This window comes from Salvia hispanica, chromosome 2 (genome assembly GCF_029641045.1).
Source record: "Salvia hispanica isolate PSC_SH4W2 chromosome 2, Shi_PSC_v1, whole genome shotgun sequence".
Classification (NCBI taxonomy): Eukaryota; Viridiplantae; Streptophyta; class Magnoliopsida; order Lamiales; family Lamiaceae; genus Salvia; species Salvia hispanica.
In genome coordinates, this window is record NC_142693.1 from 32,719,836 (window position 1) to 32,837,695 (window position 117,860).

Here is a 117,860-nt window from a genome sequence, read left to right on the forward strand (position 1 = left end):
TTAAATTTTCAGAAAAACACATTTTCGTGCAACAGAATCCATTATATCGATCTCCATTCTATTCCGCCTGATGCCTCAAATTCATAGATCGAATAAACATCCAATTAGGAAGTATAACCAGAGCACATCCAAAGGGAAATATCCAATTTGGTCGCAAACAGTATTCGTATATTCCCCAGACAAATGGCAGCAGCATCTGAAAACAAGGATTAGAACAACATTAATTTTCTTTTAGGTATTTGTATGTATACTATTTTGGCACTCGTGCATGATATACGGACATAGATCATGGATTGTAAATGTGCATAACAATGAGTTAGAGAAGTAAAATATGGTCATGGAAATGAAGTTACAGTAATACCTGTATAACACCCATGCAGTGGCGGATCCAGGATCCGAAAACGGAGGGGGCGGAATATATTGTATTAGCTTGATTTAGTGCGGACATGGCTATTTTTTACGTTGTTCGGGGCGACGCCGGAGGCAAACGGAGGGGGCGGACATTACGTCCCTATAAGGGGAAAATAGTCGCACGGAGGGGGCGACCGCCCCCTCCTACCCCCCCAGATCCGCCACTGCATACAACAACTAGTAAGCAATTATCAAATCCCCTTTCTTCTTGATGTATACACAACTGTCAAAGCTTGATCATTCAAAATTCATTTACTCCATATGCTCATGGAACTTCTTATTCCACTGCCTGCTACTTTGCTTGAGCCAATATAAACTCTTTTTAAATAAGCAAACTTTTTGCTCCTCACCTGGCTTCTCAAAGCCCTTAGGCTGCACCATATAGATTGTCTCCTCTAGATCCATGTAGAAAAGCTGTTTTCACATCAAGTTGGTGCAGCTCCCAATCAAAATGAATAGTCATGGCCAATAGAATTCTGATAGAAGTATGCTTCACCACAGGAGAGAATACTTCTATTTAGTCTATTCCCTCTACTTGTGCAATCCCACATTTTAGATGCAGCCGCGGTCTCTATTTGTGGAGACACTTCATTGCAGAACTATTCTTAAAAATAGACATGTAGTTTGTGGAGACACTTCATTTCAGAACTCTTCTTAGAGTTATAACATTAGTTTGCAACTACATGAATAAATATTAGTTTATATGATTTGTAAATATCAGTCATGATATTCAGAATATTGAAATGGATATATTTTGTGATGTCAACTGATATGATCTTCGGTTCCTACGTTCTCATTTTAACAAAGTTCTCAAACAGTTTGTTTTGTGCATATGATGTTATTGTTAATTAAGTAGGTCTTAGTCATGATATTATTGTTTCAAAAATTTCAGATTGTAGAATACTTGGTGGAAAGTAGAAAAATAAACAAACTAGCAAGGAATTCGAGTGGCAAAACAACATTGGATATCTTGCGTGTGAGCTTTCACGACACAGATACATATAAAGAAATGAGAAGAATCTTGCAACGTTTCGATTCTCTGGCAATGGTCAAACAGTTCCCCAAGTTGACCGAAATGGCAATGGTGGTGGTGATTCTAATAGCCACGATGGCGTTCCAGGCGGCGGTCAACCCCCCGGGGGGTGTGTGGCAGGAAGACAAGCCATCACCCGACATTTACACGCCATCACACAAAGCGGGCAGAGCAGTAATGGCAACTAATAGTCCTGGACTATATATACCCTTCCTTGTTGCTACCAACACGGCTTTCATTTCATCCATGATCACAATCGTCCTCATCAGCACCGGAGCGCCACAGGTATATTTCTTCTTCCTTTCAATCACGACGTATTCGATGTGGGTGGTGATTGCGTTTATTGGAGTGAGCTATGGAGTTTCTTTACTCATGACCAATCCCACGATAGTAGTAGGTGTGTTCGTCTGCATCTATATATTGTTGCTGATCTACTTCCCCATACGCACGATTGTTTGGGGGGGGGGGGGGGGGGGGGCAGACAGAGACACAAATACAGAGTTTCCTGTCCTGGATGATCTTGCAGATGATCCCGACAGCCCTTCCAAACGTGCGATTGTTTCATTCTGTGTCACTATACAGAGATGGATTGGAGTTCTTACCACCGGTGATTGAAGATATACTCAATGCTTCAATGTACTAAAAGAGAGTCAGCGTAATTATAAGCTCCATTTCAGGTTTTCTTTGTTGGTTCTTTTCCGGAATGCAAAAGAGAGTCGAACCAACCCTTAAAGACCTTGTATTCTTAAACAACTTAAGAAATCACAAGACTCCTCTATTATTTTCGTCTAATATTTACTTTTCCTGCAATTTATTTATGAGCTTTCTTTCACAAACCCTAAATTGTTCGATGGGAATTCTTCCGCGACGATCATCGCCCCTATCAGCCACAATCTCAATCCGTTTAGCCTCTATCGACCTAATATTCCTATCACAATATCACATAGTCATTATATAGATGATGACGATAACGAACACACAATATAGATGTGTAGTTGCCGTAGTAGTGTGTTACGGACGTGCTCCATAACGGTCCCTGCTAATTGGCAAAGGACAGAATAAGACAATACCGGGGCCCGAAGAGGGTCTGCGGTGGACAAACTCTGAGCGGCGGTGCCAAAATCAAAATTAGATCAAAGATAAAGGTTCATTTGGCTGATGTGAAATTACAATTGCAATAGTTAAAAAAATGTTTGCAACGGTGTTTGAGACATTATATCAAATTTATTTTGGCACCATGTGACCATTAATGTGTGTAGTTTTGTAATCCAAGAATTGGGCCGATTCATAGATTAGGCTCTTTTCATAAATTTGTTTTGGACAAAAACTTGAGGCCAATATAAATCATACTCGATTTAGAACCTTCCTTTCATATGTTAGTTCCTATTTATTTTACTATTTTCTCTCTGTTTTTTATATTATATTTATATCTTTTAATTTTTTAATTTACTTTTTTCTTTGTTTTTTATATTATATTATATCTTTTAATTTATTGTATTATGTTTCACTCTCTCCATCTCAACTAAGTTGAGTTGTATTCTTTTTTGGATGTCTCAACTAAGTTGAGTCATTTTATTTTTATAAAAACACATTCAATCACTATTATTTTATTCATCACTTAATTCACTTTATCTTTATTTCTCTTATTTTATTACAGTATCTCTCTCTCTCTTATTTTTCAACACAATTTTTAGTCTTCATGAAGGGTTTTGCCTCAACTTAGTTGGGACGGAGGGATATATATTTATATTTTTATACTTTTTTATTTTTCTTTGTATCGTAGTTTTACTGTGTAATTGCTCTTTATTTCGAAAAACAACGAATTTTTTTATTAAAATCTTTATTATCTCTATTGAATTTCATTGTGGAGTTTTATGAATTTTGAAAAGAATATTGTAAAATTTCAAATCATTAGGAATAAATTAAAAAAAAGATACTATAAAATAATGTATTCCCTTCGTCCCGCTAAGATGGCAATTTAAATGTGAAAATAAAATGGATGTAGTAAGAAAAAAGGGTAGAAGAAACGGATGTATTAAAAGGAAATACAATTTGAGTGTGAAATAAGCTGAGTTAGTAGGATAATATAAGCAAAGAGTCACACATTCATACTAGCTAGAGAACATACAAACATTTAAATGTGGAATCAACGAAGGGCTCTGAAAATGGTCCGCATGTCCAAATGCTGAGAAATCCAGTATAAAAGACGTAGTGGGAAAGCATGAGCACCAAGATCTACCTGACGCCTCTTCTTACTGAGCCACGACCTATACCAATCCCTCACACCAACAAAACATATCGGGATCAGTCCGAGTATGAGCATTACCATCATCAACACCGCTATAGCATTGTTTCCTTTGGATTTCATAACCTCGTCTGGTGTGATCGCATTAATCGACTCTGAGAAGGTGATCCAGATAGCTACCCATGGTGAAAATGGACATTGATATGAAGAAACATGGGTAAAGTGCATGCTGGATCTTGATGCTGAAGACGAACATCGCGGTGAGGCAACATAAGAAGGCCACAGTGTTGGCCTACATAATGTTTATGTATGTATCGGGATGGGTGGATGCCATCACCATTATGGTGCTTCTCATCTTCATTCCATACTCCACCCGATCAGGACTGCCACCACCATTATGGTGCTTCTCATCTCGGGGATCACTATGACAACTGAAGCGTCTGTTAAGAGCCTTTTCATCTTTAAGTAGTTGATGGTGGTTGGAGGACTCTCGATCAAGATTTGGAAGGCAGTTTTGCCCATGGCGTTTGTTGTTCCAAGCTTTAGGGCTTTCTTTTCCACCAAGTTAGATGCCTGCAGTAATATAAGTCAACAAAATCAATAATCGTACTACTAAATAAGAATATGCATATATATATATATTGGGTTATCAGCACAAATATGGGTTATGATATGATCACATCCCTATATAATATATATATATATATATATATATATATATATATATATATAGGGGTGTGTTAGGGTCCTTACAGCATCTTAGTTTAAAACACAACACTAATCACAGCCCTTGGATCATTAGATTGGATGGTTGTGATTAGTTACATTATCATACTAAAAATCTACATTATTAGCCGAGGTACATTATTAGACTAGAAATGTACATTGTAAGACTAAAACTGTACATTATTAAACTAAAATGCTACATTATTATCCGAGCTACATTATTAGTCTAAAATTCTACATCATTAGATGACACATGGCATTAATCTAACCGTTAGATCATAAGATCCAATGGACTGCAAGTGTTTTGAGTTTTACTTATACTTAGCGTTCTAACCTGAATACATCCCTATATATATATATATATATATATATAGGAATGTATTCAAATCCTTTTCATATCTTTTGTCATTTTTCCTTCTTAATCCTAGCCCCACGATTTTGTCATCTGACGGTTAGATTAATGCCATGTGTCATTTAATAATGCACATTTTCATTCTAATAATGCACAGCGGCTAATAATGCAACATTATAGACTAATAATGCACATTTTCATTCTAATAATGCACAACGGCTAATAGTGCAACATTATAGACTAATAATGCATTGATCACAACCATCCAATTCAAGGATCCAATGGCTGAGATTAAGAAGGAAATAGGACACTTAGGGTGCAAAGGAGCCTAACGCACCCATATATATATATATATATATATATATATATATATATATATATATAGGGGTGTACTATGGTGCCACCACAGATAAAATAACACTATACCACCACCAATATACACCCTTAGATCCGGAAATCCAACGCTCAAGATTGAATTTGGAGAACATAATTGAGATAGCTGTCTAGTGTATACAGAATTGCTGTCGGGGGCATTTTAGTCATTTCATATAGAATCAAATTGGGGATATCCCCCAAAAATAGCATCACTCTCCAAATCCGTCTCTCTCTCGCCGACTCTTCTCACTCTCTCTCTCCCATATAGCGATTACTCTCATCCTCCATATTCACAAATCGATTTTCTCGCTCCTCCGCCTCTAAATCCCGCCACCTCCGCCTCCGCCTCTAAAATTTAAACCAGATTCAGATCTGGAAATTGAGTCAATTACCAAAAATCGCGATGCTTTTCCTTTTTACTACTCCAAAATCCAATCCCTCATTCTGAAACCCTAGCACATCCACATTCTCCATCCACAGGCTTGAATAATCAACTTCCGGCGGATATTCGAAGGGGAAAACTTGGTGATTGTTGATTACGGTTGACGGCGACAGCGATTTGAAGGGAAATTGTCGAAATTCTAATTTCACCGACGATCGGTGAGTAGAACTGAGTTTTGATGGCAAATCGAAGAGCTTTGCTTGGCGATTGTGAACTATGTTCAGTGGCAATACATTTCTCCAATGACGCCTAGGTAAAATTTCGATTCGCCTCACTATGTTTTTAGTTTTCTTTTTCAGTTTTTTGTTTAATTTGCTATGTATCGTGGCGAGTTTTGCAATTGTATCGCATTTTCGCTCAGTGTATTGTTGATTTTTGGTAGTTATCTCCAAAAATTTTAGAGAATTTTGTACTGTTAATTGTTTTTGGAGAATTTTACTCTGTTAATAGTTTTTGGAGAATTTTGTTCTGCTTGTTCTGTGCATCTGAGTCTATTTGCAGTGCTTTGCACATTGCAGTGCATCTGAGTCTATATTGTAGTAGATTGTTATATGCATTGCATATTTGTTTTATGAATTGCATACTTTAGTTTAATTTGTTGACAGTGTCTTGCAGATTGCAGTGCTTTGCATATTGTAGTGGATCTGAGTTTGTATTGCAATATTTTGTTATACTTTGTTATATGGATTGCTCGATTAGGAAACCCTAGATCAGTGAGCAACTGTAACCATCAACTTTGGTTGATGTGCCTTCGATTTTTACTCAATTAATCTCGATTTGTGGATGATTTGGTTGTTGATTAGTTGTTAAAACGTAGACACCGGATGTTTTTGGATATTACTTGTATGATGGATGATATTTGATTGATGTTCTTAGTTTAATGATGTGATAGAAGAATTATAATGGCAAGAAAGAGAACAATAACTGAACCGGATGAGGACGAAGTTGAAACAAGTAATAGTTAATGGAATATGAATGAAGAAGAGATTGAAGAAAGCAGCAATAGCATGAATGAAGATGAAACACAATCTGTACAAGGAGGTTTAGGTATTGTGATACATCTTGCAGTTTTCCATATTATATTTTGCAGTATTGATTGTTATATATTGCAGTATTGTTTTATAACAAGATGTTGTAGTGCATCAATTAGAGTATTACTGTGCATCATTTAGAATATTGCAGTATTCTTCCCGCTGCTTCGTGGCAAATACTGTACAATACAACAATGCACAACAACGACATTCTTGTAATTGACTCTATCATGAGTATTGCATCAAAGCACTTCGAGGAGGGGAATAGAGGGGACCAATAGATGTTGAGAAGATGGTCACGAACTACAACAGTGACCAATTATTGAACTTTTTTTTTTCTTCTTCAAACATAGAGTTTGATTTCTTTATTGGTTTTTTTGTGTAGATGATTTGATTGATATTTTGATTTGGTTACTACTCGTACTTAAAACAAGTCGGTTGTATTTTGGTGTAGCCGATGATGTAATTTGAATGTTCTTTGTTGCGTACTTGTTTGATCTCCTATAATTCTATATCTTTTGGATGCTTAATGTAGTAAAAGAATAAACATCAACATTTTGATCTCTTGTACATCAAAATATAAACTGCAATTGGATAAAATGAAAAGACATCACATTAGGCAAATCATGTATAAACTGCAATTAACCATATGGTGGACTGCAATATATACCATATAATGCAGCAATCTGGTAAAAACGGAGTACGGCCATAAGAACTGAATCAAAATTGAATCAGAGCGAATTTGGATAGCAAAACACCATGTAATTCCAACACAAATTGAAACACACAACTGAACAAGTGCATTTAACCATTAGGCAGATCATATATAAAGTGCAATTAATCATACGGTGGACTGCAATATGTACCACATAATGCAGCAATCTGGTAAAAACAGAGTATGCCAATTGCAAATACTATGTGGTAACAAAGCAATATTCATGGACTTAAAATACAATTTGGTAAGGTACAAACAAATATGACTACAATCTTCAAGTACTTCGAAACGAACTAAGTGATCTCTTATTCATTTCTGCCCCAATTTCTAGAGTCACGGGGACACATTTCTACACATTTCTACACCGACGCAATGGTTTGGTCATCAAATTCATGGCATTCTCCTTCATGGACACCAATCAGCTTGTAGAAAGCTTCCTGAATTGAATGCAACCAACCATATGTAGGACTGCAATATGTAACACATTATGCAGCAACCTGGTAAAAAACAGAGGATGACCATAAGAAATTATTTCATACAAAATACGAAATATGAAATACATAAATCAACAATTATTTCATACAGAATTCGAAATACATAAATCAGCAATTATTTCATACAAAATACGAAACAGAGCACTGCCATAAAATCATAGGTCAACATTCTGCATTATGCCTTATGAAATAGAACACTACGCAACCATATAACACAACATAAGCCGAATTAGTTCAGATAGTATTGACTGCAATACATAATTATCTAATCAGCAAGATGTAATACGCAAAACAGCAACTAGTACATAGAAAATACGAAAAATAGAAACATAGTATTGCCATAAAATCATAGCCTGCATATTCTGCATGATTCCTTACTCAACCAAAAACTTCTCATCAACTCATCAACCAAAATCAAACAAAACTCATGCATGATTCCTTACTCAACCAAAAACTTTTCATCAACTCATCAACCAAAAACTTCTCATCAACCAAAATCAAACAAAACTCAGCAACCAATATTGTACATAATCAACTAAACAATTAACGCCTCAATTTGATAAAATCGACAAACAATAAATTACTGAATCTGACAATAATCGATAGCGCGACAACACATGAAAAATCTATCGAGAATTGATAATCTGACAAAGCTCACCTTCTGGAAAAACACCCAAATAAAAGTTGATAATCGATTCACTCATATTCAAACGAAATTGTGGAATGAATTGCAGAGAACACGCCGGCAATTGTGGGAGAATCGAATTGAGATGAAATCAGTATGAATTGAACAACTCGTTTTGCAGATCGGAATGAACAACTCATGATTTTGCAGATTGATATGGAAATCGATATGGATTTGGATTTTGCATAATCGAATTGAGATGAAATCGATATGGATTAGGAGATCGATCTGGAAATCGATAATGATTGTGTGATTTGAATAAAATAGCGTGAAATTGAGTTGAGAAAATGAAGGAAAGAGGCGTGAATTGTGTGAATTGAATTGTAATTGCATAGATGAATCAGAAAAGAAATTACCTATTTTGCCCTTAAGCATTTTAATTTGAATAAACAATAATAAAATGAGCTGCCACATGGCAGCTTAGCAACGATCTGATTTTCAGATCCTAGGGCTGATATTGGTGGTATGATGTTATATTAAAAGGTGTTGTCATTTTAACACATTCCTATTTATATATATATATATATATATATATATATATATATATATATATATAGAGGGATGTGATCATATCATAACCCATATTTATGGTGATAACCTAATAACCCACATTTTATGGACGAAAAATATCATTTTATGGAATAAAAGTATCATTTTATGCATGCTGAAAAAATATCAGTATAAATATCATTTTTAGTAAAAATGATAGTTTTGACCCATAAAATGATAGGGTTATTAGGTTATCACATAAATATGAGTTATGATATGATCACCCCTATATATATATATAGGGGTGTGATCAATTGCTAACTTTCTTAAGTTGCTAACTTGCTAACTCATCAACGTAGTGTATTAAAAATGTCAACACGATGACATTAAAATGTCAACACATAATTTTGTTGAACTTCAATATAATGTGCTGATATTATGTGTTGACATTTTGATGTCACCGCATTGACATTTTTAATGCACTATATTGATGAGTTAGTAGAGTTAGCAATTTAAATAGTTAGCAATATAACGCACCCCTATATATATATATATAGGGATGTACTAATATGCTAACTAATTTTAAAGTGCTAACGTACATCCAATCACGTGCTGCCACGTGGCACGAAAAATGCAATATTATATATAGAAAAATGCAATATGAATTTCGACAGATTGCATTTTTGTTATATGAAGATTGCATTTTTTATTGTTGAGTTTTGCATTTTTGATATTGACTGTTTAATTTGCATTTTATATCTATACGGATTGCATTTATATATGTGAAAATGCAAAACTTAACAATAAAAAATGCAATTTATGTGAAATGCAAAACTTAACAATAAAAAATGCAATTTTCCTATAACTAAAATGCAATCTGCGAAAATGCATGAACAACTTCACAAATGTGTATTGCATTTTTATATATACAATATTGCATTTTTCGTGCCACATGGCAGCACGTGGTTGGATGTACGTTAGCACTCTAATTAAGGATGCGCCCTAGTGCTCCCCTATATATATATATATATATATATATATATATATATATATATAAAATATAGGGATGTAATCAATTGCTAACTAATTACCAATCCCAAATTGAGACCAATTTTCAACCATTAGATTAGAAGATCTTGTGGTTAATATAATGCCAAGTGTAATATATTTTAAATTTAAATAATTATTAATTAAATTAAAAGGGTATTAATGTCAAAATCCTATATGTAGTAATTATAACTAACTACTTTCTCTCTCCTCAAAATCATCTCAAATCTTTAAATTTACGTAACTCTCTCAATTTAAATTATTTTTTCGCAAAAAATATATCAAATTAAAGATAATTTAATAAGGATTCCAACGAGATCTCAATTGCATATGTTCCGACGATGTTCGGGTGATGAAATTTGATAAATTATATTTCAATTTTCGTACATGTTGATAAGCAGCTTTTATCAACAAATGCAACAAAAAATCTAAATATATTGTAGGCAAAATCTCAATATTATGCATGTCCAATCTCAATAAAAATGTGTTGATATTTTCTTGTCATTGTATTGATATTCTAATGTCATATTGCTGATATTTGTAATACACAATGTTGATATAAAAAAACACACACGAAAATTATCATATGATAACATAATGATGATATTACCCTTTTGTTGATATTTTGTCTACTATTTATTGAGATTTGTGAGCTTTAATCTCATCCACTCATTTTAAAATCCAAGGGTGGAGATTTAGTCTCGATTTTGGATTAGGGTGCTATAATCATTAGAATAGGACCATATATATATATATATATATATATATATATAGGGGTGCGTTAGACTCCTTTGCACCCTAAGTGTCCTATTTCCTTCTTAATCTCAGCCCTTGGATCCTTAAATTGGATGGTTGTGATCAATGCATTATTAGTCTATAATGTTGCATTATTAGCCGCTGTGCATTATTAGAATGAAAATGTGCATTATTAGTCTATAATGTTGCATTATTAGCCGCTGTGCATTATTAGAATGAAAATGTGCATTATTAAATGACACGTGACATTAATCTAATCGTCAGATGACAAAATCGCAGGGCTATGATTAAGAAGGAAAAATGACAAAAGATATGAAAAGGATTTGAATACATCCCTATATAAATATATATATATATATATATATATATATAGGATCATGATCAATTGAGATTATTTAGGCTAATTGAGAAATGAGATGCAATATCAGCCACTCATTTTTATTAAATGAGTGGTCCAGATTTTGCCACACAATAAATATTTTTAGATTAATTAATTATGAAAGGGCAGAATGGTAATTTCATATTACTATCCCCATCCGCCTCTCATCTCCTCTGTAATTCCTTCTGCCATCTCTATTCACTCTAGATTCACCCAATTTTTCTCCTGAAATTAACCCAATCTTTCTCATCTCGCTACTCAATTTTCAAATCCAGTTGTTTCATGCCATCATTGAAACCTGTTTGCAGCTCAAAATTCAAATCCAGTTGTTTCTCTTCAATGGCATTTGATAATTTGATGGCGATGGAGCAGCCATGGATGTTCCGGCCACAATTCGGCGACGCTTGGATTGCCGACGTCTTCGCCAAGGAAACCGATACCCTAACAAAGGCTCTGCAGAAATCAATCTCCACGACCTCGTCCGATGGCGACGCCTTCTCTGCCGAGATGGCCTTCGCCAAGCCCTCTCCGCCGACCCCCTCCGACAGCTCCGAGAACGACGCTGCGGTGTCGAAGCAGCCCTCTGCTGTCACCGCGAAGGAGAAACAAAGCCTTCCGATGCGTCTTCTTTCGAGAAGCAGCTGTAGGAAATGCAAAAGCAGCTCGAGAAATCGAAGATCGAGAAGGAGCAGACCGATGAGATGTTGAAGGTCAAAGAGAACAACTCGAGACTCGAGATCGGGAGAAAGAGAAGCTCAAAATTGAGCTCAGGAAATTACAGAAGATCAAGGAGTTCAGACCTACAGTGGTTAGCCCTAATTCGATTAATTGCTTTCGCAATAGCTCAATTGCACAATTGCGTTTCATCTCACCTTGATTACCCCTATTTCAGTTGATTTTACAATTTCTTAATTGCTTTTCATCTACCATGTTTTAATCCGAATTCATCTATTTGAGACATCCCAAAATTTAGTTGAATCACTAATACTTAGAGCTGCAATTCTTAATCTGCAACAGGAGTTGAGCTTCTTTTGATTCTTTGAGCTGAATTTGGTTTGGCAATTTTTGGATATCTATTTTCAATTTTCATTACTCTCTGTCTTTATTAACCAACCATGGTTAGGTTGTCTTGAGAGAGAGAGAGAGAAAATTGGGGGAAATTCCAATTTTTACAAGTTCGTTGACATTAATTATATAGGTCGTTGACATGAATTATATAGTTCGTTGACATGAATTATAACGTTTGTTGCTGACATAAATTATATGTAAATCGTTGTTGTTGACACAAATAATATGTCGTTGACATGAAAATATTTGTTGTTGACATTGATTATTTGTAAAATGTTGTTGTTGACATCGTAGTTGAGATAAATAACGTTTGTTGTTGACATCGTAGTTGACATAAATAACGTTTGTTGTTGACATCGTAGTTGACATAATGTCTCCGTAGTTGACATTGCGCTAGTTGTTGACATTTTAATACGACTTGTTGACATTCGATATTCTCGGTATTATATGTGAATAGTAAGTGTTATTTGTTAGTTGTTGACATTTTAATACGAGTTGTTGACATTCGATATTCTCGGTATTGATATGTGAATTGTAAGTGTTATTTTTTAGTTGTTGACATTTTAATACGAGTTGTTGACATTCGATATTCTCGGTATTGATATGTAAATTATAAGTGTTATTTATTATTTGTTGACATTTTAGTACGAGTTGTTGACATTCAATATTCTCGATATTGATATGTGAATTGTAAGTGTTATTTGTTAGTTGTTGACATTTTAATACGAGTTGTTGACATTCGATATTCTCGGTATTGATATGTGAATTAGAAGTGTTATTTTTTAGTTGTTGACATTTTAATAAGTGTTATTTTTATGAATGTTGAAGATTTGAAGATTTGAATGTTGAAGATTTGAATATTTGAATGTTGAAGATTTGAATATTTGAATGTTGAAGATTTGAAGATTTGAAGATTTGGAGATTTGAATGTTGAAGATTTGAAGACTTTAAAGATTTGAATGTTGAAGAGATTTGAAGATTTGAATGTTGAAGATTTGAATATTTGAAGATTTGAAGGTTGAAGATTTGAATGTTGAAGATTTGAATGTTTGAAGATTTGAAGACTTTACAGCTAGAGTTTTAGAGAGGGTTTTAGAAAATGATTTAAAATACAATTAAATGAAAAGACAATTATACCCTTGTGTTGACATAATGTGATAGCTGTTGACATTAAGCTAATCTTGTGAATTAGTGGCTGAGATTGCATCTCATTTCTCAATTATGCCCAAATATCTCATCATAACAAGACCCTATATATATATATATATATATATATATATATATATAGTGATCAATTGCTTACTCATCACTTAATTGCTAACTACAACTAATTTAAGGCTATAGGATTTTAGAAAACGTGTAGTCTACAATTTGCCACGTGTAATTTTCGTTTTTATTAATAAAATAAAAAAAGATAAAAAAATGCCAAATTAGGGTTTTAGATGAAAATGTCAATATAGTGTTTCGGAAATATCAACACAATGCTTTGAGAATGTCAACACAATACTTTAAGAATGTTAACCCATTGCTTATACTGACATTCTACATGTATTATATTGACATATTTTATATAGTATGTTGACATTTCTGCTTTACGAAAAAATTGAAAAAATTTCGATTTTTTTTTCAAATCTTGACTTCGGAACATATGCATGTATGATATCGTTGGAATCCTTATGAAATTATCTTTAATTTGATATATTTTATATGAATTTAACGTTTTGGGATTTCTTTTAAAAGTTAGTTATAACTAAACATGTAGTTAATTGACATTAATACCCCTATTGATATTTTATGGAATTAATCCTATGGCTTTATTGACGTTTTTTGTTGATTGTATTGACATTTCGTGGTTGATGATCTAGGCCCTTAATTTGAATATCTAATGGCTATATATATATATATATATATATATATATATATATAGGATTGTGATCAATTGAGATTTTTTATGCTAATTGAGAAATGAGATGCAATATCAGCCACTCATTTTTATTAAATGAGTGGTCCAGATTTTGCCACATAAAATATAATTTTAGATTATTATTATGAAAGGGTAGAATAGTAATTCCATGTTTTAGTTAGGAAAGGGGTTTAGATTCATCCTCTTCTCAATTACACGAAGATCTCCATCTCACGAACCTTAGCTTCAGTTTTTGAATTTGTGTTGAATTGAGCAGATCCGCGAGCTGAAATCGAAGCTCGGAGAAGACGATGCGGAGAAGGCGAAACTGGAGATCAAGATCGGCGCGGCGGAGGCGGACGATCAGTATCTGGACGGCGGCAGGGAAAACTGAGCTTCAATTTTTGAATTTGTGTTGAATTGAGCATATCTGCGAGCTGAAATCGAAGCTCGGAGAAGACGATGCGGAGAAGGCGAAACTGGAGATAGAGATCGGCGCGGCGAAGGCGGAGGATCATGATGTGGACGGTGGCGGGAAGAGGAGGAGGCGAGGTGGACGAATTCTGGCGACAAATCCAGCTCCGCCGGATCCAATCCGAAGGAAATCCTCGAAATACAATCAAAGGAAAATCCTCGACACCTCCAGACAAGCCCCCTCTCTCTCTCACGCGCGGTTTAACGCCGCCGCTGTTCACCGCGCTTCGCCGCTCCTGCTGTACGAAGCTCCGAACAGCTTCGCTTCTCACGTCGTCGCTTCGTCGGAAGCTTAATTGTTGATTCGAGTATGGATTTGGAGGTATTAAGCTTTGCATTATCAATTGTGTTGGATGTGAACTGATTTTTAGTGAGAGAAATTGCTACCTCTGTTTTTTCGCCGGAGCTCTGTGTAAAAGTCGACTATTTTGAGGTTCATCTTCACGATTTTCGCTGTTTTTATCAAAATGCTTGAACATTTGGAAAAAAATCTGAAAATACTGATTTCTGCTCATTTCAATGCTGGATTTCGCTTTTATCTCGCGACTTCAGCACAAATCTTGCAATTTTTTATTTAATTCGATTTATGCCTCTCAAATCTGCTTCGTAAATCACTTGCATTTGCTCGTTGACATAATAACGTTTGTTGTTGACATGAATTATATAAGTCGTTGACACAAATTTTATGAAAAATGTTGTTGACATGAGTTATATGTAAAACATTGTTGTTGATATGCGTAAAACATTGTTGTTGACATAAATAATATAGGTTGTTGACATGAAAATATTTGTGGTTGACATTAATTATTGTGTATATGATTGTTGATGATGCAAAGAGATAATAAGTGATTGTTGTGTTCATATGTTGAGCAATAAATGAAGTGTTTGTTCACTGTAAAAATTGAATAGAAATGGTGTGATCAATTGCTAACTTTCTTAAGTTGCTAACTTGCTAACTCATCAACGTAGTGTATTAAAAATGTCAACACGATGACATTAAAATGTCAACACATAATTTTGTTGAACTTCAATATAATGTGCTGATATTATGTGTTGACATTTTGATGTCACCGCATTGACATTTTTAATGCACTATATTGATGAGTTAGTAGAGTTAGCAATTTAAATAGTTAGCAATATAACGCACCCCTATATATATATATATAGGGATGTACTAATATGCTAACTAATTTTAAAGTGCTAACGTACATCCAATCACGTGCTGCCACGTGGCACGAAAAATGCAATATTATATATAGAAAAATGCAATATGAATTTCGACAGATTGCATTTTTGTTATATGAAGATTGCATTTTTTATTGTTGAGTTTTGCATTTTTGATATTGACTGTTTAATTTGCATTTTATATCTATACGGATTGCATTTATATATGTGAAAATGCAAAACTTAACAATAAAAAATGCAATTTATGTGAAATGCAAAACTTAACAATAAAAAATGCAATTTTCCTATAACTAAAATGCAATCTGCGAAAATGCATGAACAACTTCACAAATGTGTATTGCATTTTTATATATACAATATTGCATTTTTCGTGCCACATGGCAGCACGTGGTTGGATGTACGTTAGCACTCTAATTAAGGATGCGCCCTAGTGCTCCCCTATATATATATATATATATATATATATATATATATATATATAAAATATAGGGATGTAATCAATTGCTAACTAATTACCAATCCCAAATTGAGACCAATTTTCAACCATTAGATTAGAAGATCTTGTGGTTAATATAATGCCAAGTGTAATATATTTTAAATTTAAATAATTATTAATTAAATTAAAAGGGTATTAATGTCAAAATCCTATATGTAGTAATTATAACTAACTACTTTCTCTCTCCTCAAAATCATCTCAAATCTTTAAATTTACGTAACTCTCTCAATTTAAATTATTTTTTCGCAAAAAATATATCAAATTAAAGATAATTTAATAAGGATTCCAACGAGATCTCAATTGCATATGTTCCGACGATGTTCGGGTGATGAAATTTGATAAATTATATTTCAATTTTCGTACATGTTGATAAGCAGCTTTTATCAACAAATGCAACAAAAAATCTAAATATATTGTAGGCAAAATCTCAATATTATGCATGTCCAATCTCAATAAAAATGTGTTGATATTTTCTTGTCATTGTATTGATATTCTAATATCATATTGTTGATATTTGTAATACACAATGTTGATATAAAAAAACACACACGAAAATTATCATATGATAACATAATGATGATATTACCCTTTTGTTGATATTTTGTCTACTATTTATTGAGATTTGTGAGCTTTAATCTCATCCACTCATTTTAAAATCCAAGGGTGGAGATTTAGTCTCGATTTTGGATTAGGGTGCTATAATCATTAGAATAGGACCATATATATATATATATATATATATATATATATATATAGGGGTGCGTTAGACTCCTTTGCACCCTAAGTGTCCTATTTCCTTCTTAATCTCAGCCCTTGGATCCTTAAATTGGATGGTTGTGATCAATGCATTATTAGTCTATAATGTTGCATTATTAGCCGCTGTGCATTATTAGAATGAAAATGTGCATTATTAGTCTATAATGTTGCATTATTAGCCGCTGTGCATTATTAGAATGAAAATGTGCATTATTAAATGACACGTGACATTAATCTAATCGTCAGATGACAAAATCGCAGGGCTATGATTAAGAAGGAAAAATGACAAAAGATATGAAAAGGATTTGAATACATCCCTATATAAATATATATATATATATATATATATAGGATCATGATCAATTGAGATTATTTAGGCTAATTGAGAAATGAGATGCAATATCAGCCACTCATTTTTATTAAATGAGTGGTCCAGATTTTGCCACACAATAAATATTTTTAGATTAATTAATTATGAAAGGGCAGAATGGTAATTTCATATTACTATCCCCATCCGCCTCTCATCTCCTCTGTAATTCCTTCTGCCATCTCTATTCACTCTAGATTCACCCAATTTTTCTCCTGAAATTAACCCAATCTTTCTCATCTCGCTACTCAATTTTCAAATCCAGTTGTTTCATGCCATGATTGAAACCTGTTTGCAGCTCAAAATTCAAATCCAGTTGTTTCTCTTCAATGGCATTTGATAATTTGATGGCGATGGAGCAGCCATGGATGTTCCGGCCACAATTCGGCGACGCTTGGATTGCCGACGTCTTCGCCAAGGAAACCGATACCCTAATAAAGGCTCTGCAGAAATCAATCTCCACGACCTCGTCCGATGGCGACGCCTTCTCTGCCGAGATGGCCTTCGCCAAGCCCTCTCCGCCGACCCCCTCCGACAGCTCCGAGAACGACGCTGCGGTGTCGAAGCAGCCCTCTGCTGTCACCGCGAAGGAGAAACAAAGCCTTCCGATGCGTCTTCTTTCGAGAAGCAGCTGTAGGAAATGCAAAAGCAGCTCGAGAAATCGAAGATCGAGAAGGAGCAGACCGATGAGATGTTGAAGGTCAAAGAGAACAACTCGAGACTCGAGATCGGGAGAAAGAGAAGCTCAAAATTGAGCTCAGGAAATTACAGAAGATCAAGGAGTTCAGACCTACAGTGGTTAGCCCTAATTCGATTAATTGCTTTCGCAATAGCTCAATTGCACAATTGCGTTTCATCTCACCTTGATTACCCCTATTTCAGTTGATTTTACAATTTCTTAATTGCTTTTCATCTACCATGTTTTAATCCGAATTCATCTATTTGAGACATCCCAAAATTTAGTTGAATCACTAATACTTAGAGCTGCAATTCTTAATCTGCAACAGGAGTTGAGCTTCTTTTGATTCTTTGAGCTGAATTTGGTTTGGCAATTTTTGGATATCTATTTTCAATTTTCATTACTCTCTGTCTTTATTAACCAACCATGGTTAGGTTGTCTTGAGAGAGAGAGAAAATTGGGGGAAATTCCAATTTTTACAAGTTCGTTGACATTAATTATATAGGTCGTTGACATGAATTATATAGTTCGTTGACATGAATTATAACGTTTGTTGCTGACATAAATTATATGTAAATCGTTGTTGTTGACACAAATAATATGTCGTTGACATGAAAATATTTGTTGTTGACATTGATTATTTGTAAAATGTTGTTGTTGACATCGTAGTTGAGATAAATAACGTTTGTTGTTGACATCGTAGTTGACATAAATAACGTTTGTTGTTGACATCGTAGTTGACATAATGTCTCCGTAGTTGACATTGCGCTAGTTGTTGACATTTTAATACGACTTGTTGACATTCGATATTCTCGGTATTATATGTGAATAGTAAGTGTTATTTGTTAGTTGTTGACATTTTAATACGAGTTGTTGACATTCGATATTCTCGGTATTGATATGTGAATTGTAAGTGTTATTTTTTAGTTGTTGACATTTTAATACGAGTTGTTGACATTCGATATTCTCGGTATTGATATGTAAATTATAAGTGTTATTTATTATTTGTTGACATTTTAGTACGAGTTGTTGACATTCAATATTCTCGATATTGATATGTGAATTGTAAGTGTTATTTGTTAGTTGTTGACATTCGATATTCTCGGTATTGATATGTGAATTAGAAGTGTTATTTTTTAGTTGTTGACATTTTAATAAGTGTTATTTTTATGAATGTTGAAGATTTGAAGATTTGAATGTTGAAGATTTGAATATTTGAATGTTGAAGATTTGAATATTTGAATGTTGAAGATTTGAAGATTTGAAGATTTGGAGATTTGAATGTTGAAGATTTGAAGACTTTAAAGATTTGAATGTTGAAGAGATTTGAAGATTTGAATGTTGAAGATTTGAATATTTGAAGATTTGAAGGTTGAAGATTTGAATGTTGAAGATTTGAATGTTTGAAGATTTGAAGACTTTACAGCTAGAGTTTTAGAGAGGGTTTTAGAAAATGATTTAAAATACAATTAAATGAAAAGACAATTATACCCTTGTGTTGACATAATGTGATAGCTGTTGACATTAAGCTAATCTTGTGAATTAGTGGCTGAGATTGCATCTCATTTCTCAATTATGCCCAAATATCTCATCATAACAAGACCCTATATATATATATATATATATATATATATATATATAGTGATCAATTGCTTACTCATCACTTAATTGCTAACTACAACTAATTTAAGGCTATAGGATTTTAGAAAACGTGTAGTCTACAATTTGCCACGTGTAATTTTCGTTTTTATTAATAAAATAAAAAAAGATAAAAAAATGCCAAATTAGGGTTTTAGATGAAAATGTCAATATAGTGTTTCGGAAATATCAACACAATGCTTTGAGAATGTCAACACAATACTTTAAGAATGTTAACCCATTGCTTATACTGACATTCTACATGTATTATATTGACATATTTTATATAGTATGTTGACATTTCTGCTTTACGAAAAAATTGAAAAAATTTCGATTTTTTTTTCAAATCTTGACTTCGGAACATATGCATGTATGATATCGTTGGAATCCTTATGAAATTATCTTTAATTTGATATATTTTATATGAATTTAACGTTTTGGGATTTCTTTTAAAAGTTAGTTATAACTAAACATGTAGTTAATTGACATTAATACCCCTATTGATATTTTATGGAATTAATCCTATGGCTTTATTGACGTTTTTTGTTGATTGTATTGACATTTCGTGGTTGATGATCTAGGCCCTTAATTTGAATATCTAATGGCTATATATATATATATATATATATATATATATATATATATATATATATAGGATTGTGATCAATTGAGATTTTTTATGCTAATTGAGAAATGAGATGCAATATCAGCCACTCATTTTTATTAAATGAGTGGTCCAGATTTTGCCACATAAAATATAATTTTAGATTATTATTATGAAAGGGTAGAATAGTAATTCCATGTTTTAGTTAGGAAAGGGGTTTAGATTCATCCTCTTCTCAATTACACGAAGATCTCCATCTCACGAACCTTAGCTTCAGTTTTTGAATTTGTGTTGAATTGAGCAGATCCGCGAGCTGAAATCGAAGCTCGGAGAAGACGATGCGGAGAAGGCGAAACTGGAGATCAAGATCGGCGCGGCGGAGGCGGACGATCAGTATCTGGACGGCGGCAGGGAAAACTGAGCTTCAATTTTTGAATTTGTGTTGAATTGAGCATATCTGCGAGCTGAAATCGAAGCTCGGAGAAGACGATGCGGAGAAGGCGAAACTGGAGATAGAGATCGGCGCGGCGAAGGCGGAGGATCATGATGTGGACGGTGGCGGGAAGAGGAGGAGGCGAGGTGGACGAATTCTGGCGACAAATCCAGCTCCGCCGGATCCAATCCGAAGGAAATCCTCGAAATACAATCAAAGGAAAATCCTCGACACCTCCAGACAAGCCCCCTCTCTCTCTCACGCGCGGTTTAACGCCGCCGCTGTTCACCGCGCTTCGCCGCTCCTGCTGTACGAAGCTCCGAACAGCTTCGCTTCTCACGTCGTCGCTTCGTCGGAAGCTTAATTGTTGATTCGAGTATGGATTTGGAGGTATTAAGCTTTGCATTATCAATTGTGTTGGATGTGAACTGATTTTTAGTGAGAGAAATTGCTACCTCTGTTTTTTCGCCGGAGCTCTGTGTAAAAGTCGACTATTTTGAGGTTCATCTTCACGATTTTCGCTGTTTTTATCAAAATGCTTGAACATTTGGAAAAAAATCTGAAAATACTGATTTCTGCTCATTTCAATGCTGGATTTCGCTTTTATCTCGCGACTTCAGCACAAATCTTGCAATTTTTTATTTAATTCGATTTATACCTCTCAAATCTGCTTCGTAAATCACTTGCATTTGCTCGTTGACATAATAACGTTTGTTGTTGACATGAATTATATAAGTCGTTGACACAAATTTTATGAAAAATGTTGTTGACATGAGTTATATGTAAAACATTGTTGTTGATATGCGTAAAACATTGTTGTTGACATAAATAATATAGGTTGTTGACATGAAAATATTTGTGGTTGACATTAATTATTGTGTATATGATTGTTGATGATGCAAAGAGATAATAAGTGATTGTTGTGTTCATATGTTGAGCAATAAATGAAGTGTTTGTTCACTGTAAAAATTGAATAGAAATAGTGTGATTGGTGGTGGAGAAAGATGTGGAGAGTCATGTTGTGGAAGGTGTGGGAGTTGTGGATGAGATGGAGCTGTGGGTGATGGTGAGGAGGGTTGAGTTTAGGTTGTATTTTTTGTGTAATTGTACGATGAAATTTGTGAAATATATGGATGCAGTTTTTAATTCGATTATGTTGCTGGAATTTTTGAGTTGTGTAGATAAGGTGTTTGTGATATTGCCTAAAATAGTATTGTTGACATAAATTATATAAGTTGTTGACATGAAAATGTTTATTTTTTACATGAATTATATAGCTCGTTGACATAATAACATTTGTTGTTGACATGAATTATATAGATCGTTGGTATAAATTTTATGAAAAATGTTGTTGACACAAATTATATGTAAACAATTATTGTTGACATGAATTATAAGTAAAACATTGCTGTTGACATAAATAATATACGTCGTTGACATGAAAATATTTGTTGTTGACATAATAGTTAACATAAATAAAGTTGTTGTTGACATCGTAGTTGACATAAATAAAGTTTGTTGTTGACATTGTAGTTGACATAAATAATGTTTGTTGTTGACATTCGATATTCTTGCTATTGATATGTGAATTATAAGTGTTATTTGTTAGTTGTTGACATTTTAATACGAGTTGTTGACATTCGATATTCTCGCTATTGATATGTGAATTATAAGTGTTATTTGTTAGTTGTTGACATTTTAATACGAGTTGTTGACATTCGATATTCTCGATATTGACATGTGAATAGTAAGTGTTATTTGTTAGTTGTTGACATTTTAATACGAGTTGTTGACATTCGATATTCTCGGTATTGATATGTGAATTGTAAGTGTTGTTTTTTAGTTGTTGACATTTTAATACGTGTTGTTGACATTCGATATTCTCGGTATTGATACGTGAATTGTAAGTGTTATTTGTTAGTTGTTGACATTTTAATACGAGTTGTTGACATTCGATATTCTCGGTATTGATATGTGAATTATAAGTGTTATTTTATTGAATGTTGAAGATTTGAAGATTTGATGATTTGAATATTGAAGAGATTTGAAGATTTGAATGTTGAAGATTTGAAGATTCGAAAATTTGAACATTTGAATGTTGAAGATTTGAAGATTTGAAGATGTGAATATTGAAGATTTGAAGATTTGAAGATATGAATGTTGAAGATTTGAAGATTTGAAGATTTGAATGTTGAAGATTTGAAGATTTGAATGTTGAAGATTTGAAGATTTAAATGTTGAAGATTTGAAGATTTGAAGATATGAATATTGAAGATTTGAAGATTTGAATGTTGAAGATTTGAAGATTTGAAGATATGAATGTTGAAGATTTGAAGATTTAAATGTTGAAGATTTGAAAATTTGAATATTTGAATGTTGAAGATTTGAAGACTTTGTAGCTAGAATTTTAGGGAGGATTTTAGGAAAATGATTTCAAACACAATTTAATGGAAAGACAATTATACCCCCTTGTTGACATAATGTAGTATTTGTTGACATTTTGTTAATCTTGTGGATTAGTGGCCCATATTGCATCTCATTTATCAATTTAGCTAAATAATCTCAACCTAACAAGACCCTATATATATATATATATATATTTTGATCAAAACAAGAATTGGTTTAAATAAAGAAATCAAGGCCGAATCTGGTCCTTAGGATTAGTTCAGATCATCTTAAGATTATACGATCCAATGGCTATATTAATGTCTTAAATATTATTATTCTAATCTCTAATAATCCTCTAAGGTTATTTATGTCATGTCATCTAAACGTCTGTTATGCAATTCCTATAATTTTTCCTCTCACTAACAAATCATATGCGTGACTCGTGAGTGATGAATTATCATTCCATAACTTCTACTCTTTCATATCTTCCATAATCATTAGACGATCTTCCATTCATCTTCCATTAGTCTTAATTCCAAAGAGATTTATTATTCTTGTGCAATTAGTGTCCAGATTTCGTCGTTGTGTCGTGTTCCAGATCGATCTGTTCCATTTTCAATTCTATACCATCGTCGTTGGCAGATCCCATATATACTGCAAGTTAATATTCTATACCATCATTTCTCATATAATTTTTCATTTCAGCCGGCGGTCATAATCGTAACCTACAAATATGGGATCCGACACACATTCTACTTCGCACTTAGATAATCAATCATACTCCGTTCTTGAGAATACATGTTATGGTTATTGTTTTTATTTTCATTTGTTTGTTATGCTCTAATTCATATTTTTGTATCCGTGACTGTCATTGTCTTCTGTTTTTATGAATCTTTTCAACCTATATTATCGGATCGATTTTATGCTATGCTTCGATTTGTGTTTAGTATGACCGATTTTCATGGAAGATAGTTTGTACGCGTTGTATGCCACGATTTGTCTTTATTATGACCTATTATCATTCTAAATCCAGTAGATGGAAATTTGTCTTTACTTCATCGTTAGTTTTTAGGAGTGTTCTAATTATGAATTATTACATATTTAAATACACCATAATGTCCTGTAGAGCTTAAACCATTTGTTGGTCATAGCTTCCCAACATTGGACAACGCCATTGAGTTTGAAATCTCCTCTAGTTAAGGTTGTTCATGTTGTCCAATGCCAAGATGTAGCAACGCATGTTTATGTTGTTGAGAAGAAGAAGACACAAACAATTTTGTTGGGAGAGATTTTGGGTTTGTACCAGGCTGTATGTGTCGATATTGATCAAATTCATGAGCTGACATGTATAGTTCGTGAAGCAAGACAACAGATTTTCTGTAACGACCCGCCCATCTAGGGTATAATAAATGCGGCGATCGTTAACTAGGCGGACTCAAATGCATCAAAGATCATAGGCTAGGGTTCCATTTAAAAAGGGTTTTAACCAAAGCATTCAATGAACAATAGGAAAAGAATAATGCCTTAGCAAAGAAATCCAACAAAAGGCTATCGCAATAAATGCTTATCAAAGATTCCAAAATATTCTCAACTGTTCCATATCCAAAATATTCCCACGAAATAAAAGAGTTTAAACCCAACCAATAGATCACAAGTTTTCATAATATAGCGGAAGCGATCAAGAGAGAAGTGAAGCTATGTATGGAGACACAACGACACTTAAAGTTCCAACAGATCATCTTATTATTTCCTACTCAACACCGCCGCCCGCTCGTCACCGCTCAACCTGCACATAGGGAAAACACATGCAGGGCTGAGTACTATAAACATACTCAGTGGGCTCATTGCCGAAAACAGTTTTATCACAAATATAGTTATCATCATGCCATTCTCAAGTGTCCATCGGGGCTTTAACTTTAGGAAGATCCGAGGCACCAAAATATTTTCTTTATCAAATATCACGGTCGCGCAACCATTTTTCTCATCGACGTTTACCATCTCCTCATTCTACATGACAAGGAATGCGGCCGCAATCCAGGTCACTAGACCGGCCAACCCGTACGCTGACACTCGGTCTAACATTGGTGTACACTAACCCAAGTAGAGTTTGCGGCTCTACAAGGATCCGAATTCGATTAAATCAATAGTGGCATAGCCACGAGGGATAGGCACGACAAAACAAATCAAGGCATGATAACACATATCTCATTCTCATCAATATCAGTTTAGGACAATGTCCTTATTTTAAAAGAAAGCCCACCTCGTCGGCTTAGCTCGAGAGTATTCTCTTCTCCTCGTTTATCACGCTGAGAGCGCGAAGTATCACCTTTAAATTAGGCGTATCACAAATCAGTTTCAATCATTGATCTCAAATCATGCATGTCTCCCATATTTCCCTTTTTCCCATCGATTATTTTCAAAATCATCAATCAAAATCAAAGTATGATTATCATATCGTTTTTATTCAAATAACAACTCCAAATTCACCATTAAATCGTGTCACGCATGAGTGTTCCACACACACAACACACGCACACGATCACAACACATGTGCACGCCTCCCGAGGCGTGCACGCACACGCATACACGGCCACACACACATACACATCCATGCATCCCAAAATTCATCAATTTATTTCCCCTTCACTCAATCTAAATGCATGTGGACTCAAGAACACCGATTAATCGGTAGAAGAAGAGGAGATCAAAAATTAAAGTACCTTTTCCAAAAGAACGAACGGTAGAAATAAATTATAGCCTTGATCCTTCAATAAACTCTTGAATTTCAACTTGAATTCTTCTCAATTGATGAAGAAATCTTGAAGAATGTAGAAGTAATTTTTGGAGAGAGTGGGAGAGAGAAAAGAGCGACGTGAAGTAGAGGGTTTGGATTCTCACTCTTATTTATAGAGTGCAAGATATAATCCAATAATTAAATAAATAAAGATTTGGGAAGATTTGTTTGTTGAAGGACCGAAAATTTGAAGAGAATTAGTAGGGGATTTTCGAATTCTAGGCTTTTAGATTAGCCTATGATTTAAATTCAAATATTTCACGGAGTAGAATAATATATCACGGAGCACGAATAAAAATAATAATACTCCCCAATCAATATAAAAGTGGCGTGAATTCACTTCTCTCCACAAAGAATTAATTAGAATCCTAATTTAAATAGGATATGACAAGATCTTCTTAGATTTGGCAAGATATGCTAGGATATTTTAGCATATTCATGGAAGAGAATAAATAAGGGATCAAATAATATAATAAACAATTCCTTCCTCCCCTATTTTATGAGATTTTCGAAAATCTCAAGATAATCAAAGGATATTCGGACTTTGGATTTAATTCGGATAGTTATCCCAAACAATAATTAAATCCAAGAAAAAAAAAATAGGATTCCTACTCCAATAATAATGATGGCCGAAAATTCCACACATTTAAATAATGCTCCTATTTAATTCTCACTCATCCCTTAGGAAAATAATTCACCACAATTATATTACTCCGCATCAAATATTCATCAATCAAATCAATCATTTCTTCACTTCCTCTTCTTTTTCTCAACGCATTGACCTTTCAACGGCCACGTCATATTTTCCACATCTTTGACTATTCAATAGCCACGTCATAATTTCAACAAGTTGACTATTCAACTCAATCTCAATTCTCATACGCAATTAGGTCACAAAGACATCATGCAATTAATCACTCATCAATTAATTCACATATCATAGCATTTAAGGCACTTAATGCAAAAATTTTATAACCCGAAAATTAGGGTTTGAAAAAAGTGGGGCGTTACATTCCACCACCCTTAAAAGAAATTTCGTCCCGAAATTTGGTACCTCATGGAAAAAGTTCCGGGTACAGTTCCATCATCCAAGCTCCCACGTGGCTTCTTCATATTCGTGGTTCCTCCATAGTACTTTCACACTAGCAATGGATTTATTTCTCAAATTCTGAACCTTTCGGTCCAAGATCATTTGGGGTCTCTCTCTTCATAGCTCAAGTCGGAATTCAACGCGACTTCTTCGTAGTGAATCACGTGCTTCGGATCGAACACATATTTTCGCAAACCTTTTCCATCATGTGTCGTGGTTCCAGAAGATCTTGTGTCCACCATGGTTGAAGAAGACCGCTCTACAAATCGTGCTTGTCAAGTATGGGTTTAAAGTCGATTTTGATGACAAGACGATTCCTTCGTCGCTGGAAATATAGTTTGAGTTTGGTAGGGTTTGGGTGATTTTGACGCAGAGACGATTTGGGGGATTTTGATTCTAGTCTGTAGGGTTTGCTGATTTAGTGATGTATTTTTGGTGAGAGAGAGGAATTGAATGGCGTGGGAACTGAAGAATCAACTTAATAGCGTGTGGAGTAATGATCCCAATTAATCCGCTCTTAAAAAACGAAAGGGCGGTTCATTATATTTTCGATCCCTAAATTATCCTTTCATGACACAGATCGCTCCTATTATGACCCACAGAAAACGTTGACCAATCCAGATCGTGGCCATTCATATCCAGATCATCTCCAAATCTAACGGTGGGTATATGGTCTGTATTTCTATACTTAGGGGCTTCTTTTGATAGATGAAAACCCTATATATATATATAGGGTGCGTTAAAATGACAACGCTCTTAAAATGACACTGTGACACCACGCTAGACTGCAATATTATATATGCTAGACTGCAATAGTATAAACGCTAGACTGCAATCTATAGATTGCAGTCCAGCGTATTGGATATTGCAGTCGGGAAAAATTGCAGTCTAGCGTATTAGATATTGCAGTCCGCGAAAATTTACTCTTGAGCAATTTTTATGATTGCCACATGGCAGCTGATTATTCGTCCATGTGTACAAATGATTGGCTATGATTGGTGGTATGGTGTTACCTTAAGAGGTGTTGTCATTTTAACACAAACCTATATATATATATATAGGGATGTATTAAGATGACAACCCTCTTTATTGTAACACCATACCACCATTTTAGGCCATTGGATTTGAAAATCGTGTGTTTGTCATGCTGCCACGTGTAAAAACACGGAGGGGTAAAATAGGAAATTTCTAATTTTACGTTACCAGATTGCAGTGCTGTTCATTGAATATTGCAGTCTTACCACAATAATATTGCAGTTTACCACAACTGCAATATCTAATACAGTAGACTGCAAACCTGTGTTTTTTCACGAAATTTAATCCCGGGCGTCCATAGATGAGATCTAATGGACTATATTGGTGGTATGGTGTTATCCTATCTATGGTGGCACTCGGGTGCCACTATAGATAAAATAACATCATACCACCAATATCCACCCTTAGATCCGGAAATCCAACGCTCAAGATTTAATTTCGTGAACAGAATTGAGATTGCTGTCTAGTGTATACAGAATTGCTGTCGGGGGCATTTTAGTCATTTCAAACAGATTCTAATTAGGGTTACCCCAAAAATATCGTCATTCTCCAAATTCGTTTTTCTCTCTTTCTCCCAGACTCTTCTCTCTCTCTCCCCGACTCTCCGATTCTCCAAAACCTGATCCCGCCGCCTCCACATCTAGATCCCGCCGCCTCCGCCTATATATCCCGCCGCCTCCGCCTCTACCTCTAAATCCCACCGCCTCTGCCTCTACATCACGCGATTTAGGGCTAATTTCTAGAATTCCGAACACCTATAACAACTAAACGGTGAAAACAGTTCATAAGGTATGTTAATTGGATTCCGTTTAGGGTTGAACAAAATAGGTTTCGAGAATGTTACTTTGTTTGTGTATGCAGATTTATGTATGTGTTTATTGATTTTTGTTCATATTTCATTGATGTTGCTGCGAAATTTAAGTATTATTCATTCAATTTCTGTTTAATGTTGATTGGTGTTTTTTTGCTAAATTTATTGTTTAGATCTTAGGTTTTTGCGAGATTTTGGTTGATGTATTGGAAAACCTAGAGGAACTGAGATTTTGGTTTGCTGGAGTATACTGAGTTTGCATTTTGGAGTATATGTGATACTGATATTGTAGTATATGTGATGTGCACTTTAGAGTATATGTGAGTTTATGTGCATTTTTGAGTATATGTGCATATGTGATGAGCTTTTTGGAGTATACTGAGTTTACTGAGTTTGCATTTTTGGAGTATAGGTGATGTGCATTTTGGAGTATATGTGATACTGAGTTTGCTGGTTATATATGTGATACTAATATTGCAGTATTACTGATAATATTTTGCAGTGCATCATTTACAATATTGCAGTATTGTTTATCACCAATTGTATAGCGATTTTGCTTGCTGTAATGGTAATTTTGCTATTGTATGGCGATTTTGCTCCATGTATTGGTGATTTTTGCAATTGTATGAAGATTTTTTATAGTTTTTATCGCGATTTTGTTATGTGAGTTTGCTGGTTATATATGTGATAATATTGCAGTATTGCTGATAATATTTTGCAGTACATCATTTACAATATTGTTTATCACCAATTGTATAACGATTTGGTTGATTTGTGGATGATTTGGTTGTTCATACTTGTTTGCTTTGTCCATTTGTTTCAGGGACCATAAATCAAATTAAGTGATCGGTTGTAGAAAAAACCGAATTCACATCTAAACTGATAAAATATTAATAGAATTTCGAATTCCATATGTATGTGTTAATGTGTGCATATATATCGCAATACTTAAATTGTGAGTTTGATATATTGAGAAAAGAAGCTAGGGAGCTACAGTTTGTTATTGGATTTCAGGTTGAGGACCGTATCTCAGTTAGAATATTCAAGTAGTTTAGAACATATTCCACTAAATATTTCATACTCCATACTACAAATGAGTAATCAGCTACTCTGCCTATTGATCCGCACGACATTTTCTACTAACTAGGTTGCCACTTGTTCTTTAATTATTCATAATATTTCAATTTTTGTTTCTACAATTACTTGCATATATCTAATTATTGTACGACGTATATAATTATTTGTTGAGTACTAGTATTTGTGTTTTAGATGAATAGTGGATGTTTTGGTCGTTCATTAGTCTGCATTTTTTTGTATGTTGCTTGTTTGGTGGACAACATTTGATTCATATTCTTTGTTTAATGCAGTGTAAGACAAATTAAAATGGCACGAAAAAGAACAAGATCACAGAGAGAAGAAGAAGAAGAGATTGAAGAAAACCCTAGAAGGGACAGAAGAAGAAGTTGAAACCAGCACTAGTCATCAAAACATTGATGAAGAAGAAAGAGAAGAAAGGGGATCAAGAGGTTTAGGTGTTGTGATACACTTTGCAGTTTTGCATGTTATATATTGCAGTATTGCGTGTTATATATTGCAGTTTTGCTTGTTATATTATTGTATTGTTTGTTATATATTGCAATGCATCATTTAGAATAATGCAGTATTTAAACAATCCTTTTTCTTTTGTAGTTCTGGTAAAACTAAACAAGGGGTTGAATGCCCTGCTGTTCAGATTAAAGGCCCTGCAACAAGAATGGGGCATTTGGCTGTGTGTTGCGAATTGCCTAACATCAGTTCAAGGAGGCAAAAAAAGAGATGACCGATAGATGTGGAGAAGATGGTTATGGAGTACAAGAAACCATAAACATTGAATTAACTCTTGGCTTTTCTGAACATGAATGAAATCTTGGCTGTGTGAATGAACTTAGCACTGAAACATGTAGTTTTGCAGTTTTAATTTGATTTGACTTTTTTTGTGTAGTTGTTTTGATGTTAGTTACTTATAAAATGTTTGCATGCTTGAGATTAAATATAGGTATAGAATACGTCTCAACATTATACATCATATTGTTATTAGGTGCACTGCAACTCATATAGTCGTGCACTACAACTCATATAGTCGTGTACTGCAATATTGTCTTAGAGTAACAATGCAACATTCATTGAACAACACAACAATATGATAATATACAAATTTGTAATTAAAAAAAGGATTGAAGTTACACTTATTACTGAAATGGAAGGCAACTTGGAAACAAATAGTATAAAATTAATAATTAATCCTTCCGGAAATAATAGATTGAAAATAATAGATTGAAGCAAATTGTGTGATCGACAATCGTTACATTAAGACTGCAATATGATGATACTAATACTGCAATATACAATGTATAAGACTGCAATATGGTAATGAAAAAAATGAATTGATAATTTTATTTTCCCTTTTGTCGGCCACAGTTACTAGAGTCATGGTAACCTAATTCTCCACATTTTTTACACCGACGCAATGGTTTTTTGTTCAACTTTATAGCCTTCTCCCTCGCGGACACCAAATGGCTTTTAGAATCACTTTGCCGAACCTTTAGTTATTGGGTGCACTACAACTCATATAGCGGTATACTGCAAACTCGATACAAATAAGATTATTCTCGTCAACAAACACTAATTACTGAAATGGAATGCAACCTGAGAACAAAAATATAAAATTTAATAATTAATCTGCAATCATTTCTTTAAACTACAACAACATGAACAAAAATTATTAAAATAACATGTAAACTGCAATATCACCATGGTAACACTGCAAAAAAATTGTGAACAAAACTGAAACCAACAGAAAATTAACAACGAAATTTATGAAATAAGGAGCAAAAAAGAAAGAACCAAGAAGAGATTCACAGAAATCAAAGCCGAATCAGTTCAGACTGCAATATACGATAGTATGGCCTGCAATATACGACTATATAAATAGGAAGATGTAAAACAACAATTAGTACATAGAAATTACATAAATCAGAAACATAGTATTGCCATAAAATCACAGCCTGCATATTCTGCATAATTCCTTAAATATATTGAAACAGAACAATGTCAACCAAAAACTTCTCATCAATCAAACTATACTTGATTGATGAAATCCAATGAAAATTCATGCAACTTGTATAGCTTGGAGAGAATTGCAGAGAAATTGTTGAACGCAAATTCAACCGATCGTGTGATTGGATAGCTTGAATTTAGATGAATTCAAACAGAATTGAGATGAATATTGCTGAATCAATAATCAAAAATCGACAATGGTTGTGTGATTTGCAGAATCTTGCGTGGGATAGAATTGTATATAAAGTGGCGTGAAATTGGGTGGAGAATTCCATTGCTATATTAGAAAAGAAATTTCCTAATTTGCCCTTCAGCATTTTAATTTGATTAAACAAAAATAAAATGAGCTGCTATGTGGCAGCTTATCAACCATCCAATTTTCAGATCCTAGAGCTGATATTAGTGGTATGGTGTCATATTAGAAGGGGTTGTCATATTAACACATCCCTATATATATATAGGGGAGTGTTATATTGCTAACTCATAATTTAATTGCTAACTACAACTAAATAATAGCCATTAGATATTCAAATTAAGGGCTTAGATCATTAATCCCTAAATGTCAATACGATCAACGAAAAACGTCAATAAGGCCATAGGATTAATTCCAAAAAATATCAATAGGGGTATTAATGTCAATTAACTACATGTTTAGTTATAACTAACTTTTAAAAGAAATCCCAAAACTTTAAATTCATATAACATATATCAAATTAAAGATAATTTCATAAGAATTCCAACGATATCATACATGCATATGTTCCGACGTCAAATTTGAAAAAAAATTCAAAATTTTTTAATCTTTTCGTACAAGCAGAAATGTCAACAAACTATATAAAATATGTCAATATAATACATGTAGAATGTCAATATAAGCAATGGGTTAACATTCTTAAAGCATTGTGTTGACATTCTCAAAGCATTGTGTTGATATTTTCGGAACACTATATTGACATTTTCATCCAAAACCCTAAGTTGGAGTTTTTTTTTATCTTTTTCGATTTAATTAATTAAAACGAAAATTACACGTGGCAAATTGTAGACCACACGTTTTCTAAAATCCTATGGCCTTAAATTAATTGTAGTTAACAATTAAATGATAAGTTAACAATTGATCACTCCCCTATATATATAGGGTCTTGTTAGGTTGAGATTTATGAACCTAATTGAGAATAGAGATGCAATCTCAGCCACTCATCCAGAATGTTTGTGAAATGTCAACAGCATGTAGTTTATGTCAACAGAGGGGCATAATTGTAATTTTATTTATTTATTTATTTTTTTTTAATTTTTTTAATTTTTAAAAATTTTTTTAATTATTTTTTTAATTATTTTTATTTTTTAAAATTTTTTTTTAATTTTTTTTCGTTTTATTATTATTTTTAAATTTTTTTTTTCAACTACATATTCAATTCATGTCAACTACACATCAAATGTCAACAACTTTATTCAATAAATATTATTTGACATGAATTGTACATGTAGTTGACATTATATTGTGTAGTTAACATGAATTGTATATGTAGTTGACATGGATTGTACACATAGTAGACATTATATGTGTGTAGTTGACATGAATTGTGTGCGTGGTTGACATGGATTGTACACATAGTTGACATTATATGTGTAGTTGACATGAATTGTATATGTAGTGAAAAATAAAAATTAAAAAATTAAAAAAAAATTAAAAAAATTAAAAAAAATAATTTTTTTTAAAAAAAATTAATAAAAAATTAAAATTAAAAATTTTAAAAAATTAATAAAAATTTAAAATTAAAAATTAAAAAAAATATTTATTGAATAAAATTTACCATGATATTACCATTCTGCCCTTTCATAATTAATTAATCTAAAGATATTTTCCATGTGGAAAAATCTGGACCACTCATTTAATAAAAATGAGTGGCTTATATTACATCTCATTTCTCAATTAGCATAAAAAATCTCAATTGATCACAATCCTATATATATATATATATATATATATATGTATGGGTGTGATCATATCATAACTCATATTTATTAGATAACCTAATAACCCTATCATTTTATGGGTCAAAAGTATCATTTTTACTAAAAATGATATTTATACACGATAAAATGATATTTTTTCAGCATGCATTTTGTTCCATAAAATGATATTTTTCGTCCATAAATATGGGTTATGATATGATCACATCCTTATATATATATATAGAGGTTGACATGTAAGACGCGGTAACCTAATCTTAAATTTATTAGAATAAATTAAACATTTACCGAATCGTGAAATGATAATTAGGTAAACTTTTAAAATGCATATATTTTCTAAACTATGACATCTATCCAACTTTAATTAATTTGTGCATGCAGTCGACGATCCTAACGCTATTAAACTATAATGGAGTACTTAATTTTAATGCCTGCAATATTATTGGCCGATTACAATGCGTAATGAACCTAATTCAAAAAAGTGAACGAAAAGAAGAACAACTTGTGAAAATATAAGTTGTTATATTTACCTTTTTTTTAATAAATTAATCATTTCCGGATTTCATTAAAAAAAGCTTGAGTTAATATTAAGAGGCTTATCCAGTGTTTGAATTTGAGAATCTCAACTCTCAAGCTTGTAAGCGAAAGCAAAATACTTGAAAAAGAATGGCTGGAGAAGCAGCAGACAAGAAAATATACGATGCTGCAACAAATGGGGATGTTGCAACATTCAAGCAAGTGTTGCAACAAGATCCATGTCTTTTACTAATAAATGATAGTTTAGGTTTGTGTCAAGGGGTTAGTTAATTCTTTTGTTTACAAATTTAACTCATGCCGAAGAGCTAATTTAGACAATTTTTAGTCGTATGATCACAATAAATGTACACAGTGTGAACTCTATTTTTACAGTTATAATTAAATTGTGGAGAAGTTTTATAAAGAAACCAAAAGGCATACACTAACTAGTATAAACAATATTGGTTGAGGTTTAACTATTCTTATAATTTTCTTGACATCAATTTCATATTACAAAAATTTTAAAATAGAGGCTAAAAAAATAAATTAATTACCATGGGCTTACCTTTACTAGTTCCATCATAATAATGTGAAACAATTCTAAATTTTCAATTGATTTCTTCTTTTGCAATGTTTTCAACGTAATGATATAAACGGGGCCTCTTATATGGAATCATTTGTTTGACGTAGCAGTGGTCTGTCCGTTTTTTAAATGAAGCGTGAACTACATAAATGGTACTCCCTCCGTTCGTTCATAGTTGAGTTATTTTTCCATTTTGGGAAGTTCCCTCATAGTTGAGTCATTTCCATATATAGTAACTTTTTCCTCTTTCTTACTTTACTCTCTCTTACTTTATTCTCTCTACTTTATTCATTTTTTACTTTAGAGCATCTCCAATGGTCGGCTAGCGACCGGCTAGCAGATTCGTCGCGCTGGCCGATCGGCTAGCCGAACCATTGGAGGCGGCCAGCGCGAAATCGGCGAGCGGACCGGCGTGGGCTGGCCGATCGCTCGGCGCTGGCCGATCGACTAGCCGCCATTGTGGCGGCCCGATCGGCCAGCGCCAATTTTTGTTTTTGTTTTTGTTTTTTTTTAAAAACCTATATAAACGCGATTTTCGTTTCATTTTCATTTGCACCACTTGTTTTAACGAGTTTTCTCTCTAGAGCATCATCGAGCGATGAGTAACGCGGGTGGTAGCGGTGGTGGTAGTGGTGGGGATGCTGAGGAGTACGAACGGAGGATGAACGAGGCTATGAATGCCTACATGAACCGCGAGATGGAGCGGTACATGCGTATGGTGGAACAGCAGGCGATACCTCGCCCTCCACGGGTTATCCACCGCCGAGCAGTGATTGATCGGGATCACGCTACTGCACATCAGCGGCTGTACGACGACTACTTTTCAGAGAACCCGCGGTTTCCCGCCAACATGTTCCGGCGGCGTTTTAGAATGCGCAGGGAGTTGTTTATGCACATCGTTGGCGCATTAGAGCGTCGATATCTGTGTTTCCGCTTTAGGCACGATGCGGCTTGCAGACCTGGCCACACCCCTATTCAAAAGTGCACGGCGGCAATCAGACAGTTGGCCTACGGAGGCGCGGCAGACATGTAGGATGAGTACCTCCACATCGGTGAGTCGACAGCCCTGGAATGTCTGAAGGATTTCTATGGGGGCGTGATAAACGTTTTCGGTGAGCAGTACCTTCGAAGCCCTTCTCCCGAAGATTGTCAGAATTTGATGCAGATGCACGGGGAGAAGCATGGGTTCCCCGGGATGTTAGGCAGCATAGATTATATGCATTGGGAGTAGCTGATTACCGGCTACAAGTCAAAGAATCCCACGTTGATCCTCGAGGCCGTAGCTGATTATCGGCTGTGGATCTGGCATGCGTATTTTGGAGTAGCCGGGTCGAACAACAACCTCAACGTCCTGAACTCGTCTCCCCTCTTCAACGAGAAGTGCTAGGGCGTCGGTCCAGCCGTCTCATTTGTGGCCAACGGCAACCGGCATGATATGGGCTACTACTTGGCGGATGGGATATACCCTCGGTGGCCGGTCTTTGTGAAGACGATCAGGCAAACAAGTGATGAAAAGAAGGCCTACTTTGCGGAACGACAGGAGTCGGCGCGCAAGGACGTGGAGCGCGCATTTGGTGTGCTCCAGTCTCGATGGGCGGCAATTAAGGGTCCAACGCGTTTGTGGGATGTCGGATGCGTTTCCCAGATAATGTACGCCTGCATTATCCTGCACAACATGGTCGTCGAAGACGAAGGCGTACAACTGACTAGTTGGGCCAATGATGATGAAGCCGGTCCAAGCCACGGAACGGCCACCCCTAGTGTACGACGTGGGGTACCTCTCGATGAAGCCGGCCGCCTCAAGGAATTTGCCAACATGCGCCAAGTGGATGCTCATATTCAACTCCAAAAGGATATAATTGAAGAGTTGTGGGCACGGAGGATTGCACGACGATAGTCTTTTTTCTTTATTATGTACCTTTTTAAATGTAATTTTTTTTTATCTATGTACCTTTTTTAAATGCAATTAATGAATTTTCCCGTATATGTCTCGTAAATTTAATTCCGTAATTTAATCGTAATTTTAATTCCGTAAATGTAGTATTTTTTGAATTATTTTTATTGCGGCTGGCCTATGGCTGGCCTAAATCTGATGTGGCAGGTGGATTTTTAGTGCTGCTGACGTGGCAGGGAGAGAAACCGCTGGCCGATTACTGGTCGAAGTACCATTGGAGATGCTCTTATTCTCTCTACCTTTTTCTCTTTCTTACTTTTTTATCTATTTATTTAACACACTCAACATTCATTTCTTAAACTCCGTGCCGAAAAGTTCTGCCTCAACTATGAGGGAACGGAGGGAGTACCTAGAGATGCCCAAGGTTCGTAAACCGGCGGTTCCGATTTCGGGAAAATTGGAACCGGAACCGAACCGTGAGGCTTTTTGACGGTTCCGGTTTCGGTTCGAAAACTGGCGGTTCCGGTTCCGGTTCCGGTTCCGAACCGCCGGTTTTCATACGGTTCCTCACGGTTTCGGTTCGGTTCAGCGGTTCCGGCGGTTTTCTTGGTTTTTTATTTTTTTCTTCTTCCTTCTATGTAATTTGGAATTTTGGATTTATACAATAAATTGGAACAAGACATAGACAATGGATAATTTAATTTGAAATAAGACGAATAAGGTGAAAATCATATCAATTTTATTGAATTTGAGTTGTAACGGACAACAATATATTACAAACAATTGTCAATACAAATACAACAATTTGATATAATACAAGTGTAGTCGGAAGACTGAGAATATAAATAAAAAAAACCATAAAATGGGGGGAAAAAGGAAAGAATTGAAAAGGGCTTGAGCTCAACTTAAATTTTCAAAGTTAAACTTTTCAACTTTAAGTTGAGTTGCCTACGTATCTACAATTTTATTGAAGAATCAAAGCCCACGTAGTTCTCTTACCTTGCTTACCTTTTTGGTCGGCCGTGCTCGCCGTTCACCCCCCCCCCCCCCCGTCATTGATATAGTTGAGCTTGAGCCCCCTCGTTTCCAACCTCATAATCGGTGGAAAACTCTTCACCATCACTCTCTACACGAAAGTCGAAATCCGGCTCTTGTGCTCTCATGTCCGCCTTTGCCCAATCATCAAGTAACATAGTGGCTTCCATGTTTTTGGCGGAGAGATTGCTCCTTTTGTCGTCTAGGACACAACCGCCGACACTAAAAGCTTGCTCCACGGCGACGGTGGAAACGGGAACGGCGAAAATCTCCTTAGCCATTATCGAGAGTATCGGAAACTCTTTGTCATGTGTTCCCCACCAATCAAGAACGTCAATTTGTTGAGTAGGAGGACCTGCATTTTGAAAAATAGAGCGCGATTCCAAATATATATCTAACTCACTAGTAGCTCTAGTCCTATTGGTTGTAGCACCATATAGATCTTGCAATTGTGATACTACATCGGGATCAATCATGACATTGCTATAGTTCCTGCCACCAAAATTAAATGTCGACGGACTAGGAGGAGCACGTACCTGGTGAATGGCGTTATACCGCATTTCATATTCCGCGTAGAGAGCACGAAGTGCACTATCTAACCTTAGTTTGATTTCTTCAACATTCGGAATATTTAGTTCGAAGTCTTCTCCTCTTGTCAAGCCCATTTCGCGAAGTTGAGAAAAATCCAAATCGTGCAAACAACCATAGTACATGTCTAAAATTTTATGCACACCATGCAACTTCCACTTTGGATCCAATCATTTTGTAATAAAAAACACATTTGGAATACGCGCAAAATATTTCAACCATTTTTCTACCATATAAAACAAAATAGCCTTCAACTCTAGGAATTGAGTATTTTTCACACATGTTTTGAAACCAATTGCCACATACATGCAATGCTCCAAAACGCGCACGGAAGTAGGATAATAAACACCGGACAACTCAACAGTGGCATTTTTGAAAGCTTGGAATAATCGAAACAAATCCATGCTATGGTCCCAACAAGAGGGTATCAAAAGCAAATCAAAAGGAACATGCGGGCAAGTTCTAAAAAAATCACATAAATATTCAATGTGGTTCAAGGTCGACTCCAACATATCGTACGTCGAGTTCCAACGAGTTGAAACATCCAAACGAAAATTGGTGTACCTGCACTGCTAGCTATGACAATATTTCTTCCAAGCTCTACCAATAGGAGCTTTGTTATGAATCAACTTAACAGCAGTTCTAATAGGATCAACATGCTTTTGCCACGAATCAATCGCATCTTGAACACACAAATTCAAAATATGAGCAATGTTGGAAATAGTGTAGCCTTTACACGGGCAACTCTTGCTATTACAAAAGAACCAAAAACTAGAAGGTAAATAAAACAAAAGAAATACAATAAGAGAACAAGATGCAAACTATTGTCTTCTTCAAGTCGAGTCGAGGTAACCCTCTCTCCGCAAGATGAGATACGCCCCGACTAGTGCTCACGGATTGGCGCAACGTCCCCCAAAGATGAAACGACTTTCCTCCTACCGAGTTGAAGCACCTCAAACTCATAGGCTCCGGCGAACTTGAATTGGAGTCGAGAACCGAGCTATGCAATGCTCCTAAGATGCGAACTAGAATGCTTGAGAGCTTAGAGAGAAGAGAGAATGATTGTTGGTGTGTTCTCATCTCTCAAATTCCACTTATTTATAGGATAGAGGAGACCACCTCAAAGGTCTTGACATTAAGGCATACCATAATGCATTTGGAGGTTACCAAAAGATGAAAGGCCAAAGGCCTAGCCTTTTCAAATTTCCCACATGTTCCATGTTTTCCTACAATCCCCCACATTGGTTAGAGCGCCGCAAGCTCAAACCAACACCAGACACAAATGCATGTATGCAGACTCTTTGCTCAGTTCTCGAGAAACGATACTGTCTTTGGAGAGGTAACTTGTGGTTTTGAACCTTCCATAGTCAACACTATCGGACATACCGGCGGGCTAGTGGACGCGATGCCTTGAACTATTCCTCCTTGGTGTATGCCTAGTCAATAGTATCAACACAATATTGTCTCAACTTCATCAGTTCTCACGTTTGTGTCCGTTTCGGCCGTGGAACACCTCTTTGGAATTCATAAGTGACTCACACACACGAAGCGGCCCTACCTCTCACTTACATAGGTGATTCTTTCATGAGTATCCTGCCATACTTCATCTCCTTGAGATTTCAAGGATCATTAAAAGTCAAAAGACTTAACCTCTTACCATGTGCAGGTTACAACACTCAATGCTTTCTGAAGAATGGGCGAAGATTAAAATCATCTGAGTGTTACAACTAGATTTGTATAGCTTTGTTTCCCATTGAACCAATCCCATGGGATCTCCAATCGTATGGTTGGGTTACCACTATACTCATCTTTTAAGATGTGGCTTTCAGTCCCATTCCTTTTAGCAATTTATGCATTTGATCACGGTTTAAACCTTTTGTTAATGGATCCGCTATGTTATCCACTGACTTAACATAGTCAACTGCGATAACACCACTTGTGATCAACTGCCTTACGGTATTATGTCTACGACGAATGTGTCGAGACTTACCATTATAGAAGCCACTGTGTGCTCTACCAGTGTATCACTACTGTGGGCACTGGTTTCTTCCAACATGGAATACATTCTAGGAAATTTATGAGCCACTCGACTTCTTCCCCTGCTTTATCCAAAGCGATAAACTCAGATTCCATGGTGGAGTGAGCAATACACGTCTGTTTCGTTGACTTCCACGAAACAGCACCACCCCCCATAGTGAACACATACCCACTCGTCGAAAATGAGTCTTTTGAATCAGAGATTCAATTTGCGTCATAGTACCCTTCAAGGACTTGGGGATATCTTGTGTAGTGCAATCCAAAGTCAATAGTATACTTCAAGTATCTCAAAACTCTGCACAAAGCTTTCCAATGTTCCTTGCTTGGATTGCTCGTAAATCTGCTCAACTTGTTCACCGTACAAGCAAGATCTGGTCTAGTACAGTTCGTGATAAACATCAAACTTCCTATAACCTTTGCATACTCTTCTTGAGCAACGAGCTCACCCATATTTTTGCTTAGATGGACATTGAGCTCCAAGGGAGTCTTTGCTGGCTTACAATCAAACGAGTTGAATTTCTTAAGCATTTTCTCAACATAATGAGATTGCGTTAAGGTAATTCCCTCATTAGTCCTCAAAATTTTGATTCCGAGAATCACATCAGCTAGACCCATATCTTTCATATCGAAATTTCTTTTCAACATGTTTTTTGTCTCGTTAATAATGACACTATTGCTGCCCATTATCAACATATCATCAACATACAGACACACAATAACAAACCCGTTATCTGTGTTCTTAATGTAAACACACTTATCACACTCGTTGATAGTGAATCCATTTGACAACATCACATTGTCGAACTTCAAGTGCCATCACATCGGTAGTATCTAGTACCTTCTTGAAATGTTTCACCATGATGTTTGAGGTTAAAGACCTTTCAGTTGGTTTAGAAGGTTGAGGAGGGTGTCCACGACCACGACCACGACCACGACGACTCCTTGGTGGTGGTGGGGACATTTCTTCTTGTTCTTCCTCTTCCGCCTCTTCCGCCTCCTCCTCCTCTTCTTCATCATCATCGTCATCAAGGTTCACCGGTGTTGGAATTTGTTGAGAATAGGCACCGGGACCTGGAGCACCACTACCACTACCAACATAAGCATCGCTACCATATCCACGTCCGCCTTGGGATTGAGCGTGGGAGAGAGCAATAGCATTGGCCATATCTTGCTCTTCTCGATTCTATAAAATAATATTTGTAGTGTAATTGTAAATATCAAATAACATTATGAACAATAATGTAATGTAATTCATAATTAATAATATTAGTAGATAATAAATATTAACCTGCCACATATCCATGTTCCTTTGAGAAATCTCATCAATAACGGATTTTCGACTAGGCCGCTTGGACTTTCCTTTCCCTTTATCAATACGACCTTCTCGGGATGACATCTTGATAGTTTATGGATAATGGAATTATAGTAGAAATATGGACTTTTTTTTTTTTGGCAATTGAGAAAGACAACTTATAGAACTATAGTAATAGAACAAGTATAACAAATAGCACAATGAGAGTAGCACTTGAATAATTGAAAGCACAAATAGCACAATGAGAAATGGGAGACAAAGAGAGAGAATTGGGAGATTGAAGAGAGAAACTCTTATTAACAAGAGTGGGGTAAATGTAAGTGAGGATATAGGGGGGGTATTTATTGATAAAAATTAGGGGGAAATTGGATAAATTTGAATTCAAATTTCGAATTTAAAAAAAAAATAAAAAAAAGCTGAAAAAAGGTCAAACAAACCGCTGCAAAACCGCCTGACCACCTGCCATGAACCATCCCATCGTGTCAGCCTCGTGCTCCGCTCCAAACCGTTAAACCGCCGGTTCAACGGTTATCCACCGGTTTTCACGGTTTTCCGCGGTTAACCGGCGGTTTTGGTCAATAAACTGTCTGAAAAGGCTGACTTTATGGCTGCCAAAGCTGCATGCCTCGAACGCCATGCCGGAATTGTGAAACCGCCGATTAACCGGCGGTTCGGAACCATCCGGAACCGGCGGTTCGGCGGCGGTTTCGGTTCTTAAAATTTGGAACCGGAACCGGCCCGCGGTTCAAATTCCAGCGGTTCCGGTTCAAGAAAAAGGTGACGGTTCCGGTTTGGCGGTTAACCGCCGGAACCGAAAACCTTGGGCATGTCTAATGGTACCTGATCTTTAACTTTCGCACATAAATGATACCTGATCTTTATTTTATATCGTTTTTGGTATCTATAAATCACATTTTTTGTACCTGATGCAATTTTGACTCCAAAATGCCCTCTAAACAAATACATATTTCCATTTATATCATTAAGGTTATTTTGGGCATACAAAACTAAGTACCAAAAGTGATATTATAATTTCTTCACTCATTCTTCTCACTATTTATACTATTAATCAGGTACCATTTGCGTGCGAAAGTGAAAGATCAGATACCATTTATGTAGTTCACTCTTAAATGAAACTATAAAATACTCCCCCGTCCCACATTTGGAGTCACTTATTGTTATGGTTCGGGTTTTAAGAAAGAGTTGGAGTGTGTAATAAATGAAGTGAGATGATAGAGTGTGTAATAAATGAAGTGAGATGGTAGAGTGTGTAATAAATGAAGTGAGATGGTGGAGTTGGTTGAAGGTGAGTCCCTTTTGACTTTTGATTTTTGTTTTGATTTATTTTAATGTAGATAATGACATTTTTATGTAATTTTTGATGGAGAATGGGGTAAAATTGTATGACCAAATATGAAAAATTCTAAAAGTGACTCTTAAACTGGGACGGACTTTTATGGCAAAAAGTGACTTTTAATCTGGGACGGATGGAGTACAACTTAGTAAGTAAGATATTTCTTCCTTATATGATTAGATCAAAAGTTGAGCCTGGTGCATACGTTGAACTAGTATTGATTTTATGGGGAGTGTTCAGTTGCTAATTAATTAGCAATCACAAATTAAGATTAAATTTTAACCATTAAATTAGAAGATCTAGTGGTTGAAATAATGTCATATGGATTATATTTTAAATTAAAAAAATTATTAAATGAACTTAAAGAGTATTAATGTCAATTCTCTCTCATCAAAATTATCTCAAAACTTTAAATTTACGTAACTTTCTCGATTTAAATAATTTTTTCGCAAAAAATATATCAAATTAAAGATAATTTTATAAGGATTCCAACGACATCTCAATTGTCTGTATTCCGACAATGTTAAGGGATGAAATTTGATAGTTTTTTTTTTACTAAAACTTTTCAAGATTAGGCTCTTTTCATAGGGTTTTTTTGGACTAAAACTTTAGGCCAATATAAATCATACAGGGTTTAGAGCATTCATATCCATGCTCTTGCTAAGAGTATGGATGTGAGCCCGGACCCACCCTTATTTATTTTTAATTCTCTGCTCTTCCGCAAGAGCACAACACCTACATTCATGCTCTTCCACAAGAGCATGCTCAAGGGTCCCACCATTCTATTATTCAATTTAAATACTTCAATTACTAAAAAAAATTTCCACATATAAAATTCATTCAAAATACCCGAAATACTTTTACAAATTACTAAATAATTAAAAATTACATAATTAAAATCCTCAAAATAAAAATTACATAATTAAAATCCTAAAAATTGAGATTGAGAGAGTTGTTTGGTGTAGTGTGATTTTTTGTGTTGAAATGAGGATATTTATAGATGAAAGTGTGAATTTTGGAATAATGCAAATATGAATTAAAAGTGTGGAAAAATGGATATATTTTATTGGGAAGTGGGAAAATATTTTCTTTATTAAATCTGAAATTTTTCAGATTTTTTTGAATATTAAAAAAAATATATATATCAATCAACGTTGGCCAACCAGAGCATGTCACGTCGGCTGCTCGCGCTCTTGCCGTCGGCACGGTTGTGCTCTTAGGAAAGAACACGGTCGTGCCGTCGGCAAGAGTGCAGCGGCGGGCTTGGGTGTGCTCTTGCTGTCGGCAAGAGCACAGCTCTTCCGCAAGATGATATTATTAAAGTTTACAGACCTTGATAATACCCATAAACTTCTCATTTTATTTTTCTGGTAACGAGCCTCATATTCCACTAACTTGATCTCACTCACATTTCATTATAAAATTAATATATAAAAGTAGGATCCACATTCCACTACTTGTACTACATTTCTTAATATCCGTGTACAAAGGAGGGAGTAGTTTGACAAACTTTGCGGACCACAATGTTCCCAAGGAAATACAATTTGAGTGTGAAAATAATCTGAGTTAGTAGGATAATAAAAGCAAAGCGTCACATGTTCATACTAGCTAGGCAACATACAAACATTTAAATTTGGAATCAACGAAGGGCTCTGAAAAGGGTGTGCATCTCCAACTGCTGAGAGAAGTCCAGTATAGAAGACGTAGTAGGAAAGCATCAGCACCAAGATCGTGTTGTCGATGCATAGCCCTCATCAAAGCTCATCTGGAGTTATAGCAGCCATTCATTGGAGAAGGTGATCACGATAGCTAGCAGCGCCACACCCATGGCGACCATGGACATAATCACATAAATACGAAGAAATATGGGTAAAGGGTATGCTGGATCATGATGGTGGAGAAGAACATCGCAGCGAGTGAAGATATGAAGGCGGTCGTGTTGGCGCACCTAATGCGAGGGGACTTGTGGTCATCTTCAGCCCATACTCCGACTGGAAAGCCATCGTGGCTATCAGGAATAACACCACCATTATGGTTTTGGTCATCCCGGGGATGACTATGAAAACTGAAAAATCTGATAACAGCTTTTTCATATCTAAGTAGTTGACGTTGGTTGGAGTACTCTCGTTCAAGATTTCGATGGCAGTTTCGCTCATGGCGTTTCTTGTTTCCTGCTTTAGGATTTTGTTTTCCACCAAGTATTCTACTCTGAAAAATTTTCATAATAAATACTCCCTCCATCCGCAATTTATAGTCTCGTTTTGCTATTTTCTCATTTACTTTATTCTATTTTAGGTGAGTGAACCCATCGTCACTAACTTATTACATTCATATTCTATTATAAAATTATCCCTCCGTCCGCGAATAAAGTCTCGTTTTTCCATTTTAGTTCGTCCGCGAATAAGAGTCCCGGTTCACTTTTACCATAAATAGTAATAGGGTCACACCTTCCACTAACTCATTCCACTCACATTTCATTTAAAACTAATATATACAAGAGTGTTACATTCCACTAACTTATTTTCCCATTTTTCTTAACAAAATCTAACAATTTCTTAAAACCTATGCCAAATCAAAATGAGACTATAAATGACAGACATATGGAGTATACTTTTCTTTTTGGTTATAAGAGGGAGTATACTTTAGTTACACAATAAATACAACATGATCTATCCTTATTAACTATTCCATCCGTCTCATAATAGGAGTTATTTGTGGACACGAATTTTAAAAAATGTAAAAAATAGTGGATTGGAAAAGTTAGTGGAATATGAGACTCACTTTTTTATATTGATTTTATATTAAAATGTGAGTAAAGTGAGTTGATGGAATGTGAAAGCTATTTATCATTTATGGTAAAAATGAAGTGTGACTCTTATTGTGGGAATGACCAAAATGACAAAGTGTGACTCTTATTGTGGGACCGTGGGAGTACGAGATAATTGCAATTTATAATCCCAACAATTTTTGTGAATTAATGCCATAATCTTTTGATTGGAGTATATTACTTCCTCCATCACATAGAAATAAGCTACAGTATTTCCTTTTTCATCCGTATAATAGAAATAGTTCATATTCATTTATGACAATTTTTTTCTCTTTCTCTTTACTTTATTATTTATGGGCCTCGTCATCAACACATTATATTAAAGTTTAACAAAATTATATGTTGACATTTTAATGTTATCGTGTTGACATTTTTAATATACTACATTGATGAATTAGCAAGTTAGCAACTTAAGAAAGTTAGCAATTGATCACACCTAGCCTACGAGCTTTCTCTCTCTTTCTCTTGTAAAAAATGCCTATGAAATGATGTCCGAAGACATATGATTGACTAATGGAAATTTTCCACTCTCAAACGTGTGTGGCCGGACCATTGATTCTATATGCACTAAAAAGATTTGTATAAATAATACTCTCAGTTTCGTAAAATAAGAACCGTCTATTTCCTAAAAATAGAAATCCTTCTTTTCAGGGAGTAAATCTCGCAATCAAAAGATATTAAATACTCCCTCCGTCCTCCCTCCGTCCCAAGATAAGTGACTTGTATTCCTTTTTGGGTGTCTCACTATAAGTGACCTATTTCTATTTTTAGCAAAAAGTAATCTCTCTTACTTTATTCTCCATCTACTTTATTCTCTCTTTTCTCCTCTACTTTTCTCTCTCTCATACTTTACTCTCTCCATTTTAACTTATTTAAATACCATTCCTTAAATCTCGTGCCCAAAAGAAGTAGGTCACTTATCTTGGGACGGAGGGAGTATATATTAAAATATTATTTCAAATATTATAAAGTACTCCTTTTGTTTCGCCATAATTGAGGCGAAACTTTTCGGCACGGAGTTTTAGAAATGAATATTGGATGTGTCAAATAAATTGATAAAAAAGTAAGAGAAATGAAAAGATAGAGAGAATAAAGTATCAAGTGAATAAAGTAGAGAGAATAAAGTAAGAAAGAGAAAAAATTTCCATAGAAGGAAATGACCTCAACTATGAAGAAACTTTCCGAAATAGTAAAATGACTCAACTATGGCGAAACGGAGGGAGTACTTAAACTAAGCAATTCATCTAAAATATAGATACATAACAAGTAAAAAAAAACATAATACTGAAACAAATGACAAGATCATAAAATTTATACGGACATTTTTTTCCAAATCCAATTAACACACAAAAAAAGTAAAAAATCAAATTTGGTCTTTGGGTTCTTCGCGTCGGAGCAGCCATGTTGGGTACTGGGTCCAGCACTGGCTAAGCCCCCGCTGGAGCGGCTGGGTCCGTCCTTCGACGTAGGAAAGCATGAGCACCACGATATAACTGCCGCCTCTTCTTATTGAACCACGACTCATACCAACTCACCACACCAACAACACATACCGGGACCACTACGGCTATGACCAGCACCATTATCAATATCCGTAAAATATTGCTTCGTTTGAATTTCACATGCTCATCTGGAGTGATCCCGTATATTGACTCTGATAAGGTGATCAGGATAGCTATGAGCGCCAAACCAATGGTGAGAAAGGACATGAATATGAAGAAATATGGGTGAAGTGCTTGATGTTTCTTGATGGTGAAGAGGAACATCGCCATGATGGAAAATACGAAGGCAATCTGGTTGGCGTTCATAATGCTCTTGTATGTATTGGGATGGGTGGATGCCATCACAGCCTCGCCGGCCTTGCGAGAGGACTTGGCGTCATCTTCATTCCATACTCCGCCCGCGGGGTTGATGGCCGACTGGAAGGCCATCGTGGCGATCAGGACTGCCACCACTATCATGGTGCTGCTCATGTCCGGTATGGCTTCGGAAAATTCAAAGCCAATCAGTAACGGATCTGTCAAGAGCTTTTTCATCTGTGTGTAGTTGACTCTGCGTGGATGACTCTCGTCCAAGATTTGGAGTGCAGTTTTGCCCATGCCGTTTCTTGTTTCCAGCCCTACGTCTTTGTATTCTACCAAGTATAGTATAGTCTGAAATTTGTCATAATCATTCTTTAATTACACAATAATTACATTACATCATTTGACATCTATCCTTATTATGTTCTTAACTACTTACTGCTATTATATGATAATTTGCAAATTATATGTTCTTTTTTATTCTGTTTTCAGATGTTCGACACACTCTATTGAACCCAATTAACTACTTAATCGTCGAACATGGGTATAAACAATGAACTTCAAAAATCTAGTCACGTGGATATGCTTGTTTAAATCCCAAGTAAAAACTCTTGCTAGCAAAAGAAATACTCTATTGATCTGTCCACCAAAAATAGTCTTATAAATTTTATTACAAATTTGATAAAATTTAAAGTGGGTAAAAGTAGGAGAGAAAGAGGAAATGTGCATAAAATATGAGAGTGAAAGATAATAAATGTGGATAAAGTATGAAACAAGTTACGGTGGGCGGATAACAATAAAAAAATAAGACTATTTTTTTTGAACGGATGATAATAGAAAGATAACACTAGTACTCCCTCTGTCTAGACCTGCCCACGGTTCGGAACCGCCGGTTCCGGTTTTGGGAAATATGGTACCGGAACCGAACCGTTAGGCTATTTCACGGTTTCGGTTTCGGTTCGAAAACCGGCGGTTTCAGTTTCGGTTCCGAACCGCCGGTTTTCAGACGGTTCGTAGCGGTTTAGGTTCGATTTCGCGGTTTTTTTCCTCTTTTTTTTGTCATGTAGTTTGAAATTATTAAATTGGATCTAATTTAAATTTAAAATCAACATTTAAAAAATAAAAAAATAGTGTTTTATGCAATCAATTTTGAGGAGTGCAACCATCATCACCCACCTCAAGTCCAACCACTCAATTTCGAAAACTGCATGTTCATTAACCAAATGTTAATTAAGTATATTATTAGCATATAACGGTCTAATTATGGGATTGGGTTAACCATCATATATGTGTCACCTTAAGAAAAAAGTTATTTAAACATTAATGTATTAACATAATCTAACATTTTATTAATATAAAACCTATATATATAAATTATGTATGACATTGACGTTGAACTATTTACATTGATGTTTCTAGACATAATTAACCATATATCTTCTTACTCCTTGTTATAGCATAATTCCAGTTATGTAATAATTATGTGTTTTAATAAAATATTGAAAGTAACAATTTTGTGTAACAATTTATGTCTAAATAATTTATGTTGTTCTCCAGTGAATTGTATGAAAATAAATATTGAAAGTAAAATCTTATGTTTCTCGCCTATTAATTGCTTATTCCCAATCCACCCCCTCATCAATTTCGCATACCTAAACCAAATGTTAATTATAGTATTATCAAATTATGCTATGTACATATTCATTAATCAATTTTGAAAACTGCATATGAGAATATTCATACGTAAAAAACTGTGCTCATTTAATTTATAGTATTAATAAATCATGTGTGATTGCATTAACTAAATTAATTGAATTTAGTTAATCTTGATTAATTAAATCATGTTTCCTTCTTAATTTTGGTCGAAATCAAATCAATATTACTTCATAAATATTTGAGAATTTTGTGTGAATTTGTTAAAATGCTAATCCTAAGATTTTTTACATGTGAATTTTAAAATTTTAGTTTAATTAGTTATTAGATTCAAAATTAGAATAGTTTTATCACATGGAACCGTGAAACCGTCGGTTAACCGGCGGTTCGTTCGCGGTTTCGGTTTGAAAATTTTGGAACCTGAACCGAACCACGGTTCTAAAAGTTATGGTTTCGGTTCGAGATATTTCTCACGGTTTCGGTTCGAAACCGTAACCGGCGGTTCGGTAAACCTTGGGCAGGTCTACCTCCGCCCCGTAGTAGATGTCACACTTGAGAATTGACACATGATTTTAGGAGGTGTTGTTTTGTGTGTTAAGTGGAAAGAGAATATAATATATTTATATTAATGTGAGAGAGAACTTTTTTCTAAAGAATATCTTTTGTGGGACAAACTAAAAAGGAAAGTGTGACATCTACTATGGTAGAAGGGAGTACTATTTTTTTGGGATTAGATGAAATATAATAAATGAACCGAATGTGAAAGCATGAATCGAAGTAATCTATTTATATAAATAGTATCTCAAGAAAAAAACAACTAATATTTCAAATAAGATATAAAAAAAAAGAGTTGTTGGTGTTTAATTACCTCGAGTTGATTGCACCTAATAGCCAAATGCAATAATGTCTCTCCATCATCATCCTTTGCACACACAAGCTCCCCCAACTTCTTCACCAAAACCTTCAACACTCTAAGCTGAGCATGCTTCACACACAAATGCAACACAGTCTGCCCGCGGTGCTGTCTCTCCATCGCGGGCATACTACTCTCTAAAAGGATATGTTCTAGAATCTCGACATGCCCATTCATGGCTGCAACATGAACCGGATTCATGCCTTGCTCGTCGCGCCACCAGCACATCCCCGGGCCTGCTGCCAGCAATTTGGAGGCAATCTCAACGTGCCCTTCTGCAGCTACAATGTGGAGAGGCGATGATTTCTGGGAGTCTGACATCTGCGCTAGCCGTGGATTATGGTTGAGTCCGACTGGAAGGCCATCGTGGTGATCAGGACTGCCACCACCATCATGGTATTGCTCATCTCCGGGATCACTTGGAAAATGAAGAGATCTGACTGATATTTTAAGAGCGTTTTCATCTGTAAGTAGTTGCGGGTGGTTGGAGGACTCTCGTTCAAGATTTGGACCGCAGTTTTGCCCATCCCATTTCTTGTTTCCTGCTTTAGGACTTCGATTCCCACCAAGTATTCTACAATCTGAAATTTGTTCATAATATGTATACTCTCGGTTGTTAAATCTTTTGAAATTCGATGAATTGTCAAACCTGTTGTTGATTTTGTTTTCGGATGTTTGACACACTTGATTGAGCCGAATCAGCTATTCAGTCGTCGAACATCCGAAAGAAAATTAACAACAAGTGGGGATAATGTATACAACGGGCTTTGAAAATCTACAAGTCGACATGGATATGCTTGTTTGTATCTTAACTACAAACTCGAGCCAACAAAAGAAATGTACTCTCTCTGTCTCTGTCTCATAAAAATAAACCACTTCTGTCATTTTGATTATTCCCATAAAAATAACAATTAACTTTTTTTTCTATTCAGGAACTCATTCTCCACCAAGAATACACCAACTACCGTTTTAATTTTTTCTTTTCTGTGGAACAGAAAGATTATAATAAATCTAAATCAATTATACTCCCGGAGATGAATCTAAATGAATCTGTTAATCAAAAGATTGTAATTTAGAACAAGCTAGTTTCAAAAGTCAAATCTAAATCAATTATACTCCCTCTGGTTCTAATTAAATACTCCCTCCGTCCCCCATTAAAAGTCACACTTTTCCATTTCGGTCCGTCCCCAATTAAGAGTCACACTTCATTTTTACCATAAATAGTAAGTAGGTCTCACATTCCACTAACTCAATTCACTCACATTTTATTATAAAACCAATATAAAAAAATGGGTCCCACATTCCACTCACTTTTTCAACCAACTTTTCTTTACATTTCTTAAAACCGGTGCCCGGTCAAAGAGTGACTCCTAATAGGGGGCGGAGGGAGTATCTCATATTTGACCGATACAGGTTTTAACAATTGTTTGATTTTTTAAAAGAAAGTTGATGATAAAATTTAGTAGAATATGAATCTCACTTTTAATTGTGAGTTAAATGAGTTAGTGGAACCTAAGATCTACTTTTAAATGTGACACATGAGAGTTGGTGCTTAATTACCTCGACTTGATCACACCTAACAGCCAAATGCAACATAGTATCGCCATCATCATCCTTTGCACACACAAGATCTCCCAACTTCTCCACCAAAACCTTTAACGCATTAAATTGAGCGTGCTTCACACACAAATGCAGCACAGTCTGACCGCGATGCAGTCTCTCCAACGCAGGGAAACAACTATCCTTTAGGAGATGTTCTAGAATCTCGACATGCCCATTCATGGCTGTAACATGAACCGGATTCATGCCTTGGTCGTCGCGCCGCCAGCACATCTCCGGGGCGACTGCCAGCAATTTCGAGGCAATCTCGACGTGCCCTCTTGCGGCTGCTACGTGTAGAAGATTTCTTGAGCATGGAAATGAGACTCCATGAACAAGATATGGATCTTGTTTAAGTAGATGTACAAGTGTTGTAACATCCCCACTTGATGCAGCGTTGTAGAGTTTCTTTTCTACTTCTTCACTCACCATTTTTTCTCCCACTAATTCTTCCTTTTTTTTTTCTTTTTTTTTTTTCTCTCTCTCTCTTTTTATCTCTAGTTTTTATTTACTTCTTCTTGCCCTTTTCTTATACTTATTCATAAATGATAGATGTCCACTCACCACACACAGCCAAATGGCCATTGTCTTAGGTTGGCTACAAGCATCCTAATTTCCTCACTACTTCACAATATATATTCCGATAAGGTATTAAATACTAGTACTAGTATAAGCGTTGTGGTATTTTCAACACAGCTGTCTCACCTCTGTCATGTATCTATCTGCATTTGTCTCTGAAAACGATAGTGAAGTTGAAACAAATTGAAACAACATTCGAACAATTACTCAAAGAATGTATAGTTTCATTTTCAATCAATTAATCTCTTCACATATATACAGGGCCAACTGGGAAAAGGGATAGTCGAAATCGCTTTAAAAATAAGTGCTCCAAATTAAAATACTCGAAAACAATTCCGACGAGACTAATATAACAACATAAAATGTGCATGATCTAATTAACAATGTGAAAGTGAAATCACTTTTAGGCGTGGGCTTCTTGATTAGAGTATTTCTTGAAGAAATTGTATCACTTGTTTAGGATTAAAAATCGAGCTATAGCGACGCATCATTATGCTAAATGTGTCAAATAAACTAAGGATTCACGAGTGCATGTACATTATGCAATTGCTTGTAGTGTTTCAGATACATTTTCATTTGTTGTGTTCAACTAATCAAATTTGGATAACAGGACAAAAAATAAGAGAGTGAATATTTCTGGAATTGACTAAATACACCACATGGTAAGGACTAATGTCTCACTTATATATATTAGTTTTAAATGATATATGAGTTAAATGAGTTAGTGAAATGTGATGTCTATTTATCATTAATAGTAATAATGAATCGGGACTCTTATTTGCGCACGGACCAAAATGAAACGGAACTCCTATTGGTGGACGGAGGGAGTATTACTTACGGTTATGCCGATGGGCATTGCACCCATCCAACTTGTACATTGATTTTATCGATAATTACAATATTGCAAGTTTTTATCAAATACTAGGTATACTAAATAGACCAATATACAGTTGTTTTCATTGTCCCTTTTCTTCAATAAATTAAGCATCTCTTTTGAATATAAAAGTCTCCAATCTCCATGGATCCTACACTTTATTAATTTGTTTAATAATGCCTTCATGCATGTAGTATATAATAATATTCATTAGCTTTAAATTATTTAATTGAAATTAAAACCAACTTGATTAATTAAATAATTATATAACCAAATAATTAACTAGATTTGTTTTATTAAAACTCCTTATTTTCTTTGATTATCCCCTTTATATTGTAATCATTTGAGATTTAAAAGCCAAATTAACGCATCAATTTATTAATCATGCCGACGGTTAATATTATCGCATTATTATTTATTTTTATTTGATATAGATGGAAATAAAAGTAAAAGTCAGCCTAGCTAATTCATTAGCCAACGGGTCCAATCCACCATTCGATGAAATTGTGGCCCATCATTATTGTAGTTTTCATAGTCAAAAATATAATAGTGAACATTTAAAAATGACAGAGGTGGGGCAGCTATGTGGAAAATGCTAACCAATATTCTTGTCAAATTCTCACCATAAAATATATTTTTTTTATGATAACCACATTTTTTTTTATGATAACCACATTTCAGACGCACACTACCCACACTTAGTATCAATTATATCATTTTTACTTACAAAATGTATATGGAATTGAATTATTCTTTCAAATATAATTTCGTAGAATTTCAATTATAATTCAGTTTTAATTCCGTGTATCAAATGGATCCGGAATTCTTTGCATAATTACTTTTTGTGAGGTTTACTTAATTTTTTAAAAAATTTCTATGAGGTCTTTAATTTCTTGAAAATGGGAAATCGGCAGCAATTTAGTCAACTTTAAAATAAGGAACCTGACCCTATATCACACGAGTTTCTTTGTCTGATCATTTGTGCATAAGAAGAAAATGAGAAATTAATGAAGTAGAGGAAAAAAGACATTAATATTTAATTAGTAGAGCAAGAATGGCGACTGAGGCAGTAGAAATGAAACTCTATGAAGCTGCATCAAAAGGGGATGTAACAACTCTTCAACAACTAGTTAAACAAGATCCATATCTCATTCATGGAGTTTCATTTCCATGTTCAAGAAATCTTCTACACATAGCAGCAATGTACGGACAAATAGCCATTGTTGAAGAAGTGTTGAAGATTAATCCGCTGCTAGCTCGGATTTCGGACTCCCAAAAATCGTCACCTCTTCACATTGCAGTGGACCAAGGGGACCTTGAAGTCACAAAAAGATTGTTGTTGGTGGCCCCAGAGATGTGCTGGTGGCGAGACGATCAAGGGATGAACCCGGTTCATATTGCAGCCATGAAAGGGCATTTTATGGTTGTAGCGGAGTTGCTTCAACGGGATCTATTTCCCGCTCGGGAGAGAGTGCATCGCGGTCAGACTGCGTTGCACTTGTGTGTGAAACATTGCCAAATTGAGACATTGAAGATTTTGGTGGAAAAATTGGGAGACTTAGTTTGTGCAAAGGATGATGATGGGGAGACACTCTTGCATTTGGCTGTTAGATCCAATCAACTTGAGGTATATATTTTTTGTATATGTATGTTGCTAATTAATTAGATTCTAGTAGTAATTATACTATTGTATCAACAATTTCAGATTGTACGATGTTTGGTGGAAAGTAACAAAATAAAGAAACTAGCAACGAATTCCACTGGCAAAACAGCACTGGATATCTTGCACGAGAGCTTTCGCGACACAAGCACATATTTAGAAATGCGAAGAATATTGCATAACGTCTATCCCCAGTCGATCGTCGAGCCATTCCTAAGTTGACCGACATGACGATGGTGGTGGTTGTCCTGATAGCCACGATGGCGTTCCAAGTGACGGTCAGCCCCCCAGGGGGCGTGTGGCAGGATGACACGCCATCACACAACGCGGGCAGAGCAGTGATGGCCACCACTCATCCTACAGTCTATGAACACTTCATTAGTGCTACCACCACGGCTTTCATTTCAGCGATCGTCACAATCCTCCTTATCAGCACCGGAGCGCCACAGGTGAACTTCTTTTTTCTGGCGATCGCGACCTATTCCATGTGGGTGGCGATTACGTCTATTGGAGTGAGTTATGGAGTTTCTTTAATTATGACCAATCCCAAGGAAACAAAATCAGTTGGCCACATAGTTGTCATAGTAGCCTCTGTTTTTGTCTTCGTTTACGTATTACTGTTCCTCTACTTTCCAATACGTAAGCTGGTTTCGTTGTTGCTTAGAAGAATACAGAGGTTGCAACAAGATCTTACAGACGATCCCGAAAATCTTCCCAAACATGCGCCGGTTTCGACGTATGTAAGAATACAGAGTTGGCTACAAGTTCTTACAACTACTCCCCTGAAGACATTGTTGGAAAAGGGGGAGTAAGGACTTTCGCCTTTCCCAGTGCCAAGGCTTACAGTTTGGTTTGTTTTACAATGTTGTTTTGATTTCCATCTTCATTTTGTTTTGTATATTTCCTTCGGTTGTAGATGTAAAACGTATCGCATACAAGGATCAATATTTTTCAATCGCAAGATATATTATTGCACTATTAGGTGCTGTTTGATTCGTCAGATAAGATAACAATGTGATACAATATGAGATAAGTTAAAAATAAAATTTGTCTAGGATAAATTAATCATAGAGGTTGATGTGAGATAATTAATCATAAAATACAATGTAATTTTGGCATTATAGAGAGGGTCCACGATACTTTCGGCAGAAGAAATTTATGCATATTTTTTATTGGATGGTGAAGTAATTTATGCCCACTTGAGCCGTTAACTAATCCTGCAAATTTTTTTGGCGTTCTCCTTTTATCTATTCTTTGTCACTAGATTAAGATAGTAGGCTTTCATTAATTAAAATCGAATCATTTTCTAATTAATACTCCAACTTACTCCCTCCGTCCATGAAAATTCATCTCGGTTTGACCGGACACAGGTTTTAAGAAATGTAATGAAAAGTGAGTTGAAAAAGTTAGTGGATTGTGGGTCCTACTTTTAAAGTATTAGTTTTATAATAAAATATGAGTAGGAATGAGCTAGTGGAATATGAGATCCACTAGCAAAAATAGTAAAAGTGAAATGGAACAAATTTTGGGGGACGGACGAAAATGGAAAAATGGGACAAATTTTCGTGGACGGAGGGAGTATAATTTATAGCCGTTAATGCATATCTCTCCATTATCTATAAATAGATAAAATACATTTGTCTCATAACTGTCTCCAACTTATTAACTCCAAATACCGAAAATAAAGCCAACTTAATTAGTAAAGTAACAAAATAATCAGACTCTTTGATTATCCAACTATGTTCTAATTATTTAATATTTAAAAGCCAGAAATTAAATGGAAATGATAAATAAACGTGTGGAATGGGCCACAAAACTAAAAATCTTAAAGTGATATATACTCAAATAAAATGGCTGTTATGATCAAACAATGTGTCACCATTTCAATTTGTTTCTTCTTTACTATCTTTTAAAAAAAAAAACGTAGATAGATACAGACTAATTAAGGTGAGGTACCTGTGTTTAATCTTCGACTCTTATATTGAGAACCTTATATGAAATGACAACTATATAGAAAATGACAACATACTATCAATGAGGACCCTTAGACTTAGGAGCAGACTCAATCTTAGCATGTCACGTGGTAGGCTTACTTGCTTATGTATCACAGATTATTTGATTAATTATCTCTAATTTCGTAATATAGCAGATTGCTTTGAACCGTATACTGAGTTGCTTGCCTATGTATCACAGATTGTTTGCCTATGTTAATATATAGCAGATATCTTGCCTAGATTGTCGTTTTAATTATGGTGTCACCATAGTGCTCTGATTTCATATCGCAGATTGCTTGGAACCATATGCCGAGTTGTTTGCCTATGTATCACAAATTGCATGCTACGTTGTTGTCAAGTTGTTACTTTAAGACTGGTGTCACCCCAATGCAACCCTATCTCTCCATTATTTATAAATAGATAAAATACATTTGTCTCATAACTTTCTTCAACTTATTAACTCCAATCAAACCGAAAATATAACCAACTTAATTAATAAAGTAACTAAATAATAGACTCTTTGATTATCCCAATAAGTTCTAATTATCTACTCCCTCCGTAAGATGACACATTGCTTAGCCAGCACGGGGTTTTAGGAGTTATTGGTTAAAGTGTTTAATTGGAGAGAGAGAAGGTGGATGTAAAGATTAAAGTAGAGAGATAAAGAAAGATGGATATTTTAATAGGCTTGAGAAAAAGTGGTTGAGTGTATTAATTGGAGAGAGAAAGTTACCAAAAAAGGAAATGTGTCATCTTAGTTGGGACAAACTAAAAAGGAAAACGTGTCATCTTAAACGGGACGGAGGGAGTAATATTTAAAAGCCAGAAATTATATGGAAATGATAAATAAACGTATGGAATGGGCCACAAAATTAAAAATCTTAAAGTGATACATACTCAAATAAAATGGTTGTTATGTTCAAACAATGTGTCACCATTTCAATTTGTTTCTTCTTCCCCAGTACTATCTTTTTCAAAGACAAACGTTGTTAGATACAGACAAAGGTGAGGTAGCTGTGTTGAATCTACTACTCTTATATTGAGAACCTTATCGGAATATATTGTGAATTAGCGAGGAAATTAGGTAGAAATTGCTTGTGTGTGGTGTGTGGACATCGATCTTTTGTGAATAAGTATAAGAAGAGGATAAGAAGAAGAAGAAATCATAAACTAGAGGGGGATAAAAAAAGAATTAGTGGGAGAAAAAAATGGTTAGTGAAGAAGTAGAAAAGAAACTCTACAAAGCTGCATCAAAAGGGGATGTAAAAACACTTGTACAACTACTTGGAGAAGATCCATATCTTGTTCATGAATTCTCGTTTCCATGTTCAAGAAATCTTCTACACATAGCAGCAATGCATGGACAAACAGGCGTTGTCGAAGAAGTGTTGGAGCGTAATCCGAGGCTAGCGCGGAGTTCAGACTCCCGAAGTTCGTCGCCTCTTCACATTGCCGTAGATGAAGGGGACCTTGAAATCACAAAAAGGTTGATGTCAGTAGCGCCAGAGATGTGCTGGTGGCGGGATAATCAAGGGATGAATCCGATTCATGTTGCGGCCGTGAAAGGGCGTGTTTTGATATTGGAGGAGCTGCTTCGACCGGACCTAATTCCTGCCGCCCGGGAGACAGTGCATGGCGGGCAGACCGTGTTGCACTTGTGCGTGAAACATTTTCAATTCGAGACGTTGAAGGTTTTGGTGGAAAAGTTGGGGGACTTAGTTTATGCAAAGGATGGTGATGGTGAGACACTCTGCATTTGGCTGTTAGATCCAATCGACTTGAGGTAACCACTAACTCTTTTATTTACTTTTACATAAAAATAGACATGTATTTTGTGGAGACTGTTCATTTCAGAACTCTTCTTAAAGTTATAACACTAGTTTGCAAATACATAAATATCAGTTGACATTAGAAAAACATATAAGTGATTCGTGAGTATCATTCCTGACTCAATATTCGATCTTAGTAATGATATTGTTGTTTCAAAAATTTCAGATTGTAGATTACTTGGTGGAAAGTAGAAAAATAAAGAGACTAGCAACGAATTCCAGTGGCGAAACAGCATTGGATATCTTGCGTGAGAGCTTTCACGAAACAGATACATATAAAGAAATGAGAAGAATCTTGCAACGTTTCGATTCTCTGGCAATGGTCAAACAGTTCCCCAAGTTGACCGAAATGGCAATGGTGGTGGTGATTCTAATAGCCACGATGGCGTTCCAGGCGGCGGTCAACCCCCCGGGGGGTGTGTGGCAGGAAGACAAGCCATCACCCGACATTTACACGCCATCACACAAAGCGGGCAGAGCAGTGATGGCAACTAATAGTCCTGGACTATATATATCCTTCCTTGTTGCTACCAACACGGCTTTCATTTCATCGATGATCACAATCGTCCTCATCAGCACCGGAGCGCCACAGGTAGATTTTGTCTTGCTGGCAATCACGACCTATTCGATGTGGGTGTCGATTGTGTCTATTGGAGTGAGCTATGGGGTTTCTTTACTCATGACCAATCCTATGGAAACAAAATCAATTTCCGAAATAGCCACCATAGTAGTAGGTGTGTTCGTCGGCATCAATATATTGTTGGTCATCTACTTCCCCATACGCACCAAGGTTTTGGGGGGGCTTAAACAAACAGAGACACAAATACAGAGTTTGCTTCAAGTTCTTGAAAATGCTCCCGACAGCTTTCCCAAACGTGCTACTGTTTCTTTGTGTTTAACTATACAAAGATGGCTTAGTGTTCTTACCACCGGTAATTGAAGATATACCTAATGCTTCAATGTAATAGAGAGTCGAGCGTAATTATAAGCTCAATTTCAGGTTTTCTTTGTTGGTTCTTTCCCGGAATGCAAAATAGAGTCGAACCAATCCTAGGATAAAGTCTTAAAAGAGCTTGTATTCATAAACAACTTGCGAAATCACAAGACTCCTCTATTGTTTTCGTCTATTTAATTACTTTTCCTACAATTTATGTACAAGCTTTCTTTCACAAACCCTAATACAAAACCATAAACTGCTCGATGGGAATTCTTCCGCGACGAATAAGTGGAGTGTAAAGTCCATTTACCAAATATAATAAAAATGAAATGAGATAATTATTGGCGGAAGGAACGAAAAAAGGAACATCCAAAAAAATACAAAAAACGGAGGTAAAATATACAATGAGCTTAAAAAAATTACAGCCACATGGATATGCTTGTTTGAATCTCAACTACAAACTCTTGCTAACATAAGAAATATTCCCTCCGCCCACCAAAAATAGTCTTATTGATGTATAACACAGATTTTAATATGAAATTGGAAGAATATGAGAGAGAAAGAGATAAAGTTGGAGTATAATTACTTCAAATTGATTGAACCAAACAGCCAAAAGCAATAATATCTCCCCATCATCATCCTTCGCACACACAAGCTGATAGGAGGTAAAGGCTGTCAAACGGATTTCTTCACACTAACTACTGGACAAAATACAAAATACCGTAGAGAGTAAATAGAATCTGGAATTAGAAATGCTCAGCTTTATTAAAAGAAAACTGAATTGCAAAACAGGAAAGGGAAATCCTCCGCAGAGGCCGGCTAATCCCCACGAAGGAGGCCTACGAGAAAAACTCGTCCAATAAACTAATCTCTCCAAGATGGTTTTCACCATTTAAGAGCCTCAATATATAGACTTACAAAATGAGAGAAATCTGCAACCAACTTAATTCAAAATTCAAATCTACCAACAACTAACTAATTAAAGAAATAAATTAAGAAATAAAATCTAATCAAATTCTAACTTATGCTGACTAAGTATGCATATCCTGCGATATGCATATCTGCATCACAAGCTCCCCCAACTTCTCCACCAAAACCATCAACACTCTAAGCTAAGCATTTTTCACACACAAATGCAGCACAGTCTGCCCACAGTGCAGTCTATTCATTGTGGGCAAAAAACTTCCTAGAAGGAGATGTTCTAGAATCTCAACATGCCCATTCAAAGCTGCAACATGAAGTGGATTCATGCCTTGGTCTTCGCGCCGCCAGCACATCTCTGGGGCTATTGACAGTAATTTCGATACAATCTCGACGTGCCCTCCTGCGGCTGCAATGTGGAGAAGGGATGATTTTCGGAGCCTGAAATACGCGCTAGCTGCGGATTAAGGTTAAGCACTTGTTCAACAATGGATGTTTGTCCATGTATTGCTGCTATGCGGAGAAGATTTCTTGAGTAGGGAAATAAGACTCCATGAACAAGATATGCATGGTCTTTTTGATGTACAAGTGTTATTAACTTAAATCTCCATTTGATGCAGAGTTGTAGGGTTTCATTTCTGCTTCTTCACTCACCATTCTTTCATTAATTGCCTTTGTTTCTCTACTTCTTAATTCTTGACTTATTATTAATACATAAATGATGCATATCTATATAGTCTACAAGCTTTCTCTCTCTTTCTCGAAATGCCTGTGAAATGATGTCCGAAGACATAAGATTGACTAAAGGAAAGTTTCCACTCTCAAACGTGTGTGGCACGATCATTGATTCTATATGCACTAAAAAATTTGTATAAATAATACTCTCAATTTCATAAAAATAAGAACGTCTATTTCCTAAAAATAGAAATTCTTCTTTTTAGGAAATAAATCTCACAATCCAAAGATATTCAATATATATTACTCCCTCCGTCCCACAAAAGATGTCTTTATATCTTTAGTTTGTTCCACAAAAGATGTCACATTTCCATTTTTGGGACGGAGGAGGGAGTCACTACAACAAATATTACGGCTAAGGACGCATAATTAGGGACTTGCGTTGGAAATATTTTTAAAATATCCCAAATTTGTGACGCAAAAATAAGTGTCCTTAGATTATACTCCTACTAAAATGAGCATTCTAAATACCAAATCAATAAAAAAACTAACACTAAGTCTTGAGAATAAAACAAAATACAATCGGCACTCCACTCCATTCCACCTACCTCCGCCCTAGGCCCTAGCCTTACCGCCATCCTTCCCCTGTCGTCGCATCTCAACCGCGCGCCGCTGCCATTGCGCCGCCGCCGCCGCTGCGAGGTTAGCTACTTGAGTTTTTTCATTATTTTGAATGGAAACGTAGTGGAATTAGTTGATTTAGGGTTCATATGGGAGATTTCTGTATGTTATTTCCAATTTTCTTTTTGCACAGATTGATTTTTAAGAGTTTGTTGAAATAATCAGAGTTCTAATCGGGTCACAACCTGCAATTGGCGCATTGTTCATGAAATGCCTTTATTTACTTTGTTGATTTAACATTTTAACTCCTCCAGATCAGTGTACGCAACCATTTTTAGAAAACAAAAATTTTCCTCGTTTAGGTTGAGATTGTGATTTATTGGTGTGGTGACTGATTGATATTGTATCCGATTGAAAATGTATGCAGGCATTTTTACTCCTACAATCTGGCCACATCCTACAATTTTGGAATTTTAGAATGGAAAATGATTTCCTATAGAGAGGTGATGATGCTAGGCGATTTATGAAACTCATGCTCTCTAACCCTGGTGTTGGTAAAGGAAACTTTTGTACCTTTACTTAAAATGACTCTATTATTTTGTACCTTATAGTTACAATGTCTCTAAGCTTCTTTTGTAGGTACTTTTGATTGTGTTTAAGTTAATGGAGGTCAGTTTTACAATCATCTCTTAGTTCTAATTTTCTTCTTCATTAAGTTGAAAGCAACTGCCATAGGCCTTCCCCCCTTTATGAGGTGACTTAATAATTTTTACAGGTTACCTTTTGCTGCCACTTGTTAAGGCGGAGGCAGATTAGTTCTACTTCTATCTTTGGAAATGAAAATAGGCTGAATGAGAGACTTGACCTTTCAAGACTGAATGGCAACGAGGCTTAGGCGATGGAATCATCACATACTCTATTTCCACGATATAATGCGATTACCCTTTGCCTCTATTTGTTTCATCAATATAGCTGTTGGTTGGTTCTTGTTATGTAGAATTGGACTTTTCATTTCTTGCATATCATGAGGAATTTGTAAAAATAGGCATCATTATCTAAAATGTTGTTGTTGTGTCTTGTTTCATGATTTTGTTCTCATAAGGTTCTCGATGCTTAGAAAGATGAAAGATAGTTAATTTGTTGCTTTTTTTTGTTTCTTCTCATCGATATTAGTAATTTTCCTAAATACTCTAAATCTCTCTCTCCTTCTCTGCGCAAATGGATGCTAATTTGTGCCTTTCATAGCCCAAACTTCAGGAACAGAGGCAGCCTTAGTAAAGTTAAATACATGTTCTGGACAGTGATGAAGCTCTCTTGAGCTCCTGAGGTGGCTCAAGGCTATGGGATTGAGTAATGTGTGCCTCTAAGATCCAAAAGGTACAGGGGTAAATATACTGAAAAGTAGAATCCCTGAGAGTGAATTGATGATCAATGTTAAATAATTTGGTGAATTGGTGTATTTCACCTGTATCATGTTATTTACCTATCACTTTTTTAGGTGGAAGTTGTGATGTTAATTGTTGTTGCAGGAGAAATTTATTGACGAGACTTCTAAATTTTTGATGTGCACAAAAGGTAGCAAACTTCCTTTGGTTACGAAGTGTGTGGATTGCAAAATATAATTTTTTTGGTGCAGAATACACGTGATGGCAGCGCAGCTGCTTCATTCGTGCAGTCTCCATCCTTTAAGAGACTAGCTAAGCAGAAAGGAGTTGTAAGTAACCTTTTTTTTTCAGTAAATATTTGGATCTTCAAACCAAGATGCATGTTAATAGAACCAATGCATTATCTGATGAGTTTTTTGGATAAACCTTGCTTATATTTGTCTCTGTATTGCTTCAATTTAAACCCGGATCAATTCCTAGAAGATCAACTGAGCTCGGTTCCCTACATCGTCATTTCTAAGAAGCTTTGGAGACACATTCTTCAAAAATGAGAGAAGAGGGGAAGAGAAGGTTTCCCTGTATATTCTAATGTTTGGTAGTACATAACCACTCAATAGGAATAGTCTGAGCTTAGCTTCATAATTTGAATCAAAATGGTGTTGGGTATTTTTGATATATAATCAACTAGTTTATCCAATTTTAGCATGAAATGATTGACATAGTCATTTTTTTGATGGTGATGTTTCAATTGTCATTCTACTAAAATCATGTAATTCATGCAAACAAAAACTCTATAGGTCAGCAGGAGATGGAGAATATTTTAGACCTAATTCTAGTTATTAGGGACGCTTTTTAAAAAAGTGTCCCAAAATTAATTTAGGGATGCTTTTAAAAAGCGTCCCAAAAAAATTCACCGACGCTCCCATTTTGCGTCCTTATTTTTGTTTGGCACACTACCGATAAGGATACTTTTTAAAGCGTCGGTGTTTTATTTAGCAACAAATATTAGTCTCTAATTGACTTAAAAGGCGTCCTTGTTGGTAATTTTTGTTGTAGTGAGTACTACAATATTATTTCACATTTCACATTTCACATTTCCATTTTTGGGACGGAGGAGGGAGTACTACAAAAGATGTCACATTTCCATTTCCACAAGTGTGACATCTTTTGTGGGACGGAGGAGGGAGTACTACAATATTATTTCAAATTAGGGGTGGCGAAACGGGTTACCCGTGGGTACCCGTACCCGATTTTAGCAAAACTTGTTGTCCCAATACCCGCCCCGCGACATACCGGGGTTACCCGATACCCATGTCGGGTATCCCGTACCCGACATTGCGGGTACCCGTACCCGACCCGAAATCCTAATAAAAAATTTGAAATCCATAATAACCGTCAATGGTCCCTAATTTATTTTATTAATATCGATGGTAAACGTTGAATAGATTGAGAATAAAAGTGAAGGGACACTTTATAGCTAGTTCGTGTGAGTTTTCAATTGAATGTTAGTTGGGATATGAAAATGTTTTAAAAGAACTCTTAGATTATACTATAAAGTATAAAGTACTTCCACTACTCCGCCTTAATAAAGACATTTCATTTTCTTCACTCATTTTGGAAATATAATAATATAAATATTCCTCTCTACATTATTATTTCTCTTACTTTATTTTTTCTCTGTTCTAGATATTTATTTTTAATTTTTCAAAATGAATGCGTATATGACTATTATTATTTAACTATTTACTTTTTCTCGTTCACTTTAACTATTTGAAACACCTCTATTAATATGAAAAGGATGGAGTATTAAAATTGGAATATGGCTAATACTAATAATAACGGGTATTATCGGAACTAACAGGTATACCCACGCGGGTAGCGGATATACCCGCAACCCACAAAATTCTAAAACACACTACCCGATCCCGTCCCGTTTCCCGTTATCGTCAGGTAGCGGATCGAGATGGGAATTACCCATTACCCGCTACCCATTTTGCCACCCCTATTTCAAATACTAAAGTACTTAAACTAAGCAATTCATCTAAAATATAAATACTACTCCCTCCGTCCCACTTAAGATGACACATTTTCCTTTTTAGTTTGTCCCAACTAAGATGATATATTTCTTTTTTTGGTAACTTTCTCTTTCCAATTAATACACTCAACCACTTTTTCTCACTCTTTCTTTATCTTTCTACTTTAATACTTACACTCACCTTCTCTCTCTGCAATTAAACACTTTAACCAATAACTCATAAAATCCCGTGCCGGCTAATCAATGTGTCATCTTAGCCAGGACGGAGGGAGTACCTAACAAGTAAAAAAACAAGCATAATATTGAAACAAATGACAAGATCATAAAATTTATACGGACATTTTTTTCCAAATCCAATTAACACACAAAAAAAGTAAAAAATCAAATTTGGTCTTTGGGTTCTTCGCGTCGGAGCTGCCATGTTGGTACTGGGTCCAGCACTGGCTAAGCCCCCGCTGGAGCGGCTGGGTCCGTCCTTCGACGTAGGAAAGCATGAGCACCACGATATAACTGCCGCCTCTTCTTATTGAACCACGACTCATACCAACTCACCACACCAACAACACATACCGGGACCACTACGGCTATGACCAGCACCATTATCAATATCCGTAAAATATTGCTTCGTTTGAATTTCACATGCTCATCTGGAGTGATCCCGTATATTGACTCTGATAAGGTGATCAGGATAGCTATGAGCGCCAAACCAATGGTGAGAAAGGACATGAATATGAAGAAATATGGGTGAACTGCTTGATGTTTCTTGATGGTGAAGAGGAACATCGCCATGATGGAAAATACGAAGGCAATCTGGTTGGCGTTCATAATGGTCTTGTATGTATTGGGATGGGTGGATGCCATCACAGCCTCGCCGGCCTTGCGAGAGGACTTGGCGTCATCTTCATTCCATACTCCGCCCGCGGGGCTGATGGCCGACTGGAAGGCCATCGTGGCGATCAGGACTGCCACCACTATCATGGTGCTGCTCATGTCCGGTATGGCTTCGGAAAATTCAAAGCCAATCAGTAACGGATCTGTCAAGAGCTTTTTCATCTGCGTGTAGTTGACTCTGCGTGGATGACTCTCGTCCAAGATTTGGAGTGCAGTTTTGCCCATGCCGTTTCTTGTTTCCAGCCCTACGTCTTTGTATTCTACCAAGTATAGTATAGTCTGAAATTTGTCATAATCATTCTTTAATTACACAATAATCACATTACATCATTTGACATCTATCCTTATTATGTTCTTAACTACTTACTGCTATTATATGATAATTTGCAAATTATATGTTCTTTTTGATTCTGTTTTCAGATGTTCGACACACTCTATTGAACCCAATCAACTACTTAATCGTCGAACATGGGTATAAACAATGAACTTCAAAAATCTAGTCACGCGCGTGGATATGCTTGTTTAAATCCCAAGTAAAAACTCTTGCTAGCAAAAGAAATACTCTATTGATCTATCCACCAAAAATAGTCTTATAAATTTTATTACAAATTTGATAAAATTTAAAGTGGGTAAAAGTAGGAGAGAAAGAGGAAATGTGCATAAAATATGAGAGTGAAAGATAATAAATGTGGATAAAGTATGAAACAAGTTACGGTGGGCGGATAACAATAAAAAAATAAGACTATTTTTTTTGAACGGATGATAATAGAAAGATAACACTAGTACTCCCTCTGTCTAGACCTGCCCACGGTTCGGAACCGCCGGTTCCGGTTTTGGGAAATATGGTACCGGAACCGAACCGTTAGGCTATTTCACGGTTTCGGTTTCGGTTCGAAAACCGGCTGTTTCAGTTTCGGTTCCGAACCGCCGGTTTTCAGACGGTTCGTAGCGGTTTAGGTTCGGTTTCGCGGTTTTTTTCCTCTTTTTTTTGTCATGTAGTTTGAAATTATTAAATTGGATCCAATTTAAATTTAAAATCAACATTTAAAAAATAAAAAAATAGTGTTTTGTGCAATCAATTTTGAGGAGTGCAACCATCATCACCCACCTGAACCGATGGTTCGTTCGCGGTTTCGGTTTGAAAAATTTGGAACCTGAACCGAACCACGGTTCTAAAATTTACGGTTTTGGTTCGAGATATTTCTCACGGTTTCGGTTCGAAACCGTAACCGGCGGTTACGGTTTCGCGGTTAACCGCCGGTTCGGTAAACCTTGGGCAGGTCTACCTCCGCCCCGTAGTAGATGTCACACTTGAGAATTGACACATGATTTTAGGAGGTGTTGTTTTGTGTGTTAAGTTGAAAGAGAATATAATATATTTATATTAATGTGAGAGAGACTTTTTTCTAAAGAATATCTTTTGTGGGACAAACTAAAAAGGAAAGTGTGACATCTACTATGGTAGAAGGGAGTACTATTTTTTTGGGATTAGATGAAATATAATAAATGAACCGAATGTGAGAGTATGAATCGAAGTAATCTATTTATATAAATAGTATCTCAAGAAAAAAACAACTAATATTTCAAATAAGATATAAAAAAAAAAGAGTTGTTGGTGTTTAATTACCTCGAGTTGATTGCACCTAATAGCCAAATGCAATAATGTCTCCCCATCATCATCCTTTGCACACACAAGCTCCCCCAACTTCTTCACCAAAACCTTCAACACTCTAAGCTGAGCATGCTTCACACACAAATGCAGCACAGTCTGTCCGCGGTGCTGTCTCTCCATCGCGGGCATACTACTCTCTAAAAGGATATGTTCTAGAATCTCGACATGCCCATTCATGGCTGCAACATGAACCGGATTCATGCCTTGCTCGTCGCGCCACCAGCACATCCCCGGGCCTGCTGCCAGCAATCTGGAGGCAATCTCAACGTGCCCTTCTGCAGCTACAATGTGGAGAGGCGATGATTTCTGGGAGTCTGACATCTGCGCTAGCCGTGGATTATGGTTGAGCACTTGTTCAGCAATGGATGCCCGTGCATTGCTGCAATGTGTGGAAGATTTCTTGAACATGGAAATAAGACTCCATGAACAAGATATGGATCTTCTTCAAGTAATTGTACTAGTGTTGTTACATCTCCTTCTGATACAGCGTTGTAGAGTTTCCTTGCTACTGCTTCTCCCTCCATTCTTTAGTGGCCTTTGTTTCTCTACTTTCTTGATTCTTTACTTCTTATTGATACACAAATGATGTGTATATATGTTTTTATATATAGTGTGTACAAGCTTTCTCTCTTTTTCTCTTGTAAGAAAGGCCTAGGAAATTATACCAGTTAAGATAAACTGAAAGCAAAGTTTCCACTCTCTAACATCACAAGGCCAGATCATTGAATCTATATACAACAAAAAAGTACTCCCTCCATCAGTGATTAAATGTCTCATATTTGACCGGCACGGGGGGTTTTTAGAAATTGTTTGACTTTGTGTAGTAAAGTGGGTAAAAAAGTTAGTGGAATGTGAAGTCTACTTTTATATATTGATTTTATAATAAAATGTGAGTGGAATGAGTTAGTGAAATGTAGGGTCCACTTACCAATAATAATAGAGAAATGAGTCATTAATTGGCGAACTGACGAAAAAGGAAAAATGAGACATTTATTGCCTGACGGAGGAAGTAATATGATAATATGTAATGTATAAATAATGTATACTCCCGCCGTCTCCAAAAAATTGACAAACTTGTAAATTATACAAGTTTTAATGTGCAATTGGTAAAGTAAAAGTGAGATGAGAAATTAAATGATATAGCGTTGATCTACGTTCGGAGTAGATGACCATGGTATATTCATTTTCTCAAATTCGATTCCCGGTGAGTGAGAAATAATGGATTAAAGTTGTGCAAAATTGCAAACTTAATGAGCTATGAGAGAAGCATGGGGAATAATTAAGAGAGTTAATTATCCCACATTGGAAGTTACAACCTTATTAAACTAGTATTTAATAGAAGGATTATTACATGTAATAATTATAGTGGACTAAGATGTGCTGTATGAGCCCACACGCGTACGCCGCCCGCCCCGCCGCGAGCCGTGAGCCTCGAGCCCGAGCCCGAGCCTGCGCCCGCGCCCGTGCTCGTGCCCTTGGATCTTGGCAATTGGTCTTTGGGCTGTTCATTGGGCCTGGTCGTGGGCTTGGTGCTTGGGCTTGGCCCAAGGCTAGTGGGTCTAGGGTCTAGTTCTTTTTAGACCACCACCGTGTCCACGTCAGTGATGAACTTTTTATTAGCACTAAATAAACTTGCAAGTGTATAGAGTATATATACTATAGCTAAAGGTTAGTACTGGATATCGAACACGGGGAAGGCAAACACAAAGTGTCTATTCACTACTAAGACTCAATTACTATCTGGAAAAATAAGTAGGTTTTGAAAACTTTTGGAAAACTAAAAACAATAAAAAGCATAGACCAACTAAAAGCAAATAAAACAAGAAGAAAGACGATTGAGATAAGGGAATCCCAGGGATATGTGTTCACAGTTATGGTTATACAAAATTCCAACTACAATACCCTAGCACAGTTTTTACTTTGAAAGGACGAGTCACCTAGCTTATGCTCATGCGATACAAACGTTGATTAAAAAGTTGGGGTTGTCAATCCTAACATGTAACTCCAAAAAGCGCCTAAGACCCTTGAAAAGTCCTCACTCTCAATTAACAGTGCCGGTTTAAGGGAAGCTAACTGTAGTGTCTACTAAGTGAATCTAACTCGCTAGAACTCTGTCACAGTTATGAAGCAAGTTATATTAAATCATACAAGATTGTGTCACTCAATCATGCAGCATCAAGAATACTTAGGGAAGAAATAAAGTAAAAACAAAACGGATATTAAATAGAAAAAAGAATCTGTATAACCAAAGTTGTTACTAACACATCCCTAGAATCCTATGAGTTTAGTTACACACAATTGAATAAGCTAAAAACATAGATTGAAGGAAAGACAATTTGAACATAAAACTAAAGCAAATAAAACCCGTAGGTTGAATCCTTGTCATTCTTGACGTTCTTGAAATCCTTCTCCAACTCCATGAAAGAAGTAGAACAATGCTCAGAAATTGACTTGAGATTCATACCTTGTGTTAATTGAGAATTGGAAAGGAAGAACTCTAAACTTTGAAGAGAATTGAGAGAATGATGGTGTGGGTGTGTGAAATTGGTGATTTATAAAGGCGGGGGTTGTGTGCAAGGAAGGAATTTGAGAAGGATTGGGAAAAAGAATGGAAAACTTACCTTTTAAACTGGCATTCCCGTCTCTGGACTACGCACGGCGGGCCACCGCACGGGCGTTTAAAACAGCGATTCTTGGCGGGCCACCGCGGCCCATTCAGCGGTTCATCCATCCGGCCCGCCCTAAGCCCAACCTATCCTACACATGTGAAAACACGTGTGGCGACCGACACGCGTAGTTTTTTTTAAAGAACAACAAAAAAAAAACGAAAATAAAGAAAATAACTAAATCAACGAAAAACTGGGTTGCCTCCCAACAAACGCTTTTGTTTTTAGTCGTTAGCTCGACTTGAAGTGGCCCACTAATTGGGCGGATCAGCGACCCGAGTGTTGAAAATTGGCATAGGGAGCAACTTGGTCCCTAGCTTCTTCCACCACTTGTATTTTCCTTATTTGTTTTGATAACATAAATCTCGGGGTCCTCCTTGGTTGCCTTCTTCCTCTTTTACTTCTTTTTCTGCGGGATCGAGGTGAAGGGATTAGTATCGTCCTTTTTGGGAGAACGTCTTACCTCTTTTACAACGTAGATGGTGGAGGTAGTATGCTCCTCTGCTTCAAAGGGGTCTTGGGGTTATGTCAAATCCGTGACCATGACTGCCCTACACTACTATTCCATCTTTGCTCGCTTTGCTTCCTCAAACTTGAGCATCTCGCTTTCGATCTTATAGGTGGATTGGCTATGGTTATCGCTAATTGTGATCTCGCCACGACCTACATCAATCAAAGTTTTACAAGTAGCACGAAAATCTCTCCCTAAGATTAGAGGGACGTTCTTGTCTACTTTCATGTCAAGTATAATAAAATTGGCGGGAAAAATGAAATCATCGACTTTCACTAGGACATCCTCAATCATACCAACAGTTTTTATGGACGAGTTATCGGCCAGCCTGAGTGTTACGTCTGAAGTTTTGAGTGACCCAATGTTGAGCTTTTCGTAGTTATTCAGTGGCATGAGATTGATGGAAGATCCTAAATCGCATAGGGCCTTGTCAACCTTTCCCTCTCCAATCCGGCATCGGATAATGAATTGGCCCGGATCTCTCTGCTTCACCGTCTTCTCCTTTTGAATGATCTCACTGCAATGATGTGGTAGCTTAAGGTCGGCTTTTGTCGGCTTTCTCTTCATCATCACTACCTCCCTTAGTAGCTTCGCATATTTAGGTATTTCCTGCAACGATTCAACTAGAGGAATGTTTGTATGAACTTTACAAAACATGTTCAAAAAATGCTTGAACTGCTCTTCGAGCTTAAACTTCCTCTTTGGTTGAAAAGGTAGCACAATCCCATTATGCCGCACGAGTCCTTGCTGAGTGGGTGTATTTGCCTTGTCTGTGGTGGCCTGCCGTGATGTGTGCGGTGGTCCGCCGGTGGCTGGGCAGACTCCATTCGACGCTTCAGCGGCGGCCCGCTGCAATGGTTGCGGCGGTCCGCCGGTGACTGGGCAGTCCCCAGCTTTCTACTTTGCCACCCACTTTTTATTGATGTCATCCACTCCTGTCCTCATCCAACTTCTTTTGGATTTGCTCCATTTGAGTGTTGATGTTGGCTATGGCAGTTGAGATCGTGTTCATTCCCTGCTCGAGGTTGTTTATTCTAGCTTCGACCACTCCGATCTTGGTGTCATTAACCTTCCTGTCTTGCGTGATTACTTCCAAGATCCTTGTGATCCCTTGGTCATACTTTTCCTCCTTCTTGGCTGTTTCAACTACTCCTCCCTTGCTAACATTAAATCCTGCGGGGGGTTGCAAGTAATTATTGTTAGAATAAGAGAGATTAGGATGAGGTCGGTTTCCATTATAATTATTGAAATTACCGCCCCCCTGGTTAGGGCGATAATTATTGTTGTAATTTCTATTGGGACCGCCTCCTTGCATGTAGTTGATTTCTTCCACTATCGGGGTAGGAGTTTCGGGTTTAGAGACTGCTAAGATGGAGGTCGGTGGAATCGGGTCGTCCTTCCTTGATGAATCCATTTGGTCCACCCTAACTCGAAGCTCGGCCAATTCCTTTGCAAAAGAGTTTTCCTCGGCTTCTTCAATTGCAGCTATCCTTTTTAGGTTATGCCTTTCTTTCGACCACCCTGTGACGAATTCCTCTATTACCGCCATGGCTTCTGTTAGAGTTTGTATACTAGAAATCACGTTTCGAGTGATTGAATACTGTAAAACTCTTATTTTATTTTCCAATGAATAAAACAGATTATTTTTGTCATAATGTTGTTATGTTTTACATTTAATGGATGTTAATGCATGTTTAAATGTATAAGTTAACTTAACAAAGTCTAAGTCTTTGTTTTAGTAGACCGGTTGTGGGCGTCGTCCACTTTAAGGTAATACGGTCAGTTCTAAACAAAGAAAAATATGAATTTCACAACCTAGATGGAATTAGACTACCCATCGAGAAAGGTTGCAATGTCAGTCCGTATATTTCTAAGCCTTACTGAAATAAGATGACATTGGTGTGGTATAGCACTGAACGGATCTAACAGCAAGACTTGCCTTGGGCTATCTACTGAAAGGCGAGGTCTTGATAAATATTTATTTCTTAATCAATGTAGGTTAGCATTGAGCATACGGTATTGATTATGCATTGCTTTGACTTATCAAATGGTGCGGGTTTTTCGTAGCCCAATTATCCTGATATATTGGGCAGTGGTGATCGATATCTAGCGGTGCTAGGATTGCTATTATATTGAATCGTGCACGAGGTGAGTCTCGTTTGATAATGTCCTCAAGAGGAGCGCGAAACTAAGTTTTATTATTCGGAACCTAGCTAGTTGGAGTATGATTACTCTATGAATAATAAATGAGTGTTTCATGCTAAGTCCACTCTTGGAATTAATAAGAAGTTAATTAATTAAGTCAATAGCAGACATTAATTAATTAATGGACATATTAATCTTAAGCACGGGAAATGAAAGATAAACGGAAACCCGGATTACTTATAATTTCGGATTTGGATGGGGAGAGTTCAATATTACTTCTGTAGTGGCTGCTCGTAATATTCCAATTATAACTTATATTAAATTGTGGGTTCAATTTAATTAGTAAAAAGTAAATTGGATGAGCCCATATCCAAAGCCTTCCATAGATCCCTGTCTGGGCCCAAAAGGAACTTAATATAAATAGGAGAATAAAGGAGACAGAAAATACACAATATCTCATATTGCAATTTTCGAAAATTTCGATCTCTCCCAGCTGTAGGAGATTTCGAATTTGAGTCCTATTCCAAAAAGGATTTCTTCTGTCTTCTTTATTTAAGTCCTAGTATTCTAGTAAGATCAGCCCACACTGATATTAGAGTACAGTTCGGGAACCAGAGAGAAGATTTGTGGTCTAGTACTTAAAGCTACACGTGGAGAAGTCGCTAGCCATCTTCAATTCTTTGGAGAATTAATTAGGTATTATTCTACTCCGTAGAAAAGCATGTTTTAGGTTTTCAATATTCTTAAAGCATGATTAATTCAAGTTATGAGCATGATACATGTGATAATTACGCGAATAGATTTTGTCTAAATAATCTGCTAAATAGATCTGATTATTATGTGATTTATTTACATGCTCTTCCGCTGCGTGCACCAACAATTGGTATCAGAGCCAGTCTTTGGCTCTGATTATTTGGATTTAAATTTCGCGAAATTCATGTATGCATGTCTTGATTGATTACGAAGCATGTTCTTGTGTTTTTATTTTTTATGTTTATGCATGTTGAACTCAAGAACATTCGAATCATAGAACTTGAATTATTCGAACGAACTAGATGTGCGATTCGTCGGCGCTTGCGCCGGGACGAATTGCGCTATGATCGATCGAAGAGGGTTGCCAATCGAGTGGGAGCCGAGGGCGACGGGCATGGGGCGACGCGCCGGCGAGCAAGGGCTCGCGCGCGCCACCGGCCAAGCCCGCCAAACCCTAGCCGGCCCCGATCAAACGCGATGCGACGCGACAGGAGCCGAGGACGTGCGATCACGCGGCGACGCGCATGCGAGCAGGGGCTCGCGCGCGCCGCCGATCGAGACCGCGAGCCCAGGCGGCACCAGACGCGTCGGACGGAGGAAGCCTGGCACGGTGGCTCGTCCGAGAACCACCGAGGCGCCGGTCTTCTTCGCAAAACCCTAACCCTAACCCTAATACCGAAACCCTAGCCGACCCAGCCCTAGCGAGGCGCAACCGAGAGCAGCCGCCGGCTGCTGGTGCGCGCGAGCTCGTCGGGCAGTGGGAGATCGCCGGGAGGTCGTGGCTCTGGCTGCGCCTTCTGGCTCGACGACGACGGAGGGTGAAATCTCGGCGGTTGTCCGCCGGGAGGAAGAAGGGAGGAGGAAGAGCGCGCCGTAAGGCGCGGGTTTTCCGGCGGTCGTCGGGGGGCGAACACGCCGTCCCGGCGAGAATCTCCGGGGATATCTTCGTATCTTCGTTGTGTAGATTCGTGCCAACCTCGAATCTCTAGAAATTGACGAAAGATTATTTTAATGATTATTTAATTGTTTAATTAATAGATATCATTAAAAATAATATTATTTAATGAAATAAAACATTTTGGGAAGATTTCCCTAGATTTTAGGAATATTTGGATTATTTTCTATATCTATGAATATTTTATATCCTAGATGATATAGATAAGAATAATTTAATAGTTTCCTAATTATAATATATATCTAGAATCTATTATAAGATATGATATATATAAGAATACATTAAATAATATAATTGATATTCTTCCTAATCTTGAACTTGGAAATTATATGAATTTGATTTTTCATGTCTAATTAAGATTATAAATAATGTATTTTATTTTAGATATATCTTATAGTAAGACATGAATGAGAATTAAATTCTAGATTAATAGTTTCTATATTAAGATATTAAAGATTATAAAAGATTTAATTATCCAGTAAATTAAATACCAACAGAATTTAATTAGTCTTAATCTGCCTTAAGGCTAAAGGATAATTAATTAAAACCATAACCCAAATATCTAAGCGATAATTATGAACTAATGGTTTATATATGGTCTCCATCGGTTGGACTGCCAAATTTTGTGAAGCTGATTTTCTAATATTATCGCCACCTACAGAGTAGGGACAATAATCCTACGAAAACAGTAAGTTCATAAGGGCGGACTTCTCAAATAATGAATAGAGTGAACTAGAAAGTGATTCCTAATATTATCGCCACCTACAGAGTAGGGACAATAATCCTAAGGAATTGCGAGTTTCAGGGTTCAATCGGAATTTATGAGATAGCTTGATTTTGTTATCAACACATGAACATTGTTATGGGAGTGTGTTGTAGAAATAAAATACTGTAATGCTAAACCAGGTGGTCGTGCTTAGGAAGCATTTGACATGTCAACCTCCAGAGGAGGAAGCTATTGATATGTCGGTGTTGTGACCAGTAAATTGTCGAAATTTTAATGCGTATTAACCTCCTGAGGAGGATACAATTTATTAATTTTGCTGTTGTAAGATTTTGAAAAGTTTTATGGTTAATCTACTCAATTTCCTTACATAAGTTTATGACAAATAGTAAAATCTTCTGTTTGCAGTGCAATAAAATTCGTCAAGATGTCTTTTAATCCTCTTTCTGCCATTCTCAAAGAAAACAAACTCGAAGGCCAAAATTACATCGAATGGAAACAAAACTTGGATATCGTTCTCACAGCAGAAGAGTACAAGTTCGTACTCACTACTCCACGCCCAGCTGTCCCGGCTGCTAGTGCCAGCCAAGCATTGCGAGATGCGCATAGACGGTGGCATAAGGCGAATGAGATGGCTAAGTGCTACATGTTGGCTTCTATGTCATCAGTACTCAAGCATCAGCATTCTGCCATGGAAACTGCCGCCGAGATCATGACAAATCTCGCAAATCTTTTTGGTACTCAGAATCGAACGGCTAAGTCTCAAGCCTTTCGGAGTATCATGACGAAGTCTATGAAGGAAGGCTCGTCTGTGAGGCAACACGTCCTCGAGATGATGAGTCACCTCAACCAGATTGAGGTATTGGGAGGGACGATCGATCCCGAGTCCCAGGTTACTATAATCCTTCAGAGTCTTCCCCCTAGCTTCCAGCAGTTCAAGCTCAACTTTGAGATGAACAAACGGAATTATACTTTAGCAGAGTTGCTGACTGAACTTCAGTCGGCGGAGGACCTTATGGTTCAAGCTAAAGTAGCTATGATGAGTATCGCGCCTAATTCCTCTGGCTCTAAGGCTAGAAGAGGAAAGAAAAAGGCACCGAACCAAGTAGCAGTCAACAATGCTAAGGGAAAGAAGAAACAGCGGGGTGACAAGAAGCAAACTGGAAAATGCTTCAAGTGTGGAGAGAAAGGTCATTGGAAGCCAGATTGTCCTAAAAAGGGCAAGGCTACAGGTGACAAGACGGCTACATGATCGTGAGATAGAGGTCCAGCTGGGCGACGCTACGAAAGTGGCGGCCGTTGCAGTGGGAGACGTTTATTTACGTTTTTCTAGTGATAGATTTTTGATTTTGAAGAATGTTTTGTTGATACCCTCTTTTAGAAGAAATTTAATTTCAGTTTCTAAATTGTCTTATGATGGATATTCGATTTCTTTTAATGACAATTGCGTTATTAAGAAAGATGGTTCTTATATCTGTCGCGGTATCATGGAAAACAATCTGTACACGATCACTTCTACACAATTTAATCAACGTAAATCAGAACTCAATGCTACATCGAAAATTTCTAAGAAAAGAAAAGAACCTTCAACTTCAATGAATGAAACGTACTTATGGCACCTTAGACTTGGTCATGCCAACGAAAGAAGGATTCATGCGATGGTTGATCAAGATCTTATTAAAGGTCTTGAGAAGGAACCGTTTTCGAAGTGTGAGTCCTGTCTCGAAGGCAAGATGACTAAGAGATCTTTTAGATCAAAGGGGAATAGGGCCAAAGAAGTACTTGAGCTCATTCATACTGATGTGTGTGGACCAATGTCAACCGAGGCAAGGGGCGGTTTTCGATATTTCGTCACCTTTACAGATGACTACTCGAAAATCGGATACATCTATTTGATGCGCTACAAGTCTGAAACTTTTGACAAGTTCAAGGAGTTTAAGGCTAAAGTAGAGACGCAACATGGTAAGAGTATCAAATGCCTGCGATCTGATCGCGGAGGCGAATACCTAAGTGCCGAGTTTTTGGACTATTTATCGGTAGCTGGGATTGAATCCCAAACGACTGCGCCGGGCACACCCCAGCAGAATGGCGTGGCTGAAAGAAGGAATAGGACCTTATTAAATATGGTCAGATCGATGATGAGTTATGCACGGTTACCTGTTTCGTTTTGGGGTCATGCTTTGCTTTCTGCAAACTATCTCTTAGACGTCTTACCTTCTAAATCTGTTCCTACTACCCCATATGAGTTGTGGAATGGGCGTAAGCCCAATCTAGAACATCTCAGAGTATGGGGGTGTCCGGCTCATGTATTGGAAAAGGATCCAACTAAGCTGGAATCTAGGACTGAGGTTTGCGTGTTTATAGGATACCCTAGAGGAACGAAAGCTTATGAATTCTATAGTCTCAGAGATCAGAAAGTGATTGTGAGCACTCATGCCACATTCTTAGAGGAAGACTATGTAATGAATCATAAGTCCAGCAGTGAGATTGCTCTAGAAGAGCTAACTCAAGTTTCAACTTCCATTAACCAAGAACAATTACCAAGTGTAACAACAATTCCAGAAACTTCAACTAATACTCCAGATATTGTAGTGCCGCGCCGCAGTGGGAGGGTCTCTCATGAGCCCGATAGATACATTGGTTTGGGTGAGTGTATGGATCACTCCTCGGACAGCAATGTACTGGATCCCTGGAATTTTGCAGAGGCGCAGGCTGATGTCGATCATTGCAAATGGGTGAAAGCAATGGATTCGGAACTACAATCTATGTTAGACAAAGACGTCTACGATTTGTCTGTCCTACCCGAAGGCTGTACTGCCATTGGGAGCAAGTGGATATACAAACGTAAACGTGGACCCGATGGACGAGTTAAAGTCTTCAAGGCAAGACTAGTGGCTAAGGGGTATACCCAAAAGGAAGGTATCGATTACGATGAGACCTTCTCCCCAGTGGCCATGCTCAAATCGATCCGTATACTTTTGTCTATAGCAGCTTACATGGATTGGGAAGTATGGCAGATGGACGTTAAGACTGCGTTTCTAAACGGGAGTCTTGAGGAGACCATCTACATGGAACAACCCGAAGGCTATGTAGTGAAGGGCAAGGAACACATGGTTTGGAAGCTTAAGAAGGCCATTTATGGTCTCAAGCAAGCATCTAGATCATGGAACCAGTGTTTCGATCAAACTGTTCAAAAGTTTGGATTCGAAAAATGCCCTAATGAAAGCTGCGTGTATAAGAAGGTTGAAAAAGGAAATGTTGTGTTCTTAGTTTTGTATGTAGATGACATTCTTCTAATTGGAAACAATAAAAAGATGTTGTCATCAGTGCGAACTTGGTTGTCCAGCCAGTTCGAGATGAAAGATATGGGTGATGCGGGACACATTCTCGGTATCAAGGTTCTTAGGAACCGAGGTAAGAAAATGTTGTGCTTATCCCAAGAATCTTACATCGAAACGGTACTTAGACGCTTTAGCATGCAAGATGCCAAGAAAGGTTTCCTACCTTTTAGACATGGCATCCAGTTGTCTCAAGAGATGTGTCCTAAGACAGCATCTGAGATAGCAGAGATGAGAAGAATACCATATGCCTCGGCAGTTGGTAGTCTCATGTATGCTATGCTTTGTACTAGACCCGATATCTGCTTTGCTGTTGGCATGGTAGCAAGATATCAATCAAATCCCGGCCAAGGACATTGGACTGCCGTAAAGAACATACTCAAGTACCTTAATCGGACTAAGGACTATGTTCTAGTTTACAATGCAGCCGAGCTCTGTCCTTTAGGATATACAGATTCAGACTTTCAGGCTGATCTGGATTCGAGAAAATCAACTTCCGGATATGTGTTTACCTTAGGAGGTGGAGCTATAGTTTGGAAGAGTGTAAAGCAGAAATGCATTGCAGACTCTACCATGGAAGCCGAGTATGTAGCCGCTTCGGAGGCTGCAAAGGAGGCTGTATGGCTTAAGAACTTCCTTCTGGACTTAGGTGTGGTTACGAATATGCCCAAGCGCATCACCGTTTATTGTGATAACTCTGGTGCTGTGGCAAATTCGAGGGAACCACGGGCTCATAAGGCGAGCAAGCACATAGAGAGGAAGTATCATATCATTCGAGATATAGTGCAGAGAGGAGACATACAAGTGGTCAAGATTGAGTCAGAAAACAACCTGGCAGATCCTTTCACGAAGGCGTTAGCGGTAAAGCCGTATGAAAGCCATGTTGAAGGAATGGGAGTTCGACTAATTCAAGACCTCAATCCGCTTTCAGTATAAGTGGGAGATTTAGACGTTAGCACATTTTGTATACTCGAAAGTGTTTTGAGTATAAGTGGGAGATTGTTAGAGTTTGTATACTAGAAATCACGTTTCGAGTGATTGAATACTGTAAAACTCTTATTTTATTTTCCAATGAATAAAACAGATTATTTTTGTCATAATGTTGTTATGTTTTACATTTAATGGATGTTAATGCATGTTTAAATGTATAAGTTAACTTAACAAAGTCTAAGTCTTTGTTTTAGTAGACCGGTTGTGGGCGTCGTCCACTTTAAGGTAATACGGTCAGTTCTAAACAAAGAAAAATATGAATTTCACAACCTAGATGGAATTAGACTACCCATCGAGAAAGGTTGCAATGTCAGTCCGTATATTTCTAAGCCTTACTGAAATAAGATGACATTGGTGTGGTATAGCACTGAACGGATCTAACAGCAAGACTTGCCTTGGGCTATCTACTGAAAGGCGAGGTCTTGATAAATATTTATTTCTTAATCAATGTAGGTTAGCATTGAGCATACGGTATTGATTATGCATTGCTTTGACTTATCAAATGGTGCGGGTTTTTCGTAGCCCAATTATCCTGATATATTGGGCAGTGGTGATCGATATCTAGCGGTGCTAGGATTGCTATTATATTGAATCGTGCACGAGGTGAGTCTCGTTTGATAATGTCCTCAAGAGGAGCGCGAAACTAAGTTTTATTATTCGGAACCTAGCTAGTTGGAGTATGATTACTCTATGAATAATAAATGAGTGTTTCATGCTAAGTCCACTCTTGGAATTAATAAGAAGTTAATTAATTAAGTCAATAGCAGACATTAATTAATTAATGGACATATTAATCTTAAGCACGGGAAATGAAAGATAAACGGAAACCCGGATTACTTATAATTTCGGATTTGGATGGGGAGAGTTCAATATTACTTCTGTAGTGGCTGCTCGTAATATTCCAATTATAACTTATATTAAATTGTGGGTTCAATTTAATTAGTAAAAAGTAAATTGGATGAGCCCATATCCAAAGCCTTCCATAGATCCCTGTCTGGGCCCAAAAGGAACTTAATATAAATAGGAGAATAAAGGAGACAGAAAATACACAATATCTCATATTGCAATTTTCGAAAATTTCGATCTCTCCCAGCTGTAGGAGATTTCGAATTTGAGTCCTATTCCAAAAAGGATTTCTTCTGTCTTCTTTATTTAAGTCCTAGTATTCTAGTAAGATCAGCCCACACTGATATTAGAGTACAGTTCGGGAACCAGAGAGAAGATTTGTGGTCTAGTACTTAAAGCTACACGTGGAGAAGTCGCTAGCCATCTTCAATTCTTTGGAGAATTAATTAGGTATTATTCTACTCCGTAGAAAAGCATGTTTTAGGTTTTCAATATTCTTAAAGCATGATTAATTCAAGTTATGAGAACCCTCCATTATAGAGAATTCCTACCTGATGGTCCACGGTGAAACCATGGTTAGGGCACTTTCGGAGAAGGGCTTTGAAACGAGCAAACGCCTCGTAGAGGGGCTCGTCATGGCCTTGGATGAACTGGAAGATCTCGCTTTTGAGCTTCAAAATTGTGCCCGGCGGATAGTACTTGTCGAGGAAGGCAACTACAATGTCCTTCCATGTGGAGACCTTTTCTCTGGGTATACATTCAAAGCACTCTTTAGCAGAATCAGTTAATGAAAAGGGGAAGAGTCTTACCCTTATGGAATCGTCATCGACACCGTTCAATTTGAGAGTGTTTGAGATCTCCACAAATTTGGAGAGATGGCAATTGGCATCCTCTGTAGCCCATCCTGCAAAAGGAGTTTGCTCGATCCTTTGAATAAGGGGCATGCGTAACTCGAAATTGTTAGCGTCAATACGAGGTCCTTCGAGAAAGGTAATCATATTACCATGATTGAACATGTTCATCACGGGTTGTATTTCCTGATTCTTCTTCTCCAAAGCCTCTCGGGCTGCCCTTTCCACATCTCTCTCATCCATCAGTAGCTTCACCATTTCCTGCAATTTCTCGATGTCTGTTCAGTCACCTATTGTTCCTGATCCTTTTTCACTTCTTATTTTCCTACGAGTTCTTTCAAACTCCAAATCGAGCGGTTCTAGGTTGTCATTCCCAGAGCGCGTTCGCATACAAAACTTGCAAAAACCAAAAACAAAAACGAATTAAAAACTAAAATTAAAAACTGAAAGCAATTAAAATCCAAAGTAGCAAAATTATTCGTTTGAAGATATCACTCCAAAGTGAATTGTCTTCCCCAGCAACGGCGCCAAAAACTTGATGCACTTTTTATTAGCACTAAATAAACCTGCAAATAAACAAAGTATATATAGTATAACTAAAGGTTAACCGGAAATCGAACACGGGGAAGGCAAACACAAAGTATCTATCCTCTACTAAGACTCAATTACTATCTGGAAAAAAAAGTAGGTTTTGAAAACTTTTGGAAAACTAAAAACAATAAAAAGCATAGACCAACTAAAAGCAAATAAAACAAGGAGAAAGACGATAGAGATAAGGTAATCCCAAAGATGTGTGTTCACAGTTATGGTTATACAAAATTCCAACTGCAATACCCTAGCACAGTTTTTACTTTGAAAGGACGAGTCACCTAGCTTATGCTCATGCGATACAAACGTTGATTACAAAGTTAGGGTTGTCAATCCTAACACGTAACTCGAAAAAGCGCCTAAGACCCTTGAAAAGTCATCACTCACAATTAACAGTGTCGGTTTAAGGGAAGCTAACTGTAGTGTCTACTAAGTGAATCTAACTCGCTAGAACTCTGTCACAGTTATGAAGCAAGTTATATTAAATCATACAAGATTGTGTCACTCAATCATGCAGCATCAAGAATACTTAGGGAAGAAACAAAGTAAAAACAAAACGGATATTAAATAGAAAAAAGAATTTGTATAACAAAAGTCGTTACTAACACATCCCTAGAATCCTATGAGTTTAGTTACACATAATTGAATAAGCTAAAAACATAGATTAAAGGGAAGACAATTTGAACATAAAACTAAAGCAAATAAAACCCGTAGGTTGAATCCTTGTCGTTCTTGATGTTCTTGAAATCCTTCACCAACTCCTTGCACAATTGAAGTACTCTAGATCTTGATCTCTAAGAAGTATTTTGCAAGTAGAAGTTCTCTCTTTCTGATGAAGCTTGGGGTCTTATTTATAGGAAAAAACCAATCCTTGTTGTAGAAGGAAAAGATCTCCAAAATATGGTAAATCTGGGAGCAAATCTAGGGCATCTCGGATTCGCCGCCTTTCTCCGGCGGGCCGCCGCACCTTGGCCGGCGGTTGCTGCGTTGGAGTCCAGAGAGTCTGTTCCCTCGGCGGCGGACCGCCGCACGACTTCCGGCGGTCGCCGAACGAGACTTCTCTTCCAAGCGCATTTTTCCGAGGTGGACCGCTGCATTGATCTGCCCGACGGGCGCCGGCGGTCGCCGCACACAACCGCGGCGGTCGCCGGTCGCCGTCTGACTCCAGATTTCCAGACTTTGCGTTTTGGCTCCCTTTTTCGGCTCAATTATGCACATTTCTCACAAAACACGTCAAAATACCAAAATAGACAAAATATGCAAATAATGGACGTGTAGAGTGACTTTGACATAAAAAACGGACCAAATAATGGTCTTAAAACAGTGTAAAATCCGAGCGTATCAGTCAGCGAGCCAAGCGGGATGACACCTTGTTAGTATAACGCGGTAAGCCAACGTGGCTGACACGTGACAGTCCACGTCATGACCGAACGTTACAGCTCGTAACCGACGACCGTTACGGTCTGGCATTGATGACAGCCATCAAGGTTGCGTTGACCCCTACAGTGGACTGAGCCTATAAATAGGCTAGCCATTCTAGCATTCTACACACTGAAAACTAGAATCTGCATCATACACTCTCTTCTTTCTCTGCATTGTTTTTCTGTCGAAAGCTCTGCCCTCTCCTCCATCCAGTTCGTCGGAGCTCTGTTGATTGCGGTGCTGCTTCATCAGAGACGCTAGCCGTTTTATCTTTGGGGACGAAACGCCAATCCGAAGAGCACTACCGGGGTGTATCTCGTCTTGCGGAAAGAGGCCTCCTCGACTCGGCTATTTCCTTTTTTCCTACAGTTTATAGTTTCGATCTCCTTGTAATTCAGTTTCAGTTATTTCTCTTGTATTCCTTTTGGGTTGTATTACGCCCGGCTTTTTATCTCTTGTAATCCAGAAACCAACAGATACATGGTGCACGCCAATACCACGGCCTTCGTGTTGTCCCTCATCACAATCTTCCTCATCACCGCTGGGCTCCCAGCTTTGCACGTTTTCTTCATGGTAGTGGCCCTTTACGCGATGTGGATGGCGCTAGTGGCCATCACAATCAGCTACGTAATGTCGATGGATGTGATAGCTCCGAATCAGAGGGTGCATTCGGTAGGAAATATGATTATATTGGGGGTGGTTGGGGCGATGAGCATGTTTGGATCGATATTAGTGTCCGTTTTTGTAAGGCATTTGTATCTGTCATGGAAGAATAAGAAGTGACGACAACAAGATCTTGGTGGTGATGCTTTCATACGACGTGTTTTCTATTGGATTTTTCACCGGTTGGAGACAGGGGGTTTCGAGAGCCGACCGTTGATTTGAAAAAGATGATTTTATAATTCAGATTTCAAATGTTCCATTATATATGATCTAGTATGAATGTGTGATGCCCTTACAGATCGCTCAGATGGTGTTTAAGGAGGTAATTGTGTATGTAGTATTTTTTGTCGTGTGTGTATTATATATGTATATGAAGTGTATGTGCAAGGTGTGTATCGTGTACATGTAAATGGCAGTATGTGCAATGTGTGAGTTATACGAGTACGCGTGCGTGCACAGTGTGTGAATTGTGTGTTGTGTTTATGTAGCGTGTGTACAGTGTATGTATTTTGTGCGTGTGTGAATTGTGTCTTGTGTAGGGCTGGGGAATTATACCGAAATACCTGACACCGGACTTACCGTACCGAAAAAATACCGAAAATACCGTTTTTTCGGTATACCGTAGTTTTAGGTACGGTATGATACCTTACCGATAGAGATCGGTACGGTAATGGTATAAGATTTCCCATACCGCGGTATACCGAAGATTCGGTATGCCGGTATATACCGGTATACCGAAAATTCGGTATATACCGATGCTTCGGTATACCGTGGTATACCGGTATACCGAAGACTCGATACATATAATATATAAATATATATTTATATATGTTATATTTAAACTAAATTTTAAAAAATAAGAATTTTTATTATAAAAAAAATAAAAGAATCAAAATTGTGAACCCTATTTTTTGAAGTAGTTGAAAACTAGATTTTATTTTAATATTTTGGATATAATAGATTTTTTCACGGTATAATGGTATAACGGTATGCCGTACCGCAAAACACGGTACAACGGTATATCGTAATGCCATATCGCAGTTCGGTATACCGTAAACGGTATACCGAAATGCGGTACGGTATACCGATAACACGGTATGGTAACGGTATGGAAAACTGCCATACCGAATTTCCGGTATACCGAACTCTGGTATACCGAAACTTACGGTATGGTATCGGTATGGTTTTTGTCATACCGTAACTTTCGGTACGGTATACGGTATGGCACTCCCGATACGGTATACCGTACCGAACCACCCCTAGTCTTGTGTGTATGCAGTGTGTCTGCACTGTATGAGTCAGAGGAGAAAAAGTTAGACGGAAGGAGAAAAAGTGAGTAAAGCATGAGAGAAAATTTGCATTTTTGAAATGAGACTATTATTCGTAGACATACGAAATAGCAAAATGAGACTATTTTTCATGGACGAATGGTGCAGTACAATTAGACTGATTTGATTTAGTAGGATGATAAAAACGTGAGACATTCATACTACAAAGATGTAGATAAGAAATCAAAGTATTTCGAAATGACCGTCTATCAAATACCCTCCCGTCTCCAACTTTTCAAAAATCCAATAGAAAAGACGGCGGTGCAAAGCTTCATCGCTAATATCTATCTGCCGATCCTTCTTATTGACCCACGACCAATACAACTGTTTAACTGATACGCTCTGATTTTACACTGTTTTAAGACTATTATTTGGTCCGTTTTTTTATGTCAAAGTCACTCTACACGTCCATTATTTGCATATTTTGTCTATTTTGGTATTTTGACGTGTTTTGTGAGAAATGTGCATAATTGAGCCAAAAAAGGGAGCCAAAACGAAAAGTCTGGAAATCTGGAGTCAGACGGCGACCGCTGCAGTTGTGTGCGACGACCGCCGGCGCCCGGCGGGCAGATCAATGCAGCGGTCCGCCTCGGAAAAATGCGCTTGGAAGAGAAGTCTCGTCCGGCGATCGCCGGAAGTCGTGCGGCGGTTCGCCGCCGATGGAACAGACTCTCTGGACTCCAACGCGGCGACCGCCGGCCAAGGTGCGGCGGCCCGCCGGAGAAAGGCGGCGAATCCGAGAAGCCCTAGATTTGCGCCCAGATTTACCATATTTTGGAGATCTTTTCCTTCTACAACAAGGATTGGTTTTTCCCTATAAATAAGACCTCAAGCTTCATCAGAAAGAGAGAACTTCTACTTGCAAAATACTTCATAGAGATCAAGACCTATAGTACTTCAATTGTGCAAGGAGTTGAAGAAGGATTTCAAGAACATCAAGAATGACAAGGATTCAACCTACGGGTTTTATTTGCTTTAGTTTTATGTTCAAATTGTCTTCCCTTTAATCTATGTTTTTAGCTTATTCTATTATTTGTAACTAAACTCATAGGATTCTAGGGATGTGTTAGTAACGACTTTCGTTATACAAATTCTTTTTTCTATTTAATATCCGTTTTGTTTTTACTTTGTTTCTTCCCTAAGTATTCTTGATGCTGCATGATTGAGTGACACAATCTTGTATGATTTAATATAACTTGCTTCATAACTGTGACAGAGTTCTAGCGAGTTAGATTCACTTAGTAGACACTACATTAGCTTCCCTTAAAACGGTACTGTTAATTGAGAGTGAGGACTTTTCAAGGGTCTTAGGAGCTTTTTGGAGTTACGTGTTAGGATTGACAACCCTAACTTTGTAATCAACGTTTGTATCGCATGAGCATAAGCTAAGTGACTCGTCCTTTCATAGTATAAACTGTGCTAGGGTATTGTAGTTGGAATTTTGTATAACCATAACTGTGAACACACATCCCTGGGATTCCCTTATCTCTATCGTCTTTCTCCGTGTTTTATTTGCTCTTAGTTGTTCTATGCTTTTTATTGTTTTCAGTTTTCAAAAGTTTTCCAAAACCTTTTCGTTTTTCCAGATAGTAATTGAGTCTTAGTAGAGGATAGACACTTTGTGTTTGCCTTCCCCGTGTTCGATATCGGTATTAACCTTTAACTATACTATATATACTCTGTATACTTGCAGGTTTATTTAGTGCTAATAAAAAGTGCATCATTAACATACTCAAAACACGCCCATATGGCTAAAATTATGAAAACCCCCCACATAATCTTGTTTCCCATTGGAGGGCTGAGCTTAGATGGAGTGATCGCATCAATCGACTTTAAGAAGGTGACCATGACAGCTACCAGCGCCATTCCCACGGAGAATGCGGACACGAAAATAAAGGCTACTGTGTAATTTTCCAGCTGGACCCTGAAGGTGAAAAGGTACATCGCCAGGAGGGAACACAGGAAGGCCATCATGTTGGCTAACCTAATGGTCATGTATGCAGTGGGATTGGTGGATGCCATCACAGCTTGCCCGGCTCTTCGAGAGTTCTTGGGGTCGTCATCAGCCATACTCCGCCCGCGGGGGCGATGGCTGACTGGAAGGCCATCGTGGCGATCAGGACTACCACCACCATCATGGTGTTGCTCATCTCCGGGATCACTTTTAACATTAAATTGTCTGACTACGCTGTTAACAGCCTTTTCATCGTTGCATAGTGGGTGTTGGTCAGAGCAGTGTCGTTCAATATCTGGGCGGCAGTTTTGCCCATCCCGTTTCTTATATCCTGCTTTAGGACTTCGATATTCACCAAGTGATACTTCATCTGAAAATTTTTAATTGAAAAAATTAGTGGAATGCGGAGTCCATTACCAAAAAATGATAAAAATGATATGTGACAAACTTTATGGGACAGAGGGAATAATATTTTAGATAATGAAGAGAAGAAGAGTTGGTGTATAATTACATCGATTTGATTACACCTAACAGCCAAAGGCAATATAGTATCTCCATCATCATCCTTTGAACACACAAGATCTCCCAACTTCTCCTCCAAAACTTTCAATGTCCATGTTTCACACACAAATGCAGCACTGTCTGTCCGCGATGCAGTCTCTCCATCGGGGGAAAATAACTCTCTTCAAGGAGGCGTTCGAGAATCTCAACATGCCCATTCATGGCTGCAACATGAACCGGATTCATGTCTTGGTCGTCGCGCCGCCAGCACATATCCGCGGCTAATGCCAGCAATTTCGAGGCAATCTCGACGTGCCCTCCTGCGGCTGCTACATGGAGAAGATTTCTTGAGCATGGAAATGAGACACCATGAACAAGATATGGATTTTGTTCAAGTAGATGTTCAAGTGTTGTAACATCCCCACTTGATGCAGGGTTGTAGAGTTTCTTTTCTACTTCTTCACTTACCATTCTTTCTCCCACTAATTATTTCTTCTTTTTTTCTCTCTAGTTTATATTTTATTCTTCTTCTCAACCTCTCTTTATACTTAATTCACAAAAGATCGATGTCCACACATTCAAAGAGCCCATGGTCTAAGGTTGGCTCACAAGCAAGTTCTACCTAATTTCCTTAGTACTTCACAATATATTCCGATGTAACAGTTGCATTTTCAACACAGCTGCCTAACCTCTGTCGTGTTTCTATCTACATTTCCCTTTGAAAACGACAGAGAAGAAGATTCAAACTGAAATGGTCACACATTGTTAGAACACAACAACCATATTAATCCTGGTTATATATTGCAAAATATTCTAGTATATCACTTTCTGTTTTTTAATTTAACTTCTACAGAAAGGTGGTCCATTCCACACTCAAATTATGGTTTATGTAAGTATGTCGATTCAACTTGAAACATGCGTATCGGCCCTAATAACCCGATAAAACTAAAGAATTAGGACTATAATTTGCAACTCGAATATAAAACGACTATACGGGCCAGCTCAAATGGGCTGGCGGGTTAAGCGGGCTGGCCCGATAGGGTTGCGGGTTAACCAAACGGGTTGCACTTTCCAATTACTCTTCCGTCCGCCATTACTTATCGCTAGTTTCCTTTTCAATCTGTCTGCCAATACTAGTCACGCCTATTTTTGGTAATGAATCTCACGTTCCACTAACTTAGTACACTCACATTTTATTATTTTATTATAAAACTAATACTCATAAAAATGTAGGACTCACATTCTACTAATTACTCTTTCAACACACTTCCCACTATATATCTTTAAACCCGGGCAGAGTCAACTTGTGACATTTAAGGACGGACAGAGGGAGTAGAATTCTACTCGCTCCATCCCATATAAATAGATACTTTTTCAATTTTGGTTCGTTCCATAGAAATAATTCCTTCTATTTTTGTACTAACCCTTTTCTCTATAATGGCGCGTGAGTCCTATTTTTCATTAATATTATTCCTATCACTTTTTCTATCTCCTTTTTCTTTTACTTACTAATTGTGGATTAAAATTCGTGACCGACTGAGTAATAAATTTAGGATTTATTATAATATGCGCTTCCACTTCCATCAGTAAGTAACTCTATGTCTCTATGTGATTATGGTTTATAAAACTGTTAATGTTTGGCGCTTTTTTCATATAAGTTAATGAAGTAAAAAGACTTCAATTATTTGCAACATTTTGTTTTCTACAAAGTTAAGATTACGATATTTTAGAATACAATAGTTTTTAAGATTGTTCTCTTCTAACATCATGAATATTTAAAATAAGATTTTTATTTTATGGCTGCTAATTTATAATTAGGGCTGGGGAAAAATACCGAAATATCGAAATACCGGCCTTATCGTACCGAAAAAATACCGAAAATACCGAATTTTCGGTATACCGTGACTTACGGTACGGTATGATACCTTACCGAAAAATTCCGGTAAGGTAACGGTATGAATTTTCAAATATCGCGGTATACCGCTGCATACCGAAATTCGGTATATACCGTAAATTAAGGTATATACCACAAAAATATAAACACAATTATATATAAAATATATTTTATATATTTTTAAATTATAAAATCTATTGTGAAATATAAATATAATTATGAATAAATTATATTTAATTTATTTTTAAAATTATAAAATATAAATAATATTCTAAAAACTCTAATTTTCTATTTTAATTGATGTTGAAAGTGAGGTATACCGCAAAAGTAAGGTATACCGAACTTCAGTACGGTATATCGAAAATGAGGTACGGTATCGGTATGAAAATTCGTTATATCGAAAATAAGGTATACCGAAGTTTGGTATGCCGAAAACTTTGGTAAGGTAAAGGTATGACTTTTACGCATACCGTATTTACGATAAGGTATACGGTATGATGATTTCGGTAAGGTATACCGTACCTACCCACCCCTATTTATAATAGACCAGTACACCAACCACAATCGTTCATGGTAATTGTAATTTATTGTTGAGAAAATTGTATTTATTAAAATTTTATAACATCGAATTCTTCTTTACGTAATTAAACGATTTTAGACTAGTTTAAAATAAATTAGACTTCATATCATAAATTAAACGAGAAAATATTCAGTGGTCCTTCCACACCACCATGGCACCATGAGGTGGTGTGTCTGACCAATTATTTATTGACAAATAAGAATACAAAAGGCAACACATCCAACTAAACATGCAATTATTTAGGAAACATTCATTATACTACTTTTATGGAAAATTGCATAATATAAATATGGAAATTACTACTATATGGTATATTGCATATCTATTAATAATAAATAAATAAATAAAATCATACTAACACAGTATATTCTTTTGGGTATGAATTATGATTATCTTTTTTTCTTATTTATTAATATTAACCTATTGAGTAAACGTATAATCATGTATACATGCACATAAAATAATATTAAAAAATGCTCTAGGATTACATTTTTTATTGCGATACATTTTGGCTATTATTATTATTACAGTAAGTGCAAATATAAATATGAAATATGTATAGAAGCTGAAAATATATTGGTAATGTCCATCTATGCAATTGTTCATGAAAGTGGTATGTTTCCTAATAATTGAAAATTCTACAATAATTGAAAATTCTATATAAATTAAAATAAGTATGCCAATAATGTAATTTTTCTATCCTTTTTTTTGCATATACATGATTATACGTTTACTCAATAGGTTAAATATTGCAAATAAAATTAAATTATGGTCATGCTTTATAAGTCTAATATATTTATTTATATACATAATAAATAAGAAAAAAAGATAATCATAATTCATACCCAAAAGAATATACTCGCAAGAGTTAGTATGATTTGATTTTTTTATTATCAATAGACATGCAATATACCATATAATAGTAATTTCCATATTTATATTATGCAATTTTTCATAAAAGTAGTATAATGAATGTTTCCTAAATAATTACATGTCTAGTTGGATGTGTTGCCTTTTATATTCTTATTTGTTAATAAACAATTGGTTGGACACACCATCTCATGGTGTCATGGTGGTGTGGAAGGACCACTGAATATTTTCTCAAATTAAACAAGGACTAATGTTTAGATCATAAACTACAATTAACCATTAGTTATCCGGCTCAACCTTCACCGTGCTGCCGCTAAGGGTGGACGCATTAATTTATTTTCTAACTCTTTTTGTTCAGACAGTTCAAAACAGTACCTTTACAACTTTTTTAAAAAAATTTATTGACACAAGTATGTTTTGCTATTACTTATTCCGCGGTACTGTTGCAATGCAACATGTACATTGGATTTGTCGATAATTACATTAATATTGCAAGTTGCAATATCAACTAGCCAAGTTGCAAGTTTTCCTCAACTTGTTTGTGCTTATTTATGTTAATATATTTATCAAAATATAATCTCTCTTTTCTCTAAAAATATCAACAATTTTTCATTTTAGTCCAATCTTTAATTATGCACTTCCTAATCAAGGAAATTTATTCATCTCATTAGAGATGAGATTCATTCTGTGTTAATAATATTTCAATCACTATTTCTTATTATCTCTCTCATTTTACTAATTGTACTTTAAAACACGTATTGTTCAAAAGTTCATATTTTTAAAGGATGGAGAAAGTATATTGTACATGTTTTGTGTTGTTTGGGTTTTCATTGTCCATTTTCTTCAGTAAATTAAGCATCTCTTTATAATATAATCTCCATAGATCCTATACTTTATTTGTTTAATTATGCCTTTTTCATATATAGAAGATGGATCATTTCAGAACTATCTTAAATAAGAATTTTGAGAACAATCAGCTGGTAGCACAAAATATATCAGTTGACAATGCAAAACATATTAGATACTCCTACTAATATATTCAGTGCTGCCAACTGATATTTTTATGCTTTCAACTGATAGAGTTTATAAGATTTTATTTTAAGATAGTTCTCAACTGAACTGCTCTCTATAATAATATTTTTATATAAATAAGAAGAAAAGAATAAAATAACTAGCTATAGGAACAAGGGCCACTAAAGAATGGTGGAAGAAGCACAAGAAAAGAAACTCTTTATCAGATGGGAATGTAACAACACTTGTACAATTACATAACGAAGATCCATATCTTGTTCATGGATTCTCATTTCCATGTTCAAGAAACCTTCTACATATAGCTGCAATGCATGGACAAACAGCCGTTGTTGAAGAAGTGTTGGAGTGTAATCTGAGGCTAGCGCGGAGTTCAGACTCCCAAAAATCGTCTCCCCTCCACATTGCAGCCATAGAAGGTCACGTCGAGATTGCCAGCCTAGGAAATTGCTGTCAAAAGCCCCAAAGATGTACTGGTGGCGCGACGAGCAAGGCATGAATCCCGTTCATGTCGCTGCCATGAATGGGCATGTTGATATCCTAGAAGATCTCCTTCAAGAGAGTTGTTTGCCCGCGATGGAGAGACTGCATCGCGGCCAGACTGTGCTGCATTTGTGTGTGAAACATGCTCAGACTGACGCATTAAATTTTTTGGTGGAGAAGTTGGGAGAGCTTGTGTGTGCAAAGGATGATGATGGGGAGACATTATTGCATTTGGCTGTTAGGTGCAATCAACTCCAGGTAAATTACACTCCAAATCTAGTTTTTCTTTCTTGTCTTCTTTACTTGAAATATTAGCATTTTTTTTGGTATATAGCTGAAAATAAGATTTAGCTTGAATAATCTCTCAATCCTGCTTTAGTTTGTAATCAATTCATTCATTCTACTATTTCTTTTGCTTGCTCGAGTTTGGAGTTGAGATTTAGATATCCATATCCCGGTGAATTGAGTGAATCCCATTATCTATATTATCCTTGCTTGTTGTTAAATTATTTTTGGATGCTATGACTCAGTCCCAAAACGAAATGACAACAAGGGCTACATCAAATTCACGTGCCCACTAACCCATGTGTAATACTCTATCCGTCCCGCAATAGAAGTCATATTTGGTTATAACAAGAGTTTTAAGAAATGTAAAGAAAAATAGGTTTAATAAGTTAGTGGAATATGAGTTGAATAAGTTGGTAGAATATGAGATTTGTTTACTATTTATGGTAAAAATGAATTAAGATGCATATTGTGGAACATATTAAAATGAAAAAAATAGGAGGACTCTTATTGTGGAACGAGAGAAGCATTTAAAATGTATTCCCAATTATATTGCGAATCTTTGCAACATACAACATTTAGAATGATAATTTGTCATCCAAGTATATACTGTGTAATTGAGTATATGATCAAAAAATTCAGACTGTACAATACTCGGTGGATACAAAGCCATAGAGAAGCAAACACGAAACTCCATATGGGCAAAACAGCCCTCCAAATCCTAAACAAGAGTCCTCCAACTATGGCCGAAAACTACTCGCAGATGAAAAAGCTCTTAAAAACTCTTTCAAACGAGTCATTCATGGAAGCCCTCCCCAAGATGTCCGACGTCACAATGGTGGTGGTGATCCTGATTGCCACGATGGCCTTCCGGGGGGCCATCAGTCCCCAAGGAGGCATATGGCAAGATAACACGTCATCTCACAGAGGCGGTGAGGCAGTACTGGCAACCACTCATCCCAAGGTACTTGTTTATTATTTTCTATTTTTAATTTGTGTAGATTATCAAAAATATCTTTAGCTTCTACTCTCTCTTTTGACAAGTACTTCATTTTTTAAACTACACGGATTTTAATCCACAATTATTAAAGTAAGCGAGAGATATAAAGAAAAATATAATTAAAATATTATTAGTGGAGAATGAGTCTCACCTCCGTCTCCAACCATTTACACTAAACTCAAATCCATTTTTGAGTATATGTCACACCAAAAATTAGTTCTACTCCAACTATTTATACCAAATTCAAATTTTACATTATTTTTTAGTATATGTCTTACAAAAATTGGCATTGTTCCATATAAAAATCCAAAAGTGAATTTGGATTTGATGTATGATTGGAGAAGTTTTGTACACCAACAATGAGTTTTGGACTTTTGGTATATGTTTGAAGATTTTCTTTGTGAAAAAAGTTTCATAAAGTAGAAATTAAGGACAGCTGAAAATAGTTTCTGTTTTTAAAGGACGAAGGAAGTATTATATTAAGGCCTAGAAAGTTAATCCCTCTGTTCCTTAAAAATATGCGATATTTTCTCCATTACCTAGAAATGGAACATATACATTTATGGAAACTTTTCCACATAAATAAACACTACTGATAATATGAGCTCCACCATCCTTTTATACTATTATTTCAACTACGTTTTCTTCTTCTCTCATATTTTTATCAATTATACATTAAAACTCGTATCATTGCTAAATGACCTATTTGTGTAAGACGAAGGAATATAAAAATAGTTGAGCTCCTACTATTATTATTATTTTTTTTTACGTAAGTCATTGCCAAGACATACATGCACATGGTGCACGACAACACCACCGCCTTCGTTTCATCCCTCTTCACGATCTTCCTAGTCACCACGGGGCTCCCGGCCACACACTTCTTCTTCATGGCGGTGGCCATGTACACGATGTGGGTGGCGATGACGGCCATCGCCATCAGCTACTTGGTGTCGGTGGATGTGATCACTCCGAATGAGAGTGTTATATCGGTAGGAAACGTGATTATACTGGTGGTGGCAGTGATAATAAAAACTCCACAGATCTCACTGATTACATTTGTAACTCAGTGACTTCCTCCTCCAATTATCCCATTTCTACCTATTTTTCCCTAAACAAACTTTCCCAACCATACCTCAGATTTATCATATTAATCTCCATCCTAACTGAACCATCCTCATATACACAAGCATCACAACACCCAGAATGGGTGCTGGCTATGCAAGAAGAGCTACAAGCGCTGATAAGAACAGAAACTTGGCTGATCACTTTTTTACCACCTGGAAAAATCCCTGTCTCTTGTAAATGGGTTTACAAGATCAAATTTAAGGCAGATACTACAGTAGAAAGGTATAAACCCTGCTTGGTGGCTAAGGGATTCACTCAACAGGCTGGTGTGGACTTTCATGACACCTTTTAACCTGTAGCCAAACTCACCACAGTTAAGATGATGTTGGCATTGGCTGCTATAAAAGGCTGGAAACTGGCTCATTTTGACATCAACAATGCGTTTCTTTATGGTGATCTAGAGGAAGATATTTATATGACTCTTCCCCCTGGACTAGTTATTGACAATCCACCAGCTGGTTCTGGTCAGCTTGTTTGCAAGTTAAAGAAGTCTTTATATGGTCTTAAGCAGTCCTCAAGGCAGTGGTATCTGAAGTTCTCTCAAGTCTTATCCGGTTTTGGTCTGTTGCAATCTGCATCAGATCATTCTTATTTTTACAAATCTTCTGCAGATGGACACTACTTTGGAGTTGTCATCTATGTCGATGACATAGTGTTGGCTAGCAGTGATGACACTATGATCTCTGAATTCAAGGATTTTCTTTCAGCTAATTTCAAGTTTAAAGATTTGGGCAATCCTAAATACTTTCTGGGAATTGAGATTGCTAGGAACCATGCTGGATTGTTCATTTCTCAGCACAAATATGCCTTGGATTTGGTGTCAGATGCTGGATTACTTGGCTGCAAGCCATCTTCCACTCCTATGGATTCTGCTAAGCCCTTACATCAGGATGCAGGGGAGCCTCTTACTGATCCTACTCCTTATAGAAGATTGATAGGCCGGCTTGTGTATCTCTGTATCACACGCCCAGACATCACCTTTGCTGTAAATAAACTCAGTCAGTTCCTATCCAAGCCATGTACTGAGCGAAAGAGTCCTCAAGTATTTGAAAGGCACCTTGGGCCATGGATTATTTTACTCAGCTAAAGCAGACCCTTCTTTTAGCATCTTCTCTGATGCAGATTGGGCTGCTTGTCCTGACACAAGAAGATCCATTTCTGGTTTCTGCTTATTTCTTGGAACATCTTTGATCTCTTGGCGATCTGAGAAACAACACTCTGTCTCTAGATCCTCAGCTGAAGCTGAGTATAGGGCTATGGCCCTTGCATGCTGTGAGGTGGTGTGGATTGTGGCCTTGCTCCGAGATTTTGGCGTGGAAGTGAACCAACCTGTCCCTCTATATTGTGACAGTCAAGCTGCGGTCCATATTAGTTCCAACCCGGTTTTTCATGAACGAACTAAACACATAGAAGTGGATTGTCACACAGTTAGAGACAAGATCATTGAAGGGGTGATCAGAACAGTTCATGTCAGCAACACTATTCAACTTGCTGATATTTTTACAAAACCATTGGCTGCTACTCCTTTCCAGAATTTGCTGTCCAAGATGGACTTCACAACTGTCTATAGTCCATCTTGAGGGGGGCTATTAGACTAACCATTATGCAACCGAGCACATAGGTGAATAAAGATTGAGGAGCTAGCTATTACAGCTGTTATCTTTAGTTAGTTACTTGGGTTTTTATATTGTACTCTTGTGGTAGGTACACCAAGGCACCTCACTATATAAAGGTGTGGGTATTTTTGTATGCACAATTAATCGTGGAATTACAGATCTCAATTTCTCTTTCAATCGATCTCACCCCTTCTCTGTATATCCATGGATCTCTATTCATAAATCTGTTAGTGGTGAACATGTTCGGATGGATATCGGTGTACCTTGTTGTAAGGCAGTTGTATCAGTCGTGGAAGAGTAAGAGGCGGCAACAGCATGATCTTGGTGGTGATGCTTTCACACGACGTGTTTTTTATTGGATTTTGTGAGAGCCAGTCGTTGATTCCAAATACATGATTTTATTGGGATGTAATCAAATGCAAACTTTAAATATTGTATAAACTCCAAACTATGATCTGGTCAAAGATACTTCGCAGGTCAAAAATACTTCGCAGAGAGTTGACCAAGTGGTAGAGATGTTAATCATGCTTGAGGCAAAGCTCTCAGTGCAGCGTTTAAATTTATATTCATTTAACCATAAAAATAAGAAGGAATTTATGCACAATTTTTATTGGATGGTGAAGTAATATATGCAGAATTTATTAACTTTAGCCGTTAACTAATTCTGCAGAATTTTTTGCATTTTCTTTTTTTTTTCTCTTTGTCACTTGATTAAGATAGTAGGCTTTATATAATTAAAGTTGAATCCTTTACTTATAAACAAAAGAATATTAATTGGTTCATGAACGTTAATGTATACCTCTCCATTATCGATAAATAGATAGAACACATTTAGTTTAACAGAATGTGAGAAACTGATATTTTTGTCAAACAAAATGCATACTCTTTAATATAAACTTGATAATTTGTCTCATAACTTTATCCAACTTATTAACTCCAAATCAAACCGAAAATAAAACCAACTTAATTAACAAAAGGGGATCAGACTCTTTGATTATCCCAATATGTTCTTATTATTTTATACTCCCTCCGTTCACAACAAATAGAGCAATTTGTGTATAGCACGAGTTTTAATGTAAAACTGGTAAAGTAAGAGAGAATGAGAGAAAAAGTAAGTGAAAAGTAGATTTAGTGGAATGATGTGTAGAGTTATTATTTGTTGAAAACTTTTCATAAATGGATGTGCTCTATTTTTTGTAGACGACCAAAAATAGTAATTGTAATCTATTTTTTTTGGGCGGAGGGAGTATTTAAAAGCCAGACACAATAATTACTTAATCCTACTAACAAATACTAGTAGGTCGCATTATCAAGAAATTATATGGAAATGATAAATAGAAGTGTTGAATGGGCCACAAAATTAAAAATATTAAAAGTGCTATACTAGTACATTTTGCAATATAACCAAAATTAAATACCTCCCTCCGTCCCACTTTAGGAGTCCCGGTTGAGTTCGGCGCCAGTTTTAAGAAATATAAAGGAAAGTTGGTGAAAAATAATAGTGGAATGTGGGTCCTACTTTTTTATATTAATTTTATAATAAAATGTGAGTGGAAAAAAGTTAGTGGAATGTGGGGCTCCTAAAGTGGGACACCCCATTTATGGAATATTTCAACCGGGACTCCTAAAGTGGGACACCCCAAAATGGTAAACCGGGACTCCTAAAATGGGACGGAGGGAGTAGTTGTTATGTTAAACAATGTGTCACCATTACAATTTGTTTCTTCTTTACTATCTTTTTCAAAGACAAACATTGTTAGATACAGACAAAGGTGAGGTAGTTGTGTTGAATATACGACTCTTATATTGAGAACCTTATCGGAATATTGAAAGGGAGCAAACCATATCCCACATCGAAGAATGAACAAGACTTGCAAGTGTATAAATGGGCTACCCCTACTCCATTAGTACGAGGCCTTTTTAGGGAGTACCCCAAGAGCAAAACCGTGAGGGCTTTGCCCAAAGCGGACAATATCATACTAATGTGGAGTTCGGGTGTGCGCCACCGAGACCCTACAGATTTAACAAAATTGAGTTCAGAGAGAACTCCCTTTAACCAGATTGTGTAACGACCCGCCATTTTAGGGTACAATAATAATGGCGATCGCTATCTAGAAAGACTTAAATGCACAAAGATCGTAGGCTAGGGTCTCATTTAAAGGTAATTTACCAGAGCATTTAAAAAAAAATTAAGTAGGGGAAGAATAATGCCTTAGCAATGAAATCCAACAAAAAAAGGCTATCACAATAAATACTCCGAAATAGCAAAGTTCCAAAATAATTTCATCTGTTTCATATCCAAAATACTCCCACGAAATAAAATAATTCAACCCAACCAAAAGATCACAAGTTTCATATTTTTAGCACAAGCGACCAAGAGAGAAGTGAATTAAATATATGTTCCTCTTTGGTGTATATGGAATTCTCACTATCAAACATATAATGGGAAAAAAGTTTATCTTTTGAGGAGGGACTAAGCCCTGTTTTTAGCTTCTGTGTTTTATTTAATTCTATGTTCTCCACTTTTAGGAAAAGAGGTTTAGATACTAAATAACTTTAAAATAATAATGTGCTATTTATGCAATAACTTTTGAATATTGTAGCATACTAGCATACACTATATAACAACCAATTCTATTTATTTTGCAATTATAATATACTCCAAAAATTGATGAGATCTTACTCAATTTCAACCAATCATATTCTATTGCATTTGATACATTGATGAGATCTAAATCAAGAGTAAATTAAATTCCATGTATCATGCAGAAGATAAGGCTATTGCAATTGATATATTGATGAAATCAGTACAAAAAAGCTCCAAATGATGAGTTGCTGTTACAGAGAAAATTAGTATCCACAGCAAGCATTTGAATTTTCACAAAACACATTTTCCTTGCAACAGAATCCATTACCGATCTCCATTCCAATCAGCCTAAATACCTCAAATCAATCGTCGTACATTTCGCCATATGATCCAGATCTGAAGTATAACATAAGCACATCTCAGCATTTGAAATAGTCGGAATTCGATCCCTCCTGTCCAACAAATCAAGCTGTAAGTAGCCAAACAACTTGCTCGCTTACAGTAACTATGCGCGAGAATGATGCTTCATGCTTTTCGCATAAGAAACAAAGAAACAAGAACCATAATGTGATATGGTCTAAACTGAAGCGAAGAGGAACATACCATTTGGCCACAAACCGTTTCATGTGCAAGAACGAATAATGCCGTAGGCTAGGGTCTCATTTAAAGGTAATTTACTAGAGCATTTAAAAAACAATTAAGTAGGGGAAGAATAATGCCTTAGCAATGAAATCCAACAAAAAAAGGCTATCACAATAAATGCTCCGAAATAGCAAAGTTCCAAAATAATCTCATCTGTTTCATATCCAAAATACTCCCACGAAATAAAATAATTCAACCCAACCAAAAGATCACAAGTTTCATATTTTTAGCACAAGCGACCAAGAGAGAAGTGAAGCTATGTATGGAGACACAACGACACTTAAAGTTTCAACAAATCATGTTATTATTTCCTACTCAATACCGCCGCCCGCTCGTCACCGCTCAACCTACACATAGGGAAAACACATGCAGGGCTGAGTACTATAATCATACTCAGTGGACTCATTGCCGAAAACAGTTTTATCACAAAAATAGTTATCATGCCATTCTCAAGTGTCCATCGGGGTTTTATCTTTAGAAAGGCCCGAGGCACCACAATATATATATCATTTATCCAAAATCATGGTCGCGTGACCATTTTTTCACATCGACGTTTACCATATCCTCATTCTACATGACAAGGAATGCGGCCGCAATCCAGGTCACTAGAGCGGCCGACCCGTACGCCAACACTCGGTCTAACCCAAGTAGAGTTTGCGGCTCTACAAGGATCCGAATTCGATTAAATCAATAGTGGCATAGCCACGAGAGATAGGCACTGCAAAACAAATCAAGGCATGATAACACATATTTCATTCTCATCAATATCAGTTTAGGACAATGTCCTTATTTTAAAAGAAAGCCCACCTTGTCGGCTTAGCTCGAAAGTGTTCTCTTCTCCTCGTTTATCACGCTGAGAGCGCGAAGTATATTAGGCGTATCACAAATCAGTTTCGAACATTGATTTCAAATCATGCATGTTCCCACGTTTCCTTTTTTCCCATCGATAAATCTTTAATATCATCATCCAAAATCAAGGTACGATTAGTATATCATTTTTATTCGAATAACCACTCCAGATTCACCATTAAATCGTGTCACGTGTCACGCATGAGTGTTCTACACACACCACACACGCACACGAACACAACACATGTGCACGCCTTCCGAGGCGTGCACGCACACACACACTTATCACATGCATCCCAATTTCACCGATTAATTTCCCTTTCGCTCATTCTAAATGCATGTGGACTCAAGAACACCGACTGATCGGTAGAAGAAGAGAAGATCAAAATAAAAGTACCTTTTTCAAAAGAACAGTCGGTAGAAAACAAATAGAATCTTGATTCTTCAACAATCCTCGAATTGCAACTTCAATTCTTCTCCAAAAGATGAAGAATTAGTGGAGAAAGTAGAAGAAAAATTTGAGAGAGTATGGAGAAGTGGGAGACGGTTTTTCCAAGAGTGAGAGGCGTGATTTTGGTGTGCTAGGGTTAGGTTCTCACTCTTATTTATAGAGTGCAAAATATAATATTTTTAATTAAATAAATTAAAGATTTGGAAAGATTTTAGGAGAAAGTGGCGTTAATTCTAGTGAGAAATAAAGGGGATTCGAAATTTAGGCTATATTAATTAGCCTATGATTTAATTTAAATATTTCACGGAGTAGAATAAGATATCACTGAGCAAGAAAATAATAATAAATCTCCCCAAAATATAGTAGTAGGCGTGATTTTCATATTCCTACTCCAAGGAATTAATTAAAATCCTAATTTAATTAGGATATGGTAAGATCTTCTTAAATTTGGCAAGATATAGTAAGATATTTGAATTTATTTATGGAAGAAAATAAACAAGGGATCAAATGATATAATAAAATAATCCCTTCTCCCATATTATAAGGGATTTTCGAAAATCCCATTATTTGACAAGGGTTTCGAAAATTCCAAGGTGGAATTAAAAATAATCGGACTTTGGATTTAATTTGGATAATTATCCCAAACAAATAATTAAATCCAAGAAAAATAGGATTTCTTCTCCAATAAATACTAGTAGGGATCGAAAATTCCACATACTTAAATAATGCTCCTATTTAATTCTCACTCATCCCTTAGGAAATAATTCACCACAATTATATTACTCCGCATCAAATATTCACACCAAATCAATCATTTCTTCACTTTCACTTTCTTTTCTCAACGCATTGACCTTTCAACGGCCACGTCATATTTTCCACATCTTTGACTATTCAATAGCCACGTCATATTTCCAACAAGTTGACTATTCAACTCAATCTCAACTTCCATACACAATTAGGTCACAAGGACATCATGTAATTAATCACTCATCAATTAATCCACATATCATAGCATTTAAGGCATTTAATGCAAAAAATTTATAACCCGAAAATTAGGGTTTGAAAAAGTGGGGCGTTATAGATTGCCTCCTTCATAGCCTCTGTTATGGCTATGTACTCTGATAGTCAGTCTGGCATTCAACTTTGTAAGAATCCTGTCTTCCATGATAGAACTAAGCATATAGATGTTAGGTTCCATTTCATTAGAGATGTTGTGGAAAAAGGTGAAGTTCTTTTACAAAAGGTGCATACTGATCATAACCCAGCTGATATGGGTACCAAATGTCTTCCTGTGGATAAGTTGTTATCATGCATCAAAAAGTTGCATTTTGATTTTGGTTAGCATGTGCATTGCATGTCCCGAGGGAAAGACCTTGTTGACTCTTTGAAGTCACAAGGCAGCTTAAGTCCTACAAAACTAATTGGTTTACCATCTGGTGTTTTGTTAGGCAACCTAGCATTTTCTATCTAATGAGCTTTGTGTTCTTTGGTGATAGGAATGCCTTGTAGGCAATGATGAAGCAACAGTAGACCAAGGCTCTCCCCTGTTTCTCCAGATGTAGTTCAAAGGTGGAGAATGTTGGATTATTGGACTCCTTGCTTTGGGCTTCTATTATTATTCGGTTGGGCTGCTATTTTTGCTGAGCCCATAAGAATGTGTGTTGGCCCAAATTAAGTCTGGCCCAGTTACTTACCAGAGCCGCTGGATGAGAGCCATGTGGCAACTCCACACGGATCCTGCACTGCAGCCGTTAGATGTGAGGTGTGTTTGTTAAGTGAGAGGAGACCTTTAGCTTTCTCTTATTCGATTCAATTCTCTCTCTCTCTCTCCTGCTCTCAGAGACCGCTTCTGCTCTCTTCCTTCTCTCTAAGATTCCGACGAATCTAGCCGGAGTTCTTCTTCAAGCTTTTCGTTCCATCGATGGTTCTCAATCCTTAAGAGTTCTATCGGTGTAGATTGAGTGTTAGGCAACTTCTTCGGTTTCCTTCTCTAATCTAGGGTTTGGTCTTTTGTTTGTGACCAAATCCGAAGTGCTTGAAGTGTCTTGTGAAGGTTCTTGTGTTCGTGGTGAAGTTCTGAGTTGTGAGTGCTAGTCCGTGTGTGAGAAGGTCGTGGTGATCGTTGACCGGTGAGATCTAGGGTTCCACTGATCTCTGGTTTGAGTTCGTTCAACGGTGCTCTCCTTTGTGACTTGCTATGAGGATTGGGGAGGTCTGAGGCCTAGTGCAGTCACTAATGTGACATGAGCCACTCGTGGCCCGATTCTTGTTTGACTAATTCTTCTACTAAGTGTGCAGGTACAACCAGAAAGGATGGGATCTCAAGAACCAAGGAGTGCTTAAGATTAGTCTAGGGTTTCTGCTTGTAAAAATATTTAAATTAAATCATAGGCTAATTAATATAGCCTAAATTTCGAATCCCCCTTATTTCTCACTAGAATTAACGCCACTTTCTCCTAAAATCTTTCCAAATCTTTAATTTATTTAATTAAAAATATTATATTTTGCACTCTATAAATAAGAGTGAGAACCTAACCCTAGCACACCAAAATCACGCCTCTCACTCTTGGAAAAACCGTCTCCCACTTCTCCATACTCTCTCAAATTTTTCTTCTACTTTCTCCACTAATTCTTCATCTTTTGGAGAAGAATTGAAGTTGCAATTCGAGGATTGTTGAAGAATCAAGATTCTACTTGTTTTCTACCGACTGTTCTTTTGAAAAAGGTACTTTTATTTTGATCTTCTCTTCTTCTACCGATCAGTCGGTGTTCTTGAGTCCACATGCATTTAGAATGAGCGAAAGGGAAATTAATCGGTGAAATTGGGATGCATGTGATAAGTGTGTGTGTGCGTGCACGCCTCGGAAGGCGTGCACATGTTGTGTTCGTGTGCGTGTGTGGTGTGTGTAGAACACTCATGCGTGACACGTGACACGATTTAATGGTGAATCTGGAGTGGTTATTCGAATAAAAATGATATACTAATCGTACCTTGATTTTGGATGATGATATTAAAGATTTATCGATGGGAAAAAAGGATTTCTTCTCCAATAAATACTAGTAGGGATCGAAAATTCCACATACTTAAATAATGCTCCTATTTAATTCTCACTCATCCCTTAGGAAATAATTCACCACAATTATATTACTCCGCATCAAATATTCACACCAAATCAATCATTTCTTCACTTTCACTTCCTTTTCTCAACGCATTGACCTTTCAACGGCCACGTCATATTTTCCACATCTTTGACTATTCAATAGCCACGTCATATTTCCAACAAGTTGACTATTCAACTCAATCTCAACTTCCATACACAATTAGGTCACAAGGACATCATGTAATTAATCACTCATCAATTAATCCACATATCATAGCATTTAAGGCATTTAATGCAAAAAATTTATAACCCGAAAATTAGGGTTTGAAAAAGTGGGGCGTTATAGATTGCCTCCTTCATAGCCTCTGTTATGGCTATGTACTCTGATAGTCAGTCTGGCATTCAACTTTGTAAGAATCCTGTCTTCCATGATAGAACTAAGCATATAGATGTTAGGTTCCATTTCATTAGAGATGTTGTGGAAAAAGGTGAAGTTCTTTTACAAAAGGTGCATACTGATCATAACCCAGCTGATATGGGTACCAAATGTCTTCCTGTGGATAAGTTGTTATCATGCATCAAAAAGTTGCATTTTGATTTTGGTTAGCATGTGCATTGCATGTCCCGAGGGAAAGACCTTGTTGACTCTTTGAAGTCACAAGGCAGCTTAAGTCCTACAAAACTAATTGGTTTACCATCTGGTGTTTTGTTAGGCAACCTAGCATTTTCTATCTAATGAGCTTTGTGTTCTTTGGTGATAGGAATGCCTTGTAGGCAATGATGAAGCAACAGTAGACCAAGGCTCTCCCCTGTTTCTCCAGATGTAGTTCAAAGGTGGAGAATGTTGGATTATTGGACTCCTTGCTTTGGGCTTCTATTATTATTCGGTTGGGCTGCTATTTTTGCTGAGCCCATAAGAATGTGTGTTGGCCCAAATTAAGTCTGGCCCAGTTACTTACCAGAGCCGCTGGATGAGAGCCATGTGGCAACTCCACACGGATCCTGCACTGCAGCCGTTAGATGTGAGGTGTGTTTGTTAAGTGAGAGGAGACCTTTAGCTTTCTCTTATTCGATTCAATTCTCTCTCTCTCTCTCCTGCTCTCAGAGACCGCTTCTGCTCTCTTCCTTCTCTCTAAGATTCCGACGAATCTAGCCGGAGTTCTTCTTCAAGCTTTTCGTTCCATCGATGGTTCTCAATCCTTAAGAGTTCTATCGGTGTAGATTGAGTGTTAGGCAACTTCTTCGGTTTCCTTCTCTAATCTAGGGTTTGGTCTTTTGTTTGTGACCAAATCCGAAGTGCTTGAAGTGTCTTGTGAAGGTTCTTGTGTTCGTGGTGAAGTTTTGAGTTGTGAGTGCTAGTCCGTGTGTGAGAAGGTCGTGGTGATCGTTGACCGGTGAGATCTAGGGTTCCACTGATCTCTGGTTTGAGTTCGTTCAACGGTGCTCTCCTTTGTGACTTGCTATGAGGATTGGGGAGGTCTGAGGCCTAGTGCAGTCACTAATGTGACATGAGCCACTCGTGGCCCGATTCTTGTTTGACTAATTCTTCTACTAAGTGTGCAGGTACAACCAGAAAGGATGGGATCTCAAGAACCAAGGAGTGCTTAAGATTAGTCTAGGGTTTCTGCTTGTAACTTTGTACTTAGTGTGTAATCAAGATACCACTGTTGTATTGGCTTGTACCTCTGAGATTAGCCATCTCAGACCCAATCAATAAAAGAGGTCCCGGTAATTAGTGAATCCTAAGCGGTCTGATCTCAACAGTGGTATCAGAGCCCTGGTTCAGGGCTGGGCCTGTGTGGCTCGAGGTTCGGTGATTGCGCTTGTAAGTTCTCCGATGTGACGAGCTCGACCAAGACCTGTGGTGACCTGGTGACCTGTAACATGGGGTAGGCATGTAGTCTGTGGTCTGGTGGTCTTGGTTTGAGGGAAGGATTGAAAGGGAGCAAACCATATCCCACATCGGAGAAAGAACAAGGCTTGCAAGTGTATAAATCGGCTACCCCTACTCCATTAGTATGAGGCCTTTTGGGGAGTACCGCAAGAGCAAAACCGTGAGGGCTTTGCCCAAAGCGGACAATATCATACTAATGTGGAGTTCGGGTGTGCGCCACCGATACCCAACAAATATATTGTGAAATAGCAAGGAAATTAGGTAGAAATTGCTTGTGTGTGGTGTGTGGACATCGATCTTTTGTGAAGAAGAAAGAAGAAGAAGAAGTAGAAGACATAAATATTAGAAAAAAGAAAGAATTAGTGGGAGAAAAAAATGGTTAGTGAAGAAGTAGAAAAGAAACTCTACAAAGCTGCATCAAAAGGGGATGTAAAAACACTTGTACAACTACTTGGAGAAGATCCATATCTTGTTCATGAATTCTCGTTTCCATGTTCAAGAAATTTTCTACACATAGCAGCAATGCATGGACAAACAGGCGTTGTAAACAAGTGTTGGAGCGTAATCCGAGGCTAGCGCGGAGTTCAGACTCCCGAAGTTCGTCGCCTCTTCACATTGTCGTAGATGAAGGGGACCTTGAAATCACAAAAAGGTTGATGTCAGCAGCGCCAGAGATGTGCTGGTGGCGGGATAATCAAGGGATGAATCCGATTCATGTTGCGGCCGTGAAAGGGCGTGTTTTGATATTGGAGGAGCTGCTTCGACCGGACCTATTTCCTGCCCGGGAGACTAGGGGTGGGTCGATACGATATATCGTATCGAAAACGTTGTATCGTGTATCGTATCGAAAATATCGATATGAAAGAATTTCATATCGTTATCGTATCGAAAGTTTCGATATATCGAATTTCGATATAAAAAAATTTCATATCGTTATCGTATCGATATTTCGATATATCGTACCAAAATTCGATATATCGTTAAATATCGATATATATCGAAAATTTCGATATATATCGAAAATAAAATATCGATATGTATCGAAAATATCGATATATCGGAAATTTTCGATATATATCGTATTTTCGATATAAAACGATATATCGCGATATAAGGAAATTCATATCGTTATCGTATCGAAAATTAACGATACGATATCGTATCGTATCGAAAATTGCGATATATCGAAAATTCGATAATTTTTCGATATTTTTCAATACGATACGAGCGATATATCATTTTTTCGGTATTTTTCCCCAGCCCTACGGGAGACAGTGCATGGCGGGCAGACCATGTTGCACTTGTGCGTGAAACATTTTCAATTCGAGACGTTGAAGGTTTTGGTGGAAAAGTTGGTGGACTTAGTTTATGCAAAGGATGGTGATGGTGAGACACTCTTGCATTTGGCTGTTAGATCCAATCAACTTAAGGTAACCACCAATTTTTCACCAACTTAGTTTGGGAATAATAAAAATAAAACAATAAAATTTGAAAGTTCATTTTAAAATTAGAAATAATCAAGATATGAAACTATATTAAATAGGACATGTATCAATTTTTCTTCTTGCTAATTTAAATACGTAAAGTAAATACAGAAATAAGTGGGTGATTCTCGATCATTGGGTCTCAATCTCTCTCTCACCCTAAATCCCATTTCTTTCTTCTTGAAAGCAAAAACTGAACAGCTTATTCTCTCCCTTTCTTCATTCACGTCGCCGCTGCCTCACTTTCTCATTTCTTACTCAGCCTCCTCAGCTCTCTCTACGTGGAATATGGTCGGAGGAACGGATGTTGTGGGGTCGAAGGGCCGATGAAAGAAGCGTTCCGGCGGCACTCTGGAGGGGTTGGTGACCCCACCTGGATCCGCCGTTGGTGGGGTCACGCGACCCCACCTGGATCCGTCGCTGAACTCGAGCTTCTCCATCTTGTCAAAAATCCAATAGAAAACACGGCGGTGGAAAGCATCATCACGAAGATTTAGCTGCCGATTCTTCTTATTTCGCCATGACCGATACACATGCTTTACATAAACACCACACGCCCATACGAGCGCAAATATGAGAAGCCCCCACATGATCTTGTTCCCGGTGGGAGAGCTGAGCTGATATGGAGTGACCGCGTCCGTCGACGTCAAGAAGGTTACCATGACAGCTACCAGCGCCGCTCCCATGGCGAGGAACGACACCAATGCGAAGGCAAATGTGTAATTTTCGAGCTGGACCCTGAAAGTGAAAAGGTACATCGCAGCGAGGGAACACAGGAAGGCCGTGGTGTTGGCGCGCCTAATTGTCATGTATGTATGGGGATGAGTAGATGCCATCACGGCCTTTCCGGCCATGTGCGAGGAGTTGTGGTCATCTTCACCCCATACTCCTCCAGCGGGGCTGATGGCCGACTGGAAGGCCATCGTGGCGATCAGGACTGCCACCACCATCATGGTATTGCTCATCTCCGGGATCACTTGAAAAATGAAGAGATCTGACTGATATTTTAAGAGCTTTTTCATATCTGAGTAGTTGGGGGTGGTTGGAAGACTCTCGTTCAAGATTTGGACAGCAGTTTTGCCCATCCCGTTTCTTGTTTCCTGCTTTAGGACTTCGATTCCCACCAAGTAGTCTACAATCTGAAATTTGTTCATAATATGCATAATCTCTCAGTTGTTAATGCTTTTGAAATTCGACAATTGTCAAACATCCGAAAGAAAATTTGTTTTCGGGTGTTTGGCACACTTGATTGAGCCGAATCACCTACTCAGCCGTCGAACATCCGAAAGAAAATTAACAACAAACGGGGATAATTTATACAACGGGCTTCGAAAATCTACAGTGGACATGGATATGCTTGTCTGAGTCTTAACTACAAATTCGAGCCAACAAAAGAAATGTACTCTCTCTATCTCATAAAAATAAAACACTTCTGTCATTTTGATTATTCTCATAAAAATAACAATTTCTGTGTTAGGAAACTTTTTTTTCTATTCACGAACTCATTCTCCACCGTGAATACTCCAACTACTTTTTTATTTATTTTTCTATGGAACAGAAAGATTATAATAAATAAACAGATTATGAAAGTGCGAATCAAAAAATTCAAACATTGTTAACGTTAAATCTAATTTATAACAAGCTAGTTTCAAAAGTCAAATCTATATCAATTATACTCCCTCTAGTTCTCATTAAATATCTCATATTTGACCGATACGGGTTTTAAGAATCGTTTGACTTTATAAAAGGAAGTGAATGAAAAAAATTAGTTGAATACAAATCTCACTTTTATTTGTGAATATAATGAATTAGTGAAATGCGAGATCTACTTGCTAAAAGTAGTACTCCCTCCGTCCCCGATTAGGAGTCACACTTTGACCAGGCACGGGTTTTAAGAAATGTAAAAAAAAGTTGGTTGAAAAAGTTAGTGGAATGTGGGACCCATTTTTTTATATTGGTTTTATAATAAAATGTTAGTGAATTGAGTTAGTGGAATGTGGGACCTACTTACTATTTATGGTAAAAATGAAGTGTGACTCTTAATTGGGGACGGACCGAAATAGAAAAGTGTGACTCTTAATCGGGGACGGAGGGAGTAAAAAGTAAATATGACACTTGAGAGTTGGTTTGTAATTACCTGGAGTTGATTGCACCTAACAGCCAAATGCAATAATGTATCACCATCATCATCCTTTGTACACACAAGATCTCCCAACTTCTCCACCAAAAACTTTAACGCATCAAGTTGAGCATGCTTCACACACAAATGCAGCACAGTCTGCCCGTGATGCAGTCTCTCCAATGCGGGGAAACAACTATCCTTAAGGAGATGTTCTAGAATCTGAACACACCCATTCATGGCTGCAACATGAACCGGATTCATGCCTTGGTCGTCGCGCCGCCAGCACATCTCCGGGTCTTTTGAGAACAATTCCAAGGCAATCTGGGCATGCCCTCGTGCGGCTGCTACATGTAGAAGATTTCTTGAGCATGGAAATGAGACTCCATGAACAAGATATGGATCTTCTTCAACTAGTCGTACAAGTGTTGTTACATCTCCTTTTAATGCAGCTTCATACAGTTTCTTTTCTACTTCTTCACTCACCATTCTTTCTCCCACTAATTCTTCTTCTTTTTTTTTTCCTCTTTTTATCTCTTGTTTATAGTTACTTCTTCTTACCCTTTTCTTATACTATTCGTAAATGATTGATGTCCACACACCACACACAGCCAAATGGCCATTGTCTTAGGTTGGCTACAAGCAACCTAATTTCCTCACTACTTCACAATATATATTTCGATAAATACTACTAGTATAAGCGTTGTGGTATTTTCAACACAGCTGCCTCACCTCTGTCATGTATCTATCTGCATTTGTCTCTGAAAACGATAGTGAAGTTGAAACAAATTGTATCAACATTCTAACAATTACTCCAAGAATGTATAGTTTCATTTTCATTCAATTACTCTTCACATATATACAGGGCCAACTGGGATAAGGGATAGTTGAAATAGCTTTAAAAATAAGTGCTCCAAAAATACTCGCAAACAATTCCGACGAGACTAATATAACAAGATAAAATGTGCATGATTTAATTAACAATGTGAAAGTGAAATCAAATTTAGGCGTGAGCTTCTTGATTTGAGTATTTTATAAACAAATTGCATCACTTGTTTAGGATTAGAAATCGAGCTATAGTGACGCATCATTATGCTAAATGTGTCAACTAAACTAAGGATTCACCAGTGTATGTACATTATTCAATCGCTTTTAGTGTTTCAGATACATTTTCATTTGTTGTGTTCAAATTATCAAATTTGGATAATGAGGAAAGAAAATAAGAGAGTAATATTTCTGGAATTGACTGAATATGAATACACCACGTGATAACGTCTCATTTATATATATTACTTTTAAATGATATGTGAGTGAAATGAATTGGAAAAATATGGGGCCTCTTTACCATTAATAATAAACTAAGACTCCTATTTGTACACGGACCAAAATGAAACGGAACTCCTATAGGTGGACGGAGGGAGTATTAATTACAATGGGCATTGCAGCAATTCAACTTGTATTGATTTTATCGATAATTACAATATTGCAAGTTTTTATCAAATACCAGTAGTAGTACTAAATAGACCAATATACAGTTGTTTTCATTGTCCCTTTTCTTCAAAAAATTAAGCATCTCTTTTGAATATAGTCCCAATCTCCATGGATCCTACACTTTATTAATTTGTTTAGTGATGCCTTCATGTAGAATACAATAATATTTATATGATAAAATTTCTCTATATAATGTCCTGATAATCGAAATAGTTTTTTTATCTTTTTCAAATTCATTAGCTTTGAATTATTTAATTGAAATTAAAACCAACTTGATTAATTAAGTAAATATATAACCAAATAATAACCAGATTTGTTTTATAAAAACTCCTTATTTTCTTTTATTATCCCCTTTATATTGTAATCATTTGAGATTTAAAAGCCAAAGTAACGCTGCAATTTATTAATCATGCTGACGATTAATATTATCGCATTAATTTGTTTTTTTTTTTTTTGATATAGATGGAAATAAAAGTAAGAGTCAGCCTAGCTAGTTCATTAGCCAACGGGTCCAATCCACCATTCCGATGAAAATGTGGCCAATCACAAATATACAATGTGGAAATATATTTGATCATTATTTTAGTATTCAAAGTCATAAATATAATAGTGAACATATAAATATGAGAGAGGTGGGGCAGCTATGTGGAAAATGCTAACCAATATTCTCGTCACATTCTCTCACCATAAATAAAAATTGTTATAATAAAGACATTAATATTTCACACCCACACACTGCACGTATATCATTTTCAAACCGATGATAAAGTTTTTCTCAAGGTATCTCCGTCGAAAGGGATAATACGTTTCGGTGTTAAGGGAAAGTTGAAGTCACGATTTATCGAACCTTACGAAATCTTAGAAAGAGTAGGACCCGTTGCGTACCGATTGGCGCTACCCCCAAGCCTTGGGAGCATGCACAACGTTTTTCATGTATCGCAGTTGCGGAAATACGTGTTCGACCCGAAGTACGTGATTCACTTTAAAGAAATTGCGTTGAACCCGGACTTGAGCTACGAGGAGAGACCCCAGATGATCCTAAACCATAAGGTTCAAACCCTAAGATACAAATCTGTCTTCGTGAAAATACAATGGAGAAACCACGGGCCCGAGGAAGCCACGTGGGAGCTTGAGGATAAGATGATGGAACTAAACCCGGAACTCTTCCCATAGATGTACCAAATTTCGGGACGAAATTTCTTTTAAGTGTGGTAGGATGTAACACCCCGAATTTCCGAACCCTAATTTTAGAGCCCTAGAATTTATTATTGATGACGTGGAGTTGTGAATGCATTTATTGCACGTGATGCTATGGCCGAGTTGAGTTTAGGGTTTGCGTTAGAAGTTTGAAAAGTCAAACTTATTGATTTTGTGATGTGGCATGTGATTTATTTATTTGTGAAGTGAATTATTTGTTTAGGGTGAGTGAGGAAATAAGAGAAAATTTCCATGAATACTAGCCATTATCGACCCCCTTGATTTTTGAAGAAGAATTTCTATTTTTCCGGATTTTAATTTAATTCTTGGGATATTTATCCAAATTAAATCCAAAATCCAATTATTCCTTATTTCTTAATGAGAAAAATCGAGCCCTATTGTTTTTAAGGTGATTTTCGAAAATCACCTAGCTTTGTGAAGGAGGAATTTATTTTATTTTAATTGATCCCTTATTTGATCTCCTTCCATACCTAGAATTAAAAATATTCTATCAAATCTTTCCATACCTCAAGAGATCTTGCCTTATCTTATTTTAGTTAAATTAGAAATCCATGCCTTATTAAAAGGGGCCATATTACACGCCTAGTTCCTTTTCAAAGGGGAGGATTTATAATTTTTATTTCATTTTTGCTCCTGTGATATTTTATTCTACTCCGTAAAATATACCAAAACAAAATCTTGGCTAATGGAGAGCCATATATTTCGAAATTTCCATGCTTGAGACCCTAGTCTATTTTTGTTAATTCTTCCTCCCTACTTCACAATATTTATTTTATTTAATTGTGGAGAATAAGATCTTACCAAATATTCTATTCTATTTACCTAAGGATCTTATTGAGCACTATAAATAAGAGGAACCCCTAACCCTAGCCCCATAATTTTCGCCTCCCTCCCTTCTTCCCTCTCTCCAAATTTTTCTTCTTCCATTCTCCATTATTTTGTCATCTTTTGAAGAAGAATTGAAGTTTGATCCAAGAATCTTGAAGAACCAAGCCTAATACTTAATTTCTACCGTTCATTTTTCTCATAAGGTATTTTTATATCCATCTTCTTGTTTCTACTTGATTCCTCTTCTCTCTAACCGATTAATCGGTCTTCTTGAACCCTCATGCATCTTGGTTGAGTGAAAGTGGGATATAAAGGGATGTGGGAATATGTTTCATGTGTGTGTGTGTGTGTCGTGTGTGAGTGCGTGTGTGTCATGTGTGTGTTGTGTAGAGTGTGTTTGATGGCTAAATATTATGGTACGATAGACATGATTTTTATTGATTAGTAATGATAAGATAAATCGTTGGAAAGAGGGAAAAACATCGAGACATGCATAAGTAAGAGTAGTGTTGAACCTAATTTGTGATATGTGTGCCTATGTGATTAAAAAGGTGAAACCTCAGTTGCGAAGCCGGATAACAAAGGAAAGAACATACTTGAAACCTAAGCAGTCGAGGTGGGCTTTATTCTTAAACTCTTTTACTTCTTGCAAAAATATTTATTGGTGTTATAAGGGTGGTTTAACTGTTATGCCATGCCTATGTTTGTTTTGTTGTGATATTGTGCGCCTGATGCCTAGTTTGTGAGTTCGCTCCATTGGGCTAGGGCTGTGGATATGTTATACGAATTCGGGTCTGAGTACGAGCCGCAAACCCTACCAGGCTGTGTACACGAGGGGATCGGGAGCCGTCCTTGCTAGTCGGCCGGTCTCGTGGGCGAAAAGTGTGGCCACACTTTCGTCGCACTATGGAAAGATTGTGATTTATGAATTGATGAGAAAATGGGGAGTTGTTTGATTGGCCAATCTATCTTAAATATTTTTGTGATACTCGTGAAATTCTCTTTAAACTGCTTAAAACTCGAGTTCACTTGGTAAGGGTGGCATAACTTATAAAATGTTTTGGCAACGAGTTCACTGAGTATTTCAAAATACTCAGCCCTGCATGTGTTTTCCTTATGTGCAGGTTGAACGAAGACGAGCGGTGGCGGGTGTTGAGCATGATAATTAATTAAGATGGATATTTGAAACTTCAAGCGTAGTTGTGTCTTCATACATAGCTATTCTTCCTCTTGGACGTTTTCCGCTGAGTTTTGATACACTTATGTTTATTTCGAATATTTCGCACTCTCCTTTCGAGTTAGAGGCTTTAGACTATCTTGTGGTTTCTATCTTGGAAAACTATGCCATACTCTTGACATTGTTGAACGTCATTTATTACACCTTCCTTTTTCTTATTCGAATTTCGAGGTTAAGTTATTGCTTTAAACACTCTGATAGTTTCTTTCTGATCTTTTGGTCAACACTCTTTAATTGAAACCCTGGCCTTCGTTCATTTCTTTGAGTCCGTTTTGGTAGCAGTCGCCGCATTTATTGTACCCTAGGAGGGCGGGCTGTTACACGTGGGGTCTTTAATTTCTTGAAAATAGGAATTCGGCAGCAATTTAGTCAACTTTAATGTAAGGAACCTGACCCCACCTTATCACACAAGTCTGATCATTTGTGAATTATAGAAGAAAATGAGAATTAATGATAGAAAGAAGAAAGACATTAATAATAAATTAGTAGAGGCAGAATGGTGAGTGAAGCAGTAGAAATGAAACTATATGAAGCTGCGTCAAAAGGGGATGTAACAGCTCTTCAACAACTAGTTAAAGAAGATCCATACCTCATTCATGGAGTCTCATTTCCATGTTCAAGAAATCTTCTACACATAGCAGCAATGTATGGACAAATAGCCATTGTTGAAGAACTGTTGAAGCTTAATCCGCTGCTAGCTCGGGGTTCGGACTCCCAAAAATCGTCGCCTCTTCACATTGCAGTGGACCAAGGGGACCTTGAAGTCACAAAAAGATTGTTGTTGGTGACCCCAGAGATGTGCTGGTGGCGAGACGATCAAGAGATGAACCCGGTCCATATTGCAGCCGTGAAAGGGCATTTTATGGTTTTGGCGGAGCTGCTTCGACTGGATCTATTTCCTGCTCGGGAGAGAGTGCATCGTGGGCAGACCGTGTTGCACTTGTGTGTGAAACATTGCCAAATTGAGACATTGAAGGTTTTGGTGGAAAAGTTGGGAGACTTAGTTTGTGCAGAGGAGGATGATGATGGAGAGACACTCTTGCATTTGGCCGTTAGATCCAATCAACTTGAGGTATATATATATATTTTTTGTGTATATGTTGTTAATTAATAATTAGATCCTAGTAATGATACTATTGTATCAAAAATTTGGTGGAAAATAACAAAATAAAGAAACTAGCAACGAATTCCACAGGGAAAACAGCATTGGATATCTTGCACGAGAGCTTTCGCGACACAAGCACATATTTAGAAATGCGAAGAATATTGCATAACGTCTATCCCCAGTCGATCGTCGAGCACTTTCCTAAGTTGACCGACATGACGATGGTGGTGGTTGTCCTGATAGCCACGATGGCGTTCCAAGTGACGGTCAGCCCCCCAGGGGGCGTGTGGCAGGATGACACGCCATCACACAACGCGGGCAGAGCAGTGATGGCCACCACTCATCCTAAAGTCTATGAACACTTCATTAGTGCTACCACCACGGCTTTCATTTCAGCGATCGTCACAATCCTCCTTATCAGCACCGGAGCGCCACAGGTGAACTTTTTTCTGGCGATCGCGACCTATTCCATGTGGGTGGAGATTACGTCTATTGGAGTGAGTTATGGAGTTTCCTTAATTATGACCAATCCTATGGAAACAAAATCAGTTGGCAACATAGTTGTCATAGTAGCCTCTGTTTTCGTCTTCGTTTATTTATTACTGTTCCTCTACTTTCCAATACGTAAACTTGTTTCGTCGTTGCTTAGAAGAATACAGAGGTTGCAACAAGATCTTATAGACGATCCCGAAAAACTTCCCAAACCTGTGCCGGTTTCGACGTATGTAAGAATACAGAGTTGGCTACAAGTTCTTACAACTACTCCCTTGAAGGCATTGTTGGAAAAGGGGGAGTAAGGACTTTTGCCTTTCCCTATGCCACGGCTTACAGTTTGGTTTGTTTTAAAAGTTTTGTTGAATTTTTCGTCTTCATTTTGTTTTGTATATTTCCTTCGGTTGTAGTTGAAAAAGCATCCCACGTACAAGGATCGATATTTTCTCAATCGCAAGACATATTATTGCACTATTAGGTGCTATTTGATTCGTTAGATAAGATAATAATGTGATACAATATTAGATAAGTCATAAATAAAATTTGTCTAGGATAAATTAGTCACAGAGGTTGATGTGAGATAATTAATCATGAAATACAATATAATTTTGGTATTAGAGAGACGGTCCACTATACTTTCGGCGGAAGAAATTTATGCATAATTTTTATTGGATGGTGAAGTAATTTATGCCCACTTTAGCCGTTAACTAATCCTGCAAAAAATTTTGGCGCTCTCCTTTGATCTGATCTTTGTCACTAGATTAAGATAGTAGGTTTTCATTAATTAAAATCGAATCATTTTCTAATTAATACTCCAACTTATAATTTATAGCCGTTAATGCATATCTCTCCATTATCTATAAATAGATAAAAATACATTTGTCTCATATCTTTCTCCAACTTATTAACTCCAAATCAAACCGAAAATAAAACCAACTTAATTAATAAAGTAACTAAATAATCAGACTCTTTGATTGTCCCAATATGTTCTAATTATTTAATATTTAAAAGCCAGAAATTAAATGGAAATGATAAATAAACGTGTGGAATGGGCCACAAAACTAAAAAATTTAAAGTGATATTTACTCAAA

At 36.8% G+C, this 117,860-nt stretch overlaps 3 protein-coding genes, 2 long non-coding RNA genes and 4 pseudogenes across 14 annotated transcripts; 5 read left to right on the top strand and 4 right to left on the bottom strand.

The window, feature by feature from the left end:
* Positions 1 to 47,374: 47,374 nt before the first annotated feature.
* On the bottom strand, positions 47,375 to 52,687 carry LOC148932204 (uncharacterized). The gene is made up of 3 exons (XM_089063615.1): positions 52,043 to 52,687; positions 50,438 to 51,063; positions 47,375 to 48,267 (listed from the first exon to the last, which is right to left on the bottom strand). Exons 2-3 carry the CDS (start codon positions 50,801 to 50,803, stop codon positions 47,542 to 47,544), a joined length of 1,092 nt encoding a protein of 363 aa, XP_088919741.1. The 5' UTR covers positions 50,804 to 51,063; positions 52,043 to 52,687; the 3' UTR covers positions 47,375 to 47,541.
* A 1,866-nt stretch (positions 52,688 to 54,553) lies between these two features.
* LOC125205813 (uncharacterized) lies at positions 54,554 to 56,149 on the top strand (annotated as a pseudogene). Its single transcript, XR_016135711.1, has 2 exons — positions 54,554 to 55,161; positions 55,240 to 56,149. The product of XR_016135711.1 is annotated as an uncharacterized LOC125205813 (transcript).
* Positions 56,150 to 58,279: 2,130 nt separating this feature from the next.
* Positions 58,280 to 60,144, top strand: LOC125213194 (uncharacterized; annotated as a pseudogene). The gene is made up of 2 exons (XR_016135710.1): positions 58,280 to 58,971; positions 59,184 to 60,144. The product of XR_016135710.1 is annotated as an uncharacterized LOC125213194 (transcript).
* Positions 60,145 to 62,074: 1,930 nt separating this feature from the next.
* Positions 62,075 to 64,288, top strand: LOC125201615 (uncharacterized). Of its 7 annotated transcripts, XR_016135718.1 has the most exons (6): positions 62,076 to 62,252; positions 62,599 to 62,840; positions 62,947 to 63,548; positions 63,701 to 63,746; positions 63,808 to 63,885; positions 64,037 to 64,288. It is a non-coding gene; the product is annotated as an uncharacterized LOC125201615 (long non-coding RNA). The 7 variants fall into 7 exon arrangements; XR_016135716.1 differs by having other exon boundaries at positions 62,077 to 62,252; positions 63,808 to 64,288; XR_016135714.1 differs by having other exon boundaries at positions 62,075 to 62,252; positions 62,947 to 63,885.
* Positions 64,289 to 66,035: 1,747 nt separating this feature from the next.
* LOC148932205 (uncharacterized) lies at positions 66,036 to 68,678 on the bottom strand (annotated as a pseudogene).
* Positions 68,679 to 87,607: 18,929 nt separating this feature from the next.
* Positions 87,608 to 89,017, bottom strand: LOC148932206 (uncharacterized). The gene is made up of 2 exons (XR_016135719.1): positions 88,400 to 89,017; positions 87,608 to 88,258 (listed from the first exon to the last, which is right to left on the bottom strand). It is a non-coding gene; the product is annotated as an uncharacterized LOC148932206 (long non-coding RNA).
* Positions 89,018 to 91,445: 2,428 nt separating this feature from the next.
* Positions 91,446 to 97,448, top strand: LOC125193111 (uncharacterized; annotated as a pseudogene). The gene is made up of 3 exons (XR_016135572.1): positions 91,446 to 91,476; positions 92,909 to 93,503; positions 94,173 to 97,448. The product of XR_016135572.1 is annotated as an uncharacterized LOC125193111 (transcript).
* Positions 97,449 to 108,269: 10,821 nt separating this feature from the next.
* On the bottom strand, positions 108,270 to 110,953 carry LOC125201968 (uncharacterized). Its single transcript, XM_048100273.2, has 2 exons — positions 110,417 to 110,953; positions 108,270 to 109,418 (listed from the first exon to the last, which is right to left on the bottom strand). The coding sequence occupies exons 1-2, from the start codon at positions 110,885 to 110,887 to the stop codon at positions 108,534 to 108,536; spliced, it is 1,356 nt and encodes a 451-aa protein (XP_047956230.1). The 5' UTR covers positions 110,888 to 110,953; the 3' UTR covers positions 108,270 to 108,533.
* A 3,054-nt stretch (positions 110,954 to 114,007) lies between these two features.
* LOC125201970 (uncharacterized) lies at positions 114,008 to 117,240 on the top strand. Its single transcript, XM_089065737.1, is given in 3 exon segments — positions 114,008 to 114,138; positions 114,487 to 116,244; positions 116,298 to 117,240. Coding segments are annotated over 2 exon segments (1,353 nt in total). The 5' UTR covers positions 114,008 to 114,138; positions 114,487 to 115,668; the 3' UTR covers positions 117,075 to 117,240.
* The last annotated feature ends 620 nt before the right edge of the window (positions 117,241 to 117,860 follow it).

Bases quoted from the DNA above. Each gene is read 5' to 3' on its own strand.
- LOC125201968 (XM_048100273.2), bottom strand. From the start codon at position 110,887: ATGGTGAGTGAAGAAGTAGAAAAGAAACTGTATGAAGCTGCATTAAAA. The intron at 109,419-110,416 runs GTAATTACAAAC...AACAAATTTCAG, and splicing joins TTAGGTGCAATCAACTCCAG to ATTGTAGACTACTTGGTGGG.
- LOC148932204 (XM_089063615.1), bottom strand. From the start codon at position 50,803: ATGTCAGACTCCCAGAAATCATCGCCTCTCCACATTGTAGCTGCAGAA. The intron at 48,268-50,437 runs GTAATTAAACAC...GACAAATTTCAG, and splicing joins TTAGGTGCAATCAACTCGAG to ACTATACTATACTTGGTAGA.